The 144,179-nt window shown below is 45.6% G+C and overlaps 1 protein-coding gene and 1 long non-coding RNA gene across 2 annotated transcripts in view; one reads left to right on the top strand and one right to left on the bottom strand.

Annotated features, from left to right (window-relative positions):
- Positions 1-58,913, bottom strand: part of LOC115477866 (alpha-tocopherol transfer protein-like) — a 73,388-nt gene extending 14,475 nt beyond the window's left edge. The window contains exons 1-3 of the mRNA XM_030214983.1: positions 58,611-58,913; positions 32,157-32,310; positions 26,042-26,235 (exon numbers count right to left, since the gene is read on the bottom strand). Coding sequence (XP_030070843.1) covers positions 26,042-26,235; positions 32,157-32,310; positions 58,611-58,871 — 609 coding nt within the window. The 5' untranslated portion in view covers positions 58,872-58,913. The remainder of the gene's footprint in view (positions 1-26,041; positions 26,236-32,156; positions 32,311-58,610) is intronic.
- A 38,050-nt stretch (positions 58,914-96,963) lies between these two features.
- On the top strand, positions 96,964-125,102 carry LOC115460376. The gene is made up of 3 exons (XR_003940473.1): positions 96,964-97,106; positions 110,466-110,468; positions 125,090-125,102. It is a non-coding gene; the product is annotated as an uncharacterized LOC115460376 (long non-coding RNA).
- Positions 125,103-144,179: the final 19,077 nt, after the last annotated feature.

The raw sequence follows: 144,179 nt of genomic DNA, 5'->3' as shown, positions 1-144,179 counted from the left end.
TGTGGAAGCCATGTGTCCTAAGAGTCTCAACATCTGCCGAGCTGTGATCTGTTGAGACGCTCGAGTCATGGACACTAGGGCCAGGAGATTGTCTGCACTTGCCTCTGGAAGATAAGCTCGAGACGTCCATGTGTCCAACAGAGCTCCAATGAACTCTAATTTTTTGAACCGGGACAAGATGGGACTTGGGATAATGATCACGAACCCCAGAAGCTCTAGCACTCGAATAGTCATCTGCATGGACTGTAGACAGCCTGCATCTGAGTTGCTCTTCACCAGCCAATCATCGAGATAAGGGAACACATGCACTCCCAGTCTGCGTAGCGATGCTGCGACAACAGCCAAGCACTTTGTAAACACCCTGGGCGCAGACGCGAGGCCAAAGGGCAGTACACAGTACTGAAAGTGCCAAGTTCCCAACCGAAATCGAAGATACTTCCTGTGAGCTGGAAGTATCAAGATGTGTGTGTAAGCATCCTTTAAGTCCAGAGAGCATAACCAATCGTCTTCCTGAATCATGGGAAGAAGGGTGCCGAGGGAAACCATCCTGAACTTTTCTTTGACAAGAAATTTGTTCAGGGCCCTTAGGTCTAGGTTGGGACGCATCCCCCCTGTTTTCTTTTGCACAAGGAAGTACATGGAATAGAATCCCAGCCCTTCTTCCCCTGGTGGAACGGGTTCAACCATTTGGGCCTTCAGAAGGGCGGAGAGTTCCTCTGCAAGTACCTGTAAGAATGAGCTCCCGGTGGACAATTTGGAGGTTTGAATTCCAGATTGAGGGTGTATCCTGACCGGACTATTTGAAGAACCCACCGGTCAGAGGTTATGAGAGGCCACCTTTGGTGAAAAAATATCAACCTCCCCATGACCGGCAAGTCGTCCAGCACGGACACTTTTACTGAGGCTATGCTATACTACAGCCAGTTAAAAGCCCGTCCCTTGCTTTTGCTGGGGAGCCGTAGAGGCCTTAGGCGCACACTGTTGACAAGAACGAGCATGCTGGGACTGAGCCTGGACAGGCTGCCAAGAAGCAGGAGTGTACCTACGCCTAGCATAGGAATAGGGAGCACTCCTCTTCCCTCCAAAAAACCTCCTAGATGAGGAGGTAGTAGCAGAAGCCACCTGGCAGGAAAATCCATAGCATCATTGTGCTTCTTGAGCTGGTCAACCAGATCCTCTACTTTCTCACCAAAAAGGTTATCCCCCGGCATGGAACATCTGCCATCCGCTGCTAGACCGAATGATCCAGGTCAAAGACACGCAGGCATGAGAGTCTGCGCATCACTATACTTTGGGCAGCGATCCTGGATGTTACATCAAAAGTGTCGAACGTACCCCTGGCCAGGAATTTTCAAAACGCTTTCTGCTGCCTGACCACCTGGCGAAAAGGCTCAGCCTGCTCCGGAGGGAGTGCATCAACCAAGCTAGACAGTTGCCTCACCGAGTTCCACAAGTGGATGCTCGTGAAGAGCTGGTATGTCTGGATTTTGGCAGCAAGCATAGCAGCCTGATACGCCTTCCTGCCAAAAGAGTCCAAGGTTCTAGATTCTCTGCCTGGGGGCGCCGAGGCAGTTCTCTTGGCTCTCTTGAGAGCGGAGTCCACCACCATGGAATTGTGAGGTAGCTGAGACTTCATCAATCTAGGCTCCCCGTGGATCCGATATTGGGATTCAGTCCTTTTCGGGATCACGGGAGTAGACAGAGGGAACGACCAGTTTCGCATAAGGACTTTCTTCAGTACATTATGCAAAGGAGCCGTTGCAGCCTTTCTAGGCAGAGAAGGATAATCCAGGACCTCGAGCATCTCAGCCCTGGGCTCATCCTCAACCTCCATAGGGAAGGGAATAGCAACAGCCATTTCCCGGACAAAGGAGGTAAAGGATAGACTCTCTGGTGGAGAAAGTCTCCTTTCTGGTGGAGGGGAAGGTTCAGAAGGAATCCCATAGGACTCTTCAGAAGAAAAGTACCTGGGATCCTCCTCTTCCTCTCATGAATGCTCATCTTCAGTATCGGACAATACATCTCTCAAAGCAGTCCGAAACTGAGTCTGCCTCGACGCCGAGGAACGATGTCCTCAATGGCGGTACTCAGAAGTTGACACCCACCTGGACTCCGCTGAAGCTTCCTCCACCGACGTCGAAGGGGAGTCGACCTGGGTGGCAGCCGACACTGATGCCGCAGGCAGCACTGAGGTCGGGGACCTCACCACAGGTGAAGGGCCAGATACCGCTGCAGGAGACGTTACGGAAGGCGCAAGCACCCCCGACACCGAAGCAGACTGGTGCAGTAACCCTTCCAGAAGCTCTGGAAGCAGGGCCCTGATGCGCTCATCGAGAGCCGCCATCGGACAAGGCTGCGAGGTTGGTAAAGGAGCCTGTGGCAGAATCTGTCAAGGCTCGGGAGCAGGTTCCGGGCTGCTAGACCGACGCATCGGTACCTCCTGTTTTAATATAGGGGTCCAGAGACCTCAAATCTGACTCCATCTCTAAATAGCACTAGTACTGGGGTAATCAAGAAATTGTGAAGTTCTAAAAGGAATTGCCACTAAGGGAGAAGGTAGGTCTAAGGAAAAGATACCAGCCTTATGACAAACTGGATTTAGATTACAAGTTATACAATGCAGCGAAGGATAGCCTGATACAGTAAAAGCATTTATACTTACAGCCTCTGATCATAAAGTGAAGTCCACAGAACATCATTTGGGATGAGGAGTTTATTTGCCAAGATACAAGTCAAATCAGTGATTGACAACAGGCACGTACAATCAATTAGTTATAGGAATATAATAATCCAGCTGCAAACAGGTGTTAATTAGTTCCTAATCTTTTATAATTTCTCTTACCAATTAAAGGTTTTACAAGGGAAAGCAATTAGGTAATTTGTCAATTCTGCTGGTCACATTGGTTTCCCTTGGAGAGAGAGAGAGTGCCAACCCTTCTCTCTAACTTAAACCAGGAAATACTCTGATTTTTATAGGTGCCCTCAGGATATGGATAATATGACGATAGATATGCCTGATTGGATCTATGCTAATGTCATGGTTGTCACTGATTGGCTCATGCTAATGAGCAGCTTTTATCTTGCTAACATGGTTTTCTCTTTAGCTCGCTTGACCACAAATCTTAAGCAAGACCCTGCATCCAGCTACACCTTTCCTTTCTCACACCATGGCTGACCACAATGTCACTCTGTCCTTTGGACCCCCACCTTTGTGTTTCCTGTTGTTCTCTTTAGAGCTCCAACACTGGGAGTTCAAGCAAGAGTCACACAGGCCTGTAAGCTTTTCCCTCATTTTAGAGCCTGAACCAAAGTCTAGGCAGGGGACCAAGACTCATAGCTGTGGCATTTTTATACACTCCTGAATAGAAGGAGAGCAATCCTCGAGCGATCCTAGAGCGATCCTCGAGCGATCCTCTCGGCGCTGACATTTCTCGGGTGCTGACTCCCTCGACGCCCCGGAGCTCCAAGCACTGTGTGTCGAAGGAGAACAATGACGGTGCTTCTTCACCTTCGCTTGACGCCCGTCATCGAGACTCCTCGGTACCGATGAGGAAGACGTGGAATCCTCATGTCTCCTCGGGGCCGGGTCTGACAAAGGTCGGTCCCGGGGGGGCCTGCATAACAGGAGGCCTCAAGACAGGTGGAGTCCCACTCGATGCCTCACTGCTGCCAGCACGAGTTGGTCATTCCGCAGCCATTACCTTCACTCCCGATGTCGATGCGTCCCTCGATGTTGATGCCGCCGACCTCGGTACCGATGTCGATGCCGACGTCGAAGGACCGGACCAAGCCCCAAAAAGCTTCTCTCATTGGGCCTTTCGAGACACTTGAGTCCGTTTCTTCATGCGAAGACAGACTACAAGCGGCTGGGCTATGGTCGGGCCCAAGGCACTGGATACACCAGACATGGGTATCGGTACCCAAGATGGTCCGGTTGCATCGAGTACAACGTTTGAAGCCGCTGGGTGTCTTCGATGACATGGAAGGAAAAACGGCTTCGGCGAAATCAAAAGACGCGATCGTCCCTGTTAAAAGAAAAAAGGGCATGAAAAGAAGGGAACAACCAGACCGCGCGGCAAACTGGCCGCGTCGAAAAAGAAAGGAAACTTTAAAAGGGCAAAAAAATAAAGAAAACTACGGGGAAAGTTTTTTTTTTAACGGTAAATTTGTACTAAAAAGAGTCAAAAGCCTCAAAACGAAATAGACTCTTTCCAAGGCCTGAGAGGAGCAGGGAAAAACTCGACCGCACCTCAATGTGGAGAAAAAATAACTGAGCGGGAACACTCACGTGACAGGTGGGAAATCGGTCCACGCATGTGCGGTGCATGCTGCACGCGTACCAGAAGACTCTGGCAAGATTTTTAAATATTTTGCTTGCAAAAATGCCGGTTCCTGAGCCGACGCTGACATCGACCCACATGTGAGAACAAGCAGCCTGCTTGTCCTTGGAGAATATCTCAGTTAGGCTAGGACTGGATAAACATGTCCCGCTGCAGTATGTGCAGCCCGAGTCAATCCTTGTGTGTGTGAGTGAGACTAACAAGTTAGTTACTTCTTCCATTAAAGGCTTGGTTGAAGAGTCAAGCTTTCACCTGCTTCCTGAAGTACAGATAGTCTTGTGTTAAGCAGAGCCTTTGAGGCAATGCATTCCAGAGTATGGGGGCTACTCCGGAGAAGGCTCGCTTGCGGGTGTCACATCGTGTAATGTCTATCTGGATAACACAGGTACAGGCTGATCGAAACTGCTTTTTTCAGTTTCAGCTGAAACCAAAACTGCAGCCCCCCTCCCCCAACAAAAGAGATAATGAGAATGGCTATGTGGAGAGTGATGAAGATAAAGCGAACATGCTAAACAATTATTTCTCTTCAGTGTTCACGGAGGAAAATCCTGAAGAAGGGCAACGTCTGGGAATGAATGGATACTGCGCCGTTTACGGAAGAAAGAGTTTATAAACAGCTGGAGAATCTGAAGGTGAACTTAGCTATGGGGCCGGATAGGATACATCCCAGGATACTGAAGGAGCTCAGAGAGGTCCTGGCGGGACCTTTTAAAGATTTATTTAATAGATCTTTAAAGACGGGAGAGGTTCAGTGAGATTGGAGACGAGCGGATGTGGTCCCTCTTCACAAAAGTGGAGACAGGGAAGAATTGAGAAACTACAGACCGGTAAGTCTCACGTCGGTGGTAGGAAAAGTAATGGAGTTGCTGCTGAAAGAAAGGATAGTTAACTTTCTAGAAACCGACGGGTTACAGGACCCGAGGCAACATGGCTTTACCAAAGAAAAATCCTGCCGAACAAATTGACTTTTTTGACTGGGTGACCAAAGAACTGGATGAGGGACGTGAGCTAGATGTAATCTACTTGGACTTCAGCAAAGCCTTTGATACGGTCCCCCACAGAAGACTCGTGAATAAGCTGAAAGGGTTGAACTTAGGACCGAAAGTGGTGAACTGGATAAGAAACTGGTTGACCGACAGGTGGCAGAGGGTGGTGGTAAATGGAATCCGCTCGGAAGAAAGGAAGGTGAGCAGTAGAGTTCCTCAGGGGTCGGTGCTGGGGCCTATTCTGTTTAATATATTTGTGGGAGATATTGCTGAAGGGTTGGAAGGAAAGGTGTGCCTTTTTGCGGATGACACGAAAATAGTCAATAAAGTGGATACCCTGGAGGAAGTAGAAACAATGAGAAGGGATCTCCAAACATTAGAAGAATGGTTGAGGGTCTGGCAGTTAAAATTTAATACTTAACTTACTCTGGGGTAACTGACTGCTCTGGTTTCAATTTATGCTACCATATACCTCTTATAGAAACCGTTCCTTCATTTACATCATTTTATATATATATATATTTTTATATGCTGTTAAACTATTATTTGTGAAATAGTGTGGATCTAATTTATTAGTGCTCAGTAAAACTCATATTGCTCCGGCTCAGAACTGAACACAATATTCGATGTACAGTCACACCATGGAGCAATACAAAGGCATTATAACATCCTCATTTTTGTTTTCCATTCCTTTCCTAATAATACCTAACATTCTATTTGCTTTCTTAGCCGCAGCAGCACACTGAGCAGAAGGTTTCAACGTATCATCAACGACGACACCTAAATCCCTTTCTTGGTCTGTGACTCCTAACGTGGAACCTTGCATGATGTAGCTATAATTCGGGTTCCTCTTTCCCACATGCATCACTTTGCACTTGCTCACATTAAACATCATCTGCCATGTAGACGCCCAGTCTCCCAGTCTCGTAAGGTCCTCTTGTAATTTTTCACAATCCTCCCGCGATTTAACGACTTTAAATAACTTTGTGTCGTCAGCAAATGTAATTACCTCACTAGTTACTCCCATCTCTAGGTCATTTATAAATATGTTAAAAAGCAGCGGTCCCAGCACAGACCCCTGGGGAGCCCCACTAACTACCCTTCTCCATTGAGAATACTGACCATTTAAACCTACTCTCTGTTTTCTATCTTTTAACCAGTTTTTAATCCACAATAGAACACTACCTCCTATCCCATGACTCTCCAATTTCCTCTGGAATCTTTCATGAGGTACTTTGTCAAACGCCTTCTGAATATCCAGATACACAATATCAACCGGCTCACCTTTATCCACATGCTTGTTCACCCCTTCATAGAAATGCAATAGATTGGTGAGGCAAGATTTCCCTTCACTAAATCCATGTTGACTTTGTCTCAATAATCCATGCTTTTGAATATGCTCTGTAATTTTGTTATTTATAATAGTCTCTACCATTTTGCCCAGCATCGACGTCAGACTCACCAGTCTATAACTTCCTGGATCTGCTCTGGAACCTTTTTAAAAAATCGGCGTTACATAGGCCACTCTCCAATCTTCCAGTACCATGCTCGATTTTAAGGATAAATTACATATTACTAACAATAGCTCTGCAAGTTCATTTTTCAGTTATATCAGTATTCTGGGATGAATACCATCCGGTCCAGGAGATTTGCTACTCTTCAATTTGTAGAACTGCCCCATTACATCCTCATTCAGTTTCTCCGACTCGTCAGCTTCGAATACCATTTCTGGCACTGGTATCTCTTCCAAATCTTTTTCGGTGAAGACCGAAGCAAAGAATTCATTTAATCTCTGCACTATGGCTTTGTCTTCCCTGATCGTCCCTTTTACCCCTCAGTCATCTAGCGGTCCGATTCTTTTGCCGGCTTCCTGCTTTTAATATACTTTAAAAGAAATTTTACTATGTGCTTTTGCCTTCAATGTAATCTTTTTTTCGAAGTCCCTCTTAGCCCAATGCGGGCTTACTGCTTGCTCTTGGGACTACTGCCAGCCCAAACTGGATGCTAGTGGTAGTCCTGCCCGAGCACTCGCCATTTCCAGGAGAAAAAGAAAACCCCAGGAAATGGCTTGTGTGGCGATAACCTGGCGGTAATCGGGCATCACCTCGAGCTGCCCATTTACCACCGGGTTGGCGCGGGAGCCTTTATCACCACCTCAATGGGTGGGAGTAAGGGTTCCTCGTCACATGGCCATACGGTAAGAGTTCTCGTACCGCATGGCCGTGTGTGCCTGGGGTCTTTTAACTCTCTGCGGTAAAAAGGGCTCTGACATGCGGGAAAAACAGCCCTCACCACCAGCGCAGAGCCCTTTTCCCTACAGCTTGGTAAAAGCACACCTTAGAATTACAAAGTTAGATAGCAACCTGTGGAACTTTGTTTCTAAGTGCTTTGAAAACATGCTTCCAAGCTATTTTTGAAACATATACTGTATTTTTTTTAACATAAAAAGGAAATAGAGCACCCATGTTATTCTGTGGTATTTTTTTTTATTAGTATTGCTAGTTAGAATATTATTATATTTAAGTAGGGCACACAGTAATCTCTCCCAGAGATCCAGTTTAAAAATAGTAGACCTGGGTCAAGCTGAAGCCCAAATGAAAACAATGTGCTGTCATATGAGGTATTGTATTTGACTCCTGAGTCTTATGTTTGCTTCTGGGGTGAGGAAGAGCTCTCAGGGGCTTGTATAACAGTGACCTCTACAGGTTTCAGAGGTCACATGGTCTGAGGTATCTTTTTTTATTTATTTATTAACTTTTCATAACTTTACAAGCATTATACTTGCAACATGAAATACAGATATGATTAATACACAACATTCAAGTGGGAATAAAATTTTTTCTAAGGAAAAAAAAACATTAATATTTCATCATATCTTCCTTTGACCACAATAAGGAGGAAGGAGTCAAAATTGTTCAGGGGAACATAAAAGAAGAAAAATATAAGGAAAGGCCTAGCTCTAAATACCACCATAGAATACTTTATGTTGGTTTTATCATTTGACAAGCTTTTTCATATTTATAAATTCTCTCAATTGTGTTGGTACAAAAAATATATACTTTATATTTAGATATTTTATAACACACTTGCAAGGATAAGCAAGTAAGAAAGTTGCCCCTAAAGACCTGGTTTCCTCTCTCATTTCCAGAAACTGTTTTCTTCTTTCTTGAGTGATTTTAGTCACATCAGGAAATATCCACAATTTCTGTCCACGAAATTGTTGCTGTGTATTTTTAAAGTAAAGTTTTAATACAGCATCAAAGTCTTGTTCAAATACGAAGGATACGAGGAGGGTAGCTCTAGTTACCACCTCGGACAAAGAGTCCTCTAATATCTGTGAAATGTCATTTAATTCTTCAGCTTCCTCCAAAGCACCTTCTCGATCTTTTTTTGTAGGTAAGAAATAGATCTTATTTATCGGCGGAATATTTTGAGCGGAAAATTTTAAATTCTCCAGAAGAAACTTTTTGAACAAATCATATGGTAACATTCCTGCTGGTTTGGGGAAATTAAGAATTCGCATATTCAATCGCCTATTATAATTTTCTATTTGTTCAATCCTTTGACGCATAGATCATTACTGCAATAAATTTTTCGTTTGTTTTTACAGCTTCTTCCTGAGAGTGTTTTTCCTGATCTTTCAAATCTTGCTTCAGCTTATCCAAAGATTGAGATAGCTGGCCCACAGTATTAGCAAGTTTTTTAGTCTCTTGAGTAGAATTTATTATTAAATCTTGCATTTTTTGCATTGACTGCCAAAGCATGTCAAGCGTTACCACTCTGGGCGGGTTCTCCCGCGTTGTTTTACCTTCAACAGCCGACTCCAACTCTGGGAGGGGGCCCTCTCCGCTGGCCACACCGCCTCTGACTTCCGGAGCTTGTAGTTCAGCAACCCCTTCCCGAATCGCGGCTGGACAGAGTGGAACACCAACAATCGGGGGAGACAAAGAGGTCTCAACTTCCAACGACGTCTGAGCCCCTGCACTGGCGTCAAGCGGATTTCCTCCTCCCGAATCACTTGGTGGACGCCGAATTGTAAATCCGTCCAAAGTTCGCTGCATCGGGGAGGACGTAAGAGCCTGAGAAGGCAAGGCTCTCACCGACCCTTTTCGCTTATGGGGCATTATTTTTTTAAGGAAAATCAAATTCAGCAGCGAGTTATTCTGAGCAGGTTTACAGCGTTCAGCGTGTCGGCGCCATCTTGACTCGGTCTGAGGTATCTAACTGAAAATTATTCTTTCAGTGGCTTGGTTATAAGGAAAGGGGCCTAAAGAAACAAGGTAAAATATTTGTAGTTCCCAGTGAAAAGGTCATGCTGCCACAGAACTAGAAGAGCCAATTTAGCTGGAAGTCCAAAGGAGCAGAGAGAAACTGACAAAGTTTTGCAATTTTTACTGCATCTACATTTATTTTGCTGTGAAACTCAAAATGCATACAAAGGGTGCAAACTAGCAAAATTCAGTTCCATAAAGCTGTATATAAGACATATGCCCATCTCTGCATAAACGGCAAATGCACTGCAGTTAATATCAATATCAAAATAATTCTTATTAACCGCTAGACTCCCCTTTCCAGGGTTCAATGCAATTTACACTAACACTTAAAAGTTTACACAATAAAACATATTAGCATAACATTACAATACATTCTCACTAAATCATATTTACTTAGTAGAGTTATCAGGAAGCAAGAAAGTTTTCACCTTTTTTCTAAATATTAAATAACTCCTTTCTGTTCTAGTAAAAGATGGAAAAGAATTCCGTAATGATACCCCTTTAACTGAGAATATAGTACTAGCAATTAATTGCACATTCTTACCAGAGGGCGGTCATGGTACTAATTGATTTTACAATCTAGATAAAAATCTAGATAATAAAGAAGAAACTGTATTAATCAATAAATCAGATGTAAAACCATAAAGGATCAGAAAAAAACCATGAAAGAACATCAAGAAATCCAAGCCTAAACCAGCATACACCCACCTGTATTCTTTTAGGTCAGGGCTTTCCAAACCTGTCCTGAGGACTAGAGAATGACACGGGAGTGGGTAAACGCGGTAAACCATGGTAATCCACGGCAAAACCCCGGGAACAGCAGAAAATGTGAAAGTTTTACCGCGGGTGCAAACATATGTTATTTCCACACCCCGTGGGAGTGGTAATAACCCCTGCACCCAGAAGCAGAGCCAGGTTGAAGGCGTGGGGGGAGCGAGAGTGGCGCAAGAGTGGACTTCCACTGATGCCGGCCCGCATTTTAAATGTAACACATTGAGTAAAAAATAGGCGCCGGTGGAAGTCCATTTGGGGGAGCGGTCGCTCTCCTGGCACCACCCCCTAACTACGCCACTGCCTGCACCTGCAGTAAAACAGACACCTACCTTTTTACCGTCCATTCTGCTCATTTTCAAGTTGTTGGTAGTTGGCTGCTCGCTCCGCCTCCTCCCAGGTTGAATTGTACAATAACTTGCAGGCATGCACATGACACGCGCCCACCACACACAACATCACCACTAAGAGAGGATCCCTGATTGGCCTCTCTTGAGTCTTCCTGTGTTTCATTCCCAATTCCCATTTGTGCAGGAGTAGGAGACACAGTACTCAGGTGGCTCAGCAACTGCAAGCAAGGACTCAAGTCAGTCCAGGCCTGGGCTGCCTCTCCTTTGTTGGCACGTGCAGGGAGGACGGCCAAGACCTCATTTCCCCACCTCAAAGACCCCTGTCAGATACAGCATTTGCTCCCAGTCTGCCTCCTCTTCATCCTTCTTCCTCAATCCTCAATACCTAAGCCAGTGAGGGTAGAATCTTCAGTGGGTTCAGTGAGGAGGCTGGAGCTAGCGCGTGTGAGACCAACAAAAAAAGGTCCAAGTCTCCCGCAAAACACACAGACAACAACAAAAAGAGCGGAAGAAAAACCAAAACAGACCAGATAAAAACCATAGGGAGTAAGAGCACCAAAGAAGTTTATTAGGACCCAAAATGGTCCGTGTTTCGGCCAACCGGCCTTCTTTAGGGGTCTTCAAATTGACGTATATGGATATGCCTCCTGAATGCTGTGGCCTTCGATGTTTATGCCTTTCATTTCATGAGCATTCAGGAGGCACATCCATATACGTCAATTTGAAGACCCCTGAAGAAGGCCGGTTGGCCGAAACCCGGACCGTGTTGGGTCCTAATAAACTTCTTTGGTGTTCTTACTCCCTATGGTTTTTATCTGGTCTGTTTTGGTTTTTCTTCTGCTCTTTTTGTTGTTGCTAGCGCATGTGAAGTCAGGAGCTGGAGATCAATGAAAGTTTTATTCACAGGGCAGCCCTTTCTGAAGACCGGTAAGCAGCTTATTGCAATGTCTGTGTCCGAGAGAACTTTAAGTGTAAGAAAGATTAAGAAATGAGGAACATAGCTTGCATGATACTTGTCTGTGGGTGTGATTTTTTTTTCTTTCACAACTGGGAACGAGGACCACGTGGCAGTTGCACCAAAATGCAATACATCAGGGCTTACACAGAGCAACAGATGTTTAAGGGATTCGTGATTGTGCTGGACTGGTCAGATAACTGGATCAAAGACAAGAGTTTATGCATCATTTTGATTGTATGTGCTGCAGTAAACGCCGTGATGTGTTCTGTGGCAAGTAAAGGAAAAGCTTCCTGAAAGGCACATAATGGAAATATATTTTTTTGACATCAAGGCCCATAATTCTCTTTCTGTGTCAGGTGTTCAGCGTTGCGTGCGTCTGGTAGCGCTATACAAATGCTAATAATAATAATTGAGAACAGAGGTCTAAATAAAATGGTGCCTTGGATTATTACTGCATTGCAGTGCTTTGGCAATCCAGCTTCAGATGGTTAATATATTAATTTCTCTTTAGTGAAAATGCTGTCATGTAACACATTTTATGCTACCTCAGGCATCAAGCCTTGGCCACTTTAGGGTCCTCCTGACTCCTTGCTGAATGCAAGGGTGTTTCTTGTAAGTGGGGAAGGGAGGGAGTGTAGGGGAGGGGATCATTTGTGAAAGGGGAGGAGAGATGGAAGATGGGGGGATGTATCTTCTATTTTTGCTTTATTGACAGTTCAGAATATTGCTTGTTCATTTTTATACCGTAATAAAACAATTTAAATATAAAATCAACTGTTTGAGGCATCTGTGGACAGGGTCAAGGACAAACTTTGTCCCCACATCATTCTCTGCTGAAGACCCCATAGCCAGTCAGGTTACATTGTAACACAGTAAATGTTGGCAGAAAAAGGCCTGCATGGTCCATCCAGTCTACCAACAAAGTGGCCAGAGTTGCATCTGGCACTCTGCACAGGTTTCACTTCTTCTTGATTAAACACTGGTATACTTCATCTTTGTCTCTTCCTTCCAATTTTGGGTCACAGACTGTAGAAGTCTGTCTAGCAATGGTCCTATTTACCAACTACTGGAGTTGCCTCAAAGCCCACTTAAGTCTTGATCCTGATCTGCTTTTGCTATATATGGGACTCAGACTGTAGAAGTCTTCCAGGTATTGGTTTTACTTCCCAATTTCTGGAGCTGCCATCAAAGCTCACTCGAGCAATGGGGTCATTTGAGGTTTGTTTTAATTGGATTCCATCCCTTTTCTGTATAGGAATCTTCTGTGTTTATTCCATGCATTCTTAAACTCTGTCACCATTTTTGTCTTCACAACCTCCCCTGGGAAAGCGTTCCAGGCATCTACCACCCTTTCTGTGAAAACGAATTTCCAGATGTTGCTCCAAAGTCTGCCACCCTGCAACCTCATCTCATGATCTCTAGTTCTACCACTTCCCTGTCTCCAGGTTTTCTGGATATCCATAATGGATATGTGTCTGGTACCTTTGCATATCCTGTATTTCTGGTGCATGCACATTACTTCATATATATTCACAGTGGGGTCTCCAGGACAGGTTTGGGATGTCCTGCACTAAATGCTCTCTCTTCTCCCATTAGAGAGTCTTTTGCTTTGAAGTATATTTCTAATTTGCAAGACCTGTGACAGAAACACATGAAGTTCAGGATTCCTCCATAATGTAGTCATATTTTAAAAAATATATCCATAACTCTTTGACTCCCAGCAATTTGTCATGTATCCAAAAATTTGTAGTTTTCTAAGAAATGCAGTAACATCCTGAAAACTTATTGCTGCTCTTTATCTCATAGTAGAACAATGTCTGTACAGACTTTCTTTGTTAACAGTATTTCACACTCAGGCTTATTTTCAAAAGAGAAGGACACCCATCTTTCAATACAAATCGTAAGATGGCCGTCCTTCTCCCAGGGTTGCCCAAATCGGCATAATCGAAAGCCAATTTTGGGCGTCCCCAACTGCTTTCCATCGTGGGGAACCAAAGTTCCCGGGGGCGTGTCGGAAGCAAAGCGAAGGCGGGACTGGGGCGTGCTTAACACATGGGCGTCCTCGGCCGATAATGGAAAAAAGAAGGGCGTCCCTGACGAACACTTGGCCGACTTTACTTGGTCCATTTTTTTCTTGCAACCAAGCCTCAAAAAGGTGCCCGAACTGACCAGATGACCACCAGAGGGAATCAAGGATGACCTCGCTTTACTCCCCCAGTAGTCACTAACTCCCTCCCACCCTAAAAAAAAAACTTTAAAATATTTTTTGCCAGTCTCTATGCCAGCCTCAAATGTCATACCCAGCTCCATCACAGCAGTATGCAGGTCCCTGGAGCAGTTTTAGTGGATACTGCAGTGTACTTAAGGCAGGCAGACCCAGGCCTATCTCTCCCCTACCTGTTACACTTGTGGTGGTAAATGTGAGCCCTTCAAAACCCACCTCAAACCCACTGTACCCACATGTAAGTGCCCCCCTTCACCCCTTAGGGCTACAGTAGTGGTGTACAGTTGTGGGGAGTGGGTTTGGGGGGGGCTCAGCACCCAAGGTAAGGGAGCTATGCACCTGGGAGCAATTTCTGAAGTCCACTGCAGTGCCCCCTAGGGTGCCCGGTTGGTGTACTGGCATGTCAGGGGGACCAGTGCACTATGAATGCTGGCTCCGTCCACGGCCAAATGGCTTGGATTTGGTTGTTTCTGAGATGGGCGTCCTCGGTTTCCATTATCAGGAAAACTTGGGCGCCCTTTTCGATAATGCCCCTCATTGGCTTGCAACAGAGTTTTCACCCTCATGGAGACTGTTACGGGATGATATACTAAAGCAGATGTAGACAACGCTGATCCTTTAGTGCTGTAGGCCAATACATTCATGAGATGCATTTATATGCATTGCATCAATTGCATCAATATTTATTTATTTCATTTATATCCCACATTATCCCAATAGATCAGGTTCAAAGTGGCTAACAACGTATTGTGATTAACAGTGCAAAAAGTGATGTGGAATAGTATACATTAAGTAGTAACAACAAAATGAGGATTGAGTAATCACAAAATGTAATATGGAAACGAATGCTAGATGCAAAAAGGTAACAATTTATAGTCATCCATGTATAAGAACAATTAGAACTGAGAAATTGAATAATTGTACAATTAGGGGTTTAAATGAATTATGATCATCCGTGAGAAATTGCTTAAACATGCTTAAAAATGCATCTCATACGTAAAAAAGTACATAAGTATTAACATAATAAGTCAGACCAGAGGTCCATGAAGCCCAGTATCCGATTTCCAACAATGGCCAATCTAGGTCACAAGTACCTGGCAGGACCCCTAAAGGTAGCAAGACTCTATGCTACTTACCCCTGGAGATAAGCAGTGGTTACCTTAATAGCAGTTTATGGCCTTTCCTCCAGGAATTTGTCCAACCCTTTTCTAAATCCAGCTACACTAACGGCTTTTACCACATCCTCTGGCAAGGAATTCTAGACTTTATGTGTTGAGTGAAAACATATATTTTCTCCTATCTATTTTAAATGTACTACTTAGTAACTCCATGGAACAATCCCTAGTCTTTGCACTTTTTTGAAAAAGTAAACAATGGATTCATGTTTACCCTTCTACTCTTCTCAGGATTTTATAGACCTCTAACATATCTCCATTCAACCTTTTCCAAGCTGAATAGCCCTAACCTCTTCACTCTTTCCTCAGAGGGGAGTTGTTCCATCCCTTTTATGATTTTGGTTGCCCTTCTCTGTATCTTTTCCAGTTATATACATATTTTTGTGATGGGATCACCAGAACTGCACACAATACTCAAGGAATGAATGAATGCACCATAGCAATACAGAGGCACTGTGATATCTTTGTTTTATTCTCTATTCCTTTCCTAACATTCTGTTTGCTTGTTTAGCCACTGCTGCACACTGAACAGAAGATTTCAATGTGTTGCCCATGATGACACCTAGATCCCTTTCCTGGGCAGGTACTCCTATTATGGAGCCTCCATTTATCCCCTATAACAACCCTCCACTTATCTTTTCACCAGCATCTGCCTTCCTGCCTCGTCCCCCCACTCCCACCTCCAGGATCAGTCTTCCTGCTTCCTTCTCTACTTTCTCTGCATTTGTTCCCTTCATATTTATTTTAAAACTTTTACCTCAACTGAAAACATACAAAATACCACTGAATATTCCTTCCTCTGCTTGGTCTGCAAGCTTGGCCTACAAGCAATCAGATCAGCTGTTATGAGCATAAGTTTAATTTCTCCCTACTGCTGTCTATATACAGAGTGCATGAGACTTGATTATCAGTAAATAGCAAATATTGTTATGCACTTCTTGTAAATCATATGACAAAGAGAAACTCATAAGAAACAGGAACCTGTAAGACCCATGTACGGCAGACAAATATTGATATAACTGGATGGTGAGTGAGACTGAAGATCTTACCAAATAAGAATTTTTTAGGTGTATATGGGAGGGGGAGCAAGGATGTTCATGCAGGTTGCACACAATAAGAAAGGCAAGCTGCATGAGGGTTTCACGTGTTACTGATAAGTAGGGTTACCATATGTCCGGATTTACCCAGACATGTCCTCTTTTTGAGGACATATCCAGGCGTCGGGACGGGTTTTGCCAGTCCGCCCGTTTGTCCGGATTTCTGGACAAACGGGCGGGCGGGCCTATCCTAGCCTTCCCTTCCCTACTAACTACTGCCCTGGTAGTCTAGTGACCTCTTCGGGACAGTAAAGAGCCCCCTCTTTCCTGCCCGGAGCGTTGCTCTTGCCCTGCATCCTGTTGCTGTGACGGTCTCGGGATTCAAAATGGCCGCCGAGAGTTGAAGCGGTCTCGCAAGACTTCAACTCTTGGTGGCCATTTTGAATCCTGAGACCGTCACAGCAACAGGATGCAGGGCAAGGACAGAGCTCCAGGCAGGAAAGAGGAGGCTCTTTCCTGCCCTGAAGAGGTCACTAGACCACCAGGGCAGTGGATAGTAAGTAAGGGGAGGGGAGGAGAGGGGACCCGGGGGAGGGGAGGTGACAGGGGGGCAGGGGAGGGGAATATGTGACCCGGGGGGAGGAGAGGGGAATATGTGACAGGGGGGTGGGGTGAGGATGCAAAAGGGGCGGGGCAAAATATGGTAACCCTACTGATAAGGGAATGGCCAATGAGTACAAATTGTGCATGTGAATGGATCAGGAAAGGCTGGTAAAATACAGGCAATATCCTTTTATGAACAATAAGTTAGACTACCAGGTACTTCTTAGCCAGGATCAGGTGACCCTCAGGGGGAGGAATGCTGGCTTCGGCCTAACCCCTGGTAAGCCTTTTCTTGGTTGAGAGGTGCCCAGCTCTCCCACCGGTTGCCTTCTCAGGTGCCGTGGAGGACTTGCAGCTCATCTGCATATCCTCGGAGCCTTCGCCGGAGTGACTCCCAGGTCCGTTCCGATCCACTCGGGGCCTCTGCTCAAGGTGCACAGTGCTCCTACCAGGTGCTGTGGAGGACTTGCAGCGTTCTGCATATCCTCACAGCTGCATCCGGGGTGACTCCCAAATCCACCCCGACCTTCCCAGGGCCTTCGCCACAGTTACCCAGGGCTTTCGCTCCACCTACCCAGAGCTACCAGGTACTTCTTAGCCAGGATCAGGTGACCCTCAGGGGGAGGAATGCTGGCTTCGGCCTAACCCCTGGTAAGCCTTTTCTTGGTTGAGAGGTGCCCAGCTCTCCCACCGGTTGCCTTCTCAGGTGCCGTGAAGGACTTGCAGCTTCCTTCTAATAAGTTCTTGGAGAAGAGGATATTTCTCTGGTAAGTGAACAAATTTTGCTTGTGCTTTCGGAACTTGAAGATTGGGGTTTAAAGGAGGAACTGTAAGTTAGTGATAGGCTGATATCCTTAATACTTTAGCAAGTTTTAAATTACGGAAAAACTCAAAAAACACTAAGATGGAGTCAGCAGTCCAGCAGCGAGAGGGGTGCTATCCAGTCTTTTGCATTGAGTGTCACATGTATGATTATCTCCCAATTGGTGAGGTGTCATATGTGTGTGCCCGATGCAAAGAGCTCCTAGCTCTCAGAGAACGTGTCCGTTCTCTAGAGGCTAGAGTAGCAGACTTGATGGAGCTGAGGGAGACAGAGAGGTACATAGAGGAGACCTACAGGGATGTTGTAGAGAAGTCCCACCTCCAGTCAGGTAGCCCCTGTGCTACCTTGGAGGAGGGAGGTCTCCTAGAAGGAGAGCATCACCCTGGTGAAGTAGGAAGTACTCCTGTAGCCAGGACCTGCCCACCAGGGGATGTATTATCCTTTCGCACCGAGGATATATCTCCAAATGTTGCCCGGGAGGGAAAGGTTAGGACAGCTGTTGTACTTGGTGATTCGATCATTAGGCATATAGATAGCTGGGTGGCTGGTGGACGTGAGGATCGCCTGGTGACTTGCCTGCCTGGTGCGAAGGTGGCGGACCTCACGCGTCACCTAGATAGGATTTTATATAGTGCTGGGGAGGAGACGGCTGTCTTGGTACATGTGGGTACTAATGACATAGGAAAATGTGGGAGAGAGGTTCTGGAAGCAAAATTTAGGCTCTTAGGTAGAAAGCTGAAATCCAGATCCTCCAGGGTAGCATTTTCTGAAATGCTACCTGTGCCACGCGCAGGGCCCAAGAGACAGGCAGAGCTCCAGAGTCTCAATGCGTGGATGAGACGATGGTGCAGGGAGGAGGGCTTTAGATTTGTTAGGAACTGGGCAACATTCTGGGGAAGGGGGAGCCTATTCCGAAAGGATGGGCTCCATCTTAACCAGAGTGGGACCAGGCTGCTGGCATCGGCGTTTAAGAAGGAGATAGAGCAGCTTTTAAACTAGAAATGGGGGGAAGGCCGACAGTCGCTCAAAAGAGCATGGTTCGGGATAAGGTATCTTTCAAAGATATCACCATAACAGGGAAGATAGAGTATCCTGATAGTGAGGTTGCAAAAGAGATTGTAGTAGATCGGGTATCTTTAAATAAAAATAAAAAACAGACAAAAGATTGCCAATTAATACTGTCAAGTACTAAGCATGATGTACTTAGGAACAACAAACATAGTTTGAAATGTCTATATGCGAATGCCAGGAGCCTAAGAAATAAGATGGGGGAGTTGGAATATATTGCACTAAATGAAAAATTAGATATAATAGGCATCTCTGAGACCTGGTGGAAGGAGGATAACCAGTGGGACACTGTCATACCGGGGTACAAATTATATCGTAGTGATAGGGTGAATCGGATTGGTGGAGGGGTAGCATTGTATATTAACGAGAGCCTTGAATCAAATAGATTGAAAATTCTGCAGGAAACAAAACACTCCTTGGAATCACTGTGGATTGAAATTCCATGTGCAAAGGGGAAAAGGATAGTGATAGGAGTGTACTACCGTCCGCCTGGCCAGGACGAACAGACGGATGCGGAAATGTTAAAGGAAATCAGGGACGCAAACAAACTGGGCAACACAATAATAATGGGGGATTTCAATTACCCGCATATAGACTGGGTTAATGTAACATCTGTACACGCAAGGGACATAGGATTTCTTGATGAAATCAAGGACAGCTTCATGGAACAGCTAGTTCAGGAGCCGACAAGAGAAGGAAAAATACTAGACTTAGTCCTTAGTGGTGCTCATGATCTAGTGCAGGGGGTAACGATACGAGGGCCGCTTGATAACAGTGATCATAATATGATCGGTTTTGATATTGGCATTGAAGGAAGTGAAACTAGGAAATCAAGTACGCTAGCGTTTAACTATAGAAAAGGTGATTACGACAAAATGAGAAAAATGGTGAAAAAAAGACTGAAAGGAGCAGCTCGCAGAGTAAAAAACTTGCATCAGGCGTGGATGCTGTTTAAAAACACCATCCTGGAGGTTCAGGACAAATATATTCCACGTATTAGAAAAAAGGGAAAAAAGACTAAACGTCAGCCGGCGTGGCTAAACAGTAAGATAAAGGAAATCATTAGAGCCAAAAAACAATCCTTCAGAAAGTGGAGAAGAGAACCAACTGAAAGTAACAGGATAGATCATAAGGAATGCCAAGCCAAATGCAAAGCGGAGATAAGGAGGGCAAAAAAGGACTTTGAGAAGAAATTAGCGTTGGAAGCAAAAATACATAGTAAAAATTTTTTTAGATACATTAAAAGCAGGAAACCGGCCAAAGAGTCGGTTGGGCCGCTGGACGAAAATGGTGTTAAAGGGGCGATCAAGGAGGACAAAGCCGTAGCGGAGAAATTAAATGAATTCTTTGCTTCAGTCTTCACCGAGGAGGATTTGGGGGGGACACCGGTGCCGGAAAGAATATTTGAAGCGGGAGAGTCGGAGAAACTAAACAAATTCTCTGTAACCTTGGAGGATGTAATGGGTCAGTTCAGCAAGCTGAAGAGTAGTAAATCATCGGGACCTGATGGTATTCATCCCAGAGTATTAATAGAACTAAAAAATGAACTTGCGGAGCTACTGTTAGAAATATGCAATCTGTCCCTAAAATCGAGTGTAGTACCGGAAGACTGGAGGGTAGCCAATGTTACTCCGATTTTTAAGAAGGGTTCCAGAGGAGATCCGGGAAATTATAGACCGGTGAGTCTGACGTCAGTGCCGGGCAAGATGGTGGAGGCTATTATTAAGAATAAAATTGCAGAGCATATACAAAAACATGGACTGATGAGACAAAGTCAGCACGGATTTAGTGAAGGGAAGTCTTGCCTCACCAATCTAATGCATTTTTTTGAGGGGGTAAGCAAACATGTGGACAATGGGGAGCCGGTTGATATTGTATATCTGGATTTTCAGAAGGCGTTTGACAAAGTGCCGCACGAAAGACTCCTGAAGAAATTGCAGAGTCATGGAATCGGAGGTATGGTATTATTATGGATTAAGAACTGGTTGAAAGATAGGAAGCAGAGAGTAGGATTGCGTGGCCAGTATTCTCAGTGGAGGAGGGTAGTTAGTGGGGTCCCGCAGGGGTCTGTGCTGGGTCCGTTGCTTTTTAATGTATTTATAAATGACCTAGAGATGGGAATAACTAGTGAGGTAATTAAATTCGCCGATGACACAAAATTATTCAGGGTCGTCAAGTCGCAGGAGGAATGTGAACGATTACAGGAGGACCTTGCGAGACTGGGAGAATGGGCGTGCAAGTGGCAGATGAAGTTCAATGTTGACAAGTGCAAAGTGATGCATGTGGGTAAGAGGAACTCGAATTATAGCTACGTCTTGCAAGGTTCCGCGTTAGGAGTTACGGATCAAGAAAGGGATCTGGGTGTCGTCGTCGATGATACGCTGAAACCTTCTTCTCAGTGTGCTGCTGCGGCTAGGAAAGCGAATAGAATGTTGGGTGTTATTAGGAAGGGTATGGAGTCCAGGTGCGCGGATGTTATAATGCCGTTGTATCGCTCCATGGTGCGACCGCACCTGGAATATTGTGTTCAGTACTGGTCTCCGTATCTCAAAAAAGATATAGTAGAATTGGAAAAGGTACAGCGAAGGGCGACGAAAATGATAGTGGGGATGGGACGACTTTCCTATGAAGAGAGGCTGAGAAGGCTAGGGCTTTTCAGCTTGGAGAAGAGACGGCTGAGGGGAGATATGATAGAAGTGTATAAAATAATGAGTGGAATGGATCGGGTGGATCTGAAGCGACTGTTCACGCTATCCAAAAATACTAGGACTAGAGGGCATGAGTTGAAGCTACAGTGTGGTAAATTTAAAACGAATCGGAGAAAATTTTTCTTCACCCAACGTGTAATTAGACTCTGGAATTCGTTGCCGGAGAACGTGGTACGGGCGGTTAGCTTGACGGAGTTTAAAAAGGGGTTAGATAGATTCCTAAAGGACAAGTCCATAGACCGCTATTAAATGGACTTGGAAAAATTCCGCATTTTAGGTATAACTTGTCTGGAATGTTTTTACGTTTGGGGAGCGTGCCAGGTGCCCTTGACCTGGATTGGCCACTGTCGGTGACAGGATGCTGGGCTAGATGGACCTTTGGTCTTTCCCAGTATGGCACTACTTATGTACTTATGTACTTATGTACTAGAAGAAATCACATGATTTAGAAGAAATGAAACTTATAACCGTATGTAAGTGCAGAATGAGAAAGCCAAACTGAGAAGCCTTGTAGCTCAGCCTGAACGTCTTGCTGGCTGTGTGTCCAAAAACTGCTCCAGAGGGATCAATCACTTTTGTATTAGAGAAATACCAATAAAGATTTTACTTGGTTGTGCCTAAAGTCTGATTGTCTCTCTTATTCCAGCCAAAGAGCTTTTTCTCTAAGGCTGAAGTGTTTTCCCCTCCTAAGGGGCAATAGGACGGGATTACACCACATAAAAAAAACAAGCCTTTCTCAACAGGCTCATCTCTGGAAAACCTGTCCATAGAGTTACACTGCCAATAATCTTGCCAAATCAGAGATTCATGAACACTTAAACATTTTATTTTTGTTACATTTGTACCCCGTGCTTTCCCACTCATGGCAGGCTCAATGCAGGGTTAAATGACTTGCCCAGAGTCACAAGGAGCTGCCTGTACCGGGAATCAAACTCAGTTCCTCAGGAACCAAAGTCCACCACCCTAACCATTAGGCCACTACTCCACAGATCAGAAAATGCCTGTACAAGTAGATGGGTCTTCAATACATTCTTAAACTGGTGCAACAAGATGTAAAAACAAAAATGCCTGGGAAATGTATTCCACAATAGTGGTCCAGCAATAGAAAATGAACTTACTGATATTTCAACATAGCATATTCTATCCAATCTAGCATAAATACCTTCTTTTCAGTATCAGATCTCTGCTGCTGTGGTGATTTATAAAACTGAATCACCCTGTTTCAAATACCAAGGTGCTGATGAAAATAAACATTGGTATATTTATACTGTATCCGATACTCAATCGGTAACCAGTGTAGTTGTTTTAACTTTGGTGTCACATGTTCTTGTCTGCTACCACCACTTATCTTTCTAGCTTCTGATTCTGAACAACCTGCAGTACTCTAATTCATGACTTTACAATACCCAGATATAGCATATTACAATCATCCAGTCTACTCAAAATGAAAGATTGTACTACTATTTGAAAAGAAGAAAACACAGCGAAGAAATGCATGCAACTTCCAGAACCAAGCACTAACCAATGACCGTAGTTTTACAGCCACATGCAAATAAATAAAACAGGTCTTCACAACTTACCTTATCTGTACACAAAATAAATAAGCGGGAATCAATAATCACACCTAAGCTTTTCACTGTCTGCTGTGTAGAAACTACAACCCAATCTAAATCACATTTTACCTCATAAAAAGGATTGGCTCTATTACCAATCAACACAATTTCTGTCTTCATTAAATTCAACATTAACAAGTCACTTAACCCTCCATTGTCCCATGTAAGCCGCATTGAGCCTGCCATGAGTGGGAAAGCGCGGGGTACAAATGTAACAAAAATAAAAAATAAAAAAAAACTTGTGACTTTTCATCCAATTCCCTACACAATCCATATATTCTTTTAATGTTCCAGCCAAATTCTCCCCTACGAAAACAGAGAAAAAGATCTTCTACATACATTCTGTAACTTACACATATCAGCAAATAAAACACCTAAAGCTGACATATAGAGATTAAACAATAAAGTACCACTCCCTTCCCCATCAGGTGTCCCCTTGTTTCCTTCCACCAGCATACATTCTGACTCCCAAACGGGGAACTACTTTCTTCTTTATTTTATTATTTGATGATAGTGAATGTTGATTGTTTTTAACCTTTGGTGTCCTTGTCACTATTACTTTTTCCCTCTCTTTTTCTTTCTGGTAGCCACCTTCCTTTTCTATTTCAGTCTTCTCTTTTTTCTTCTCTCTTTCTTTCAGTAGGGGATGTTTTAATATAGTCTCTTCCTTTTACTGTCCCATTCTCTTCATTTACATTCTTTCTCCTGTACTTTCCCTTCTGTTTCTCATCCTATTCTTTCTATGTTATCACTTTGCATTCAGTTCCTTTCCTTTTTCTCACAGTCCAAAAATCTTGCTATCTCCTGCCATCTCTGTTTTCCCTCTTCTCTCTTTTCCTTCTTCCTCTCCCACCATTTCTCCTCTCCCTTTGATTTAATCTTTTTCACCTTCCTTTCCATTGCTATCTTCTTCTCTCTATTTCTTCCAATGTTTGTCTTCTCTCTTTGGTCATTCCTATTGTTCCCTAGTCATATTCTTACATCCCTTTCTCCCCTCCCACTCTTCTCACTTATTTTCCCCCACATTCTTGCTCCCCTCTCTTGCATTCCTCTTTCTTCCCACCTATGCATTTATACAGACATCCTGAAAAATAAACCCCCAAAGATACTCCCAAAGACTGGGTTGAGAACCTATGGATATAATAACTAGTAGAATGCATAAGAAGTGCTCAGATTACAGGGTGACACTATATGAAATGTTGCTTATCTCACTGAATGTACTCTATGATATAAATTGCTTCAGTGTTTGGTCAAAAGGCAGTATAGTAAATATTTACTGTGTTCCTGTGGAGGGGGGGGGGGAGGGCGGAGGGAAGTTTAGAATTATGTGTGTACACATGGCAGGAGATTTTGTGTAAAGAAGAATTATGGTATGTGAGGTTAGTAAGGTGGATATTTATCTAAGAGGGCAGGTATAGGTATATGTCTTTAGGTATAAGGGGAGTTATTGGTATGGTTAGAGCTGTGGAGGAAGTTATGGTTATGTGCAAGTGTGGGTGTTTTTGTATGGGGAGGAGTTATGGGTGGATATAGGTGGAGGGAAAGTGCTAATGAATAACTGTTTGGTGTACTTTTCAGAGTAGACAAAGGGGGCTTAGCTAAATGTTAGTGATTGGGATGTTTGTTTTAGGGCACTGACTTGCAGCTCCTAGTTAATGGATGTTATATTCTGGCATGTTTAATTGCTGAGGGCAAATATGTTTAAAATCCTGCTGTTAATCTGTAATGCAGCCCTGTTTTCCACAAAACATTAAATGACAGCTTACACAACCTGGGCAAAGTACTTAAATTACAAACCAGTATGAATCTGCAGGAAAAATAATCCTTAAAGCTTTTATTAGATCTTAAGAAATGTAAACTTTTTAAGGTTTCTGATTTGGTTGCATAGTGTGTCATGGAAAGGAACAAAATAAAACCTGACAATACTTTAAGGATGTGAATTAAAGGTGTGACAATAGTTTTGGTAATAAGCCACTTGGACTACTGTAACGCTCTGTACGGAGGCTGCAAAGAACAGACCATCAAAAAACTCCAAACAGCCCAGAACACAGCAGCCAGACTCATTTTTGGAACACCTAAATACGAAAGTGCGAAACCCCTCAGAGAGAAACTGCACTGGCTCCCGCTCAAGGAACGAATTGAGTTCAAGATCTGCATGACTGTACACAAAATCATTCACGCAGATGCCCCACTCTATATGTTAAACCTAGTGGACTTACCGCCCAGAAATGCCAGAAGATCAGCCCGCAAATTCCTCAACCTGAATTTTTCCAGCTGTAAAGGAATGAAATACAAACAGGCTTATGCTACCACCTTTGCATACAAAAGTACACAGTTTTGGAACGCACTACCCATGGCCCTAAAAACCATGACCAATCTAACCAGCTTTCACAAAGCTTTGAAAACACATCTCTTCAACAGAGCCTACAAAAGTCACCCTCAATGAAACAAATCATTCCTTAAACCACCGAAGTACACCAAAACACCTCACACACGACCTTACCTAACACCTTCTACCTAAATTCCTCTTTCACCTCAGCTTATGATCGACTGTTTTCTTAAATCATGTATTGACATTCTCATTTCCATACTCTGTAAGCCACATTGAGCCTGCAAAAAGGTGGGAAAATGTGGGGTACAAATACAATAAATAAATAAATAAATAAATAAAACTAAGATGAGAAACAAAGAAGCAGCTCTAGTGGATTTTTAATTAACAAGTATTAAACTCACTGTGATCACACTGGATAGGTTTTCAGGATAATCACAATGAAAATGCATGAAATTTATTTGCCTGTAATGGAGACAGTGTATGCAAATCAACTTCATGCATATTCATTCTGGATATCCTGAAAACCTGACTGGCAAGGGGGTTCTCCAGGACCAACTTGTGAAACACTACCTTAAAATGTAATATACAATAGAGAATTCAAAAACACAACAGCTGACATTTCATGTTAGGTCTTCTACTCTCCGTCCATAACAGTGTGTAGAAACACTTTGAGTAATACATCAGAAATACCAATACTAACTATGCTCCAACTTGAAAACTAAGATGAGAAACAAAGAAGCAGCTCTAGTGGATTTTTAATTAACAAGCATTAAACTCACTGTGATCACACTGGCAATTTTCTTGGCAATTGTTGGGGTAATTTGAAATGCGTGAGCATATCGCCAGTTCTGAAGATCAAAGATAGTTTTGACCCCATTTCTCTGTGTCTCTGTTTCCTTCACAATGAGTTCTGATGTGATCAGACTTACACGAAACACTTCATACGCTGTAAAAAGCTTTGGGTCCCATCGCCCTGTAAAGGAAATTAATTTAAACTTCAGGGTTTCAAATGCTTTTATTAGATATTTTTCCAATTAACAAGTAGCACAACAATCATATATCTGAGCAATCAATATATTGCTGTAACAAGGCCCATTTTTCACTGCAATGCTTTCAAAACTTGTAAGTATGACAAGAAAGCTTGGGACAAGTACATCAGTTTCCTATGGGAGAGGAAGGGATAGGACAGTTCTCTGGTAAGAGAACATTATTTTGCTATGTGCTTTGGGAACATAAAGATTGGGGTTTAAACGGAGGAACTGTAGGTTACATATAGGCAAAATTTAAAAAAAAGCAAACTTTATCAACTAGTCTCTATACCCTTTTCCCCCTAGTTTTAAAATTTGAACTTTGTACCACAGCATTAACAGATAGCCTCTAACACGCACAGTAGGACTTAGTTCAGCCTTCATTCCCACCCCCTCCGCAGCTCCCACCCACTCTTATCACAACTCTTCATTTATAGTCATTATTCTAATTAGGATAAAAAGAGGAGTGTTTTTATTAGAGTTTTAATTACATCTTTATTAATTTTTATTACATTTAATTAGTTTCTGGAAGCAAACACTAAATAAATTACATATTATACCATATAATCTTAAGGCTCTTTATATTCAGCTAATATCCCTAGTACCTGAAGAAATTTTAATTAAACAACTCTATAATACTAAGATGCAGGCAGCAGTCCAGCACCGAGAAGGGTGCTATCCAGTCTTTTGCACCGAGTATCACATGTATGATTATCTCCCAGTTGGTGAGAGATGCAAAGAGCCCCTAGCTCTCAGAGAACAAGTCCATTCTCTTGAGGCTAGAGTAGCAGACTTGGAGGAGCTGAGAGAGACAGAGAGGTACACAGAGGAGGCCTACAGGGACATTGTAGAGAAGTCCCACCTCCAAGTGATTTATAGTAGTAGTAGTATGGCAGCCCCTATGCTGCCTTGGAGCAGAGAGGCCTCCTAAATGGATAGCATCACCCTGGGAAAGTTGGAAATAATCCTGTAGTCAGGACTGGCTCACCAGGGAATGCAATATCCTCTCGTACCGAAGATGTATCTCTAGGAGCTTCTGCTCAGGAGGGAAGGGTTAGGATGGCTGATGTAGTTGGTGATTTGATTATTAGGCACACAGATAGCTGGGTGGCTGGTGGATGTGAGGATCGCCTGGTGACCTGCCTGCCTGGTGTGAAGGTGACGGACTTCACACGTCACCAAGATAGGATTTTAGATAGTGCTGGGGAGGAGCCGGCTGTCTTGGTACACGTTGGTAACAATGATATAGGAAAATGTTGGAGGGAGGTTCTGGGAGCCAAATTTAGGCTCTTAGGTAGAAAACTAAAATCCAGATCTTCCAGGGTAGCATTTTCAGAAATGCTCCCCGTTCCACGTGCAGGGACCAAGAGACAGGTAGAACTCCAGAGTCTCAATGCATGAATGAGGCGATGGTGTAGGGAGGAGGGTTTAAGATTTGTTAGGAACTGGGCAACATTCTGGGGAAGGGGGAGCCTATTCTAAAAGGATGGGCTCCACCTTAACCAGGGTGGGACCTGGTTGCTGGCATCGGCAATTAAAAAGGAGAAACTTGGAGAAGGCCGACAGTTGCTCAAAAGCACATGGATTGAAATAAGGTATCTTTCAAAGATATCACCAAAACAGGGAAGTTAGGGCATCCTGATAGCGAGGTTGGAATAGACAGCATAGTAGACCAGCAGACTTATTTTCGAAAGAGAAGGGTGCCCATCTTTCGACACAAATTGGGAGATGGGTGTCCTTCTCCCAGGGTCGCACAAATCGGCATAATCAAAAGCTGATTTTGGGTGTCCTCAACTGCTTTCCGTCGTGGGGATGACCAAAGTTCACGGGGGAATGTCAAAAACGTAGCGAAGGCGGGACTGGGGCATGCCTAACACATGGGCGTCCTCGACCCATAATGGAAAAAAGAAGGGCGTCCCTGATGAGTACTTGGGTGACTTTACTTGGTCCATTTTTTTCTTACGATCAAGCCTCAAAAAGGTGCCCGAACTGACCAGATGACCACCAGAGGGAATCGGGGATGACCTCCCCTTATTCCCCCAGTGGTCACCAACCCCCTCCCACCCTAAAAAAAAATTTTTAATATTTTTTGCCAGCTTCTATGCCAGCCTCAAATGTCATACCCAGTTCCATCACAGCAGTATGCAGATCCCTGGAGCAGTTTTAGTGGGTGCAGTGGACTCCTGGCAGGCGGACCCAGGCCCATCCCCCCCTACCTGTTGCACTTGTGGTGGTAAATGTGAGCCCTTCAAAACCCACCAGAAATCTACTGTATCCACATGTAGGTGCCCCCCTTCACCCCATAGGGCTATGATAGTGGTGTACAGTTGGGGGCACTGGGTTTTGGGGGGTTTGAGGGGCTCAACACACAAGGTAAGGGACCTATGCACCTGGGAGCAATTTCTGAAGTCCAGTGCAGTGCCCCCTAGGGTGCCCGGTTGGTGTTCTGGCATGTCAGGGGGACCAGTGCACTACGAATGCTGGCTCCTCCCATGACCAAAGTGCTTGGATTTGGTCGTTTTTGAGATGGGTGTCCTCGGTTTCCATTATGGCCGAAAACCGGGGACGACCATCTCTAAGGACAACCTAAAAGTTGAGATTTGGGCATCCCCGACCATATTATCGAAACGAAAGATGGACACCCATCTTGTTTCGACAATATGGGTTTCCCCGCCCCTTTGCTGGAACATCCTTAGAGATGGGCGCCCCCGTTCGATTATGCCCCTCCACGTCACATATCTCAAAAAAAAAAATACTGTTCATCCTAGCCTTCACTGTATTAATATCTGTCAATACTGGAAAGATCAAAACAACATCATCTGCAAATGAGAAATAAAAATAGACCTAATTCACTCATGTACACAATAAAAAGGAGATCCCTGAGGTACACCCTGGGTCATATGCAAGGATCAGAAAATTCATTCTGCCAACAAACTTTCAAATATCTCTTTCTCCAGGAAACCTTGGAACCATTTTAATACACTACTTCTAAACCTTTACACAATAACATCTCATGGCTCACCAGGTCAAATGCTGCTGACAGATCTAAACTTTGAACAGATACTGTGATGATTGAAGGCCATGATTTGAGCTATTAGTTCTTAAGAAATAAATAGCTACTATGCCCTTAAGCTAGCCTTTAGATGTTGATAGAGTGACACTTGTAATTCCCTCCCTTAAGGCCAAGGGTATGGATGCAGTGCCGTAGCGAAGGCGGCTGACACCCGGGGCAGGTCGCTGCTGCCCCCCCCTGGGTGCAGCACGGCGCACCCCCCCCCCCTCGGCGCGCACCCCCCCCCCCCCCCGGAGCGCACTCTTACCTCTGACATAGGAAAGGGGATGGGTGGGAGGGCCACTTCGCCCCGAGTGCACGTCGCTGGGAGCTCCGTTGGCTCCACTGGTTCCCTGCTCTCTCTGCCCTGGAACAGGAAGTAACCTGTTCCGGGGCAGAGAGAGCAGGGACCCAACGGAGCCGACACCTCCCCAGCGTGCACCCGGGGCGGACCACCCCACCGCCCCTCCCCTTCCTACGCCACTGTATGGATGGCTTCCTAAAGGAAAAGTCCATAGACCATTATTAAATTGACTTGGGAAAAATCCACTGCTTATTTCTGGGATAAGCAGCATAAAATGTATTGAGTTTTCTGGGATCTTGCCAGGTATTTGTGACCTGGATTGGCCACTGTTGGAAACAGGATGCTAGGGTTGATGGACCTTTGGTCTGTCCCAGTGTGGCAATACTTATGTACTTACCTGTGGAATATATTTACAGTGAATCATTTCTTTCATAATAGGGACATAGTACTACAGTCACATATTTAGTACAGCAACCAATTTTTTTTTAGATCTATAGAAATTACAGTAGATAAGTGAAGATTGTTGGAAAAACTTTTCTGCAGAGTGAATGTCAATTGTGTGAAGTAGGAAGGTAAGGTAAAAAAGAATGACATTTTGGGTACCTCCAGGTTCAGATTTATGTAAGAAAGTTGACCATAATTGGAAACATGTGTGTGAGAGAAAAAGAAACATTAGCAGATGGAGTTACAAAATGGAAACTAGGCAAACGGAATAGCATATAGAGATATGTTGATACATTTCAGGTGGCACTTTTATTTCAGAACAGGATCTGACGATATAGAGCCTGTTCTAAATTGCATGGCGAAATGGACACCCATACGCTTATTATGTGCGGCATGAATATCCATTTTAGATAATGATATGAATGAGGCAAAACAAGGACATGGATCACATGAATGTCTATGCTATGACATGGCAACATAAATATTCATGTGCAGGATACAGATGTTTATGTCAACCTTTTAGTAAACATGAACGTGCATATTTCCCAATGCTTTATTTATTGGGATTTATTAACTGCCTTTATGAAGAGAGTCACCCAATGCTGTCACAGGTCCTGTTATCCCTTGCCAGTTTTGCTGTGGGTGGGGGGGTCAACCTCTGGAAGATTATGGTTACCTCCCTTAATTCCTTCAGTGGAGTAGTGCTCAATCAGAGAACTTTTTTTTTTTTAATAATCTAGACGTCCCAAATATTGTGTCTAAATGTCAAGGGCATAAGAAATTTAAATCCCCTTCTGAAATGGGGAATGGACATCTATATTTTGGCTCCTCCCTAGTCCTGACCACAAGATGCCAAGACCAGCCCAGCCCCCCTCCCTTCCCCATGGCATATAAATGTACTTCAGCTTTAGCTACTCAAAGTCCAGTTGTATAAAATTGGGATTTAGACATTCATATAACATGGTCATATAAATGCCAGTTTATGGATATCTAGAACATGAATAGAGATTCTAAAATACAGGCCACAGATCTGAATATTGTCAATTGATTCCAAATAGGTAGTGGGGGAGAAGAGGGTAGAAAGAAGTTGAACTGAACCAGTCTCCATAGCAAGTCAAGGTGTAGCAAAATTAAGTGCACACGGATAAGTTGAGCAAAAGAAGAAACCAGACTTACACCAGGCTGAGGAATGGACATTGAGTCCCATTACTTTTAGACTGCATAGAAGAGAGTGGTTTACTGAGCTGAAAGAAAGTAGCAAAGAAATATAGAATGTATAAAAGTCATATTAAGAAAGAAATGAAAATATTAGCAGTGTTTGTAGATACCCAAGAGGAGGAGGAACAGACTCCATGGACAGAAAAATACTCATTTTAACTAACCATAACTTACCTGGAAAACGAGTGAGCAAAATCTAAAATCCCATAATAGCACACCTGATATATTTATTAAACTACTACTAGCACAATCATCTATTAAAGAGATTCACAATTTATGATTTAAGATAGCTTTTAAAACTTATTAATTTAAACAGGCCTTTCCCACTAGCTGATTTATTACCTATTCCTTCCTGACATGGCGTTTGGCCCTCCCTTATTTGTCACTGTTTCAATAAGGCACTACCTTCCCTTCCTTTTGTATCTTAGTAAATTTTGCACCTCTTATAATCATCCTTTGTAACCTAGGTCTCCTAATCAGTTCTTTCACCTTTCCCACATCCTTAAAATTATTGTAAACCACTTAGATAATTATTTTTATTTGTGGTTTTTCAAAGTTGAAATGTGACATTTATTCTATTTCTGTACATTTAGTTTTGTACACAGAAAATCTCTGTTAATAAAGGATTTCTACCAACAGTGACAAATGTTCCCACCCTGCTTCAATTAAACTTAAAGCCCTGTGGGAAAATGTTAACATTAGTTCTTGCCAAATAAGGGATTTGCATAACACTATTATATCACATATATTGTTATGCTGGAAAACGATTAGGTTCTGGAGTGAAGGGAGCAACTACACAAACCAGTTTCCTATTATAGTTACCTAATAACTTAAATACAACTGCTTACCAATCCTGTAAATTAGGACTTTGCTACCTGAGGAATCCCTTGACCTCAGAACACCATGGTAACCAGCAGACAGAAGATTCCGGATAGAAGATGGGCGCAAGTCTGCAGTGATTTCAGGGCACTCAGCTCTCCATTTGTGATAGTTCTTCAAAAGCTGGGAAGAGATTTGATTTCGTCAAGGACATATAATGAGAAATGATACAACCCAGAATCTATGGTACAATGAGTGAAAACCAACTGGCAACTCCCACCCATATTTTGATTGCTCTAAATAGTAGTGACATGACTGAAAAGACTAAAGTAGGTGGCATAGACAGAAATCTTATTTTTCCTCCCATAACTCAAAAACATGAGAGAGAGAGAGAGTGTGTGTGTGTATTTGTTTGTTTGTGTTTGTGTGCGCAAGTGAACCTTGTTTGTGTGTGTGTGTGTGTGTGTGTGTGTGCAAGTGAACCATGTTTGCTGGTTTTGAATGGACTGTAAACACCAAAGAGTAGAGACTGTCCATTAAGACAGTAATTTATACAGCATTTTCTTCATGAAAATGCTGTTTTATACAAAGAACAGTCTTTTATAGCATTGCTGCATGGTATATACCAGGTTTGAGCAAGGGCTGCATGAATATCAGTACTATCCCTAGAGGACCACAACATTACATTGTCAGAACCAGAAATGCGCAGAACTCCACTGACCCCTGTAACAATTTAGCTAAAAATAATGGAAACAAACTCTTAGAGTGGCAATTCTGAAAAGTATGATTAATGACATTTTCTATATATACTTTCCATGGTCTCGGGGGCCACATAAAATTCAATGGCGGGCCTTATTCAGCCCATGGGCCACAGGATGTCCACTCCTCATATATATGTGAACATACTGCTATGTGTGCTGCATGTAGGTATTCCCTTGGAGTGGCTTGTGTGGAGCAGAGGTGGAGTTGTAATATACCCATGTATTTTATACAATACTCATAGAATACACACACAAACAGGTGCACCAGCACATATGTGCTACTGGGACCGGTTCTGGATGCCTAAGTTATATTGCCTTTTTAAAATAGTCTTACAATAAGCACCTTTTTGGATTTTTCACACAGATACCCTGATATAAAATCAGTCCCATAAAAAAGGAGGTCCGCTGGGAGACACGGGGGGGGGGGGTCATGTGACAAGATGGTGGCACGTAAGTTAGTGGTTTGAGAACTCCGGAGTTTAGTTTGCTAAACTTTTCCTCTTTTTTAAGTGATGCCGCATAAAAGCGTAAAGGATTGGTCAGGGGCGAATCCTCGCTGCCCAGACCGCCCGCAAGGCAACAAACAATGAAGCGATACACCATGACTACATCTACCCCGATATCCGGAGGCAGTCCAGCAGCCCCATTGGGAGGAGACCAACGGAGCTTTGGACTTGATGTTACCTTATCTCCTCCGGAACTTGAACCCCCGCCCCAGCCCGAAGGACGCTACCCTCAGGGAGGGTTCCCAGGACCGGAAGTGGTTTTGCAGGGGCCCTCGGAGTGAGGAGTGGAGGTGGCGAAGACCGATGGAGGGAAGGAAGAGAATGTTCCCCTTCCTCAGCCGAGTGCTTTAATCAGCAGACCTGGGACGGTGACGCTGGAGAGAATTTGGGAAACTCTCCAGCGTTTGGACATGTCAGTGGCCAATTCAACAAAAGAAATTTCATCTCTTGTAAGTAAAGTGGATTCACTTTTTACAAATATGGAAAATATAAAACAAGAATTTGGTTTGCAGGTTAAAGATTTAAAATCAGAATTGAAAACTCTCCAGGAGTTCAATATAACTACAGTCAAAGATAGGACCTTTATTCATCGGAAAATAGAACAAATTGAAAATTTTCATTGTAGATTAACTTTACGTTTTCTGAATTTTCCAAAATCTATGGGAGTCAGTCCTCTGGACGCATTCAAGAAATATTTAATGGAGATTTTACATTATTCCCCAGAAACGTTTCCGCCAATAAGTAAAATCTATTATATTCTGCCAAAGAAAGATTTACAACAGCTTCCGGAGGCTTCTGACCCACCAAGATTAAATAAAGATATTTTGAATTTGACTGATTTCTTAGAAGCTTCTATGTCTGAAGAATCTGAAAGGTTGACTCTGATGGTGACGTTTGTATTTGAGCAAGATCTGGAGGCAATTAAACGCCTATACTTTAGAAATGCAAAGGCACTTATCCTTGGCAAAAAGATATGGATGTTTCCAGACGTAACTAGATCAACCCAGGAGAGAAGGAGAGCTTTTCTATCTCTTAGGGCTGAAACTTTAGCCCTAGGAGCATCATTTTATCTTAATTATCCTTGTAAATGTGTGATTAAATTCTTGGGGATAAAATATGCTTTTTTCCATCCAGAACATCTTAGTGAATTTATAAAAATGAAGAAATTGGCTGCTGGCTAGAACCAATTATTCGGGTATATTTAGTTTGGATAGATGGGTGCTAAGCTATATTATTTTTATGTTTTCCTTAGGATTTCTCCATGTATTTTCTTTCATGTGGCCCTTCTTATAGTGGTCTAAAGAGGGGAGAAATGTTTTTCTTTCAAAAGTATAATTGTAATTACAATTTTAAGTTCCGTATTGCTGGTTCAAGTTTGTATATGACTTGTAAAAATTTAAATGCATTAAAAATAAAATTTTAAAAAAAAGGAAGTCCATGGAAACAGCATCTAACTTTCATACAAACTATGAGTAGGTGTTCTGATGTACGCATATATTTTAAATAATATGCAAGTACACACAGAGTACATGCACAATCATGCTTACTTTGGAGAAGGTATAAACCTGTGCAAGAGTTCATGTATACAAATGTATTTTATAAAATATGTGTTTATATTATGACTTCAGCCCTGGGAATGCCTACTCATAGATTTGTACACTCTTGTGAAAAGATTTATTTGGATGATCCTATTCTAGTAGACTTCTACCCCTTGTTTATGGCATGCTTAGTTTACTTTTTGGATGAAGGGCATGTTGTCGTCCCCCCCCCCCCCCCCCCCCACCAACACACACACACACACACACTTTGTATGTTCTTTGGACTAACTTTCTTGGGTAGTGCTTTAGTATATTGTGTGATTTGATCTGAAATACCTAGATTGTCATTTTTATATTGTACCTAAGACATGCATCGTTTGTGATAAATACACTGATGGCTGAAATATAATCTTCAATGTAGCTCTAAATGAACATGAAAATGGGTGATGAAAAAAGGGAAAAGCAAAATAATCCATAATTCCTGAATTGCCTAGGATAAGGTGTCAAACATATGGCTTGTGGGCTAGAAGCAGCCCACCATGTCTTGTCCCAGAGGCCAAGGCCCTGCCATGGACTTCAATGCTCTATTCAGTTCCCTCAAACTGCTGTTGCCATTTCTTGCTCTGAAGATGTATACCTTGAAAGCCAAACACCAACCAGAGGAGAACAAAGCCTTTCTCCTTGTCTTTAAACCAGCTCTAAACCAGTGATTCTCATTCCAGTCCTTGAGGAACACACAGCCAGTTGGGTTTGCAGGATATCCACAATGAATATGCATGAGATAGATTTGCATACAGAGGAGGCAGTGCACATAAATCTATCTCATGCATATTCATTGTGGATATCCTGAAACAAGACTGGGTATCCATCGAGGAGTGGGTTGAGAACCATTGCTCTAGAACTTTCCTCCTCCATCATAATTGGCCACAGGTTAAGAAGTTGGCTAGGAACTGACTGGGACTGAGTCTTTCAGAAGTTAGGATGGCTTGGCTGCTGTGAGGGACAGCTCCAGTATAAATATGGTGGCACTGGGGCAAGGGATGGAATCCTGACCCCCAGTTGGTTACAACATAGGATAGGGAGCACCAGTCAGCCCACTTCAATTTCATTGATTACAACTGGTCCAACATTACAAGGAGTTTGATACTCCTAGTGCGAGGTCTGCTTTCAGAACACTTCAGAGTAGAGGCAAGGAACAGCTGTGGAAGGTAGAAAGAGAAATGGATAGAATGAGAGGGGAGGAAGCAATAGAAGAGTTCAATGCTGACAATTGTGACATCATTCACATAATAGAAAACACCCTATCAGAGCTACAGTAATATCACAAGAGAACAAAACAACACATACTATGAACTGATTCCATGCAATTTAAAAAGTGAAATTTATGAAAGAATTTCTTAAACGCTAGTCAGAGATTAATACTGATCAGTAAATGAACAGGTTTCCATTATACTGTAATGGTATCAGTTTATTACTAAAATATGTAGCATGATGTTTTGCTGGATTATATATACACCAATATATTTGTGCAGCTTTTATATATTTGACACTGCAGCAGAGAGAATAGTTTCATTTCAAGCCCCTCTCTCCCCATCCCTTTTTCTGGGAACTTCTGATAGCAGGGATAGTTAATTACAAACACTTAACAAACACAAAAGAGCTTCCTCTGCCCTCCCACCTAACAAAAGCTTGACTAAGGTGGGCACCTGAATACCCCATTGAAAACAAAGAACTCAGAGGAAAACCATAAACAGGACATTTGCTTGTCAAAGGTATACCTGCCCCTCCCATCAGCTTTCAGACATGTGCAGAAAGGAAGGACTTGTAATGTGTATCTGCTCCAGAGACTGAGCAGGAAGACCTGTACATCAAAAGACCATTTGCCAGCAAAATCCAGACAGCAAGTCTCGTGATGTCATAAGACATGAGACCAAGACTCAGGAGTCGTGTGCAGACATGAGGCCAAGATACCACAATGCTTTGCAAATGCCCAAGGGCCGTGTGGAAACCAGGAAACCAGGACAAAGATCCACATGGCATATCCTCCTGCAGCTTGCAAGATATAAAAGCAAAAGCTGTTTCCCAAGAGTCAGATTCTCTTCAACTGCAAGCAACTCAGATCCACTCACTGCAGAAGCTCTCGCTCTCTCTCTTCTCTCTTCAAGACTCTCCCTCCAGGAGATTCTCTCTTCAGCACCAATCCAGATGCATTGCTCCTGATCTGCAGTCCATCTGCCTCATGGCTCTTCAATGGACCACAAAATGCTTTGCAACAGACTGCTTTGTAAGTTATAACTTTTGATCTAGACCTGCTACTTTACCTTACTTAAGCACAGATTATCTGTAAAAGATCTCTTAAAACCTACCTCTCGTGTGCAATTGTATATTAAATCAACCTTTTTGAAGCTAAAATTACAGTCTCTTTGTGTTCTGAGTATATGGTATCTTTTATATATACTTAATTTATTTAATTTATTGCAATTATCACCTTTGGTGATTGGTGGAGAAATTAATATCCTAAAACTTATAAATACAGCACCTGCTCTTAAATTATAAACAGTAGCGAGTGCTCTCTAGAGCTCTTTCCCCCAAGATAAATCATTTCTTGTAACAATACTAATGCACAGATGGAAAGGTTTATCTACAGCATGAATATTACTCAATCGTATCTAATGTTGTTCTTTTGAAATTTTCACATAGCCATTTGAATCTGCGAGGGCTGTTTCAAGGCACGAGTCCATTGAGGTACTGGCTTAGGGCGCCATAGCTCAAAGGCTCCATATGCCTGCCTCACTGGCTCAGCCTTCAGTGAGAGCATATTGCTTTATTCTTACCACTGTCTTCTCTACTCTGCCCAGCCACCAATGCTACAACAGGTTTAAACGTGAGAATAGGTATTTCCTGTTCTTGCATTTAAATCTGGGAAGTGCTAGCAGCCAAGCATGGAGGAGAGCATAGCAATGAAAGTAAAGCAAAATGCTCCCGTTGCTATAAAAAAACAGGTAGAGTCAATGCTGGGGAGGGGGGAGGCAGCAACAACAACAGTTGACTCTGGGCACCACAACCCCTTGAGGCAGTACTGAAATCTTTGTTGAAAAAAGGTGTCATGTTCTTACAGATGCTCAGTACTACAGTAGCATTTCATGACTAGCTGTGCAACCAGCTGACACCACAGCGTATTGTAAACCCCCAAGTGGTGGAGTGGGTAATTATAATAAGAAAAATAAGGGGCCCTTTTACAAAGGTACACTCGTACAGCATGCACCGTATTGGCACTACCACCCGGCTAGCGCATGAGCCAGGTGGTAATTCCAAATTTGGTGCACGCCGAATCCCGCAGTAGAAAATTATTTTCTATTTTCTACCGCGGGCTTCTTACCCGGCAGTAAACAGCAGTTAGTGCGTGAGTAGTGCATAAGACACTACCACTAGGTCAATGGGTGGCAGTAAGGTCTCAGGCCAAAAATGGCCGCACACTGGTTTCAATTTTAGCACGTGTCCATTATCCGGCACCTTAAAAAAGGCCCTTTTTTCTAGATGCGGTAAAAAATGGTCCAGTGCACACCCAAAAGACATGTTTGTACTATCACAGGCCACTTTTTACTGCAGCTTAGTAAAAGGACCCCTAAATGAATATAAAAATAGAAACGTCACGGTTTCAAGTATGGTTTCCAAATAAGCTCCATTCAACCAAGGAATTTGTTAAGAAAGATATCACATATTTTATTAAATATTAAAATAAATGGAAACACTTGGATATGTTTCTTTAAGTTGGTACCAATTATTAAAGTTTGGTGGTATTAAATAGAGATAGTACAAGGTGTTAAACACTTTGCAACAGAAGATGGCGGATTGACTGGAGGACGCTCTGCAAGCTTCTGAACCTTTCTTCGAAGTAATACTTCTTTATCTTACATTATACTTTCTTATAATATGCCACATACTAAGAGGAAAGGAGCTGTAAAGAGCTTAACGGCAGGAAACTCGGAGACAGCTTTGTTTCAGACGACGCTTGAAAGATATGCCACCAGTACACCACATCAAACCAGCTCGAGTCAAGTTCCTGCATTGGGAGACGGAGGTGGAACGCCTTCCCTACAGGGAATCGATACTACTCTATCCTCGCCGGAACTTAATCCCCCGCCCTGCTCAGCGGCCTTCAGAAGCGGGCTAGAACTCCTAGAAATGTCCGAAGTTGGCGCTAAAGGAAATCTTTCTGTCGGGGCCCTAACTGAAAACCAGGGAGTAATTGACATCATTGAGTGGAAGGCTCCAGGTGCAGTGACTTTAGAGTCTATCTGGGAAGCGATTCAAACGCTGACTTCAACAGTTGCTCTGATCGTGAATAAACTAGACTCCTTAACTTTTGCATTTGAAACCTTCAAGAAAGACTCGGAAAAAACCAATACCGTTGTTCAGAATGAGATTGCCAATTTAAAGGTAAAAACAGACTTGCTTGTAAAAGATAAGATCCTGATACATCGAAAAATTGAACAGCTTGAAAATCATAACAGGCGTTTGAATCTACGCCTCTTGAATTTTCCTAGATCTTTAGAACTGAGTGCGATAGCAATGTTTAAGACATACTTGATTGAAATCCTTCATTATTCTCCAGACCTAATCCCTCCAGTTAGTAGAATATACTATTTACCTGATTTAAAGAGTGGGGAGAAGAAGAAGGATGCTAAAGATCAGCAAAATTTAACTGAGCTTCTTGAACAATCAGAAGTGGCAATCTTAGAGCGGAAAACATTATTAGTTTCAATGGTCTTCAAACAAAATCTAAATTCAATTTTGAAAATGTTCTTTAAAAGCTCTACAAAAACTTTTTTTGGAGATAGAATTTGGATCTATCCAGATGTGGTGAAAACCACACAAGATAGACGGAAAGTTTTCTTGACTCTTAGAGAAGAGACACGTTCATTAGGAGCCAGATTTACTCTTTCCTATCCCTGTAAATGCTTAGTTAAGTATTTAGATAAAAAATATATCTTTGATCCAGAGCAACTGAAAGAATTTTTGGAAATAAAAAAAGTTACCAGATAGCTTCTGAATGATAAGAAAATCTGGATTAAGGTTATAGTAAGTGGATGTTAAACCCAAGCCATATATGTTCTTTTTTATTTCTTATTATTATATTACCACCAAATGTTTCCTAATGCCCCCATTGTGTTTGACTAGGTGGTCTAAGAAAGAGCTATGTGTTTTCTTTAAGTCTCTTTTTGTCTATAAATGTGAGACTAATTTTATGTTTCTTTGATTGATATATGAGCTCTGATTTTCTGTAACAAGATGTATTGTAATATAATTTGAAACTTTAAATAAAAAATTTTAAAAAAAAACACTTTGCAATAAATTACAAAGGCAATAAGTATTCAAATTTCCAATAAAAATTACCCAGACCCAATTCAACTTTTGCGATACCACAAGACATCACAAACATTATCACAAATTTGATTGCCACTTTGCTCCTCCACTAATGCTATTATAACTCAGTCACTCTACAATAAATGCTTCAAGGATAAATATAGCAAAGTTACCTGTAACAGGTATTCTCAGAGGAAGCAGGGCTTATATTCTCACAAGTGGATAATGTGGCACCACGTTGCCCAGTCCAGGCTTTAAGACAAGCCATAAGAACTTTTGTGGAGTGCGAGGCACACTCCATTGTGCGTGAGTGGGTGCCTTCCCACCCGCCGCTCGTGCGCGGCTACCATAGTTAAATACTACAAAAAGAAAAAGTAGGAGACAACTCCTAGGGAAGAAGGGAGGGTTTGTGAGAATATAAGGCCTGCTGTCCTCGGAGAATACCTGCTACAGGTAAGTAACTTCACTTTCTCCGAAGACAAGCAGGGCATTAATTCTCACAAGTGGAGTATCCCAAACATCCAGTCTCACAGAAAATAAGCTCTGGTCAATTGGGCATAGCAATGGCAAGGACATAACTCAGACTAACCTGAAACTATATACAAACTGAGTGAGAGTGCAGCCTGGAACAGAATAAAATGGGTCTAGGGGGTGTAGTTGGATTTTAGACCCCAGATTCTGCATCACTGTTGGGTATCCTGCTCAAGGTAATAATGAGATGTGAATGTGTGGATGGAAGACAACATCGCTGCCTTGCAAATTTCTTCAATGGAGGTTGACCGCAAGTGGGCTATCGATGCAGCCATGGCTCTGACATTATGAGCCTTGACATGACCCTCCAGTGTCAGCCTAGCCTGGGCATAAGTGAAAGAAATGCAATCTGTCAGCCAATTAGAGACTGTGCATTTCCCGATGGCAACCCCCATCCTGTTGGGATCAAAGACACAAAAAGTTGGGCGGACTGTCTATGGGGCCTTGTCTGCTCCACATAGTAGGCCAATGCTTGCTTGCAGTCCAAGGTGTGCAAGTGCTCTCACTAGGACAATTGACTATTTCAGATGGAACTCTGACACAACCTTTTGCAGGAACTTAGGGTGCGTGCAAAGGACTACTCTGCAGTGATGAAACTTAGTATAGGATGCATCCACCATTAAGGCTTGAAGCTCACTGACTCTACCAGCTGAACTAACAGCCACCAATAAAATGACCTCAAGGTCAAGTACTTCAGATGGCAGGAATTCAGTGGCACAAAAGGAGCTCTCATCACCTGGGTGAAAATGACATTGAGGTCCTATGACACAGTGGCGTACCAAGGGGGGGGGGGGCGGTGGGGGCTGTCCGCCCCGGGTGCACGCTGGACAACCTCTAGTTGTTTGCTTCATAAGAAGTTTACTTTTGTCAAAGCCCCCTGTCAAACCTCTGCCTGTGTCATAGCAGTGGCGTTCCTAGCCTGGATGGCACCCGGGGCGGATCGCTGATGCGTCCCCCCCCCCGGGTGTAGCGCGCCCCCCGCCTGCGAAATGACACCTTCCCCCCCAGCGAAATGACACCCCAACCGGATGCATGCCGCTGGGGGGGGGGGGGTGCCGCAGCGCACGCCTGTGGGCTCCGAGTTCGCTAACTTTGCTCGTTCGCTGCAGCTCCCTCTGCCCCAGAACAGGTTACTTCCTGTTCCGAGGCAGAGGGAGCTGCAGCGAACGAGCGTAGTTAGCGAAGTCGGACCCCACAGGCGTGTACCGCGGCACCCCCCCCCCCAGCGGCATGCATCCGGTTGGGGTGTCATTTCGCTGGGGGGGAAGGTGTCATTTCGCAGGCGGGGGGCGCGCTACACCCGGGGGGGGGGGACGCATCAGCGATCCGCCCCGGGTGCCATCCAGGCTAGGAACGCCACTGCTATGACACAGGCAGAGGTTTGACAGGGGGCTTTGACAAAAGTAAACTTCTTATGAAGCAAACAACTAGAGGTTGTCCAGAGATGGGCTTACCCTCTACATGCTGATGATAAACACTCACTAATTGCACTGAGGTGAACTCTTACGGAGTAGGTCTTGAGACCAGACTCGGAAAGGTACAGAAGATATTCAAGAAGGGACTGTGTAGGGTAGTAAACGGGATATAGGGCCTTACCCTTACACTGGATGGCAAACTTCCTCAGTTTGAAAAAAATTACATCTCTTAGTGGAATCTTTCCTGGAAGCCAGCAAGACTCGGGAGACACTCTCTGACAGACCGAGAGAAGCAGACTCTAGGCTCTGAACATTCAGGCCATGAGGGCTAGAGATTGAAGGTTGGGATGCAGAAGAGATCCTTCATTCTGCATGATGAGGGTCAGAAAACACTCCAATCTCCATGGTTCTTCACAGGATAACTCCAGAAGAAGAGGAAACCAGATCTGCCGAGGCCAGTAAGGCGTAATTAAGATCATGGTGCCGCAGTCTTGCTTGCGTTTCAACAGAGTCTTCCCCACAAGAGGAGTGCAGACCTGTCCCCCAATGCAGGAGGAAGGCATCTGATGTTAGTCTGTTGTGGACCTGAATCAGAACTGAGGGACTTTGTGATTCAGTTGAGTGGCAAAGAGATCCACCAAGGGGATGCCTCACTCTCAGAAGATCTCGAGGGCAATATCTGTATTGAGAGACCACTTGTGCAGTTGTATAACCCTGCTCAGTCTGTTGGCCAGACTGTTGTTTTTGCCTACCAGATAAGTGGCTCGGGGGAACATACTATGTTGGGAAGCCCAGCACCACATCCGGAGGCTTCCTGACACAGAGTGTGTGATCTGGTAACCCCTGCTTGTTGGTGTAATACATTGCAACCTGGTTATCTGTTTGAATGAGGACAATTTGGTTGGACAGCCAATCTCTGAAAGCCTTGAGCATTCCAGATTGCCCGGAGCTCCAGAAGATTGATCTGAAGACTTGTTACCTGGAGGGACCATGCTCCTGAGTGTGAAGCCCATCTACATGAGCTCCCCAACTGAGGACTGATGCATTCATTGTCAGCACTTTTTGTGGCTGAGGAATTCGGAATGGAAGTACCAGGGTTAACTTGGATTGAACAGTCCACAAGAGTGAATAAGGTCTGGAGACACTCGGATGACATAGAAACATAGAAATATGACAGCAAATAAGGTCCAAGTGGCCCATCCAGACTGCCCACCCTCAGTAACCACTAACTCTTCACTTCCTAAGGGATCCCACATGCCTCTCCCATGCTTTCTTAAATTCTGACACAGTCCTCGTCTCCATGACCCTCACCGGGAGGCCATTTCACACATTCACCACCCTTTCCGTGAAAGAGTATTTTCTTAAGATTCCTTCATTTCAAAAAGGCTCACCTCCTGTACATTAACGCCACTGAGGTATTTAAACGTCTCTATCATATCTCCTCTGGCCCTCCTCTCTTCCAGTCACAATCACCTCCACATCCCACTCTTCTTTCGTACACAGAAGCAGTTCACCCCCTAAATTGTACCGCTCCCCTAGATTCTTGTAACCCAAGTGCATGACCCTGCATTTCTTAGAATTAAATCTTAGTTGCCAATCATCGGACCATTCTTCAAGCTTCACCAGATCCTTTCTCATGTCATCCACACCTTCCAGGGTGTGCACCCTATTACAGAGTTTGGTATCATCCGCAAAGAGACAAACTTTACCAGACAGCTCTTCCGCAAAATCACTCACAAAGATGTTAAAAAGAGCCAGCCCGAGGACCGACCCCTGTGGTACACCACTGATAACATCCCTTTCCTCAGAGCAAGCTCCATTTACCACTACCCTCTGAGTCCTTCCATTTAACCAATTTTAACCCAGTCAGTCACTTTAGGTCCCATACTGAGGACACTCAGTTTATTTATCAGTCGCCTGTGCAGAATAGTGACAAAGGCTTTGCCGAAATCCAAGTAATCACATCTAGCGGCCCTCCCAAGTCCAACTGTTTTATCACCCAGTCAAATAAATCAATCAGGTTTGTCTGACACGATCTGCCTCTACTGAAGCCATGCTGCCTCAGGTCCTGCAGTCCATTCAATTCAAGAAACCTCAAATCCTCCACTTTAGAAGCACTTTCATTAGTTTTCTCACCACCGAGGTCAGACTGACAGGTCTGTAATTTCCAATCTCCTCCTTACTTCTGCTCTTGTGCAGAGGGACCACATCAACCCTTCTCCAGTCTTCTGGGATCACTCCAGACTCTAAGGAAGCACTGAAGATCTCAGAGAGCGGAGCCACCAGAACCTCTCTGAGTTCCTAGAGCACCCTCGGATGCATCCCATAAGGCCCTATCGCTTTGTCTACTTTTAGTTTAGCTAGCTCCTCACAAACACAGTCTTCTGTGAATCGGTCCCAGTCCACCACACATCCATCCCCATTACCATTTGTTTTCTGCGGTCCTACCTCCAGCCTTTCATCCATAAACACAGAACAGAAATAATTGTTGAGCAGTTCAGCCTTATCCTTATCAGCTTCTACATATTCCTCCCCCTCAGCTTTGAGCCTCACAATGGTATTATGGCACTCCCTCCTGTCATTTATATATCTGAAAAATGTCTTGTCTCCCAATTTTACCGTTTCAGCTATCTTTTCTTCCATTTGCCTCTTCGCATTCCTGACAGCTTTTCCAGCTTTTTCAGGTATTTTTGCCGTCCTCCTATTTCTGAGTGTTCTTGTAATGTATGAAGGTTAACTTCTTACCCTTACCTTTTCAGCTGCTGCATTTCAGAACCAGAGCGGCCTTCTTTCCCTCTTACTTTTATATAATTTTTTAACATTAAGGTTTGTTGCCCTTAAAATAGTTCCTTTCAGTTTTGCCCACTGCTGTTCTACTTCCTTCAGCTGTTCCCATCCAACTAACTCTTTCCTGAGAAATTCCCCCATCTCAGCAAAGTTAATGCTTCTGAAATCTATAAGAACATAAGAGTAGCCTTACTGGGTCAGACCATCCTGTTTTCCAAACAGTGGCCAAGCCAGGTCACAAGTACCTGGCAGAAACCCAAATCATGGCAACATTCCATACTACAAATCCCAGAGCAAGCAGTTGCTTCCCATGTCTGTCTCAATAGCAGACTATGGAATTTGTCCAAACCTTTTTTTTAAACCCAGATACACTAACCAATGTTATCACATCCTCTGGCAAAGAGTTCCAGAGATTAACTATTCGTTGAGTGCAAAAATATTTCCTCGTATTTGTTTTAAAAATATTTCCATGTATCTTTCTTGAGTGTCCACTAGCCTTTGTACTTTTGGAAAGAGTAAAAAATTGATTTACTTCTACTCTCTCTACTCTACTCAGAATTTTATAGACTTCAATCATACCTCCCCCTTACCTGTCTCTTTTTCAAGCTGAAGAGCCCTAACCTCTTTAGTCTTTCCTCATACGAAAGGAGTTCCATCCCCTTTATCATTTTGGTTGCTCTTCATTGAGCCTTTTCTAATTCTGCTATATCGTTTTTTGAGATATGGCAACCAGAACTGAACGCAATACTCAAGGTAAGGACACACCTGGAGCAATACAAAGGCATTATAGTATTTTCGGTCTTATTCACCATCCCTTCCTAATAATTCCTAGCATCCTGTTTGCTTTTGTGGCTGCACCGCACGCTGAGCAGAGTATTTCAATGTATTATTTACAATGACACCTAGATGTTTTTCTTGAGTGCTTATTCAGTCTTAATATTGAACCACACCATTCAGTGATCTATAGATGCCAATTGTTGACATCTTCTAGGTCTCCCGTAGCCTGGTACTACTGGGAGGTTAGGGTCCATTGGGCTGACCTCATGTGAAGGCATGTCATGGGTGCTACATAAACTGTGTAAGCCATGTGGCCCAACAACCTCAACATCTGCCAAGTTGTGACTTGCTGAGAAGCTCAAACCCAAGAGGCCAGAGTGACTAGTTTCCTCCCTCGGCCCTGGGAGGAAGGCTCAAACCTTCTGCATATCGAGCAGGGCTCCAATGAATTCTAATTGTTGTATAGGGTGAAGATGGGATGAACCCTAGTAGTTTGAACACCCAAATAGTTCTCTGTATGGACTCCAGAGCCCCACCCTCCAATGTGCTCTTCACCAGCCAATCATCGAGGTAAGGGAACACATACTGCAACTACCGCTCGACATTTGGTAAAGACACTGGGAGCTGACACGAGGCCAAAAGGCAACACGCGGTACTGGTAGTGATGCGTTCCCAGCTGAAACAGAAGATACGTCCGGTAGGCTGGAAGTATCAGGATGCAAGTATATGCATCCTTTAAGTCCAGAGAGCATAACCAATCATTTTCCTGAATCATGGGGAGAAGGGTGCCCAAGGAAACCATCCTGAACTTTTCTTTGACCAGGAATTTGTTCATGGCCCTTAGGTCTAGGATGGAATGCAGCTCCCCTGTCTTTTTTTGCATGAGGGGACTTAGGCACACGCTGTTGACGAGAACGAGCATGCTGGGGGTTGAGCATGTGCAGGCTGGCGAGAGGAAGTGATGTATCTATGACTCTGTGAGCAGTAGGCACCCCTCTTCAACTTGCCAAAAGACCTCCTAGGCTGGTGCAAAAGACACCTGGCAGGAGTGAGAAGAGATGGTATCAGTATGCTTTTTGATTTGGTCAGTGACCTCCTCAACCTTCTCTCCAAAAAGGTTATCCCCCTGGCATGGGGCATTCGCCAACCTCTGCTGTTCCAAGTCAGAATCATGCAGCTATGAGAGTTTGTGCATTGCTATACTTTGAGCAGAGATCCTGGAAGCCATGCTGAAAGTCCCAAAAAACAAGAAGGCAGATGATCCGCAAAATCCAACGTGGAAACAAACAGAGCAGATCAATCAATGATACTAACTTTATTATAAGATAATCGCCTGACACAAACTGTGTTTTGCCCACAAGGGCTGCGTCAGGGGCTTGCAATCGAGATAAGGCTCAAGGCAGATTGATGTGATCATACGATGCCCGTCCATTGAACGGATGTTTTGACCCTGATTTGGAGGAAGGCATCTGGGAGGTTTTTGGCTGATGATTGGTTCTATTTAAAAGACACTGCAGCCCTCAAATGAATGGTGATATTTATATACAGCCATAGTGTGTATTACTATGGCAGCTTGTAGCCTTTTTTCTACTGAGGCCTTTTTTCCTCCATTTTTAATATATAAAAAAAAAGAAAAAAAATCAAGTATGAGAGAAATAAAGTGATTTAATGTGATTATTAAGAAGGTTATATGAAAATTGGTTTTCTGAGTGTGCATTTCTCACTATTTTGGTGATTACTTTGGCTTTTTCTTGTGGGAATTAGTCCTTTTTTGATTGATTAGAATAATCCAATTATGACATTATTTATTTTAGTTACATTTGTACCCTGTGCTTTCCCACTCATGGCAGGCACAATGTGGCTTACATGGGGCAATGGAGGGTTAAGTGACTTGCCCAGAGTCACAAGGAGCTACCTGTGCCTGAAGTGGGGATCAAACAGTTCCTCAGTTCCCCAGGACCAAAGTCCACCACCCTAACCACTAGGCCACTCCTCCACTCCATTAATGTGTCTGTATAATTAATTGGAAGCCTTTTGCTTCAAAGCAGGATTTAAAATGTCTCAAATTTAACATTAGCTTAAATACTTTAGCTGTTAACAATTGGACACAAGATTCAAAACTTAGATGATTATTCAGTATAACACCTACGATTTTCAATTGAGATTCCATTTTATGTTTAACACCACTGAATACCAAATCATTTGCTAGGTACATTCGACTGAAATTAGGTCATTTTGCCTTCCTCAGTGAAGGAAAGATGAGTCAACGCCCCTTGGATTTCCAATATTTTGAAATCGGGACTAAATATTTGCAGCAGCATCCAAGGATTTTTTTTTTAAAAGGGGGGGCTCTACTGAGACCTTTTTTCCTCCATTTTTTTAATATGAAAAAAACCAAAAAAAAGCAAATATGAAAGAAATAACGTGATTTGATATTATAATTTCCAGATCATTTATAAATATGTTAAATAGTACTGCGGCACTCCACTATTCATCCTCCTCCATCGAGAAAAATCATTTAACTCTAACCCTTTGTTGTCCAATAACCAATTCCTAATCCACAGAAGGACATTGCCTTCTATCCCATGTTTTTTAAATTTTCTCAGTCTTTCATGAGGAACTTTTTTAGAAAGCTTTTGACAATCTAGATACACTATCCAGCTTATTTTCGAAAGAGAAAAACGCCTATAGTGCGACCTAAATCGGGAGATAGACGTTTGTCTCGCAAAGGCGCCCAAATCGGTATAATCGAAAGCCGATTTTGGGCGTTTCCAACTGGACTCCATCGCGGAAACGAATAAAGTTGATGGGGGCGTGTCGGAGGCGTGGTGGAGGCGGAACTGGGGCGTGGTTATCAGCCGAGGAGAGATGGGCGTCTTTAGCTGATAATCGAAAAAAAAGGCGTTTTTACCGTGATTTTGGGTCACTTTTTTTTTACCCTTTTTTTTCACGAACAAGTCCCAAAAAAGTGCCCCAACTGCCCAGATGACCACTGGAGGGAATCGGGGATGACCTCCCCGGACTCCCCCAGTTAACCCCCTCCTACCAAAAAAAAACCCACTTTAAAAACTTTTTTCCCAGCCTGTATGCCAGCCTCAAATGCCGTACCCACCTCCATGACAGCAGAATGTGTTCGATCCTGTCACAGCCTTTCCCTGGGTCAGATGTGGCTTTCGGGTGCAGTACAGGGTCACATCAGCATTGCATTGTGGTGGGTGTAGGGTATTGGGCTCCGTGATTTCATTAGCTTGTGTTACAGTCTCACAATGTTGGTAGTTGGTAGGCTCTTCTCGCATGGTGCTTTTCCCCCTGCCTACTAGGTCAGAGTGTGCCCTGTTGTGTTTCCTGTTGTAGTCTATGCGGTAGTGGCCATTTTTGTAAGCCAGTTTTAGTTCCCTTTCCTGTGTTAGCCACGTTAGACAACTTAGTTCTTCCCTTGAATGTGGCTGAATGAGGGCATTGTACAGCATTCTGCCAGTTCTGACCTACTGCTCATCTCAGTACCAGGGAGACTCGTTGCCAGTGGGGCACAACCTCTGATCTGCAGTTAACTGTGAGTAAAGGCGGTTATTCCAATAAAGGATGTTTTCGTAGAGATTAGTCTTCAGGTGTCAACTGGTGTGCCAAGGTTATATAGCAGCAACCAGTCCTAGAGGCCTGCGTGTATGCAGGTCCCTGGAGCACTTTTAGTGGGTACCGCAGTGCACTTCAGCCAGGTGGCCCCAGGCCCATCCCCCCCCCCCCCCACCTGTAACACTTGTGCTGGTAAATGGGAGGCCTCCAAAACCCACTGTACCCACATGTAGGTGCCCCCTTCACCCCTAAGAGCTATGGTAGTGTTGTACATTTGTGGGTTTTGGGGGAGGGGGGTTGGGTGTTCAGCACCCTTGGTAAGGGAGCTATGCATGTGGGAACTTTTTCTGAAGTCCACTGCACTGACGTAGGGTGCCCAGTTGGTGTCCTGGTATATCAGGGGGGCGAGTGTACTACAAATGGTGGCCCCTCCCATGACCAAATGGCTCGGATTAGGACGTTTTTGAGCTGGGCGTTTTTAGTTTCCATTATCGCTAAAAAAAACAAACGCCCAGCTCAAAAACGTCCATTTTTTCGAAAATACGGTTCGGCCCGCCCCTTCATGGACCCGTTCTCGGAGATAAACGCCCATGGAGATAGGCGTTTCCGTTATGCCCCTCCACGTTAACCAGTTCACCTTTATTCACATGTTTATTCACGCCTTCAAAGAAGTTAAGCAAATTGGTGAGACAAGGTTTCCCTTGACTGAACCCATGCAAACTCTGTTCCATTAAACCATATTTGTCTTCTTTCCACTATTTTGCTCAGCACTGAAGTCAAGCTTACCAGTCTGTAATTTCCCGGATCACCCCTCATCTCTCTTTTCTCCTGTTCCCTGCATTATCCCCTCTGGCTGGCAGGGGTGGTTAGCAAATATATCTTGCTGCTGCTGCTGCCACCACCACCTCTGCCAGTTTCTCTCTGGTACACTGGAAAAGGGAGAATGGGCAGAGGGAACTATGTAAGTGTTATGATAAATTAATTTTAACTCGATTACTCGCATCATGCTGCTTTCTCCTATAGGGAGGAAGAAAAATGGCAGAAAGTTGAATGTGAAAGATGTTAATGGGGAAGAAGTGGAGGATTTGAAAAGAAATAGTGAGGAGAGAAGAGGCCCTGAAAATACAGTTCAGAGCACAGACAGAGGAACAGAACCAGAGACAGGGAATAAGATGATTAGAAAAATAAAATCACCAGACAACAAAGATAAGAAAAAATGATTTTATTTTCAGTTTAGTAACTGAAGTACAATATGTCAGTGTTGAGAATTGACATCTGCAGTCTATATTTTGCACTATACAGGTGAAAATGTGACGGGGATGCATTATGTAATTAACCATGCAATTAAAATTTTTAATCGCAGTTGATCATGCTATTAGAAATTTTAATTGGTGAACAGCCCTAGTCATTTCTCATCTGCTGCTCTTCAGGTTCCTTAGCTGTGCAATCACAGGATAGGACCTGTAATAGGTTCTATTCTTTTTAATGTCTTTCTGTTGCCACTTGGCTTACTAACAGTCTCTTAGTTTTACCTTTTTCATCTATGCCTATGATATTCAGCTGTTAGTTCCAATAGAATCCTCCTTTCCTGACATTGTGATTACAGTATCTTTACATCTTCCGGAGAACACTAAAAACTTATCCGTTTAAAAAGGCATACCCTACCAACCCAACATAAATGCCTGATCTCTGCAACACAACAAAACTAAAATATGGAACGGACATAACACAATTCTTCCGTTGTACGATTCCCTTATGTGGCTGTACCACACGAACTTTATCTTATCTCAACATCATTCTGTATTTGTTTACACCGGAGTCTGCAAACGCATCTCTGGTACTATGTAAGCCACATTGAGCCTGCAAATAGGTGGGAAAATTTGGGATACAAATGTAACAAATAAATAAATAAATACATTATTAAGAAGGTTACATGAAGCTTTGCTCCTGAGTGCACATTTCTCACTGTTTTGGTGATTAGCTTGGCCTTTTGGGGGGGGGGGGGGGGGGGAAATAGTTCTTCTGTTATTGATTAGAATAATCCTTGTTAAATAACTTCTGGTTTTTAAAAGAGAAAGAATGTAATCAGATGTATTATTTCTAATATTGGACAATAAGTAGATTTTTCAATGAAATGATTTGACCATACACCGTACTGGCCTTGAAGAAGCCAACCAGATGATCAATGTGGAATAGTGAATTAGACAAGTAATATCTGGGGATAATCAGGTTAACACCACGGGTTTTCTTTTCTGTTTACTGTTTAATTGATCTCCTTATCTTGTTTCACTCTCCCTATTTAGTGGTCTAAGGAAGAGAATAGAATTGCCTGACTGAAATAATTCCTACATGTTACTTTCTCTGTATTTCCAGCAAGTTGTTTTATCGCTTGTAAAAATTTAAATGGTTATAAATAAAAAATTTAAAAAAAGAATAATCCAAATGTGCCATTAATAGTGTCTGTATAATTAATTGGAAGTCTTTTGCTTGAAAGCAGTGTGCTGCTGCGGCTAGGAAAGCGAATAGAATGTTGGGTGTTATTAGGAAGGGTATGGAGTCCAGGTGTGCGGATGTTATAATGCCGTTGTATCGCTCCATGGTGCGACCGCACCTGGAGTATTGTGTTCAGTACTGGTCTCCGTATCTCAAAAAAGATATAGTAGAATTGGAAAAGGTACAGCGAAGGGCGACGAAAATGATAGTGGGGATGGGACGACTTTCCTATGAAGAGAGGCTGAGAAGGCTAGGGCTTTTCAGCTTGGAGAAGAGACGGCTGAGGGGAGATATGATAGAAGTGTATAAAATAATGAGTGGAATGGATCGGGTGGATGTGAAGCGACTGTTCACGCTATCCAAAAATACTAGGACTAGAGGGCATGAGTTGAAGCTACAGTGTGGTAAATTTAAAACGAATCGGAGAAAATTTTTCTTCACCCAACGTGTAATTAGACTCTGGAATTCATTGCCGGAGAACGTGGTACGGGCGGTTAGCTTGACGGAGTTTAAAAAGGGGTTAGATAGATTCCTAAAGGACAAGTCCATAGACCGCTATTAAATGGACTGGAAAAATTCCTCATTTTTAGGTATAACTTGTCTGGAATGTTTTTACGTTTGGGGAGCGTGCCAGGTGCCCTTGACCTGGATTGGCCACTGTCGGTGACAGGATGCTGGGCTAGATGGACCTTTGGTCTTTCCCAGTATGGCACTACTTATGTACTTATGTACTTATGATCTAAAATGTCTTAACTTCCACATGTAAATACCTTCACTGTTAACAATTGGACATGAGATTCAGAAGTTAGATGATTATCAAATATAACACCTAAGATTTTCAATTGAGATTCCACTTTATATTTTTATCCATTGAATACCAAATCATTTGTTAGGTACATTCGACTGATATTTGGCCATTTTGCCTTCCCCAGTGAAGGAAAAATGAGTCAACACCCTCAGGATTCCAATATGTTGAAATCGGGACTACGTATATTGTAGCATCCTCCAAGGATTAAAAAAATAAAAGTGTGTGTGTGTGGGGGGGGGGGGGGGGACCTTCAGTTTCCAGTTAAAGAGTGCAGTGTTAATAGTTTCCTATTTAGCTTCATGTTCCAGTTTAATAAAGGAGCTGGGAGTGATTGAGAAGCAGCACATTCTGCACTGTTGCACCACCCACAGCTGGTATTAGATATGCTGGGGCCCAGGGCAGAAATTTAGCAGGGGGCCTCATTCAGCTTTAGATAAATTTGGGGGCCTCCTGTGTCACAGGGGCTCCAGGATAAATACCCTCCTTTTTAGCTCCCTTCCCCCATTAGCCCTGGTACCATTTGGTAGTCACTTCAATAGCAGACGCTAGATGGGATTAGACCAGTAGTTCTCAATCCAGTTCTCAGGCCATACCTAGCCAGTTGATTTGAGGATTCTGACAATGAATAGACATGAGGTAGATTTGCATACAATGTAGTTAATCCATGCAACTTTATCTCATGCATATATATTGAGGGTATCCTGAAAACATGACTGGGTATATCCTATGTACTGTGCTGAGAATCCTTGGGATAAGCCAGCAATTCCCAAACTGGGTTTTGCGAAACTAGGGCTCTGTTAACTTTCTTCAGGGGTTCTACATTAGATGGGGCAGAAGCAATCCTCAGTCACTTATATCCATCCTGGCTCCACTGACAAAATGGCTGCTGGGACCTCCCATGTTTTATGAGACTGCTGCTGGAGGTCCTGGAAGCCATTTTGAGATTGGAGTCAACTTGGATAGGAATACTATGGATCACTCCTGCTTATGCCCACTCCAATCTCAAAATGGCTGCCGGGACCTCTAGCAGCAGTTTTGCAAGACTGCCACAGGAGGTCCTAGCAGCCATTTTGTCATGTCCAGCATGGGCAGGAACAACTGGGGGAAGTGGGTGAGGGGGCCTATGTGTGGTTCTGGGAAAGGGGATTCCTTGAGTCTGTTTGGAGGGGGAGTGGGGTTCCTCAGTGTATGAAAAATATTTTAGGGTTTCCACCATTGGAAAAAAGTTTGGGAATTACTGGGTTAGGCACTAGCACTCTAGTACTCCTTTCCCTTTGCCCCCCAAATACTTTGCCAGTGAGTGCTGGGAAGAAAAATATTATGGCTAAAAACATTTATTTGATGCAGGGTTTGTACTGTGCCCCCTCCTGATCTCTCTCCCACCTTCCACCCTTTCAAAAGATAACCAGATAATGCAGAATAGAGAGTACTGCACCTACAAATGGTAGGATTCATCAATGTGGCAGCACGCTGGGTGAAAGTTCCACCTAGGGCTGGTTCAGGAGAAATGGAAGGCTATTCTCATAACTTAGGACAGAACTCTGTGCCCTATCACAGCCCAGACATATTTGCTCAGTTGATGGACCAAAAGTTACATGCAATGTTTGACTAACCTTCAGTCACTGCCCTGGCTGACATGAGAGGTTGAAGGATATTGGAGGGATATATGGTATATCTTATAAGCCGGCAATCTGGATCTTTTTATTTATTTTCATAATGCCTCCCTAGCTTATTCAGGTGCCGGAATGGATGTTCTGGATACTCAGCTGGCATTCTGATTTCTGTGATACTTGTGAATATATATTCCAGATATTGGAAACTTAAATATTGATCTTGGAACTGAAGCCAGACTTTATTTCAGCTGGCATTGCTAGCAGGCAATTAAAAAAATAGTTCTAGTCCTTGAAAAAGTATCAGTTTGCAGAAGATGTTACTTTGTAAAATGTGACAATAGAAAATCAAATTGTAGATGTCATTATAAAGTCTCTCATTGATATACAAGTTTGTTACTCAAAAGGTTTAAGTAAAATTCCCAAAGTTTCAAACGAAGCAACAAGAAGCATACTTAGATATTTCAGTAAACAGTTAAAATTAAAATAATGTTCCCCTCCCCTTTTATTTTGATATTTTGAATTCCAAATAAATTATTTAATGTTTTGAAATCTCGTTTTGTTTTACTTTTTCACTGATCACTGTGAAGCCAAGTAGATCAGGGTACAGTTCGGCAGACCCCTATACAAATCCCCACTGCCAGACATGTAAAAGGTGACTACGGTCTGAATAGAACACAGAAGGCCCGATGTTCAAAAGTAAACGTGGGTGCTAGAGGCCATTAGCACCATATTAGCGCCCATATTTACCTACGCAGAATGTTCAGAGGGGTCTAACACAGGAAATGATGAGCGTGACAGGCAGTAGTGTGAAGAGCATGCAAATATAGTCAAGCTCATGGTAATGAGGTCATTTTGTATTCCTCCCCGATGCTCAGAAAAGAGTGCCTGAAACAAAACTGCCTTACCGCTGTAAAAAAATAACGCCAGGTCACAGCAGGCAAAGGGGGATTGGAAGAGAGAATTTCATATGATTCTCATGCTTCTCTCATGATTCTTTCTGCAAAATCTGCCGGTTTTGATTGTTTTTGGAAGTAGAAGGTAGCCCATACAAGCCCTTAAGCGCTGGTCGTGAGAAACAGCAGACCCAAGCAAAAGCACACATTGGCCTCTGTTTCCTCTGTTTAAATTTAAAGCATCCATGGTTAAAAAAAAATTAAATTAAATTAAAAATGCACACTGAAAGCACACACTGGCATCTGTTTCCTGCATCCAAATATAAGCGTCCAAGCTAAAAAAAAAACAAAAACATTTCAAAAACTTTATATTTAGGCCGAAAAAAAACAGATGCCAATGTGTGCTTCACATTTGGGTTATACCAGTCGCATGCACAGAGGAGCTGAGATTACCGGGAACTCTTCTGTGCATGCACCAGCATGATCCTCCCACCAAACTCCCTAATGCTCAACGCTATGAGCTTGCCTATATTTGCATCTCATTAGCATTGAGCATTAGGGTGTTGTTCTGCACTATTCGGAACAGCGCCGGAGATTTGAGCATCGGGGCCTGAGCAAAGCAAAAACAAAGGTGTCGGATCAGGTCATGACTGAAAAACTGAGGCATGAGCAGGTCACAAAACATATTAACCCTTATTTAAATATCTTCAAATCAAATCAAAACAAAATACAAAAGTGCTACACCCCTAAGGAGTAGCCTAGTGGTTAATGCAGCAGACTTTGATCCTGAGGAACTGGGTTCAATTCCCACTGCAGCTCCTTGTGACTGTGGGCAAGTCACTTAACCCTCCATTGCCCCAGGTACAAAGTAAGTACCTGTATATATGTAAACCGCTTTGAATGTAGTTGCAAAATATCACAGAAAGGCAGTATATCAAGTCCCATTTCCCTTTCCCTAAGGGAAAAATTACACTGGCTTCCACTCAAAGAACAAATCACATTCAAAGTATGCTCTCTAACTCATAAAATCATTCACGGAGATGCCATGCCTACATGTCAGACCTGGTAGACTTACCACCCAGAAACACTAAAAGATCATCCCAAACATTCCTTAATCTTCACTTCCCCAGCTGTAAAGGTCTCAAACACAAACTAATGCATGCTTCAAACTTTTCTTACCTGAGTACACAGTTATGGAACGCACTATCGCGCAAATTGAAAACTATCTGGGAACCAACAAACTTTCGTAAATCCTTGAAGACCCACCTCTTCAACAAGGCATACCACAAAGATCAGCATATGTAATTATAACACTCCTCCACCTACCTATTTCAGAAATGTCTTTTTTATTATAAATGCTTGCTTATATTATTTATTATGTTTTCATGATCTGTATGCAACAATAACTGTTATCTTCCAATTTTTATCTACCAATAACGATACATCGTAAGCCACATTGAGCCTGCAAATAGGTGGGAAAATGTGGGATACAAATGCAATAAATAAATAAATAAATAAAAAGGGTTGGTGACAAACGAAAATTTTATATATTTAATTTCTTCCACAACCGCATCCCCCCAATCCTAAAGAGGTGGCTGTCTCCTTTGCCCTTCCTTCCCCGACATCCCACCGTTCATAATAACACCCCAGACTTACTACTGCGTAAGAAATACTCATATCTTCTTAAAACCTCCATTAGAACCCATTTTAAAAAGTACTATAGATTTACTTCATTTTAACCTAGGGCTTTTTTTGAGGGGGTACTTGTGGGTACTGAGTACCGGCACCTTGTCCATATTCTGCTAAAATTGACCCATGGTCCCCAAGTTTTAACGAAAGAGCTCAGGCTCTACACACCAATTCTGACTCGTCATAGATTCTGTGACTGGTTGCAGGGTATGGCAATTGTGGGGTGGGTCCCTTAGAGGGGCATAATCGAACGGGGCACCCAAGTTTTCCTGAGGACGTCCTCGCAGGACGTCCCCGCGAAGGGCCGGGGAAACCCGTATTATCGAAACAAGATGGGCGGCCATCTTTCATTTCGATAATATGGTCGGGGATGCCCAAATCTCAACATTTAGGTCGACCTTAGAGATGGTGTCCCTAGAGATGGTCGTCCCCGATTTTCAGTAATAATGGAAACCAAGGACGCCCATCTCAGAAACGACCAAATCCAAGCCATTTGGTCATTGGAGGAGCCAGCATTCGTAGTGCACTGGTCTCCCTGACATGCCAGGACACCAACCGGGCACCCTAGGGGGCACTGCAGTGGACTTCAGAAAAAGCTCCCAGGTGCATAGCTCCCTTACCTTGTGTGCTGAACCCCCCCCCCCAAAAAAAAACCCACTCCCCACAACTGTACACACTACCATAGCCCTTAGGGATGAAGGGGGACACCTAGATGTGGGTACAGTGGGTTTTGGAGGGCTCACATTTACCACCACAAGTATAACAGGTAGGGGGGGGGGATGGGCCTGGGTCCGCCTGCCTGTAGTGCACTGCAGTACCCACTAAAACTGCTCCAGGGACCTGCATACTGCTGTCATGGAGCTGGGTATGATATTTGAGGCTGGCATAGAGGCTGGAAAAAAATATTTAAAATTTATTTTTAGGGTGGGAGGGGGTTAGTGACCACTGGGGGAGTAAGGGGAGGTTATCCCCGATTCCCTCCAGTGGTCATCTGGTCATTTAGAGCACATTTTTGTGGCTTGGTAGTAAAAAAAAAGGACCAAGTAAAGTCGGCCAAGTGTTCGTCAGGGACACCCTTCTTTTTCTATTATCGGCTGAGGACGCCCATGTGTTAAGCACGCCCCAGTCCCGCCTTCGCTATGCTTCTGACACACCCCTGTGAACTTTGGTCGTCCCCGCGACGGAAAGCAGTTGAGGATGCCCAAAATTGGCTTTTGATTATGCCGATTTGGGCGACCCTGGGAGGATGCCCGTCTCCCGATTTGTGACGAAAGATGGGGCGCCCTTCTCTTTCGAAAATAAGCCTGCTAGTGATCACCCCACCCCTGAAGGGTGGCCTGGCATTTGAGTACCAGCACCTTTTTCATTAGAAAAAATACACTGTTTTAACCAGACCTCACTTTCTCTAAAGCTGCCGGATTTTCAAAGTTTTCAGTGTTGTAAGTGAGGTGTGTCAAGCAGGAAAAGGCTGTCTGTTCCCTCCCCCTTCCCTGCCCTCAGCCCTGTAACTTGCTACAGGTCATCCTGCATCACACTTTTCAGATCTTATTTTTCACTTCTGTACATTTAATAGTAGAACAGACAAATGTTTGCCCGTTTTGTGATCCTCAGCTGTTTCATCAAACACTAAATACAATCCTGAACTCTGTGTCTGGGAAGTTACAACTGATTATCTTCCACGGTCTCTGCTCCTTCTGTTCCTTTCCTCAGCATTTTTGTTTGTTTTTGTTACCTTGTAAGCTAGATCAATGTTGAAATCTCTGGCTCTGAGGAAGCGCAATAAGAAGTCATCAGCCAATCCAAGTGGCCAGTGCTCACTCTCCCCTTGGGCTCGCTGTTTCAGGAGATTGATGGCTTTTCTAGCCACCTTAGAGTTGTCTGGCAGCTGGTTGAGTTTGGGGTCTCCCCTGCTGAAGTCTGGAGTTGCCTCTGACATACTGCGTTCAGGAAGGAATGAGTGCAGAAAAGCAGGGGCAGGCTGTGCACAGGGCATTCCCGCCTTGCTCTTATCAAGCAAATGCTGTTCCCAGAGGCAGGACAGTTTGGCTAAGTATTGTTTTTAAGGGGAGGAGAGGGAGGCTGTGGCTAAACAAGAAAAAAAATAGGAAAGCTAGAAGCTAACAGGGTGGAGCATTTGGGATTTCACTAGTACTTAAATGCAAAGTGGGTGAGCCTTCATCAAATTCTCCTCTGCCCTTTTCCATGTTTTTGAAGTTTGCTTTTTCTGGTGGCTCAGCCAGCTTGTTTCCAAAGCCTTGGCTAATCTGAATATAACAATCGTGTACAAAAATATAGGATCTCTGGGGACAGGGAATATCTACTACACCTGAATGTACCTTATCTTGAGCTGTTACAGAAAAAGGCATGTGGCAAATCCAAATACATTTCCATGAATTTCAGAGTCATAAGATGGACTATAAACACCCCAGGCAGTGGAAAGAGTTAAGATATGTACAACACTCTAATGAAGAGATCCTATACTTTTGTACATGATTTTTACATTCAGATTAGCCAAGGCTTTGGAAACAAGCTGGCTGAGCCACCAGAATTATATGTATAATAACACAATATGAAGATTGCAGTGCAAGGGGGGGGGGGGGGGGGGGGAAGCAATCTTCAAAAACATGGAAACGGGCAGAGAAGAATGTGATGAGGGCTCACCCACTTTGTAATTTAAGTGCTAGTGAAATCCCAAATGCTCCACATTAGGCGCTAATGTGTACCTAATGCAGCAAAAGATGGAGCGCCGCAGGGTGTGCTTAGGCGTCCTGTGGTAACATTGAAATCTGCACACACTAAAAAATGTTTCTATTTTTTTTGAGAGTGTGTGATGGCAGAGAGAGGGGGCTCCTGTGCTAACTAGTTAGAGCACCTACATTACCATGCATGCGGTAACTGGTTAGTGCACGCTTTACCGCTAGGTCTATATCTGATCCAAAATGGAAACTTGGCAATTTTTATTTTGCCGCACATCCACTTTCGGCAAAAATTTTAAAAGGCATTTTTTTGTAGGTGCGCTGCCACATTTTACTGCACCTTTGTAAAAGGACCCCTAAATGACTTGCCCAAGATCACAAGGAGCAACAGCAGAATTTAAACCAGGCTTCTCTTGGTATCAGCCCAGTACTCCAACCACTAGGCCATGCCTCTGCTTTCTGTTCATAGACAATGCGAACTGATGGGGGAGAGAGGGTTGCTGCCATACCCAGTTCTTCCTAAGTAAATAAACATCTGCACCCACTTTCATCCAAGGAGGCCACTAAAAGCCCACTTTAAGTAAAGCCAGACTCATTCAGCTTCTTTGTAAGAATTTCTTAGCTTTAGCTTGATGATGAAAGGAATTAGATTAGAAAGAGGCAGGAAGTCGGGGGGGGGGGGTCACGTGATGCGCAGGAGCTGAACAGACGTCTGCTGGCTCGGCTCCCTTCCCCTCGTCATTCCCAGAATTAAAAGCGCAGATTGCATACAAATCCCCGATCAAATTGTACAACAAACTAACTAATAATGAGGAGAAGCGAATTGCGAGGCTTTAGAAGGTGAAGGAGCTCAGGATGCCAGAGAAAATGCTGCAATCCGGAAAGGAAAAGAGCAGCGCGGCAAAAAGTAAAATGGCGTCGCAGGCACTGACTGCATCACCATCACCACAGCTACGCAACTTAAACGCATCACTGTCATCAGAGGACATGGTGCAAGTATCCATAAAAAATATGTCTCAACTGTTGGATGATAAACTTGCTAAGCTGCATGCGGACATGGATGGCATCAAAGAGTGTATAGCTAGCCACGCGGTCCGCATACAGCATGCCAAGGACAGAATATCATCGCAAGAGGATCAGATGGCAGAAGCGGCAGGACGCATCGGGGAACTGGAGGCACAAGTTCGTACTTTGACTGAGAGGGTGGAAGATCAGGAGAATAAAGGAAGACGAAACAACATCAGGTTCGTGGGTATCCCTGAATCACTCACTGAAGCAGAGTTGAAAGATCTGGCTGAGCAGGAGACCCCCAGGCAACTTGGCCTGACACCAGAACTAGGCCATGGACAGGTGGAAAGAATCCACTGCATTGGGCAGCACAGAGAACAGGCTGAAAAGCCCAGAGTGGTCATTGCCCGATATATGAACTATGCTGTTAAAGCAAAAATACTTGATCAGTATAAGAAGCAGAGAAACGTGGAATACAACGTAAAGCGGATACTGATGTTTCAGCACTTTTCCTTTCAAGTTATGGAGCAACGGAGATTATTAACGCTGTTTTGCTCCCAGTTGTTTGAGAAGAAAATCAAATTTGCACTCCAGTACCCAGCCAAAGTATGGATCACTCATCAAAATCAAACGTTCACCCTCACAAAGGTGGACGACTTGCAGGCTTTTCTGGGCAAGCTATAGAAGGTTCCGGATTCGAGCGGAGGAGTGGGGGTAAAAAGGAAGGCGAAATGGAAAAGATCCACAAATACCAAGACTGAATATGACGGTTAAACAATGGAAAAAAAGCACAAAGTTTACGGGAGAAGAACTGGAGAGGAAAAAATAAGGGCGGAAAAAACGGCATAGGAGTTACGAACCGTGTTCGAGTGCACAAGCCCTGAGAGACATAATAATTGCACAGCAACCAGACTTGAGTAGCGGGAATAATACTGGAGCCATTCAGAAGTCTGGATAAATGTGTTGTTTTCCCTCTCAAAAAGTGGAGAGGACGCTGTACTTAAAGTAGGCAGAGTACATCAAGACAGCGGTATTAACGAGCAGCGAGGTCTTAAAGAGCTGATGGTCAACACAGAAGGAACAACAACAAAGGCTAATACGCAGCTCGAGAGGCTATGATAGAGTCTGGATGCCCGAGTGAGAGAGAGACTTGTAAGGGCAAGAGTGAAGAGCAGTAATAAATCAAAGATTTTAGCGCTTAATGTTTTTCTCTTTCTCAGTTTAATGGTTTGGGGATTTCTTGGGAGTTACATCCATGAGGGTAGAAAGGGGAGTTATTTGTATTTGTAAATGAGTTAATCTGTGTTTGAGCATAAGTAATAATTTTCACAGTTATACGATGTATATGGGGGGAGTTGGGGGGAGGGAGGGAGCAATTCAGTAATCTGGGGGATGGTTGAGGGGGGAGATACCTCAATCAGGGATGACAGGGTGAGAGGGAGGAAGGGAAGGACTTGTACGTCACGGAGAGGTGCATGGAGGAGTGCTGGGAAGGAAGGAAGAATGAATGGGAGTGTGTGTGGGAGACAGGAGGGGCAGGGAAGAAGTCAGGGTGGGAGGGGGGAGGGATGGGTGAGACAGAGGGGGGGAGGGAAGGTTCAGATAAGGAATACGGGGTTTGAAGGGTTCAAGAAGATCCTGTGGCTGCAGACTGAAAAACGTCACCTTGCACAAGGGTATAGGCGACGACAAGGGAGGAAGCATGGGAAGTTAGCGTTCTGGGGGGGGGGGCACTGTTGGGATGTCACCCTGGAAGAAGTTTAAAGTAATGCACTGTTATACAAGCATGGTAGAGGTGTGGGAAAATGGGTAGTTTGAGAGTAGCAACCCTTAATGCAGATGGTATACATTCTCCTATTAAACGGAAAAAGATCTTGCACTACAGTAAGCATCTGAAGGTGGATGTGGTGCTAATGCAAGAAAATGAGTTGCAAGATCCAAGACAACATGGTTTTACCAAAGGGAAATCGTGCCAAATGAATCTCATTGAATTCTTTGATTGGGTGACCGGAGAATTGAACCGTGGACATGCTATAGACGTAATCTACTTAGATTTCAGCAAGGCTTTTGACACGGTTCCCCACAGGAGGCTCTTAAATAAACTGGATGGGCTGAAGATAGGACCCAAAGTGGTGAACTGGATTAGGAATTGGTTGACGGACAGGCGCCAGAGGGTGGTAGTGAATGGAGTTCGCTCGGAGGAGGGAAAGGTGAGTAGTGGAGTGCCTCAGGGATCGGTGCTGGGGCCAATTCTGTTCAATATATTTGTGAGTGACATTGCCGAAGGGTTAGAAGGTAAAGTTTGCCTATTTGCGGATGATACTAAGATTTGTAACACAGTGGACACCCCGGAGGGAGTGGAAAACATGAAAAAGGATCTGAAAAAGCTAGAAGAATGGTCTAAGGTTTGGCAATTAAAATTCAATGCGAAGAAATGCAAAGTGATGCACTTAGGGAGTAGAAATCCAAGAGAGGCGTATGTGTTAGGCGGTGAGAGTCTGCTAGGTACGGATGGGGAGAGGGATCTTGGGGTGATAGTATCTGAGGATCTGAAGGCGATGAAACAGTGTGACAAGGCGATGGCCGTAGCGAGAAGGTTACTAGGCTGTATAGAGAGAGCTGTGACCAGCAGAACAATAGAGGTGTTGATGCCCCTGTACAAGTCGTTGGTGAGGCCCCACCTGGAGTATTGTGTTCAGTTTTGGAGGCCGTATCTTGCTAAGGATGTAAAAAGAATTGAAGCGGTGCAAAGAAAAGCTACGAGGTGTGAGAGTGCAGGTGAAAGGGGATCCGGGAAGGCACGAAGAAAGGGGGTGCAGGGAGCCGGGGAATCCCAACGGGACAGATTTCATGTGCACAACACCCACATTCAGAAAGCTGGGCTACTGGAGGCAGAGAGGTTGGCTGGGTTAAGGAAGAAGGGGAGGAACTACCAGTCCCAGAATCCTTCTCTTCCCCACCCGGCTGTGCAAGAGTTAGGGGAGGAGATAGAAGATTGAGAGATGGTCTCTGAGGAAGGTGATGAGGGCCAGCTGGAGAGATTGGGGGCGGGGGAAGTTGAAGAGGAGGATAAAATGGAGATTACTGAAGGAGGAGCAGATGGAGATTGGAGCTCTGGCTCAAACTCGAAAAGCTGCTGTAAGAGGGTAGCTAGCTGTGCCTTGGAGAGACTGGTGGAAGACCGGAAGAGAGAGGCTGAGGTGCTGGGGAAGATCTCTACTAAAGAGGGAACAGGTGCAGCCCTGGGACAGAAAGAGGGCTGGGCACAATTGAAACCCCAGCCTGAACCAGGTGGGAACCAAGCTGTGTAACTGTGCTGTAAGGAGGTGCAAGAAAGAATGTGTAAACTGTTTCCTACTGAAAAGGTCTGGGCTGCAACCTACCAAGCTACTGTGGTGTCTTTCTGATAATGTACTGTTCCCTAAGAGAAGTAATCTTAGGTCAAGTGAAGTGAAGTTATATGGACTGTTTTGAACCTGACTTGTGCTTTGGATAGCAAGCCCTAAACAACCTGGAGTTAAGGTGTGCCTGGGCATTTATGTTGACTGGAAGCAAGAAAATAAAAGCCCTTACTTATAAACATTGTGCTTTGAATGTGCCTCTGTGAAAGGAATGGAGGTAGGAAGGAGTCCTGGAAGTTCTCAGGGCCTGGAGCTGAGGCTTGAAGCAGCCAGATTGCTGTGGAGGGAGGCAGCAGCTGTGTGAAGAAGAAGGCAGCTACACAGGGTTGAGCCTGGCTAGGTCCTGGAAGGGCGACCCAGCTGCAAAGTGGTGGCAGTGGTGGGGTTTTCAAAGACCCACCAAGGAAGGCTTCTGTTTACCTGAATTCTGGTAAGCAGATTTGAGATTGGGGCAAGGATTGTGAAACAGGGGGGAGGAATCATTTGCTCGGGGCATATGGTGTGAAGAACGGCACTTGGGTCTTGTGTTCTGTGTTTTCTAGGGATCAGCGTGCATTGGGAAGATCATGGAGCCAAAGGAGTTAATGGCGTTTATGGCTCATCAATTCCAGAAACAACAGGAACTGGCCCAGAAATTTATGGAGGACTCGCTGGCCGCCTCAAGAGCCCAGCAACAACCCTTGTTGGACCTAGTACAAGATATGGTACGGTCTGGGAGTGGGTCAAGGAGATCGGGCCCGAGTGGAGAGGAGTCCGGAGCAGGGGGAGGACGAGCGTATGGGGAACCGGGCCATGTGAACTGGTTACCCTGGGGCAAGTTGGCACCCGGAGATGATATCAAGGACTACCTGGGGACTTTTGAATGAGTAGCTGTGGCTGCTGCATGGCCCCAGGATCAGTGGACCATCCGTTTGGCCCCAGCATTATCCGGAGAGGCCTTGGCGGCATTTCGGGGGCTGGCTCCATCAGAGGTAACCAACTATGAGTGCCTTAAACAGGCCATTCTGAACCGGTTTGGTGTGAGTAAACAGACCTATTGCCGGCTGTTCCGGAGTTGGAGGTAGTCGGAGGGGGAAACTCCGAGAGCCCTGGCCCAGAGACTAATGGACCTTGCCACAAGGTGGCTAGAACCTGAGAAAAGGTCAGTGATACAAATGTTACAAGAACTGGTGTTGGAACAATTTTTAGAGTCTTTACCAGAAGTGGTAAGGGCGGATTTGGTGAGAAGGGGGTGTGAAACCTTAGAAACTGCTGTAAAAGGGATGGAATGTTACCTTGAGTCTCAATGTTTGGGGGGATCAAAGGGGTCTGCTTCCCAGCCTAAAGGCATGTTGGGAAAAGGTTCCCCAGGATATAAGGAAAAGGGCATGGGGGAAGACAGGCAGTGTTACCGGTGTGGGAAGGCTGGACATGTGAGACGGGATTGTGGGGTCCGACTGGGGTTAACCTCTCATGTGCCTGTCTCAGCCGGGGACCAATTCACTCAGTGGGTAGAGTTCGGAGGAATTGAGGTAGAGGGGCTCCTGGATTCGGGGGCCGACCAAAAAATGTGTTCCCAGAAGTTGTGGGACCAGGTGAAAGGAGGGGAAAAGAGAGAGGGCGGAAGGAGTAGGCTAATAAACATCCAGTGCATTCATGGGGCTACCTCACAATACCCAGTACATCGGGTGCAGATTAAGAGCTCGGCAGGGACCCATGAGGTGGAGGTGGCGGTACTACCCCGGCTACCCCAAAATTTGATTTTAGGGCGGGATTGGGCTCCTTTTTTTCGATACCTGGGGAGTCGGACAGGGCTGGTAACTACCCGGGCCCAAAGTAAGCAGGGAGAGGGGGATAGGCCCACAGTTTCTCAGGTATTCCCGTTCCAGATGGACATTTTTGGGGCCCCGGGTAGGGAGAAGCCTAGCTCCAGCCAGAAGAAGCGAGCCCAGAAGCGTAGGAGAGCTGATTTGAATGAGCAGGGGGAATTTCCCCAAGACCCGGCGGAGGTGCGGGAGAGGTTTCCTTACTTCCACAAGGAGCATGAAATGGATGCTAGCTTACGGTATGCCTGGGAGCGGGTGAGACAGGAGGGAGAACAGGTTTTCCCGCGATTCAGTGTTGATCAGGGGCTACTATTCCGTATAGCCCGGGCTCCGGGTGAGGAGGGTACAAGGAAGCAGTTAGTGGTTCCCCAGGGTTTCAGGGAAATGGTTATGCGGCTAGCTTATGATCACCCTTTGGGAGGGCATAAGGGGGTCCAAGGGACACTTACGCAGGTGTTGCTCCGTTTCTATTGGCCTGGGGTATACAAGGGTATTGAGCAGTTCTGCGCTGCATGTGCCTAGTGCCAAAAGGTGTTGGAGAAGGTGCCTGCCCGAGCACCCCTATGTCCTGTGTCTCGGATAGCTATCCCAATAGCCCGGGTGGCCATGGATATGATTGGTCCCATCACCAAGAGCAAGCGGAGTTTCTCATATATACTGGTGATTGTGGATATGGCTACTAGGTTTCCCTAGGCGATTCCGCTCCGCAACACCTCAGCAAAAGTCATAGCCTCCCATCTCATACGGATTTTCTGTGAGGTGGGGTTTCCCAGGGAGGGGTACAAATTTTTTGTCACGTACTCTGAAACAGGTATGGGAGGCATTTGGGATCCAGCAACTCCGTACAGCGGCCTACCACCCCCAGACTAATGGGTTGGTAGAGCGCTTCAATAAGACCTTGAAAATGCTGTTAAGAAAGGGACCCGGAATCCATCATGAACAATGGGATTTGTTACTTCTCTTTGTGTTGTATGTGTGCCGGGAAAGTGTGCAAGCCTCCCTAAAGGTATCTCCATTTGAGATGATGTATGGGAGAGTACCCAGGGGAGTGCTGGACATTCTAAAAGAGCAGTGGGTGCCACCCGAGGAACAGGATAAGGAAGTTAATAGGTATTTGGTTGATCTAAAGGAGCGCTTGAGGAGGGTACAGGAGGGGGCGCAGCAGCAGCTAGCCAGAAGCCAGGTCACCCAAAAGACCTATTATGATAGGAAGAGTGCTAATCGGACATTTCAGGTGGGGGAAAAAGTGCTGGTATTGATATCTGACTCACCACATAAATTCACGAGCCAGTGGAAAGGGCCTGTAATGATAGAGAAACAGTTAGGTCCCACCACCTATACAGTGAGGCATGAGCAAGGCCGGATACAAACGTATCATGTGAACGTTCTGAAGCCCTGGTGGGAGAGAAAGGGGTTATGGAGTCAGGGGATACAGGAAGGGGAAGAAGACCTGGGGCCCCAGATTACAGATCTCACAGAGGGGGGAACCCCAGATAGATCCAGGCCTTAGTGAACCCCAGCAGCGGGATCTGCGGGCACTCCTAGATGAGTTTCGGGATGTGTTGACCGCTCGTCCCGGGGAGACCACTCTCATAACTCATGATATTATATCAGAACCAGGGAGAGTAGTGAGGCAGTGGCCCTATCGTCTCTCATCTCCCAAGCGGCAAGAGGTGGTCCGGCAGGTTAAGGAGATGGTATCCTTTGGGGTAGTCGAGGAGTCATTCAGTCCCTGGTCAAGCCCAGTGGTGCTCGTACCAAAAGTTGATGGTACCTGGCGGTTCTGCATTGACTTCCGCCAAGTCAATGCCCTGTCCACCCCGGATGCTTACCCAATGCCCTGCATTGAGGAATTACTGGATCGTCTGGGCTATTGGCTATTGGCAGATACCCCTGACGGAGGGAGCACGGCCAAAAACTGCTTTTGCTACCCCGGTAGGACTTTATCAGTTTAAAAGAATGCCATTTGGGTTGCACTCAGCAGCTGCGTCCTGCCAACGGTTGTTGGATCGAATATTATGTCCACATCAGGAGTATGCGGCAGCATACTTGGATGATGTCCAAGTGAGGACTGGGCCACCCATATAGTCCGACTCAGGGGGGTAGTGGATACGTTCCAACAGGCAGGTTTAACCTTAAATCCCCAGAAATGTCATTTCGGCCAGCGGCGCATGAAATATTTGGGGTACATGGTGGGAGACGGACATATCACTCCCTTGTGCGACAAAGTGGCGAGCATTAGGGAGTTTCCGCGTCCGGGGAATAAGAAAGGGTTAAGGCGATTTTTGGGCTAATATTGGAGGTTTATTCCCCATTTCGCCTCAATAGCAGCCCCTTTAACAGATAAGTTGAAAAGTAAGAGCCCTAACACTCTTCAGTGGGATGGGGAAAGTCAAGAGGCCTTTGATAAGTTAAGGTCGATATTGTGTCAGGAGCCCGTACTAAGGGCAGTGGACTTTGATAAAACCTTTGTGCTCCAGGTGGACGCCTCTGGGGTGGGATTGGGGGCAGTGTTATCCCAGCTACATGAGGGACAAGAGCAGCCTCTCCTGTACCTGAGTCGCATGAGACGAGGTATTCCACCATTGAGAGGGAATGTTTGGCCATCAAGTAGGCCATACAGGCCTGTCACTTCTATTTGGATGGCCGAGTATTTACGTTGGTGACTGACCATGCTCCTCTCAAATGGTTGGGACATATGAAGAACAACAATGCCCGTCTTACCCGGTGGTACCTGGCCCTGCAACCCTACCGCTTCCGAGTGGAGCACTGGGCGGGTCGGCTGTTAACCAATGCCGATGTCCTGTCACGGATTGCTAGTGAAGAAATAGAAATCCCTAGCAATCAGTTGAGGAAGGGGGTATGTGAGAGTGCAGGTGAAAGGGGATCCGGGAAGGCACGAAGAAAGGGGGTGCAGGGAGCCGGGGAATCCCAACGGGGCAGATTTCATGTGCACAACACCCACATTCAGAAAGCTGGGCTACCGGAGGCAGAGAGGTTGGCTGGGTTAAGGAAGAAGGGGAGGAACTACCAGTCCCAGAATCCTTCTCTTCCCCACCTGGCTGTGCAAGAGTTAGGGGAGGAGATAGAAGATTGAGAGATGGTCTCTGAGGAAGGTGATGAGGGCCAGCTGGAGAGATTGGGGGCGGGGGAAGTTGAAGAGGAGGATAAAATGGAGATTACTGAAGGGCTAGAGGAGGAGCAGATGGAGATTGGAGCTCTGGCTCAAACCCGAAAAGCTGCTGTAAGAGGGTGGCTAGCTGTGCCTGGGAGAGACTGGTGGAAGATCGGAAGAGAGAGGCTGAGGCACTGGGAAAGATCTCTACTAAAGAGGGAACAGGTGCAGCCCTGGGACAGAAAGAGGGCTGGGCACAATTGAAACCCCAGCCTGAACCAGGTGGGAACCAAGCTGTGTAACTGTGCTGTAAGGAGGTGCAAGAAAGAATGTGTAAACTGTTTCCTACTGAAAAGGTCTGGGCTGCAACCTACCAAGCTACTGTGTTTTCTTTCTGATAATGTACTGTTCCCTAAGAGAAGTAATCTTAGGTCAAGTGAAGTGAAGTTATATGGACTGTTTTGAACCTGACTTGTGCTTTGGATAGCAAGCCCTAAACAACCTGGAGTTAAGGTGTGCCTGGGCGTTTATGTTGACTGGAAGCAAGAAAATAAAAGCCCTTACTTATAAACGTTGTGCTTTGAATGTGCCTCTGTGAAAGGAACGGAGGGAGGAAAGAGTCCTGGAAGTTTTCAGGGCCTGGAGCTGAGGCTTGAAGCAGCCAGATTGCTGTGGAGGAAGGCAGCAGCTGTGTGAAGAAGAAGGTAGCTAAGCAGGGTTGAGCCTGGCTGGGTCCTGGAAGGGTGACCCAGCTACAGAGGATGGTATGGGATTTGCATTACAAGACGTATGAGGAGAGACTTGCGGACCTGAACATGTATACCCTGGAGGAAAGGAGAAACAGGGGTGATATGATACTACTACTACTATTTAGCATTTCTATAGCGCTACAAGGCATACGCAGCGCTGCACAAACATAGAAGAAAGACAGTCCCTGCTCAAAGAGCTTACAATGTAATAGACAAATTCTGCACATACCTTTGAAAATATTTGAAAGGTATTAATCCGCAAACAAACCTTTTCCGGAGATGGGAAGGCGGTAGAACGAGAGGGCATGAAATGAGATTGAAGGGGGGCAGACTCAAGAAGAATGTCAGGAAATATTTTTTCACGGAGAGGGTGGTGGATGCTTGGAATGCCCTCCCGCGGGAGGTGGTGGAGATGAAAACGGTAACGGAATTCAAACATGCATGGGATAAACATAAAGGAATCCTGTGCAGAAGGAATGGATCCTCAGGAGCTTAGCCTAGAATGGGTGGCAGAGCTGGTGGTTGGGAGGCGGGGCTAGTGCTGGGCAGACTTATACGGTCTATGCCAGGGCTGGTGGTTTGGAGGCGGGACTAGTGCTGGGCAGACTTATACGGTCTGTGCCAGGGCTGGTGGTTGGGCGGCGGGGATAGTGCTGGGCAGACTTATACGGTCTGTGCCAAAGCTGGTGGTGGGAGGCAGGGATAGTGCTGGGCAGACTTATACAGTCTGTGCCAGAGCTGGTGGTGGGAGGCGGGACTGGTAGTTGGGAGGCGGGGATAGTGCTGGGCAGACTTATAGGGTCTGTGCCAGAGCTGGTGGTGGGAGGCGGGACTGGTAGTTGGAAGGCGAGCATAGGCTGGGCAGACTTATATGGTCTGTGCCAGAGCTGGTGGAGGGAGGCAGGGTTGGTGGTTGGGAGGCGGGGATAGGGCTGGCCAGACTTATACGGTCTGTGCACTGAAGAGGACAGTACAAGTAAAAAAGTAGCACATATGAATTTATCTTCTTGGGCAGACTGGATGGACCGTGCATGTCTTTTTCTGCCGTCATCTACTATGTTTACTATGTAAGAGACACATTTGTCTTCGTCAGAGCATCTCAAGCTGAAGCAAGGCTGGGTGGGCGAGATTGCCTTTGCCTCCTTTAATAGTAGGCAAAGAGGGGTGGCGATACTCATGCGGAAAGGGCTTGACAACACCTGTCATAAGGTGATACAAGACCCCAAGGGCAGATTTGTGATCTGGGTGGGGACCTTACAGGGGGAGAAGACATTGCTGTGCTCGGTTTATGCACCAAATATCTACTCACACAAGTTTTACTTGCAACTGCTGGTGAGTCTGGCCCCACTGAAGGAATACAAAATGTTTGTGGGAGGAGACTTTAACATAACAGCGGACCCATTAATTGATTGCAATCCACCTAAGCCATGCCCCAAGGGGCAGGGAGTCAGAGGCATAAGTCTACTACAACAGGACCTAGGGTTAGTAGATATCTGGAGGGTTTTACATCCCGATGAGAAAGACTATACTTTTTACTCACATGTACATAAATGCAGGGCGAGACTAGATTACATACTAATATCACAACCCCTCTTCACCTTGAGCCGGGCAGCAGAAATTGAGGCGGAGGTAGTATCAGATCACAGTATGGTCTGGGTAGATTGCAATTTCAGTGGGGGTGGGAAAAAAGCCAGTTGGAGAATGAACCCTACTTTATACCAAGAAGGAGAATTCCGGGAGTTTCTTCAACAAGAATGGAAGCAATACCTAATAGATAACGCATCCTCAGTCGACAGCCCAATAACGTTATGGGAGGCAGGAAAAGCGGTGATGAGGGGTAAAATTATAGAATATACGATGAGAACCAGGAAAAAGAGAGATGGGGAGCTACTAGAAAAATTGAGGTTATTGCAGGCCACTCGGATTAAATTGACACGGGGAGATGTAGAGCAACAAGAAGTCTTTAGAGAGCTGAAAAGTCAGATTAATAGCATCTTGAACAAAAGAGCAGCGAGGGACATCTTGGTATATAAATATAAGCTCCATAGATGGGGCAACAAAACGGGTAGCCTACTGGCTACTATGGTGCGCAACAGAGTGGCAAAACAATTAGTAACCCGAATTAAAACTCCAAAGGGGCAAGTAGTCAGTAAGGTGGAGGAGATAAAAGAGGCATTCGTAGATTTCTACAAATCCCTGTATGATAAAGGGAGCAGCGATGGGAAACAGCGGGAGATATTTTTTCAGAATCATGGACTGCCTTCTTTGGCGCAGGAGCAGAGAGTAACTCTGAACATGGGTGTTACAGGGTCTGAAATTCAGGAAGCAGTAGAAAAGCTTAAATTAGCAAAGGCCCTGGGGCCAGATGGGTTAGGTCCTGAATTTTACAAGATCCTGGGAGGGCAGTTAGTAGGGCCTTTTAGTGAGTTGTGTGATACGCTTTGTTTGGAGGGGCAATTCACGGGCGCTTTGACACATGCTTCTATAATAGTACTACTTAAGCCGGGGCGTGATAAAGAGTTATTGGGTTCCTATAGGCCTATGTCCTTGTTGAACCAGGATATAAATATAAAATTATTTGCCAGTATTATGGCTGCCCGACTGGGTAAGGTTTTGCCATCTCTAGTGCATCCAGATCAGACTGGCTTTGTGCTGGGAAGATATGCCTCCACTAACATACTAAGAGCCCTAAGCGTTATTCAAGCAGAGGGGAACCAATTTGGAGATAATGTCATCGCCAGCCTAGACGCAGAAAAAGCGTTTGATAAAATCTTATGGGATTACCTCTTTTGGGTGCTGCCGCAATTTGGAATATACAGGGAGTTCTTGCAGGGGGTAAGGGCTTTATATAAGAACCCCACAGCGCAAATAATGGTGAATAGTGAACTATCCCCCTCATTTGAGTTGCAGAGAGGCACACGCCAAGGCTGCCCTTTATCGCCTATGCTCTTTGTTTTGGCCTTGGAACCTTTAGCGAGTAAAATCAGGCAGACACAGGAGCTGCAGGGAATTAGGAGAGGGCAGGAAGAATACAAAATCAACTTCTTCGCAGATGACATGCTGATATTTTGGGGGGGAGGCCAATAAGGGGATCCCTATACTAATTAATCTTATCCAACAATTCAGCACTTTTTCAGGATTAAGAATTAATTTTGACAAATCAGAGGCTATGGCACTGTCCAGCAATTGTGCAAGTAAGAAATGTCCAGATTTCCCTCTGGTCTGGACGCGGGGTCCTATGAAATACCCGGGAGTGTACCTGCATTTAGATTTCAAGACTATATACCAGAAAAATGTTAAAGACAAGCTGGAAGCAATTAAACGCTTATGTGGGCAGTGGAAAGATTTACCAGTATCATTTATGGGCAGGATCACACTTGTTAAAATGGTGATATTCCCCCAAATTCTGTATGCCCTGCAAATGATGCCCTTGTGGGTACATAGTAAGGATGGGGGGGTATAAAGGGGGGCAATAATATCCTTTATTTGGGGAGGTAAGAGAGCCAGGATAAGGTATAATAAATTAATGAGGGCACGCCACGAAGGGGGAGTCAATTTACCGGATCTCAGGCTTTATAACGTAGCGGCGCTCCTAAGGTGAATACACGAGCTGCACTCGGGACATTTTATTTTTGCGCCGCCGGAAGTGTGGAAGAGTGCCACCCAGCCTTGCTCAGTGTTCAACATCTTGCAGGTTAGGAATTCTCAGATAAGGCTTACCCCTCTCACGAGACCGTTAAAGTTGGCATGGGAGTGGTGGCGCCGTAGGATAGGAGGTACAGAGGGCCCGTTACCATTCATAGAATTGCAGGATAATTCAGGATTCCCAGCAGGAATGGGGACCACACATATTAAGGAGTGGGCAAAAAGAGGATGCAGGTATGTAGGGCAGGTAGTGGGGGAGGGGGAGCTCAGGTTCTCCCCTTTGCAGATTGCCAGGAACGTTGGCATATCCCACAGAAGTTATTTTTTTCATACCTACAACTTATACATTATGTATCTTCGCTGCAAAGCACAGCGGCCAAGCTCCCAACATTTACTGCACTAGATGTGGTGTTCAAACAGGTACCGAAGGGGAGTAATAAGCTTTCGTAATGGTATCACTTAGGGAAAACTTGGAGGCCAGCAACTATGGTCGATGTACTGGTGGGGCAGTGGAGTAAAACGGTAGACGCGGAAGTCTCGAACAAAGAGTTACAGGCATGTTTTGAATTAGCCTACAAAATAACGCCCAATGTGAGCTGTCATGAAACTCAATTTAAGATATTACATCAGGCATATATTACGAGGAGCAGGGGTAAAGCAGGGCTATGGAATTCTGAGGATTGTGAATAGTGTGTGAACCAAAAGAGCACCTTAGAACATCACTTTGTGGAATGCGGGCACCTAAAGGGTTTTCGGGATGGAGTGCTGAAGCATTTAGAAGAGGTGATAGAGCAACCCATAGAATGGAACTATAAGATTTTACTAATGGGATTAGAGTCTGACTTGAGCACACAGGGGCTAAATTTGTACCATTGTAGGTTTGTTCTATTGGCATTAGTGCTGGTAAAAAAAAGTTATCTTACAACACTGGAGGGACAAGAACCATCCCCCTCTCACCAAGTGGTATACGAATATGAAACAAATGGTGGGCTGAGATGGGGGGAGGTCAGTTTGAATATGAGTGGAGTAGACCGCCACCAAGCCGACACGTATGGCAAAGGAGTTATCAGTGTTTAACACAGCTTCCCAACAGGGAGATATAAGTTGTGAAGGGGGCGCTAGGGGGGGCACCATAAAGCAGTTGCAGTCGTGGGAAGGGGAGAGGGGAGGGGGTAGGGGGGGCTAGAGGGGAAGGAAGGGGGGATAAAAAGAAAATTAAGAGAGCAGACATGAACGGATATGCATGGAAAGAAGCATATGGAGAGGGTGAATTATTGCACTAGTAGTGTGGATACAGGTCTGGGGTACTAACGATTGTTCAATGAATAGTAGGAGCTTAAGAGGTCATGTTAAATGTTTAATATTCTGTGCTAAATATGTTATGTATTGCTATGGTAATGTAATAGGAACTTAAGATGATGTATGCTCCACATTGGTAGTGTGTCAATGAGCAGAAAAGTGGTTGTATGATGGATGTCTGTTACTCTAATCCATAAAAACATTAAAAAAAAAAAAAAAAAAAAGAGGCAGGAATTCTGTTGAGGGAAAGCAAAGACACTGTGTCCCTGGTGAGAGGAATTTTGGATTTCTCCCTTTATCGAAGGTGTGCTCCCCCTTTCTAAGACTCATTAAGCATCTGGCTTTTCACATACAGACCCATTAAGCCTGTCGACTACCTAAAGACAGAAAATTCTTTACACAAAAGGGAAAGGGAAAAGTCAGGAAGGGCTGACACCAAAAAGAGAACTCTATGGAAACAGTGGACAGAGTAAGGCATCTTTCATAGAAAACAACAGGAAAGCCCATATGACCTCTCCAGTCTGCTCATGTATGCCAGCTCTAAAATCCTTTCCCCCAGTGATCCTCTGTTCTTGTCCTGTGATTCCCCCCCCCCCCTAAATTCATATAATGTCCTCATCTTTACCACTTCAGTTGGGAGTTGGGAAGCTGTTCCAAACATCTGCCACCCTATCCATAAAGAAATATTTCTTTCAATTACTCAGAATCTATATTATTCCCCTATAGTGGAGTGGAGGAGTAGCCTAGTGATCAGTGCAGCAGACTTTGATCCTGGAGAACTGAGTTTGATTCCCACTGCAGCTCCTTGTAACTGTGGGCAAGTCACTTAACCCTCCATTGCCCCAGGTACAAAATAAGTACCTGTATATATGTAAACCACTTTGCATGTAGTTGCAAAATACCACAGAAAGGTGGTATATCAAGTCCCCTTTCCATTTCCCTATAGCCCTTCATTCCAGAGCTTCCTTTCAAGTTATTTAGATTTGGCTTACACCAAATGTCGGTTTCAATTTCTTTTTTGGCTTTGAAACTAGCACAAAATTCATGTTCAGCCTTGTTTTGGTTTCAGTGAATATGCAAGTGCATTTTTGTCTGGAACCAAAACATTATGAAGGCTCCCATAGATCTCCCCCCCCCCCCCTGCACAGAATGAGCCCCCTGCACAGAATGAGCCACCCTCCTGGCCTACCGTCCATGTCTAGAGGGTATTTGGGGCAGGAGCGATTAAGTTGCTCATGCCCATGTCTTCTCTGCCAATGCCTGCAGCAATCTCATGAAATTTCCACTGGAGATTGTGGCAGCCATTTTGAGATTGGGGCTGGCACAAGCAGAAGTAATCCCCAGTCACACTTTCCCATGTTGGCTCCAAACTCAAAATGGCTGTAACAAACTCTAACAGCAGAGATTGTGGCAGTCATTTTGGTGCAGAGAGGAGTGACTGGGAATTGCTATTGTCCTGACTACCTACTAGACTACCAGACATGGAAAATAGGCTTAAGGGCAAATTTTGACCACAAATTTGATTCAGCTGAAACTGAAGAAAGTGATTTTGTACAAGCTTTTTGCACTGCCTTAGATCACAAGAAGCCACAGTTGGATTTGAAACAGTTTCTTGGTTCTTAGCCCACCTTTCAAACTATCAGGATCATCTTCCACTTAAAGGAGGCCTGCCTACTCTGCATTTATACTACAGAGGTATTTAAATGTCTTTATCATATCTCTCCTCTTCCACCTTCTTCCAAAGTATACATATTGATTGAAAAAGTGGAATGTAAATCTTGGAATTAAGTTTGTCCTCATGCTCTTCATGAGAAAGACTATAGAACATTTTAGTAGTCTCCCTCTAGAATGGTTCCTTCCAGTTTATATTCTTTTGAAGGTGTGTTCTCCCGAATTTTACATAGCATTCCAAATGAGATCTCATCAGGAACTTTTACTACTACTACTATTTAGCATTTCTATAGCGCTACAAGGCATACGCAGCGCTGCACAAACATAGAAGAAAGACAGTCCCTGCTCAAAGAGCTTACAATCTAATAGACAAAAAATAAAGTAAGCAAATCAAATCAATTAATGTGTACAGGAAGGAGGAGAAGAGGGTAGGTGGAGGCCAGTGGTTACAAGTGGTTACGAGTCAAAAGCAATGTTAAAGAGGTGGGCTTTCAGTCTAGATTTAAAGCTGGCCAAGGATGGGGCAAGACGTAGGGGCTCAGGAAGTTTATTCCAGGCGTAGGGTGCAGCGAGACAGAAGGCGCGAAGTCTGGAGTTGGCAGTAGTGGAGAAGGGAACAGATAAGAAGGATTTATCCATGGAGCGGAGTTCACGGGAAGGGGTGTAGGGAAGGACGAGTGTGGAGAGATACTGGGGAGCAGCAGAGTGAGTACATTTATAGGTTAGTAGAAGAAGTTTGAACAGGATGTGAAAACGGATAGGGAGCCAGTGAAGCGACTTGAGGAGAGGGGTAGTATGAATAAAGCGACCCTGGCGGAAGACGAGACGGGCAGCAGAGTTTTGAACCGATTGGAGAGGGGAGAGGTGACTAAGTGGGAGGCCAGCAAGAAGCAGATTGCAGTAGTCTAAACGAGAGGTGACAAGGGTATGGATGAGGGTTTTGGTAGAGTGCTCGGAAAGAAAGGGGTAGATTTTACGGATGTTGTAAAGAAAGAAACGACAGGGTCTTGGCGATCTGCTGGATATGAGCAGAGAAGGAGAGAGAAGAGCCAAAGATGACCCCAAGGTTTTGAGCTGAGGAGACAGGGAGAATGAGAGAGCCATCAACAGAAATAGAAAATGGGGGGAGTGGGGAGGTGGGTTTGGGGGGAAAAATGAGAAGCTCGGTTTTGGTCATGTTTAATTTCAGGTGGCATTGAGACATCCAGACAGCAATGTCAGACAAGCACGCTGAAACTTTGGTTTGGATGCAAGGTGAGATATCAGGGGTAGAAAGGTAGATTTGGGAGTCATCAGCATAGAGATGGTAGGAAAAGCCATGGGATGAGATTAATGAACCAAGGGAAGAAGTGTAAATAGCAAAGAGGAGGGGACCAAGAACAGAACCCTGAGGTACGCCGACAGGCAGAGGGATAGAAGTAGAAGAGGATCCACCAGAGTGAACACTAAAGGTGCGGAGGGAGAGATAGGAAGAGAACCAGGAAAGGACAGAGCCCTGGAATCCAAGTGAGGACAGGGTATCGAGAAGTATGCTGTGATCGACAGTGTCAAAAGCAGCGGAAAGATCAAGAAGAATGAGGATGGAACATTGACCTCTGGATTTAGCCAGTAATAAGTCATTGGAGACTTTAGTAAGCGCAGTTTCGGTTGAGTGGAGAGGGCGAAAACCAGATTGTACTGGGTCAAGAATAGCATGTGAAGAGAGAAAATCAAGGCAGCGGTGGTGAACAGCACGCTCAAGTAATTTGGAGAGAAAAGGGAGGAGGGAGATGGGTCGGTAATTAGAGGGACAAGTAGGGTCGAGTGAAGGCTTCTTAAGGAGAGGTGTGGCCACAGCATGTTTAAAGGCAGTAGGGACAGTTGCAGTGGAAAGTGAGAGGTTGAGAATGTGACAGATAAAAGGAATAAGAGCAGGTGAGATGGCATTAAGAAGGTGGGTGGGAATGGGATCAGAGGAACAGGTGGTACATTTTGAGGAAGAAAGGAGAAGTGTAGTTTCCTCTATAGTAACTTCAGGAAAGGAGAAAATGAATGAAGGGAAGGAGAGAGAGGGGAACAAACTAGTGGAGGGAGAGGTGGCGAGGTAGAGAATTCAAGGTTTATCTTTTGAACCTTGTCTTGAAAGAATTCAGCAAGGGTCTGAGGAGATAATGAAGGGGGAGTTGGGGGAGGGGGCACCTTGAGGAGAGAGTTCAATGTGATGAAGAGAAGTCGAGGGTTAGAGCCAAGAGAGTTGATCAGTTGGATATAATAATCCTGTTTGGCGTGTAAAAGAGCAGATTGGAAGGAGGTCAGCATGAACTTAAAGTGTAAGAAATCAGCAAGGGCCCGAGATTTTTCGCCAGAGGCGTTCGGCGGAGTGGGTACAGGAACGTAGGTAGCGGATATTAGAAGTCATCCAAGGTTAGGGTTTTGTACGCCTTATAGGGCGGGTCATCAGAGGTGCAAGAGTGTCTAAGGCAGAGGATAGAGTATTGTTGTAAGAAGAAACAGGCTCGTTGACAGACGTGGATGGTTCCACAGTAGAGAGGAGGTTTGAAACATGGGAGGATAGAGATGAAGGGTCAATATCGTGAAGATTCCTAGATAAATTAGATAAGATAGGACGGGACTGGGAGGGAGGAGATTTAAGATGGTGATCAGAGAGGGGAAGATCAGAGGCAAGGAAACTAGAGGGTGAACAGTTGGAGGAGAAGATGAGATCAAGACTGTGACCATTTTGATGAGTGGGGGAGGTGGAGCATAGTTGGAGATTAAAGGAGGATGTTAAAGCAAGTAACTTGGAAATATAAGAGTTGGAAGGATCATTAGCAGGAATATTAAATTCACCAAGGATGAGAGAGGGGGAGGAAGGATCATGGAAGAAGGCAAGCCAGGCATCAAAGTCACTGAGAAAGGATGAAAGGGACTTATCAGGGGGATGATAAATGACTGCTATTCGAAGAGGCAGAGGAGAGAAAAGGCGGATAGCGTGGACTTCAAAGGAGGAAAAACAGTGAGATTGAGGTGGAAGAAGGGGTTGAAATCTGGAAGAGGGAGAGAGAAATAGTCCAACACCGCCCCCGCGACCAGCAGGGCGAGGAGTATGTGAAAAAAGATAACCGCCATGGCAGAGGGCTGCGACTGAAACAGAGTCATCAGGGCAGAGCCAGGTTTCTGTTATGGCGAGCAGATGGAGGTGACGTGAGATAAAGAGGTCCTGGATATAGGGAAGTTTGTTACAGATAGAGCGGGCATTCCATAGGGCGCAAGAGAAGGGCAGAGTAGAGGAGGGGAGTAGAGGAATAGAGATGAGGTTAGAGAGGTCGCGGTGAGATCTGTAGAGTTGGGATAATAGTTGGTGAGGAGGGCCAGGATTGGGATTGATGTCACCGGCTGAGAGTAAGAGAAGGAGTAAAAGAGAGCGGAGGAGAGTAGGAGAGGTGTGGCCACGAAGGCGTCGAAGGCGAGAAGTATTTAGGTGGAATGGGGAATTCAAAATGGAGGGAAGAAAGAGACGGAGATTAAAAGCCAAGAGGGAGGAAGAGGGTAGGAGAGAAGGTGAGGTGATGAAGTCAATGGATGGGCAGTGAGTTCCTGTAGCGGAGAGAAGTAGGGGGTGAGAGAAAAGATTAGGAAGGGACAGGGCAAGGAAGAGAATGTGAATAGGGGCCATAAACGACTGAGGCACTTTAGCAACTGGGAAGAAGATTAGATGTAAAGAGAAAAATGCGGCGCGCGACACCTAGAGTAGAGGCCCTGAATGGATCGGAGTGGACCTGGGTGTCACCCCGGAGAAGGCTGTAAGGATATGCAGATGAGCTGCAAGTCCTCCACAGCACCTGAAAGGCAGCCGGTGGTAGAGCTGGGCACCTCTCAGCTGAGGAAAGGCTTACCAGGGGTTAGGGCGAAGCCAACATTCCTCCCCCTGAGGATCGCCTGATCCATTATTGCCTCCTTTTTTCTGATGAATGTTCCTCTCCCTATGCGCCCAAGCAACCTTCTGGTTCTTGTCATCATCTTTCCAATCTGTTCAGCCATCTTAAGATCAAATTTGATCATCCCCAGGTCATACTATTCTGTGCACAGAAGTACTTCATCTGCTATATTCCACCCCACTGTCCTAAACATGGCACTGCAGTCCAACAGGTTTTTCCCAGGTAAACAGTTGATTTTGCTAAAGCCTAGCAAGGAGAAAGATTAAGGTAGAACTTCAGAAACAAATCGCCTGATATTCAGCCCTCAGCGGTATGCAGCGTCCGAGCCGCTTACAGCCATAGACTGACCTGACCCTGGATATTCAATGCCAGGACATGCACAGCTCCCGGCATTGAATATTCAGGTATCAGCAGTCACCTGGAAGTTAACTGGGCACCGGCTGGTATTCAGATCAGTGCCTGTTTAACTTTAGCCCACAAAGTTAGGACAACCTTTTTGCTATCTTAACTTTATGTGGTTACTTAGCCGGTTAGCACACTGAAAACTGCCACTAACCTAAGCAGGTGATCCACCCATGCTCCACCACCAGCCCGCCCTTAATCTAAGAGGTTAGGAGGTGGCTGGATAGCAGTGATAACCAGTTTATTGCTGCTGAATATTAGGTACTGGGTCGTTCAGTGGGGTTTAACTGGGTAGGAGCCTCTCCTGTTCAGTTAAACCCTTTTTTTCCCCTGGGGAATGGCATTTTATTACTTTAATTGCAGTGAAAAAAATAGAACCTTTTACAAGTGCCAGTACTTTGAAGTTCAAGTTGACTAATTTTTAATGCAGTAGATAGCTTCCCACCCGCACCTTAATTTAACCAAATAAAAAGCACAGAAGGCCAATATAGTTTCCAAATGAAATTTTATCTAATTTCTCTTCTTATCACAATCTGAAATTTTACAAGAAGTTTCTTTAAACTCTTTGGCACAGTTTTGTGGGTGTAACAGCTGCTACATGTTTTGTGTGCAAGGACGGTGAGCCCTTAGGTCCCGTAAGGCCCCGAGGGACCTTAAGGAACAGCCGTGCAACCCCAAGTCTTCACCCGCAGTGACCGCCGTTCACCAAGGGTTGAGCCCCCAGCTGCAGACGGTCAACGGGACTTCAGGAACCGCGGGGTGCCGAGCTGACCCGGACAGGGACCAGGAGCGCAGAGGGCAGATGGAGAAAGAGAACATCCAATAACGGGCAAAGTTCAGTGCAGGCAGCAGACAACGAAGTCAAGATCCGGCAAGAGGTCGAGGCAGGCAGCGAGCAGGGAAAACCAGGAACAGTCCAAAGGTCAAAACCAGAAGAACAAGGAACGCAGAGGAACACAGGAACCACAGGAAACAGGCCTCAGGAACAGAACCGGAAGCAAAGTTCTAACTCAGTCTCTTCCTTTAAGTACTGCACAGCATCAGCCGCCCCGCCCCCGCAGGTATAGCCAACCAACCCGAGCCTGGCTATTGACAGAGCCCTTCTGATTGGCTCTGTCTGCCCAATCCAGCACCTCAGAGGCGGAGCTCCAAACCCCCGCGCCCGGGAGAGACGAGGACGCCGGCCAATGCGCCTGGGCACCGCCTCCTCCTCCAGCGCAAACACTGCCCCCACAACCGGCGACCGAGAGAGCGGCCGCAATCGCTGGCCTCGGCCCCGGGCCGAGCGGCCATCACCGCGGCGGGCCTCGGCTCCCCGCCGCGGCCCCCGAATCGCCGCCCCTCGCCGCGGTGGACGCCGGTTCCCGCACCCTGTGGCGGAAGCACTGGAGGGAGCAGCAGACGCGACAGTATCCCCCCCGGATGCCCCCCTCCTCCTGGGGCCAGGTTTATGAGGATATCGCTCATGGAAGGTCCTTACGAACTCCGGGGCATGTACATTGGTAGCCGGTTCCCAGGAATTGTCTTCGGGACCGAAATGCTTCCATGATAGCAGGTAGAGCAGCTTTCTCCGACGCCTCTTGGAATCCATGATTTCCTCCACCTCGTATTCGGGATCAGGGTCCGCCTCCGGAACAACAGACTCTTTATTCTGTGGATGCCATTTGGACCCCCAGAAACTCTTCAGCAGAGAAATATGGAAGGCATGGATCCGTAGAGTACTAGGTAGCCGCAGGCGGTATGTCACGGCCCCAATCCGAGACTGGATAGCAAATGGCCCGATGTACTGTGGCCCCAACCTCCGAGAGGGTACCCGGAGCCTTAGGTATTTCGTGCTTAACCATACCTTTTGCCCCGGTTGCAATACCGGGGCGGGATGCGGGTGTTGGTCAGCAAAGACTTGTACTTGGCGGCCACTCTCTGTAGTTGCTCTCGGGCCATATTCCAGACTTCCTGCAGGTCCGCCAGGGTTCGAGTAACCATGGGCATTGCGGAGTCAGAGGGAATGGGTGATGGAAGCCGCGGGTGTTGCCCATATACCATGAAGAACGGAGATTGCCCAGAGGCCGAATGTTCACTGTGGTTATAGGCGAACTCGGCCCACGGAAGAAGGGATGCCCAGTTGTCTTGCCGCTTGTTGACAAAGGCCCGCAAGAACCCCTTCAACGTTTGGTTAATCCGTTCAACCATTCCGTTGGTCTGTGGATGGTAGGCAGAGGAGAAATGAGTAGCAATCCCCAGAGCAGCACACAGGGCTCTCCAGAATCGTGAAGTGAACTGGGCTCCACGGTCACTGATGATCCTGGCTGGTAGCCCATGGAGCCGGAAAATATGTTGGATGAACTGTTGGGCTAACAGTGCTGCCGACGGAAGCCCTGGCAGGGGAACGAAATGTGCCATACGGGAGAACCGGTCTACCACCACCCAGATCACGGTGTGCCCCTGAGAGCGAGGAAGGTCCGTTATGAAATCCATAGACAATTCCTCCCAGGGGGCTGCAGGGATGGGCAAAGGCTGCAGCTCTCCCCACGGGCGCCCCACCACAGACTTGGTCCGGGCACAGGTAGGGCAGGTCGTGACAAACTGAAGGATATCTTGCCTCATATGAGGCCACTGGTACTGTCAAGAAATCAGACGGAGGGTCTTTTGGAACCCAAAGTGTCCGGCCCATACAGAAGAATGTCCCCAACGCATTACTTTTCCTCGGTCCTGTGGAGGCACAAGCTTCCGCAACGGGGTGACCCCCCCCCCCCCCCCCGGGCCGCACTGAGACAGACTGGGTCCAACATAGGATGAGGCTCTTCAATGTCCTCAGAAGCTTCAAAAGCTCGAGAGAGGGAGTCCGCAGGGGTATTCTGAGCAGCTGACCGGAATACAAGTTGAAACCGGAACCTGGCGAAGAACAGCGACCAGCGGGCTTGCCGCAGATTCAGTCTTTGGGCCTCCTGCAGATACAAAAGATTCTTAAGGTCAGTAATTACTGTAAACCGGTGCTCCGCCCCCTCCAGTAAATGTCTCCACTCTTGCAGCGCTAACTTCAAGGCTAGCAGCTCTCTGTCTCCCACAGTGTAATTGCGTTCCGCTGGGGAGAACTTTCGGGAGAAGAAGAAGCAGGGTTGACGTCGGCCCTTGGCATTAACTTGAGAGAGGACTGCCCCGGCACCCAGAGCGGAAGCGTCCACCTCTACCACAAAGGGCTTGTCAAGATCCGGGGCCTGAAGGATGGGAGCAGATTCAAAGGCTTTCTTCAATAGGTCAAATGCTGCTTGCGCCTCGGCTGGCCAGTTCCGGACATCCGCATGCTTCTTCGTGAGCGCTGTCAGTGGAGCTGTCAATTGCGAATAGTGAGGAATAAATTGACGATAGTAATTCGCAAACCCCAGGAACCGTTGCAGCGCCTTCAGGCCCTGGGGTTGAGGCCACTCCCGGATAGCGCAGAGCTTATCTGGATTCATTTGCAGACCTCCCGGTAACAGAATATGTCCCAGAAAAGGCAGAGACTGCTGATGAAAGGAGCATTTGCTGAGCTTAGCAAACAGACGAAATTGTCGGAGGCGCTGAAGCACAGTACGAACGTGGGTCACGTGCTCCAGGGGTTTTTTGGAAAAGATCAGGATGTCATCCAGGTAAACAATTACCGTAGCGTAAAGCAAGTCCTCTAGAGCGAAGTTTATGAACCTCTGGAGCACCGCGGGAGCATTGCACAGGCCGAAGGGCATCACCCGGTACTCGAAGTGTCCTTCATGCGTATTAAATGCAGTCTTCCATTTGTCCCCCTGCCGGATACGGACCAAGTTGTAGGCCCCACGGAGATCCAACTTGGTGAAGATCTGGGCCCCCTGCAGCTGATCAAATAACTCGGGAATCAGGGGCAGAGGGTATTGGTCTTTCACGGTGATGGCATTTAGGCCCCGGTAGTCAATACAGGACCTCAAGGAGCCATCTTTCTTGGTCACGAAAAAAAATCCCGCCCCGGCAGGGGACGTGAAGGGACGGATGAACCCTTTCTGGAGATTACATAAGTACATAAGTAGTGCCATACTGGGAAAGACCAAAGGTCCATCTAGCCCAGCATCCTGTCACCGACAGTGGCCAATCCAGGTCAAGGGCACCTGGCACGCTCCCCAAACGTAAAAACATTCCAGACAAGTTATACCTAAAAATGCGGAATTTTTCCAAGTCCATTTAATAGCGGTCTATGGACTTGTCCTTTAGGAATCTATCTAACCCCTTTTTAAACTCCGTCAAGCTAACCGCCCGTACCACGTTCTCCGGCAACGAATTCCAGAGTCTAATTACACGTTGGGTGAAGAAAAATTTTCTCCGATTCGTTTTAAATTTACCACACTGTAGCTTCAACTCATGCCCTCTAGTCCTAGTATTTTTGGATAGCGTGAACAGTCGCTTCACATCCACCCGATCCATTCCACTCATTATTTTATACACTTCTATCATATCTCCCCTCAGCCGTCTCTTCTCCAAGCTGAAAAGCCCTAGCCTTCTCAGCCTCTCTTCATAGGAAAGTCGTCCCATCCCCACTATCATTTTCGTCGCCCTTCGCTGTACCTTTTCCAATTCTACTATATCTTTTTTGAGATACGGAGACCAGTACTGAACACAATACTCCAGGTGCGGTCGCACCATGGAGCGATACAACGGCATTATAACATCCGCACACCTGGACTCCATACCCTTCCTAATAAGCTTGCATGACCTTCGATTCCTCCCGGGACAATGTATAGAGGCAGCCCTGTGGTGGCATTTTGTCAGCCATTAAATTAATAGCACAATCAAAAGACTGATGAGGCGGTAGTACATCCGCTTCCACGGGACTAAACACATCAGCGAACTCTCGGTACTCCTCTGGCAGAGCCGCTTGACAGGCTGACACAGCTCTAGGGGTGGCTACTACCGCGGGACAGCTGGATTCCCGGCCCTTCAAACAGGCCTCAGTGCAGGCGCTACCCCAAGCCTGTATCTTCCCTACAGTCCAGTCTATTACAGGAGTGTGGCGCCGTAACCAGGGTAGGCCCAATACCACAGGATGAATGGTGCGGGGTAAGATCAGAAATTGAGCCTCCTCACGATGATCCTCCCCCACCTGAAGCCCCAAAAACGGAGTCACCTCCGTGATAGGCTGGGGTAACGCTGTACCCTGGATGGATGTTACTTGCAGAGCAGGTCGGTAGGGCAGTGTGGGCCATCCCATCTGCCGCAAGAGTTCCTGGCAAATAAAATTTCCCCTGGCCCCGGAATCCAAGAGGGCACGGGTGTGAACCATTGTCTCCTGCCACCGCAGAGTCACCGGAAGAGTTAACAGATGGTCGGGTAGGGGAGTAGAGTGCCCCAAGACCCCTCCCCTCAGGGCGCCTTGGGAGTGGCATTTCCTGGTCGTGCGGGGCAAGTGCGAATGAAATGACCAGCCTCGCCGCAATACAGGCAAAGACCGCCCCGAAGACGTTGAGTCCTTTCAGACGGAGTCAGTCGTTGGTGGCCGATAACCATAGGTTCTTCAGAGGTCTCCCTGGGTTCTCTGGAGCCACGGCGGGGAGACGGTCCCCGACTAGACCGAGACACACCCCCGGATCCCTTCCGCCGGTCCGCTCGGGCTCTAGCCCTTTCCTGGAAACGGGTATCTACCCGGACACAGAGCGAGATCAAGGCATCCAATTGCCCCGGGACCTCCCGGCCAGCCAGCTCATCCTTGATTCGATCCTGAAGTCCCTCCAGGAAGATTGCAGATAGGGACTCCTGATTCCAGTGCAACTCGGTTGCCAAAGTCCGAAACCGAATAGCATAGTCTGCCACAGTCCCTTCGCCCTGTTGAATCCGCAGCAGCTCGGACGCGGCGGAAGACGGCCTTCCTGGAAGATCAAACACCATGCGGAAGCGGCGTTGGAACTCTGCATAGTTGTCCAAGAGCGGATCCTGCTGTTCACATAACAGGGACGCCCAGGCCAGGGCCCGTCCCGTAAGCAAGGAAATAACATAGGCCACTTTTATCTGGTCTGATGCAAAAGCCTCTGGTTGCATCTTGAAGTATAAGTTGCACTGGTTGAGGAAACCCCGGCAGCTTCCGGGAACACCATCAAACCGTGCAGGCTCAGGGAACCGAGGTCCCGGGAAGGACCCTCCCAGATGGGGAGCCGCTGCGGCGATCTGATGGACCGCAGTGGCCTGGTTCTGTACCTGGACCGAGGATAGCTGAGAGCATACGTTCTGTAGGGCCCCCGACAGGGCGTTCAACTGCTCCTGCTGCTGCTGGAGAACTTTAGCCAGGTCCCGTAGATCGGGTTGCGTAGGAGAGCTCATGGCTTCCGGTTCCTGTCTTGTGTGCAAGGACGGTGAGCCCTTAGGTCCCGTAAGGCCCCGAGGGACCTTAAGGAACAGCCGTACAACCCCAAGTCTTCACCCGCGGCGACCGCCGTTCACCAAGGGTTAAGCCCCCAGCTGCAGGCGGTCAACGGGACTTCAGGAACCGCGGGGTGCCGAGCTGACCCGGACAGGGACCAGGAGCGCAGAGGGCAGATGGAGAAAGAGAACATCCAATAACGGGCAAAGTTCAGTGCAGGCAGCAGACAACGAAGTCAAGATCCGGCAAGAGGTCGAGGCAGGCAGCGAGCAGGGAAAACCAGGAACAGTCCAAAGGTCAAAACCAGAAGAACAAGGAACGCAGAGGAACACATGAACCACAGGAAACAGGCCTCGAGAACAGAACCGGAAGCAAAGTTCTAACTCAGTCTCTTCCTTTAAGTACTGCACAGCATCAGCTGCCCCGCCCCCGCAGGTATAGCCAACCAACCCGAGCCTGGCTATTGACAGAGCCCTTCTGATTGGCTCTGTCTGCCCAATCCAGCACCTCAGAGGCGGAGCTCCAAACCCCCACGCCCGGGAGAGATGAGGACGCCGGCCAATGCGCCCGGGCACCGCCTCCTCCTCCAGCGCAAACACTGCCCCCACAACCGGCGATCGAGAGACCGGCGGCCGCAATTGCTGGCCTCTGGCCTCGGCCCCGGGCAGAGCGGCCATCGCCACGGCCCCCGAATCGCTGCCCCTCGCCGTGGTGGACGCCGGTTCCCGCCCCCCGCGGCGGAGGGAGCAGCGGACGCGACACTACAGGTAACCTCAGGAGATTTACTTGCCAATTCCAGTCATGTCTTTCATGTTTGAAACTCTGCACTTTTTGACACTTTTGTAAGCTCAGAATTCCCTCTAACGCATGATGTTCTTTCACATCATTCACAGTTGACCAATATATTTATAGGAAAAAAGATGCTGTGTACCAACATCTTTCAAAGCATCACCGACAGGAGCTCTGACCATCTGTCAGTATTTCCCTTTAAATTAAAACCGAATACTGCTTTCCATCTCTAGTACTGCAGCGGGAGCCCAAATTTGATGGTTTATGAAATGCAACTGCTAACTTTTTTCTCTCTTGGGAAATGCCAAAGTTAAGAATCCAGACACTGCCTTGTTCACTCACACACTCGATCAGCCCCTCTCTAAACCCACCAAATCCTCCTCACTCAGCACCAGCAGGATTGGTGGGAAGATGGTGGGACCGGCAAAGGCTCCATTTTCCCTCCAGCAAGTATGGCCAGACAAAAACAAACAGCACCACAGTCACCAGTTATGAGTTCTCACTGCCCAGCAGAAAAAAAGTTCTCCACCATCAGTTGAACATTTGTCTCTTATTCCAGCCGGAGATCATGGGTCTTCTAAGTAGTTCAGTGCTGCACTCCATTAGTGTCACGGAGGCTATAACAGGATTTTCAGTGTAGTGCATTTCTGTCCTCACTCACTCCAAAATACTCTGCATCCATGCACACTCCTCACGGGCTTTTCAAAAGTCTGGAGATTTCCAATGAGGCCTCAGGCATCATCTCAATAAGATCAAGTCTGATTCTTCAGTTTCCTCAGCTCTTTAGTTACCCAAGTGGCAAGGGTTTTGGTTTTATTCATCTTTGACCTTCTGCCTTCAGTTAGTAGGTTCATAGATCATGGGTCTGGCTTCTACCAGTTTCAGCACATCCTTCCCAAAGGCTGTACACAAATCCCCTATCAGTTCAGCACCACAGGCAACCACCCCATCAGTGTGATCTTCATCTGCAGAAATATGATCAATGAAAGAGAAAATAAATTCTGCTCTGGGCTGCATCAACATCACATCAGGATTCACATTTTCCTGGTCACCCTTCAAACCCTGAATGATGCCAGTGTATGCTTCTATACCTATAGTGTCCCAAACAATAGCACTTCAATTATAGATCTTGTAACCTCATAGATATTTAACCAGGATTTATTTTATAAAGATTCTAACCAGGAGTGCCATTCAATCAGTCTTATGCCACTTTTATCAGACTTAGTATAAGGATCATCTATTTTTATGGGGATCATCAGATACTACTGCAGCTCACACCAAAGGAACTCTGCGTTCCTTCTATAGAGAAAAAATGGTTGTGGTGCAATGGTTGGTATTCAAGTCCCCATACATACAATATACGGTCCATTAATTTGAATTTTAGTGTATGCTTCTAGGCAGCCCTCCCTCAACTAATTCAGGTAATCCATCATGTCATAGTGTTTTTTATCCACATGGGCTCAGGATGCTTGCTGCAGCACATTGAACACCACCTCTAAAAACATCTTGAACTCCCCTCCAATAGCCAGAGCAATATCACCAAACACAGAGAGCATCTGAGGTTTTACAGTGTGATGAACATGTACATTCCCAAGGTTCTCCAGCAGCTGCTACATCACCTTGTCACAGAAAGGTAAGAAATGGGACTGCAAGGCTCTGCACAGGTCTCCCACCACAATCACTGCAGCCAGACACATGTATAGGACTCACCTCTAAGACTAGAGCAGAAACAAAAGTTCTCCTGTTCTTCTGCGCATTAACTTTGCTGTCTCACCTCTGAGACATGGTGTTCACTCATAGGACTCACCTCTAGGACTCCTGCGGGAACAAAGGTTCCCCTGTGCACGCACACATTAACTTTGCTGACCCAGATATCCTATTTACAACTAGTTTTATATTTCTCACTCCTGTGACAGTCTGTTGCTTTCACTGCTCTATGCTGCCTCAAACTGGGCAGGCGGCACCTTGGCTCTCTGGCCCGTTTCTGATAGAAATGAAACGGGCGCTAGCAAGGTTTTCCTCAAAGTGTATGTTTCAGAAAGAGTGTGTGTGAGAGATGGAGCATGTGTGTCAGAGAGAGACAGAGTGTGTGTGTTTGTTTGTGTGTGTGTGAGAGAGTGTGTGAGAGACAGTGTTTGTTTGTCTGTGTGAGACTGTGTGAGAGAGAGGGACAAAGACAGTGAGTGTGTCAGAGAGAGTGTATGTGAGAGGCAGAGAGTGAGTGACTGAGTGTGTGGTCTGAGGAACCCCCTCCCTCTCCCCTACCCCCTTGCAGCCACCCATGTGCAGCAACCCTCCTCTCCCCGTCCCCCCTGCAGCCACCCATGTCCAGCATCCCCCTGCAGCCACCCATGTCTGTGGACCCTCTCGTCTGCCCCCCCTACTACTACTATGTAGCATTTCTATACAGCTGCTAGGGTTACGCAGCGCTGTACAAGTTTAAACATGGGGAAGGACAGTCCCTGCTCAAGAGAGCTTACAATCTAAAAGTAACAAACTATGTAGTCAGTGTAGGTATCATGAATGGGGAAGGTGATTAGGCACCAAAAGCAATTGAGAAGAGATGGGCTTTGAGTAAGGACTTGAAAATGGGCAGGGAGGGCGCATGGCGTATGGGCTCAGGAAGTCTGTTCCAGGCATAAGGTGATGCGAGGCAGAAGGGGCGGAGTCTGGAGTTAGCGGTGGTGGAGAAGGGTACAGATAGGAGTGATTTGTCCTGAGAGCGGAGGTTACGGGTGGGAACATATGGGGAGAGGAGGGTAGAGAGGTAATGGGGGGCTGCAGATTGAGTGCACTTGAAGGTCAATAGGACCCTGCAGATACCCATGTCTATCAACCCTCGTCTCCCCCTGCTGCGTCCTTCCTGTCTCCCCTGCTCCCCCTGCAGCCACCCATGTGGTCTCAGGACCCCCTCCTCACCATCCCTCCTCTCCCCCTGCAGGCACGCATGTGCAGCGTCCCTCCTCTCTCCCCTGTCCCCCCTGCAGCCACCCATGTTTAGTGACCCTTCTCTCCCCCTGCCCCCCCTGCAGCTACCCATGTCCATTGACCCTCCTCTCCTTTGCAGCCACCCATGTCTGACGACCCTTCTCTCCTTTCCCATGCCCCCCCCCCCGTAGCCACCCATGTCCATCGACCCACCTCTCCCCCCTGCCCCCCCTGCAGCCACCCATGACCAGCAATCCTTCTCTCCCCCTGCCCGCCCTGCAGTGTCCCTCCTGTATCCCCTGTCCCTCCTGCAGCCACCCATGTGGTCTGTGGACCCCCTCCACATCTCCCTCTTCCCTGCCCCCCCTGCAGCCACCCATGTCCAGCGACCCTTCCCTCCCCCTGCTCCCTTCCAGCCACCCATGTCCAGCGACACCCCCTCCCCCCCGGTGCAGCACCCAAACCAATCCCCTCCCCCCCTTGCGCATCACCCGCCCCCCCCACCCCAGCGCATCACCAAGCCCCTCCCCCTGCCTTCATCGACCCCCTCTCCACCCACAACCGCCAATACTAACGGTGGCCGGCCGCTGTTGCTTCTCCTATTCAGCAGCAGCAGCCGGTACATAAAGAAAACAACCAAAAAAAAAAACTTTCTCCTAAAACGCACCTTCGTAGACAACCATCTCACATTGGCAGACATCTCTGCAGGCGCTCCTCCTCTCCCCTCTGACGTCTCTGCGTCCCCTCTGACGTCTCTGCGTTTCTCCGGGGTCTTCCTGCAGGGGCAGTGACGTTGCGGGGAGAGGAGGAGCGGCTGCAGAGACGTCAGCCAATGTGAGATGGTTGTCTACGGAGGTGCATTTTAGGAGAAAGTTTTTTTTTGTTGTTGTTTTCTTTATGTACCGGCTGCTGCTGCTGCTGAATAGGAGAAGCAGCAGCGACCGGACAGAGTTTGTATTAGCGGTTGTGGGTGGCGAGGCGGTCGATGGGGGGGAGGGGCTTGGTGATGTGGCGGGGGGAGGGGTTGGGTGATGCGACGAGGAGGGAAGGGGGTAGGACTTTGTGATGCGCCGTTGCACAGGGGTTGTAGTGGTGATGCACCAGGGGGGCAGTTAGAGGTGTTTCGTAGGCACCCCCCTGCCCTTCATTATCGAATGCACTGATGAGCCTGTTTGGGGGGGGGGGGGGTTGCAGGTGGTTATTGTGCGCTTGTGGTTGGGGAGTTTGACAGCAGTCTGTAGCGATTCCTAGGCAGGGGGAGGAGTAGGGATACTCCTCCCCCTGCCTGGGTCGTTGCTGGCCGCCACAAGATTCAGGACCTGTGGGATGACAGAATATATGTGATAGACCAGGTGAACGAGCCTGGGGGAAGTAGCCTCAAAGTTGTCCCTGAGGAAGGTGGTCCTGTCAAAGTAGTGCACAGAAACCATGTGAAGGTGTTACCCAATGCCATGTGTGATTTAGGGTCCACCTTGGGGTTACCTGAGATACCAGATATTGGAGATAGTGAGAATGATGACGATGAAAATGACAGTGTACTGTATTTGTTGTTGGGAGAGCCTGGTACTTACGTTGCAGGGGAAGATGTAGTCCCAAACAGGGAAGTGCCAGATTTAGGGATGGAGCCTGATGTAGAGGGGGAAGTAGAACCCAAATTAATAGGAGAGGAGGCTGGTGTTGGCCCTCATGAATACCTGTATCCCCTCAGGAGGTCCTCCCGATCAAATAAAGGGAACCCTTCCAGGTATCTGTCAGACAATTACTACCTATATTGAGACAGGCATAGTAATGAGAGAAGTGTTACTGTGGTGGGCCTGGCCTAAAACTGTGAATGTGATGTTGTATGATGAAGTGTTAGGAGAAATGTTGGGGGCAACATTTGTGTACCCCGAGAGAAGTGTAAATATAGGAAAAAAAGAAGCCTTTATCTTGTCCCCCCCCCTTTTTTTTCTCCAGGGAGGGGGGCATCCTGCAGAGGACAGGGAGGTACAGAGGTCTCAGGGCAGCACAGCACTCACACCTTTTAGTTAAAATGTTTAAAGTGTTTAAAATGCTCCAGCACTGTTGTACAAAGAACTCAGGTGTCCATGGCTGCTAGATGTGTGTTTAAAGTTTACAAGTTTGAAGCTGTGGGAGGATGGGCAGTGGAGCTTGTTACAAAGCTTCTGATTTGCTGTCTGAGGCCCCAGGGAAAGCTGGGAATTAGAGGATGGGCAGTGTGGAAGGCAGCCAATAGGAGTCAGGATCTGCTAAAGGGCACGAATTTGGACAAATGAGGTGGCAGGAGGCAGTCTGACCCTTAGATTGGCGCGAATTTCAAGCCAATCCAGGGGGACAGGAGGTGTGGAACAAAGAAAAAGATTAGTGTGCAGAGGCTGCAGGAGAGCAAGAGCCCAGACAGAGACAATGGAAGCTGCAAGCATGGCCTGAGAGAAAAAATCGGACTCAGGCAGAGTGGGGCATGCTCAGGCAGGCTGGATGATGATACGATCTAATCAAGACAAGAAGAGGCAGCTGCATGCTGATGGAGGACCCACTGATGAGCTCCAGAGGAAGAGAGAGAGCTGGTGAGTCCAAAAAAAAAATACGGGCACTCAGGCAGAGAGAGCAGCAGAGGAGGGGGAGAAAGGGGATCTGGCGCGAGCTGGGGCAGAAGATTTGCTGTAACACTGGGAAGCTGAGACGTGTTGGGAGCAGAGCTGAAGAGAGAGCAGCTTGGTGAGGTCCCTGAATCCCAGAAGTTCCCCCAGCGCATCCCTCCGTGTGTGTGTCTGCTTGTCCAGAGAGGAGAGAGCCGGCCGTGTGACTGTCCTGTAAAGAAGAGGCTTATCCGGAGAGGGAAGAAGCTCCATAAGGAAAGAGACAGAGAGACAACCCCCCCCCCCCTTGCACTGAGTGCCCAGACTAAAAGAGAACTTTGTTTTTTGAGTGCCTGCCTCAGGAAAATACAGACAGAAGCCTGTCCTGGGAAGAAAGCTGCCCAGCCTAAACCTCGAGTCCTGTGAGTGCCTGCCTTTATGAGATTTATTTTAACAGTCCATCAGTGAGATTAGAGGGTGGTGGTATAGCAGAACAAAAGAAACGGGGTCATGTTTTTGGGCGGTTGAGATAGGAATTTCCTCTGCTTATCTGTTTTATTTGAATCTAGTTAGTCCACAAGTTCCTTGCCAAAGAAACTACTGATTGAGGTTAGCACATACACCGAGCACAGAAAGTCAGGGTTTTCCTTTTTTGAATTTTTTGAGTCAGAGCAGTAGGTATCCTGGAGTTCCTGAGCCGGTGAGCTGACCTTGCCAACTGAGAAGACGTGAATGTGGAGAAGACCAAGGTACCCAATGCAAGAGAGCTGCAATGCTAGCGAAGATTTTGACATACCGATAACATTTTTGTGTGCACACAAATTAAAAATCATATATATCAGATCTGAGTACACTAATTAGAGCTGTGTACAGGGTTGGGATGTTTTATGTTGTTGCAGAAGTGGGGTTGGGGTCTTGGTAACTGTGATTGTAGTTTTGAACATGTTATTGCCTTTGTTTTCTTTGTAACTTACCACAAAGTATTTAACACCTTGCACTAGCTTTATCTAATACCATCAAAGCTTAACAATTGGTACCAGCATTTAGGAACATAACCAACAAGTGTTTCTATTTATTTTATCATTTAATAAACCTTTACTATTTCTTTTCTTGTTAAATCCCTTGATTATGTGGAGTTTATTTGGGAACCCTATTTGAAACTGTGACATTCATATATATTTCTTTAATTATTGTAATTTACCTGCTCCACGACTAGGGGGTTACACTACTACTAATCACTTCTATAGTAATACTAGATGTATGCAGTGCTGTACACATTATATGCAGGTACTTTCTCTGTCCCTAGAGAGCTCACAGTTTAAGTTTTGATACCTGAGGCAATGGAGAGTTTAGCTGCAGCTAAGCTTTAGTAAAAGACCCCCTAAATGACTTGCCCAAGGTTACAAGGAGCTGCAGTGGGAATTGAACCCATGTTACAAGGATCAAAGTCTGCTGCACTAACCACTGGGCCACTCCTCCCCATGGTTTGAACCATGAAGTTGAATTATGTTTCATAATGAATATCCTACTTTATAGGGTTGCAATCACATAAATTAAAACTTAAAGCAGGAAAAACAAAATTCATGCTTATCAGTAATGTACTAGTGGAAGAGGAACAAGAGGTGACTATAGATCAAATAACTTATACTGTTTCCCCTATTAGAATTTTGGGAATTTTTCTTGATTCTAGATGAACATTACAAATGCAGATTAACACTTTAACTCAAAAGACTTTGTTATGCGAAACCTTTGTTGTGTTCGAAAATATTTTGACTAAGAAAACTTCCATCCATTAGTACAATCTCTTGTTTTAAGTCTTTTAGGGCCCTGTTTTAGCTGAGCTAGAGGCGCATTAGCAATTTTAGTGACACCCATAATATTTCTATGGGCATCTACATGGTTAGCACGTGCTAAAACTGTTAGCGCACCTTAGTAAACAGGGCCCTTAGCTATTGTAATATCATTTATCTGGGTTGCTCCAAACAAGGAATTAAAAAAGCTTCAAACTATACAAAATATTGCTTTATGTTTAATTTATTCCCTGAATAAATATGATAGTTTATCATCTCACTACATAAAACCTCATTGGCTACCAGTATATGCCAGAATCTTTTTAAAATTCTTATGTCTAACTTTTAAGACAATTTTTGGTGCTGCACCATTATATCTACTTACCTATTATTGTTTTCAAATATCTTCCAAATCTACTAGGAAATTTTCATTTTTTTCGTAGCCCTCTTTGAAAAACAAAAAAAATTGGTGATACTCTTCTTTCATTTCAAGCAGCAAGACTAGATAAGGAGCTCTTAGGACTTTTGTTAACTGGAACTGATTATATGCTATTCAGAAGCAAGCTTAAAACACACCTATTCAAGAAAGACATCCTGAATGCTATCCTAAAATGGTGATATTATATTGTTTTTAGTATTGTAGCTTTGTTAGATTCTGAGTGAATGTATTTGCTTTTAGCACTGTTTGTTCCTGGCAATTGTCCAGCCTCTTGAAAAGTGTAATACGCGTAGAACCGAGAGGTTAACTGCAGAATATAAATCATGCTGTAATGTAATTTTTTATTCTTACATTTGTACCCCGTGCTTTCCCACTCATAGGAGGTTCAATGCAGCTTACATATTATACACAGGTACTTGTTTGTACCTGGGGCAATGGAGGGTTAAAGTGACTTGCCCAGAGTCACAAGGAGCTGCCTGTGCCTGCAGTGGGAATCAAACCCAGTTCCCCCGGAACAAAGTCCACCACTCTAACCACTAGGCCACTAGTGATGCATATACCATAATATTTGAATTTTGGAAGGGAGCGGTTATTAGCCATCTTGGATCATGTGACATTTTTGGCTGTTGAGTGGCTCTTTTATCAGTTATATATTGGGGTTTGCCATCTTTTATCAGTTACATCATATGGTAAATTGTAAATGAAACATGGCACCAAAGTAAGATACTGTTGATAGTTTATAGGATTTATTTTTATTTTGTAATGTTTTGATTTTTATTTTTTATTTTTTTACTGAATTCGTTTTGAATGTTTTGTAGCAGTAGCGTAGCAGGTACATTTTTTTTACAGGCACATTTTCCCCGCCCCTCCCCCCCCCCCCCCCCCCCCACCTTAAAATCTTCTCAGCTTCACCCAAGCAGTGGCAGTGACAGGCTGCCTGCGGCCTGCTCTGGGACTTCCTCCCTGAAATGACTCACTGCCCGGGTGAAGCCAAGAGGATTTTAAAAGGGGGGGGGGGGGGTCAGGGGTGCATACACCATGATGCACCTATCTATATAAATAAATCCCACCTTGAACGTTCTGAAGCTCCCTCCAACTGTGGCAGTGAAGTCCTCCTGGCTATTCGGACTACTCACCACCGCCCTCAGCCACGCCCCATCTGCGACCTACGCCACGCCCCAACTGGACATAAAAAGCACCATGAACGTTCTGAACCACACTTTGAGGCTTCAAAAGTTCGTATGTTCGAAGCTCTGTAACCACTTTTAACCACAGTCCATCTGTGCGCCGCCATGATCTGAATCTGCCCCGCCCTGACCTATCAGAGTACATCTCTGCCCTGCCCTGACCTATCAGAGAAGGGAGGAGCGTCACAGCTGCACCGCTCTGACCTATCAAACGGAACTGAAACAGGAAAAGGGAGGAGCATCACACCAATGAGGGACCTATCAGGGAAGTCAAATAGAAGAAGGGAGGAGCGTCAGAGGCGAAGGGGTCACTCGGGAGGAGCGTCACTCGCTTTGCTGTGCACATGTGCTGGAGGAGTTCTGCACCCGTTTCTCCTCCCTCTGTTTTCTCCGGTGGCCTTGGCAGCTGAATGTAGAACTAACGAGGGCAGGAGCTTTTGCTTCGCATCTGGCAAAGTAAGTCAGCTTCTGCTGTGCACCCTCCCCTCCTGTCCTTTCAAGCAGCGAATACGAGAGAATACGAGCTGGGACTGAACAGGCAGCACAAAACTCCTTTTTGTTTTGTTTAACAAGGGCAGGAGCTTTTGCTTCGCATCTGGCAAAGTAAGTCAGCTTCTGCTGTGCACCCTCCCCTCCTGTCCTTTCAAGCAGCGAATACGAGAGAATACGAGCTGGGACTGAACAGGCAGCACAAAACTCCTTTTTGTTTTGTTTTGTTTAACAAGGGCAGGAGCTTTTGCTTCGCATCTGGCAAAGTAAGTCAGCTTCTGCTGTGCACCCTCCCCTCCTGTCCTTTCAAGCAGCGAATACGAGAGAATACGAGCTGGGACTGAACAGGCAGCACAAAACTCCTTTTTGTTTTCTTTTGTTTACACTTGCACAGCTGATAGCTGGTCGCTGCCTGCCGTGCCCCTCTTCCTTTTTACAAACATTATGCCACTTTTCCTCTTTTTCCCTCTTTTCTTTCTCTACAAACATGACAAGGGGGTTGGAACAGGAGGTCCTGCACAGCTCTCTCCACTGTTGCCACAGGCTAAGCAACAGTTCAGGCACAAGGAGGGGAGGATGAGGGCCAGAACAGGTACACAGACCACAGATGGAGGCGGAGGAGGGGGTCCTGACAGCACAGGTGAAGGGGGGAGGGGCGACCCACAGTCCTGAGAGAAGGGCTGTAGGGAGACCTGAAAGGAGGGGGGGAGACTGACCAGACAAGGAGATGAGGGGTCCTGCGACAACACAGTGGCAGACGCAGACGGAGGGGGGTCCTTCCAGCCAACATAGGGAGGGGGGGATGTATCTCCGTCACACACACTATCTCTCACACACACTCTCTCTCTCTCTCACACACTGACTGTCTCTCTCACTCTCTAACACTGTCTACAACACACGCTATGTCTCACACTCGATCACATTCACTCTCTATGTGTCACACAGTCACTGTCAAACACTCTATCACTCTCATACACTCTCGCTGTCGCTCACATACCCACTCAAACACACTGTCAATCTCACACACACACTCTCTAACAGACACACTTGCAGCCACACACATTCAATCTGTCTCTCTCACAAAGTCACTCTCACACACACACTCTCTCAAACATACACACTCCGAGGAAAACCTTGCTAGCACCCGTTTCATTTGTGTCGGAAACGGGCCTTATTTACTAGTCTTAAATATGCCACTGTTTTGTAGCAATTGTGAAGTGATTTGTGTGGTAGCTGTCATTCATATAAGAGTGGGATGAATTTAGCTCCATGAAGAAGCCAGTGGTATACATGAAGCCGTATAGGAGATATTGAAGAAGTGAATTTCCATCAGGACAACTCCTGTGTGGGCATTTGTTTCAACATTTTAATATCATGGATATTTAATTAAGCAGTTCTGGGAAACATCCCATCTGGAAAATGTGCTATTGTCATTTATGAGCTAATCTGGATTAAGATGTTATTTGAGTTAATCGGATTTTTGAAATGATAAGATTTTTGCGATAGTGATATATGGCTGCTTTTCAGCTGTGTAAAGTTTTTTCATTGTACAAATACAAACACCCTGGTGGTGGAACAAAATATTACACTTTTGTAAAATGTTTAAAGTACACCACAGTGTTTTCCCCAATTAATGTCAACACCAAACCAGGGACTTTAGAATGTTTATTATAGAATACTAATATGTTGATGTTATAATTTTATCAATCCACTGTTTCTGGGATGGGCGGGACAAAATGCTTGTTCTTTTGGCCACTGTTAGAGACAGGGTGCTGGGCTCGATGGACCCTTGGTCTGTCCCAGCATGGCGAAGCTGATGTCTTATGTCTTCATTAAAAAATACACAGATGTTAAAAATATATCCATTTCAATTACAGTGATTTGAACTTGATACACAAAATGGACAACATAACAAGAACAGCTTCAGATAAGTATCTGATGTAGTTAAGGTTTTAAATCTTTCCCTACCAATTTGTTCAGTTAAACTAACTCAGTTACAAACCTGAAATTTAAAATGCTTGTACGCATTTTGTCTTTCAGGTTCTCCTCCAGTACAACCCTCCAGAATCCAGAGCCCCTCATAAGGTAAATATTTTGGTATTTGTTATTCTATCCCTCTCTTCTATTTCTCTTGACTCTGTTTTTCTCTATGTGTTGCCTACTTCTTTGTGTGCACACTTCCCGAATATCTCAGTCACTTAGCTTTACTCCTCTTCCAAGGGCTTTTTTGAATGTTGGGCATTAATTATTTTCTCTTTGCCTCAGTGGACCAAGAACCTCTGGGACTGACCAGGCAAACATAGCACACCTACTTTCCTGACTTTAACAAATCAATAACAAAGAAATCTATCTCCCTGATGTGTGCAACTCTTTGTGTGCCTGTGCAGTTTGGATTACAAACTTTTCTGCATTCAGGCCCAGATTCTATATATGGCAACTAAAGTTATGTGTGCAAATTTGGAAGTGTGGCCAAATCGCACATGCAACTTAATTGATTAAGCCAATCAGCACTGATAATTGGCTAATAACAATCAACACTAATTGACACTAATTAGAATTTACAGGTGCAACTTTCTAAGCATTTTCTGTAAAATAGTGGATGTAAATTCTAATGTGTGGGTCTCAAAAGGGGGCGTGGCCATGAGAGGGGAATGAGCGGGTCATGGGCATTTCTAAAACTTCCATGCACTATTATAGAATATTCCTAAGTTAGGGCATTTACACCAGGTTTTAGTTGACATAAATGGTTGCTCTGAAATTGCACTCACAGGGATGGGTGCTGCATGTATTCTATAAACCGCACCTAACTTTAGGCAAGGTTTACAGAATAGAACTATTTCAAAAAAATATTTTAAGAAGTGCATTTTTTCAGCACCATATATAGAATCTGGTGCTCACTATCTGTTTTCAGTGAAAACGTTGTCACTAACTAACCCAAGGGAAATAAAATTAAATCAAGCATTACCTATTTCCCACCCAGGATTTAATTTTCCCTCATTATATAATTTCTCTCTCTTTCCTTCTCATTCAAAAACCATGAACATCACATTCTAACAGCCAGTTTAAGTCAAGTTAAAAGGCACTGACTGGCTTTTTATATACACAGAGAAACAAATCAGACAGCCTCTGACCTATGAATCTGGTGCTCTGGGCCCTTTATGTCCCTAGAGGACCTTCGTGAAAGCTTCTCCTTTAAAATTCCTTTTACAGTTTTATCTGTAAAAGCTTTGTACTGACATTACAAAAGCTCTTCCTTGGCAGGATTTATCTCGTCAGCTGCAGGAGAATCATTGCTGAGTTACCAGGCCATCAGCTGTCAAAACTCCTGTGAGTTTTTTCAGCTTCTTTTTAGCTACTATATTCTCTATAAAACATACATTTAAGAGTAGACCCAACACCGTATTTGCTCTTTCAAACACTCCTCTCATTTGCACCTCAGTCACCCTCTTTTACTGGGTAGGACTTTCCTTAAACAATTTTCATTCAAATGCACATACGCTATAAAACCTTTGTCTAAATGAATTTTGATCAAAACTCATGAAATGTTTCCATTTTGAAGTTCTCGGGGCAGGATAACTTGACACAGCCAACCTTACACACTCACAGCTCCCTCCCAAGTCCCAACTGATAAAGTTGTCAGTTTAGAATCTTGACCTGGCACTCGGTGTATGAGGCAGCTTGTGAAAGGCTAACATTCTATCACATTTCAGCCTGCCTACTAAACTCCTCTACTGAGCATTTCCAAATAAAAACATCTTAAAATAAAAATAAAACTCTTTCCCAGTAATCCCCTTACCTTGCCAGGGTCTCCTATTAAAGTTTTTTTTCTCTCTCTCTCTCTCCATCCTTCACACCGCACGGCTCTGCAACAGGGGCGTAGCCAGACAACAGATTTTGGGTGGGCCTAGGCAAGAAGTAGGTGGGCACAAAATGTTCCCCCCCCCCCCCCCCCCCCCCACAACCACCACCCAAAAAATATCTCAGCTGGTGAGAAAACGCTTCTTTCCATCTTGGCTGTCTGCAGCAGGCATGCACTGAAAACTGAGCATGCGCAGGTGCAGGTATCGTGGAAAGTAGCATTTTTGTTACCAACAGGGGGAAATCTTGAGTTGGCAGAGCTTGGGATCCCCACCAGCTACCGCTAAACGTGTTGGGTGGGCCTGAGCCCTAAGTGGGTGGGCCCCAGCCCACCTGTGGCTACGGCACTGCTCTGCAAACTGAGCTGGCTCCAGAGAATTCAGGTGGCCAGATTCCTCCTTGGAATAGTGGGCCACTAGCTACCCCACAAACATGCCAGGAAGAGCCTTTCTAGAACCTTCCTTACCTAGGTCCTGCAAATTGCTGCTAATTTTAGGCTGTAACAGCCCCATAATTAGCCCTCTGCTTCTGGTACAAGTCAGCTCTTTCTCCATCTGTGAACCAGCACAAACCTGCATGCGCATGCTGATGTCACTAATGACATCACCAAGTGCCTGCTTGCGCTCCCCAACGTAAAGCAACCTGGACCCGGCAGCCCTCACACAACTCCTCCTCTTTGCTGGCCCTTTACTAAACTTGGAGTGCCTGATTTCCCACACATGTCATGGATGCACTTGACTCTGCTCGAGCAGGCACCATGCAACAGCAGCCTGGATCCTGCATCTCGTGCAGCCTGTACTCAGTGAGCCCTTTCTTTTATTTTTTTCCACTATTTACATGATGAGTTCCTTGGTACAGCCCATACAAATGTGTTTTACCTGTGGTAGATACTGTGCGGGCGCTGGGTGTAACTTTGGATGCTTTCTTATCTTTTCATTATCATGTTCCCCAACCCGTAAAGGGATGCTTTTTAAAATTACAGATGCTTTATTCTGTCTATCGCTTATTTTCTATATCCGCTGTTCGTGCTTTAGTCCATGCCTTAGTACTTTCTGCTCTGGACTATTGTAATGCTGAACTTTGTGGTATTAACCAAAAGGAATTATGGCATCTTCAGTTAATACAGAATGCAGCCCTGAGACTTCTTATGGGGCCTGGATGTTTTGAACATATTACTCCTCTTTTATGGGTTGAACTTTGGCTTACCATTTCTTATCAGGTGTCTTTTAAAATACTCATTTTAATTACTAAATATTTATATTTTGGTTATCCAATATATCTCTCTCAATTTTTGTTGCCTTACAATCCTACAAGGACATTTCGGCCCTCACAAGGCCACCTTCTTCAGGTTCCTTCTTGCGCTTCTGTTCACCTTTCCTCAATTAGAAATAAAATATTTAGTGTGCAGGGTCCAAATCTATGGAACTCTATTCCAGTGGACTTATGCCTAACACAATCCTTATCAGAATTTAAGGTTAAATGTAAAATGCAGCTGTGTCAACAGGCATTTGGGTCTTAGGTGCTTTTTGCTGCCCAGCTGGGAACATAAGAACGTAAGAATAGCCATACTGGGTCAGACCAATGGTCCATCTAGCCCAGAGTCCTGTTTCTAATTGTGGCCAATCCAGGTCACAATACCTGGCAGAAACCCAAATAGTAGCAACATTCCATGCTACCAATCCCAGGGAAAGCAGTGGCTTCCCTTATCTGTCTCAATAGCAGACTATGGACTTTTCCTCCTGGAACTTGTCCAAACCTATTTGTCTTAAAATTATTTCTATGTAACTTCCTTGAATGTCCTAAACAAATAACCGGTAGGGAGTGGAAACAATTAATCTCTTACAATCTAACCATGGGTTTCCACAAAAAATATAAATATACCGTATGTGCTGCACACAAATCTGCAGTTATTGTTTAAATTCCCAATGGACTAGGAAGGAAAAAAGGCCTCAAAGAGCTCCAGGACCAAATATATCATCTAGAGCTAAACCGATCAATAAGATCTACTCTTCATCATTGGCCGTCAAAAAAAACCTTCCAAGATTGCAAAAAAAGTGTTACATGTGTGAAGGCAATCTAACTTAATAAATCCTGCTCAACAAATGTTTTGCTCAAAAAATGTTATCATAAATTGTCACAAAAAATTAGCAATCTATCAATCTACTGCATTGTGCTAATCCCAGTACAATACGGTGAGTAAGAAAGCTGAGAAATCGCCAGCACTTACTCGACATCTCTTTGAATGTCCCCTAGTCCTTGTACTCTGAAGAGGACAGGTACAAATAAAAAGTAGCACATATGAATTTATCTTGTTGGGCAGACTGGATGGACAGTGCAGGTCTTTTTCTGCCGTCATCTACTATGTTACTATGTTATGTTTTTGAAACAGTAAAAAAATCAATTCACTTCTACTCATTCTACACCACTCAGGATTTTGTAGACCTCAATCATATCTCCCCTCAGCTTTCTCTTTTCCAAGCTGAAGAGCCCTAACCTTTTTAACCAATCCTCATATGAGAGGAGTTTGATCCCCTTTTGTCATTTTGGTCGCTCTCCTTTGAAACTTTTCTAATTCTACTCTATCTTTTTTGAGATATAGTGACCAGAACTGAACGCAATACTCAAGGCAAGGTCGCATATGGAGCAATATAGAGGCATTATAATACTCTCGATTTTATATACCATCCTTTTCCTAATAATTCCTAGCATCCTGTTTGCTTTTTTTGGCCACTGCCGCCGCACACTGGGCAGAAGATTTCAGCATATTGTCTACAAAGACTCCTAGACCTTTTTCTTGGATTATTTATAAAATATGTTAAATAGCATCAATCCCAGTACAAATCCCTGCGGCACTCCACTATTCATACTCCTTCATTGACAGAAATTACCATTTAACCCTACCCTTTGTTTTCTGTCCAATAACCAATTCCTAATCCAAAACAGAACACTGACTCCTATTCCACAATCTCCATGGGATATGGGCATCTGATATACTGCAGTGTTGGTTTTTGGATTTCTTTTTGTTTTTCTGGTATCTTATCTGTTCTTTTATGTTTATTGTAGTTCAGTTTTCCTTTCTTTCTTTACTTTTTATTTTAAAATTGTAAACCATTATATATTTAGTCTTAAATAAACATGAAACTATCCTAGCCTTTACCGACAGCCAATGCAATTCAATGAGCAATGGGGTAATATGATCTTTATAATTTCCTTCCAGAATCATTTTCACAGCCACATTCTGTATAATTTGGATTTGGCATAATTGTCGTTCAGGTAATCCTAAAAGAATGATATTGCAAAAATCAATCTGGCTCAATACCATAGATTGCATGATCATCCTCTAAAAATGGTTTAATTTGTTAAGTAGTTTCAGTTAAAAAAAAAGATTTCTTAACAATTGTATTCACTTTTTACATAAAGTAGAATCCAAAATTACTCTTTAAGATTTTTATATCCATTTGAATTGGAACTTCAGCGGAGGCTAATTTTATTTTGTCTTGTGGCAACTTAACTTCTTTATCCGCTACCCATAAAATATTTGTTTTATCCAGATTAATTTTCAGACCATTTGCAAGCACCCATGTTGAAATTGAATCAAACACCTCTGACATCTGCAGTATAGTCTCTTGAAAACTCTTCTCTACAGGAAATATTACAAGATATATCATCTGCAAAGAGAGTAGTGGAGGAGTGGCCTAGTGGTTAGGGTGGTAGACTTTGGTCCTGGGGAACTGAGTTCGATTCCCACTTCAGGCACAGGCAGCTCCTTGTGACTCTGGTCAAGTCACTTAACCCTCCATTGCCCCATGTAAGCCGCATTGAGCCTGCCATGAGTGGGAAAGCGTGGGGTACAAATGTAACAAAAATTAAAAAAAAATTAAATGTTAGTTCAAAAGGACTAAGTAGAAGTTTCAAATCACTTATATATATATATATAAAAAACTGGAGAAAGGGATGAGCCCTGTGGGACTCCACAAACCAGTCTCCAAGGCATCAAGATTGATTTATTCCATACTAGTTGCAAAGTGTGGTGCTTCAAAACTCCAGAAAACCACTGTATCTGAAATTCCAGTTTGAGATAATCCAGAATTGCCAAGTTATCCAGTTCAAGGCTGGAGGTTTTGGGACAGTCCTGGATTTCTGTCAACCCTATCCTGTTGCACTATGGGACCTGCAACACTGATTTCAATGGGCAGGATCAGACACTACATCCACACTGCTTTGGGATGTAAATTCAATACCAGGACTATCACAAAATCTTCAGCCTAGAGCTGGGTTACTTGGCTCTCTGGATAATCTACCTAACAAGATGTCATGATTGACCAAATCAAAGACAGCCAACAGATCTAACTGCGTGATCAGGGTTGGTAAGTATACCTTTATCTAAGTTGTTTCTCAGATTTCTTATCAATGCCAATAATACAGTTTTGGTGCTGTAATTAGGGCGAAATCCTGATGGTCTCAGGTCTGGGGTCCAGTGTTTGGAACTGAGAAAGATATTCCTGTAATTGGAGTCCCACCACTGCCTCTACCATTTTAGATAGGAATGAGATGTTAGCCACTGGTCTATAGTTTGAGATGACTGCTTATAGAATTCTACAGTAGTGCAGCTATATACAGACACCTATTCTTTAAAGGAAATTAGGCACCTGTTTTGCTTTATAGAATAGTAGCATTACAAGTATATAAGCACCTGTGCAATTAAACATGAGCACTCACAGGAGCTATAGAGCTGATATAAATGCTCATGCCTAAACACTGTGTAACATATAGCATTCTTTAAGTTATGAGTGTAAGTGTGAGCCCTGTCCATGCTTCTCACAGACTCCAACTATGTATATGCCTACCTGTAAAATATATATTATATAAGATATGTACATATTTACAGAATCACACACAGATAGAGTTTTGAAATTTACATACTAGAGGCCGACCGAATGTCAGTTTTAGCTCTGGTGCCAAAAACCAGCCTGAACTCCACATTTGGCCTTGTTTCGGTTTTGGCCAAAAATGCCAGTGTATTCTGTGCTGAAACTGAAACTTTTGCTCCTATGCCTTGTGGCTCTCCTCTTCCCCCCCCACCCCACCCCCTCCTGGAACCGAGAAGCACAAATTCTTCCCTTCCTCCCCCCCCTCGAATTCAAAGAAGCTCATCTTCTTTCCTTCCCTACCCCAAACAGAATTAGTCCCCCTTCGCAGACCCACTCATAGGATGGTTCCTGGGCCTACCGAACCACCCTAGCAGTCATGCCTACCTGTGCCTACTCCAATCCCAAAATTGCTGCCCTGACCTCCAGCAGCAGTCTCGCAAGAGAAGTCACAAAAGCTATTTTGACTGCAGAGATGGCATGGGCAATTGTGACTGGGGACAGGGGGTATGCTAGGCTGGGAGGGGCCTACAGGTGGGTCAAAGAGTGGGGACTTCTTCTATGGAGGGAGTAAGTTGAGCTCCATCAGATTTGGGTGGGGACAAGGAGGGAGGGAGTGGGGGCTGTTCCTATTCGAGAGCTGGGCCAGTTTTGCTGAACCCGAGCGACAAATATCAGCCGCACATTCAGTTTCGGCCACCTTCTGTTACACACATATGTGCCTGTATTCTAAACATTTACTTGCATATTAGAGCGCTTCATGGGAATAGGGATTCCCACAGGTATGGAAGAAGATGCCATGGGATTCACGCAAGGATGGAAGAAATTAGCATGGGATTCCCGTGGAAGTGTAGTGAAAATTTCTGATGACTCCAGAATGAGGCTTGGATTGGAATGCACTGAAAGAGGCAATTGGAGCACCAGAATGAGATCTGGCATGCCCAGACAGGCAGCTAAAACATCAGACTGAGGTTTGGAACACTCATTGGTTGAATAGTGAGTACAGATATACCAAGTCACATGCACTGGCCTCACACACCAAAGGCCCCTCCTCTCACACATTGAGAGGAGACGACTTTGACATCTGACAAAGGAGACCAGCACCTCTCTTTCCCCCTCCACCCCAGTTCCTCTCCCCTTTCCTTTCCCCCTTCCTGATTCCAGCATGTGTCCTTCTACCTCCCTCTCCACAGGCCCTGTCACTTTTTCCCCTTGCTGCTGGTAGCAGCACTGCTTCAATTGAATCAGCCTGCATCTGGGCTTTGGGCCTTCCCTATGATATGTCCCACCCTCACTGACGCACCTTCCTGCTTCCACAAGGGTGGGTTGCATTACAGAGAAAGCCCAAAGCCCTGAGGCAGGCTGATTCAATTGAGGCAGTGCCGCTACCAGAGGCAAGGGGAAAAAGTGACAGGGACCGCGCGGAGGGAGAGGATGGAAGGAGAAAGGGGACAGACACTGGAACCAGAAAGGGGAGGGACGCTGGAACCAGGAAGGGGGGAGGAAGGAAAGGAAATGGGACAGATAGTGAAACCAGGAAGGGGGAGGAAAGGGAACAGACGCTGGATCTGTGAGATGGAGAGGAAGAGTCCCTGCACAGACAGGGAAAAAGCAGAAAAGAGACACTGGGACCAAAGCGAATAGAAAAATAAAATGCTTAGACAACAAAGGTAGAAAAAAAATATATTTTATTCTGAATTTATTAATTGGAATATGTCAACATTTGAAAATGCACATCTCTGGTTAGACAACAAAGGTAGAAAAAAACAATGTTATTCTGAATTTAATTGGAATATGAAGAGAGTTTGAGGATCCGTGCAGGGGCATAATCGAACGCGAACTCCCATCTCCCTGGGCATCTATGTCCAAGAACGGGTACGTGAAGGGGCGGGCCAGACTGTATTTTCGAAAAAAATGGGCGTCCATCTTTCGTTTCGAAAATACGGTTTGTACGGACCAAATGCGATGGATTTAGTCGTTTCTGAGATGGGCATTTGTTTTTTTTAGCGATAATGGAAACTAAAAACGCCCAGCTTGGAAACGTCCTAATCCAAGCCATTTGGTCATGGGAGGGGCCAGGATTCGTAGTACACTGGTCCCCCTAACATGCCAGGACACCAACTGGGCACCCTAGAGGTTAGTGTGGTGGACTTCAGAAAAAGCTCCCATATGCATAGCTCCCTTACCACGGGTGCTGAGCCCTCAACCCCCAAAACCCACTACCCACAAATATACAACACTACCATAGCTCTTAGGGGTGAAGGGGGCACCTACATGTGGGTACAGTGGGTTTTGGAGGCCTCCCATTTACCTGCACAAGTGTTACAGGTAGGGGGAATGGGCCTGGGTCCGCCTGCCTGAAGTGCACTACAGTACCCACTAAAAGTGCTCCAGGGACCTGCATACAAGCAGGCCTCTAGGACTTGTTGCTGCTGTATAACCTTGGCACATCAGTTGACACCTGAAGACTAACCTCTCCGAAAACGTCCTTTATTGGAATAAGCACGTTTACTCACAGTTAACTGCAGATCAGAGGTTGTGCCCCACTGGCAAAGAGTCTCCCTGGTACTGAGATTAGCAGTAGGTCAGAGCTGGCAGAATGCTGTACAATGCCCTCTTTCAGCAACATTCAAGATAAGAACTAAGTTCTGTAACGTGGCTAACACATGAAAGGGAGATAAAACTAGATTACAAAAATGGCCACTACCTCATGGACTACTGGAAACAAAACAGGGCACACTCTGACCCAGTAAGCAGGGGGAAAAGCACCATGGGAGTAGAGCCTACCAACTACCAACTGCGTGAGCATTTAACACAAGCTAGTGGAATCACGGAGCCCAATACCCTACACCCACCACAATGCATTGCTGATGTGACTCTGCAGTGCGCATAACAGAAAAGGTGTCACACTCACCCGAGAGCCACATCAGAACCAGGGAAAGGCTGTCACAGGATAGAACACATTCTGCTGTCATGGAGGTGGGTAAGGCATTTGAGGCTGGCATAGAGGCTGGAAAAAAAGTTTTTAAAGTGGGATTTTTTGGTGGGAGGGGGTTAGTGACCACTGGGGGAGTCAGGGGAGGTGATCCCCGATTCCCTCTGGTGGTCATCTGGTCAGTTGGGGCACTTTTTTGGAACTTGGACCTGAAAAAAAAAGGGTCCAAATAAAGCGGACCAAATTCTCGTCAAAAACGCCCTTCTTAAAGACGCCCATCTCTCCTTGGCCAATAACCATGCCCCAGTCCCGCCTTCGCCACGCCCCCGTAATCTTTATTCATCTCCGCGACGGAGTGCAGTTGAAGACGCCCAAAATTGGCTTTCGATTATACCGATTTGGTCGCCCACGGGAGAAAGGCGCCTATTAGTAGTAGTAGTATCTCCCGATTTGGGTCGAAATATGGGCGTCTTTCACTTTCAAAAATAAGCTGGATAGGGTTCTGTGGAAACCAGTTTGGGAACCACTAGAATAAGGTGTGATACTCTTGGACTTCAGTTTCTTCAGCACCATTTAAAATTTATAGATTGAACACACTGTGAGAAAAACCTCACTCATCAACCTTCAATTTCATTTATTGGGGTGGTACATGTCACTCTTCTGGATGGGCCACCCTTGGCATCCCTGACAACAAAGGTAGAAAAAAGATTTTTATTTTCTATTTATTGATTGTAATATGTCAGTTTTTAGAATATGCATCTGCCAGAACTAGGTTTAGACATGGCTGGAGCCTGTGCGAAAAATCTCACCAATTTAGCCTTCATTGTCCAGCATTGCAGTAGTAAATCTCCAGCATTGGGATGGGCCATCCTTGGCATCTGTGATGAATACCATCCAAAAAAAACCACAGGAAGCTGTTGGAGTTGGGAGGAAACAAAGGGATACGAGCATGTAAATAATAGAGTTGACTTCTGCAAGAATGGGAGGGGATGGAGGAGAATAATTGTGGGGATGGAATGGATCTCAGGTATGAGTTGATCTGGGTTAGATTTCATTGGGGATGGGTGAAATTTCTGTCCTCGTGCAAATCTCTAATGCATATTCAGTGCACAAATCTTAGTGCCTGCTTTATAGAATCAACCCATTAATATATTGTTGAAAGGATCTCAAGCAGCCTTCTTGTGCTTATTACCTGTGTTGTTGCAAGTCATTATATACTGGCATTCTTTCCTTAGTTTTAGCATTCAGCATCTGAGAACAGCTTCTTAAGGTATAGAAAACACCACTGCTATATCCACTCCTTTCTAAGGTCTACTTGAAGTGCCACCTAGTGGGGTTCAATTAGAATACATAATCATCAACATCACATATCACTGAATTTTAAATCCAAGAGATCCATTTTTTAAGCTTAACAGGTAAAATAGAACCCACCTTCAGCAACAAAGTAGAAGGGGAGACTAGACAAAAAGATATACAGAAGATGCAAGAGTCAATAACATAGCTAAAAATCAATAAGCACATATGCTCACACTCCAAGGAGCAAAGTTCAGGATCTGCAAGGGGCATTAGGGGCAGACATTGCTGCTATCACAAAGACATGGTTTGATGACTTCCATGAATAGAATGTGATCATACCAGGCTATAATCTATTTAGGAATGATGCAGATGGTTGAAAAAGTAGATGAATAGAACAATATTAAAACAGCTAAGTGTTTATGGTTTATGGCTTATTTAGTTTTTATTATACCACCTTTAGTGGGTACAACAAAGCAGTTAGCAATCACTACAAATTACTGGAACTAGAAAGGAACGATAAAAATTATAGGGGAGCACAAAGTATAGAAAAAAGCAAAATGGTCACAACGGGATCTAGTTTAGGGGATTAGAAAATGAATCAATGCATAGGGGTGTTGTGGGTGCTTGAGCACCCCAAATTTTGAACAGACTGCTTGACTGTGGCCAGAAAGATGTCATTTCCATTGGAGCACCCCCAATAATTTTGAAAAAGTTGGCTCCTAAGATCAGTACCTAGCCTGCAGTGCTGCCCCCCCCCCCCCCCCCCGCAAAAAAAAAAAAAACCCTGGTGGCAGGCAGCTCCTTCCTCTTTTGAAGAGTGGCCAGGCTGCATAATTCCAGACTGCTTAATCTGAACCACACGGCTCTGTGTCTAGGAAGCACTGCATGGTTCAAATATTATCTGTTTCAACCATGCCCTATTCGGCTGAAACAGATGATGTTTGAACTGCGCAGGCTCTGAAGAAACATCAAACAGAGCAGGGATTCAGCATTTAACCAAGTTAGGGGCCATAAGGCTCCTTTATGTCAGAGAGTTGTTTTATTTCTTGGTGAGATTCTTTTCTAAACAAGAGCAACCTATTGTTATAGCTGTGATTTTCAATACCACTTTCCATAAAGGTTTTCATTTTGTTCCTACAGCTGCAAGTTGCCTAATTGCACAACATCCCTTCAAAGAATTTTAAGGAGGCCGGATAGGCTGAAACATGACTTGTGTTGAGTCTTAGATGTTGAAGAATAAACTTTTAGACTTTTGGAACATTGTCTTATTATTCACCTTCACTATGTTTGATGTGGTTTCTTGATTGCGAGGGCTTTGTTTCTTCTGTATTCCCGTCTACTTTACAATTAGGGTCATTTGTGTGCATATCTTTATTTATTTAGTTTATTTATTGGGATTTATTAACCCCGTTCATGAAGAGAATCGACCAAGGTGGTGTACAGCGAAACATAAAACTTATAATTTTGTTAGCACAATAGTAAAATGATAAAATATAATACAAAGAGGTAGAAGTAAACTTGGAAATGGCAAATGGAATCCTAGTAATAGGACTAACATAATGTATTATAAAGAATAAAATTACTGAATACGTGGAGGGACATTTTCGATCGGGGACGCCCATCTCTAAGAGGGCCCATCTTCGAGGACGGCGCCGCGAATGGGTGGGACCAACCGTATTTTCAAAATGAGATGGATGTCCATCTTTCATTTCGATAATACGGTTGGGGGGCACCCAAATCTTGACCTAAATGCTGAGATCGCCGGATTTAGAGATGGGCGCCCTCGGTTTTCCCCCATAATGGAAAACCGAGGGCGCCCATCTCAAAAACGAATAAATCCAAGGCATTTGGTTGTGGGAGGGGCCAGGATTCGTAGTGTACTGGTCCCCCTCACATGCCAGGACACCAACCAGGCACCCTAGGGGGCACTACAGTGGACTTCGCAAATTGCTCTCAGGTACATAGCTCCCTTACCTTGGGTGCTGAGCCCCCCCAACCCCCACTCCCCACAACTATACACCACTCCATAGCCCTAAGAGGTGAGGGGGCACCTACATGTGGGTACAATGGGTTTCGGGTGGGTTTTGGAGGGCTCTCATTTTCCACCACAAGTGGAACAGGTAGGGGGGGGGATGGGCCTGGGTCCACCTGCCTGAAGTCCACTGCACCCACTAAAACTGCTCCAGGGACCTGTATACTGCTGTCATGGACTGAGTATGACATTGAGGCTGGCATAGAGGCTGGAAAAAAAAGTTTTGAAAGTTGCTTTTTTGAGGGTGGGAGGGGGTTAGTGACCACTGGGGAAGTCAGGGGAGGTGATCCACATTCCCTCCGGTGGTCATCTGGTCAGTTCGGCGGCACTTTTTTTTGACTTGGACCTGAAAAAAAAAGGACCAAATTCTCACCATGGACGCCCTTCTTTTTTCCATTATCGGCCGAGGGCGCCCATCTCTTACCACGCCCCCGCACGCCCCTGTCCCGCCTTCGCTACCCTTCCGACATGCCCCCGGGAACTTCGGCCGTCCTGGCAACGGAAAGCAGTTGAGGATGCCCAAAATCGGCTTTTGATTATGCCGATTCTGGCGCCCCTGAGAGAAGGGCGCTCATCTCCCGATTTGTGTCAAAAGATGGCCGCCCTTCTCTTTTGAAAATGAGCTGGATAGATAAACATGCTTTAATTGGATGGAGTCAACATAGCTTTAGCAACAGGAAATTTGCCTCAGCAATTTGCTTCATTTCTATGAAGGTGTGAAGAAACATTATTATTATTACTTCTGTATCTGTAGCCCACATTTTTTAACCTAATGGTACACAGCTATGAAATGCACTCAAAGGTCACTTACATTTATGTAATTATGTGTTTCGATTTAAGAAGCAGCCACACACAGCTTTTTGTGGCAGCATTCTATTTAGTAGTGATTACTATACTGTTTATCTGATTTAATCTAATGGGTAATAATTGGATTGTTTTGTATTTTTTGTGTCTTGTTCTTATGTATGTAATTTTAGAAACCACCTAGGTTTTAAGGTGGTATATACATTTTAAAATAAATAACTTTGCGCCTGTATGTGCTGAACAGCAACAGGTGTATGTCGCACTATACACACACACATGCACCAATTATCTGTCCTCAGCAAGGCCTACACATTTATGCATTTTTAAAACACTTGTTCTAGACAGTTAAATATTATAGATACGTGACTGTTTGGGCACAGAATCCATATAGCCAAGAGAAAGCAGGTAATAGGTTGTGTCAAGGTTGTCTAAACAGTGCTAATTTCTGCTACCAAATATGAATTAACTGTATCACATCCTACTATCAATTGGAAAATAAAAGCTAAATCCAGACTAAAAGAGTTTCAGAAAAGGATGAGGGTTCTCTTCTATGCAATATTATATCTAATTCCTTTTAAAGTAGAGCACGGTTCCTAGAAAGAGACATTTAATGTGATTACATAGGTAATTTTTTTTACATGTATAATGCATTTGTAAATGTTTACAAATTATGAAAGTTATATAACTTTTTATTTACCACTTATCTTGATGGAAAATTATATTGCTTAACAGTCCCCACCCCCCTCATTAAAAAAAAAACACACACACAAACAAAACTTTACCACGCTGTCTTACATTTCTTCGAAGTACAGGGGTTACACTTTATTTTGGTTCACAGTTAATTTCAAATTAAGGCCCTTGGCCTGCGCTTCCAGCTTTACCCTCTTTTCACAGTGTAAGACAGCTCCAGTGATCATGCAAATCCCCCCCCCCCCCCCCGCTCCTTTTCCCTAAATACTTTTTGCACTAGAACTCAGGGCCAGATGCACTAAACCTAATGAGCCATTAATGAGCAAGTAGTAACCCTGGCATTCACTAAAAGCCATGTTACCAGGACGGTAGCAGCTAACAAAAATGGAATGCAGATGAGCAAATTGTGTAGAAACCCTATTGTAATGAGATTCACTAAGCTTTTCTGATTGCCTTAACGCTGGAAACTCTAACGAAAGGTCTGTACCTCTCGTTGGGGGCTGCGCGGGATTGAAAACTGATGAAAAACCGCTATAAAGTCATTCCGCCCCTGCCACAATAAAAAAACCAAAAGTGCAGTTGAGGCCGGCCATCGAAAAAAGCCAGCCATTCCGCCCCCCTGCCGCAATAATAAAGCAGTTGGCCAACCATCAAAAAGCCGTCCAATTTTTGCGTCATTCCAACCCCCCCCCCCCCCGCCGCAATAATAAAACAAAAGTGCAGTTGAGGCCGGCCATCGAAAAAAGCCATCCGTTTCTTCTGCGTCATTCACCTCCGCAATAATAAAAAAACGTCTTTTTGGCATGCTTCACTCAGCTGAGAGACCCGGAAGTCTCTGAGGTCAATCACAGCGTGTTTAGCTGAGCTAAACGCGCTGTGGTTGGCTCAGAGACTTCCGGGTCTCTCAGCTGATTGAAGGACGTCCAAAAGGAAGTTTTTATTATGTGGGGGGGGGGGGGGGGTAGAGGATGTCTTTTTGGAGACTACACGCTCCCAGTTACTGATTGACTGGGAAGGAGGCGAAGCCGTAACCCCGGCACTGCAGGCGGACTCCATCGGTAACTGGCCACGCTCTGCCTTGGTATGGCCTCTGCTCCCCGCCGCACCTTCCTGGGCTTCGACTTTAGCATGCAGCAGGTACAGCACAAGTGCCGGGGCATCTGTGCCCTAGGCTCTGCGAACCCCTCCCTTTTATTTGTCGTCCTTTTCTTTCTTGATGGCTCGATTTGCTTAGAAAAGGCTCCAGGCTGCGCAGCAGCTCAGCCTGCTCTTCCTGTTATGCACTTCTAGATCAGATCGCAGGCCAAGACGGCTACCGCCTTGCTGTGTTCTCGGGGCCAATTCTATTGCTGGTGTGCTGTGCAGACTCTCCAGAGGACAAAGAAAGCCCCTACGGCCAGCCCCCCTTCCACCTTCAGCGCCTTGCCCCGGCTCGCTGCACCTCGCCCCCCACCCCCCCGCCGGCCACTTCTGCTGCTCCCCAGGCTAGCCGTACCGTGCCGGCAGGTGGCGCACGCCGTGCAGCATGGGAGGGGGCCAGGAGATGATGCACGGTTCGTGGGAGCAAGTAAAATTAATTGTTCAAGCCACTTTTCTTGCACTTTTTTTCCATCGTCCACAATGCCTGTCCATCTTCCCCTAGGTCTTTCTTCAGCCAATTACAGCGCGTTTAGTTCAGCTGAGAGAGACCTAGAGGTCTCTCAGCCAATCACAGCGCGTTTAGCTAAACGCGCTGTGATTGGCTGAGAGAGACCTAGGGGTGGAAGATGGACGGGTGTCGAAGGCGTAGGAACTCCGACTAGCTTCCGAGGGAATAGAGAATGCAAGTGAGCTACAACGAGCAGCTCATTTGCATTCCCTACCGATTCGCTATGGAATCGGTAAGAGAAGGGCTCTTCCGAGGACTTTAGTGCATCTGGCCCTCATTCTGCTAAACTCATTATAAAGCCAAACAAACCGATCTCCAAACCTACCCCAAGCTCTCTAGTAACGGAGTGGGCCAAAATATTGGTGGAGCTATGGATCCTTTGGTCCACCCCATCCCGCTGCCTTTATCAATAACCAAACCACACCGACCACAAAGCATTGCAAGCGATGAAGTCACTGTACCAGCCTGTTCCACTACCTTTAACCTGTAACAAAATTAACCCCTCACTGCATCGAGGCACGGCTGAAACTCTCAAGAGCCAGAGAGAAGGTAGTCCAGTACTCAACCTGCAGTACAATAAAAGAGCCGAGGCAGTGGCCAACCCCTTCCAAACAGCGTCCATATCTGGCCAGCACCTGCAATCCACAATGAGAGCACTGTTTTCTGCCCTTTAAAAACAGCAGAAAGAAAGCTAGTGGAAAGTCACCAAAGTCCCCAGTCCAGCTCAATGTCCAGACAAGCATCTTTCAAAACACACCTAAAAATAATAATTTAAAATCCTCACCACACACACAGACATCCACATCTCCAGCGTCACAGATGATTCGTTCCACACTGCAATCCATATCAATAAATACATTATTATACACTCACTGGTTGTATTGTAAATGGCTAGAACCTCCCTCCCCGTAGCACAGAGCGAGCCCTCTTCCTTACCTAGGCTATGATGGGTCTGGAGTTCAAACCCTGAGCGTTATCGCTCCTATAAAGCAGGAAAACGGCGGCAACGCTCCGCAAACCCATGAAGCCCAAATCCCCACTCTGCCGCATCTGTTCAGCAAGGTACCATATGCTCAGGTCTCACACACAAACAAACCAAGCAGCCACACCACACCGTGCTGCTGCTGCTGCTGCTTGTTCCTTAGTTACTGAGCTGATAACCCTGACCAATAGGCTGCAAAAGGAAGAGGGAGAAAGAGAAGTGCACAGGCAAAAATACTTCCTGCTCGTCAGGTTGCTGCAAGTGCAAGGAGGTTAGATTAGACTGAAAACAGGAGAGGGGACGTGGCCATCTAGTTGAAGCCAGTAGGTGTAGTCACACGTACACCCAAAACTGAACATAATTAACTGTTTCACATCCTACTATTAGTTGGAAAATAAACGCTAATAAATAGTGTGCTGAACTGGACAACGTTGGCACATTTAGACTCACAGACTAAACTTCTGCAGGGAGGAAGCCCTTCCCTAATTATTCAATACCTTTGAAAAAATAGTAATAAAAAAGGCAAGTGTGTTTTATATACCCCTGCAATCCACAAAACAAAAGGAACAAGTTCCCACATGCCATCTTTTTCTTGTGATGTAGGCCCAGGGGAAAAAAAAAGATTTTAAATGCTCCAGGTTTCAACCTAGTTCATATGGGATATAAATGTCATAAATAAGTAAATAGATAAAAACTCTGAATGTTGAGCACCTGATTCTCATAATATGATGTCTGTTTTAGTGGTTTACTATTTTACAAGGAGAAAAAAAAATCTCTACACAAACATAACAGTGCTAGGGTGTCCCTATAACCAGTCCCTCCAAATGACACACTACTTATGATTTATAACAAATTACTACTCTACTTATTCCCATATTATACTTCCTCTGTGTACATCCGTATGCTGCAGAAGCCGGCATGTTTGAAAATATAAGTGAGATTAAATAAAAATGCCACCCAATAAAGAACGACAACATGGATGCAGCAGCTCATATCTGGGCTCCCTCCCCCTCTGCTCATAGCTTTGCTTGCTTTCTTTGAGTGTAATGGCAATGACAGCTGCATGAGGAAGGGTAACAGAGGACTCACCTAAATGTCTTCAACTTTTATCATCCCGATTCTATCCATCCACCTCCCCTCCACCCTGAGTGCCCTCCTGGCACATACCTCAAGGTACCCTTGTGGTCCAGTGGCTTCTTCAGTAGGAAAGATCCCAACTCTTTCCTGCCCACTGCGGCTGATCCTTTTGTGTTTGTTTTTAATGAAATTATAAAAACAGACATTAGATGGCAGCACATAACTAGAATTGGCAAATTCTGGCTTGATTTATATACAAGTACAGTGTGAAGCTGAAGACAAAATGGTTCTTAACTTTTTGAATCAAGTAGCAAATTAATCTCCATAATTTTGTATATATTAAAATGGAGGAAAAAGACCTCAAATGTCCCGATTGTGGCAGCAAGTTAATAATCTTTGTGCCCACATTCATCGGACTCCCATATTTCTCATTGGTCTTAAAAACCTCCATCATTCCGATTTATGTTATTTTTACTTCTATAATATGCACATAAAAATATGTAATAATTCTTGTTATCAGTGATCCAATATGTGAAATACAGCATATATTAATTACTTAGCTTTCAAACTCTGTTCCCAATAGGGCTCTCCGTTTCGCTTCACTTAAGTTTCTTCAGGGGACTAAGTGCCATAGATCATTTTTACCTACAAATATAATATCAGTATATCAGTGCATATATTCTATTATTATTCCCTTAATACAAACATAAGTATAAGAACTCACTGTTTCAAATTCGGCGTATGTCTTCCAGTATGGCACTCAGTAGCTATATAGCGCTGTTACGTTCCCTGACTGGAACCAGAACCCTAGCTGTTCAAAAAACTTTATCAATCCCAATCATAATATGGCCTCAGAACAGGATCATACAGCATATGTAAAGGAAATTGAAAGACAGCTCACAGATAATTCTACATATGTGATCTTGGAAAGGGATCCTACCCTTCGGCTCCAATCGCAAATATGGAGATTACACAGCAAGGATTGGAAGCTGGGTTTTTTTTGGCCAAAAGGGAATTTAGATATTTAAACATTAGACATCCTTTGATTCCTAATTGAAATTAGGATCCACATGCATATCTATTTTATAATGATCTGTGCATAAATTCTAAAGCACGTAACAATTTAGGAGCATGGCTAGGGTGTTTATGAGTCGTTCCTAAATTGAATGTGTGTACATATAGAATTGCGCCTAACTGTAGCTGCCTACAGCTAGGCCTGAAGGTCTAATTGCAGGCACCTACAGTTAGGTGCAGTTATACACTAAGTGTGATTCTATAAAGGACGCATACCCCTTATAGAATTGCGCTACACGTGCTAAATTTTCAGCATCGATTTTTAGGTGCTACTAATAGAATTTGTCCCTGAGTGAAGAAATATTTTCTCCAGTTTGTTTTACATGTACTACTTATTTGCTTCATTAAATGTCCCCTAGTCCTAGTAATATAGTAGATGACGGCAGATAAACACCTATATGGTCCATCTAGTCAGTCCAACAAGATAAACTCATAGGTATGATGCAATACTATGTAACTATACTTGAACTTGATTTGCTCTTGCCATTTTTCAGGGCACAGACTGAAGAGGTCTGCCTGGTTACTGGCACTGGCCTTGTTCTCCAGCTACTGAAGTTGAATCTATCCAGCCATGAGGAGGATACAGATCTTTGCATCCCAATTACTGGTGCTGCCATCTAATTACCACTAAGCTTGTTTGGTTCCATATTTTCTATTCAGGATTCCTTTATGTTTATCCCATGCATTTTTGAATTCCATTACAGTTTCCATCTCCACCACCTCCCTCGGAAGTGCATTCCAGATATCTAACACCTATGCATGAAAAAAATACTTCCTGATATTATTCCTGAGTCGGTCCTCCTGTAACCTCAATTCATGTCCTCTAGTTCTACTATCTTCCCATCTCTGGAAAAGATTTGTTTGTAAATCAATACCTTTCAAATATAGAATTCTTGGCAAGCATAAACAAGCGACTCATGTCTACCCCGTTCCACTCCACTCAGCATTTTATAGATCTCTATCATATCTCCCCCCAGCTGTCTCTTCTCCAAGCTGAAGAGCCTAGCCACTTTAGCCTTTCCTCATAGGGAAGTCTTCCTATTCCTGTAAATCGGAGGGAGGGGGTCTGCAAATCGGAGTGAGGAAGGCAGGGAAGTGGGGTATGGAACTCGGAGAGAGGGAGGCGGGTCTGGAACTCAGAGGGGGGTCTAAAACTGGGGGAACGGAGGGGGTCTGGAACTGGGGGGGTCTGGAATTCGGAGGAGGGGATGAGAGGGGAGGAATGCACCACTTGTACAAACACTAAAAAAAAAACGGGGGGACGACCCTGGAACTCGGAGGAACAGAGGGAAGGAGGGAGGGAGGGACGACGACCCTTGAACACGGAGGAAGGGGGGGGGGACACTGGAACTGGGTGGTAGGGAGAGGCCCCAGGAACACACACTCTCTCACAGACACACACTCGCACACAGTCTCACTCACTCTGTCATGCACACACACTCGCAAATTCACTCTCTTATCGTTTACGAATATCCCATATCAAGTGATAAGAACTTCATAACAGAGTTGGCGGGTCGACTACCATAAATGTTGTGATTGATGACCAGCAGAAAAGGAAATTCATTTAAACCTGAAGGAACTGGTATATATATGTTTGAGTGAATTATTGAATCATCAAACCCAGACTAAAACTTCAGGATTACTTTGCAGTTCATATAGACATGGACAAATAACGGGAAGCGTTGTAAGAAAACAGAGACATGAACATTAATGATTCTGTATAAATTCCATGTTTGGTTGGGTTTGGTAATATAAGAGCATTTTGGATTCATTATTGCTCACAGCATTTGGGTATGACCCGGTATGATATACCACTGAAGACAAAACAGTTGGATAATTATTTAAGAGAAGTGTGAATAAATGGATGTATAGATGGGTTAGAATGTGTGTTGAGTGAATATAAGTAGTATGATTGATTGAGTTTTTTAGTTATGTGACAATCAGATATATATGAGATGAAAAGTAGATAAATAAAACAAATTGGCATTTATATAGTTGTGTTGGTGAAGTATATTGTGAATTTACAGCTATATTGGAATTGTGTTAACCTAGAGTTTTGTTTATTGGATATTTTTAGCCAAAATGGAACCAATCAAAAGCGAGAAGTGAGTGACAGTCACATCGTGGTATGTGATGTCCTTTAGGAAGGGGGGGAGGCTGGACAGGTTGATCCACTAGTTACCTGTTGGCACTTGGGGCAACACAACAGAAGACATCAATATCATCCACAAATTGGGCCATTCTGGCAAAGAAAACAAAAAGCACTGTGGCTGCATGAGAATGACACCATGTACGTGTCTATATCAAATATGTGTGCTAGCCAATAACAAATGTCGAACATCCAGATGCCAGTCTTATATAATGTGGTTAAATCCAAAATATCTCATTTGTGAGCTGCCCAACACCAGAAGGAGCTAAGATGAGAATGGAACCCACTTCACCTGGATTAAAGGGTGCTGCACTAACCATTAGGCTATCAGGCCACCTTTATAAAGCTATGTATCACATCTTGTGGAGACTATTCCAAAGCACAGGTCTGTGGATGTGAATTTCACTGTTCTACATGCAGCGTTGTTTTCCCACTTGGGATCCATGACAAGTGTTTGTGTGACTGTACAGTGTGAATGGTTGTTAAGGAACATGGCTATTGAAATTCTTGTGGCATGTGCTGTAATACCCCAGGATGTGAATGGACCTGGCTAGCATGCATGTGTTACCCCTTCCTAGCTGTTACTATGGATATGTGTGCATAGGTCTCAGTGTATGGATGAGTATCTGCTGTGGTTGGTTAGCTAATAAACACTGTGCAACACTGATGCATAGTTGAAGAGGTCATCTTAACCACCCCCACTCAAGCTGAAGAGAAGTGAGCAGAAAACATCATGACATGAAATGTCCTTTAGGAAGGAGGGGGTGGTGGCTTAATTACTATTATCCTGCCCAAACAATGCAAATATTGTCACTTTTATGTGAACTGACATCTCTGATATGTTATTCCAGATAGTAGGCTGTCAGCACTCACGGAGACTCATCACATTCATATCCATAAAAAGGCACTATCGCTATGAAATGACACCTACGAAATGTGTTGAAATACCAACCATATGCACAGCATTCCCATTGTGGCTGGTACATAATGCTCTGAATTACGAGCTTCATGTGAGCCGCTTTCACAACAAATCAGTATGTTCAGGGTGTCCAGCTGAAGTGTTCCATGAACATTCTGTGTGTGTGATGATATCTGACCGCTGTCACAAAACTTGGATGTGTGCACGGCTTGCAGGCTTGTGTGCATCTTCATAATTCCTGTATTTGGGAGTATGTGAGGTCACCTGGGTCTAGAAGCAAAATGCTTGGGAACTCCACCTATGTTATACATCCACCTATGCACATTGCAATCTGTAACCCACAACCACAAAATCAAGCTGTTCTGCTGTCAGAATAGATGAACCCATACAGCCCCCCCCCCCCCCCACATTGTACCCACTGTGTGAAGCTTCAGATATGAACCCATCCCAATTCCACATGTACAGTTTTGTAATGTTTCAGTGAGGTCTGGTATTCAACTGTAGATAGCCATTAATTACATCTTGTGGTAGCCTAAGGTCTACTTTCAGGCTTATTTTGAAAGAGAAGGACACAATTTGGAAGATGGGCATCCTTCTCACGGGGTCGTCCAAATCGGTATAATCAAAAGCCGATTTTGAACGTCCCCAACTGATTTCTGTCGCAGGGATGGCCAAAGTTCCGGGGGCGTGTCAGAGGCGTAGCGAAGGCAGGACCTGGGCATGCCTAACTCGAACCATAATGGAAAAAAAAGGGCATCCCTGACTAGCACTTGGATGACTTTACCTGGTCGTGTTTTTCTTACGACCAAGCCACAAAAAGGTGCCCAAACTGACCAGATGACCACTGGAGGGAATCGGAGATGACCTCCCATTACTCCCCCAGTGGTCACTAACCCCCCACCCACCCTCAAAAACACCTTTAAAAATATTTTGTGCCAGCCTCAAATGTCATACTCAGCTCCATGACAGCAATATGCAGGTCCCTGGAGCAGTTTTAGTGGGTGCAGTGCACTTCAGGCAGGCGGACCCAGGCCCATCCCTCCCCCTACCTGTTACACTTGTGGTAAATGTGAGCCCTCCAAAACCCACCAGAAACCCACTGTACCCACATCTAGGTGCCCCCGTCACCCATAAGGGCTATGGTAGTGGTGTACAGTTGGGGGTAGTGGGTTTTGGGGTGGGAGGGCTCAGCACACAAGATAGGGAGCTATGTACCTGGGAGCAATTTCTGAAGTCCACTGCAGTGCTCCTTAGGGTGCCCGTTGGTGTCCTGACATGTAAGGGGGACCAGTGCACTACGAATGCTGCCTCCTCCCACGACCAAAGGGCTTGGATTTGGTCATTTCTGAGATGCACGTCCTTGGTTTCCATTATCGTAGAAAATCAGAAATGACCAAGTCTAGGGACGACCATCTCTAAGGATGACCTAAATTTCAAGATTTGGACGTCCCCGACCGAATTATCGAAATGAACGATAGACGTCCATCTTGTTTCGATAATACGGCCCTCCGGGACGTTTTGCGAGGACATCCTCAGCAAAACTTGGGCGTCCCTTTCGATTATGCCCTCCACATCATCCAAACTTTGTGGGTTCAAATCCCAAGGAGATCTCTTCTAACATTGAAACTTTGCACAGATAGTCTAACTAACAGAAGCTGTTTTGAAACTCTCTTTTATAGTATCTGTCTCCTTCTGAGGTTCCTCACATTGCTCCTTAAGTTGCATGTTAACCATGACAACATTCAACAAGCAGCTTCTACTGTGGAATGTAAGCCTCAGAACACCATCTTGGAATGTGCTTGTACTAAAGGTGAATGCTACATTTATGTGTCCTCACATATATGCATGGTGGCTATTGTGCACTGTTAGTGATCTGAACTCTGGCTGTCTGCACTTGATTTAAATGCCACACTATCTGTTTTAAGACATCCTCCATCCTCACACCCCCTTCGGTAGTTCTGTGAGAAACATGTCCTTGTTACTGTACTTTGCACTTATGAATATTCCTTATATTTCCCGTACCTGGATGTCTGCAACTACATGCACTGTACTTGCAGAACATGCAGCTATGGGAAATATAAGGAACATACATATTTTATTGTGTATATATGAAGAGGTTCGCACATTTGGTAATGATCCATATAAGGAAGGCTCCGCACGTGTGAACACGTACTCATCCAAATAAGGCCCCGCACGTGTGATGACGGTCTATGCATCTTGGTCGTCCATGTGCCAACCTATCATACATGGGGCAGGATGCTCCCTTCGATGTCGACGTCGCCGACCTTGGTACTGATGCCGATGTCGAAGGACTGGACTGAGCCCCAAAATGTTTTTCTTGTTGGGCCTCTCGAGACGCTTTGGTCCGTTTCTTCATACGAAGACACAGACTACAAGCGGCTGGGCTTTGGTCGGTCCCAAGGCACTGAATACACCAGGCGTGGGGTATCGGTACCTGAGATAGTCCGGTTGCACCAAGTACAAACGCTTGAAGCCACTGGGCATCTTCAATGACATGGAAGGAAAAACAGCTTTGGTGAATTCAAAAGACGCGATTGTGCCTAAAAAACAGAAAAAGGCACAAAGAGAAAAGGGGAGAACCCGACCGGGTGGCCTAAAGGCTGGCCACGACGAAAAAGAAAGAAAACTTGAAATAGGTGAAAAACTAAAAGGAAACTACGGGAACCTTTTTTTTTTTTTTTTTTAAATCCTGTAAGAAAACAATTAAAGAAATAGAAGCGAACAAACTCGCAAACAGTGAAGACTCTTCCTGGGCCTGAAGAGGAGCAGAAACGAATGCTGCCACACCTCAACACGGAAAAAGAAAAACTGAAGAGAAGTGCTCATGCAACGGGAGGGAAATCAGTCCACGCATGCGCGGGGTGTGCTGCATGCGCGCCAGAAGACTGTGGCATAACTTTTAAATATTTTGCTTGCAAAATGCGATTCCTGGGCCAACGCGGACGTCGACCCACATGTGAGAACAAGCAGCCTGCTTTTCCTCGGATAATCAAAATTAGGACGCCCATCTCAGGGATGCCCATCGCGTTCTTACATGGCCGTCCCTAGGATAGTATTTAATCGCCCTTCTCAGTATTTTCGATTCTTTGCATCACATTGGTACAATGGCACCAAAGCGACCCTGAAATTGAACTGCTGGTTCAGGAAATCCAGAGAAGGCACACTCATTTCTTTGCTTCCACAGGCCAGAGGCTGGCTGCTACAATGAAGCAGAGAGAATGGGAGGCAGTAAGGGACCGGGTCAACGTGGTCTTCCACTCTGGCAGGGATGTGGAAGACTGCAAATGGAAGTGATGCCGGCTGAGGCATGATGTCAGGAAGAAGGCTGGTGCCAACCCCCCAGCAGATGACACTGCTAACTTGACCCCCATCGAGCACATCATTCATGGGCTCTTGTCCCAGGAGGGATCCACGGCATTGGGTCCCTTGACACATCAGCATAGCCTGAGGGCTCAGGTAGGTTGACTATTAGGAAGCTGAGGTATCTGTTGTGCTGCACTACACTCTGTTTTACACAAGTAGGGGACAGTGTGGTGCTCCTCAGTAGGGGAAGGGGTGAGAACACCACATGCAATACAAAATCACTATTCATTACAGACCATGACACAGGGAGTAGCCAGGGGGAGGGGGAGGATTTGCAGCAATGTGTGTGTAGGTTACCATTGTTTCACAGCTTTGGGGGCCTTCCCCACTCCCTCTTTTTCCATCACCAAACTTTGCATATCTCCTTCCCACACCTCTGTGCTGTAGCCACTGTGTCCTCTGCACTCCTTCCACAGTTCTATGTCTACTCACCTGCCTGTGTGGCTCTCTTCCACATCAGTCTCTGTAGTACACTGCGCTCCTCATCTCCAGCTCTGTACCATGTACAATGACATCTGTGGCCTGCCTGCCATCCCATTCCTCACCATCTCTTTGTTGGGTCTTTGCGTGTGGGCTATGTACAGGAATGCTGAAAAACAAAAGTGGGTTATTTTTGACCAACACACTTCCTCCCCTTTTGATATGCAGGTGATGACAGCCAGTCAGAGGAAGAAGCTGGCTCTAGTGGCCACCAGCCCCAGCACACAGAGCAGCAAACCAGTGGGCCTGCACAAGAAAGCACACAGGACCATGGGGTGGAACCACAGGACCCAGCAGTAGCAGCAGCAGAGCCGGCTCTCCCCTCCACCACCCGCAGCAGAGGCTCTCCCTCCTCCACCCACAACCTTTGCCGATGGTGGCACAGAAGAAGAAGAAGATGCAGAAGGGGGGGCACCTCCTCAGCAGAGGCCATCCAGCCAGAGGAGGCAGCTACTGCGCCTCGCCACACAATTGCTGGGCCAGAATGTGCACATGGAAGATTACCGGCGCCAGATATTGGAGCTGCAACGGGAAGCACTCCAGGTGCAACGGGAAGCAGTACAGGCCCAACGTGAAGTGGTACAGCAGCTCCAACGACTGGAGCATAGCATCAAGGGCCTAGGCCGTTACCTGAAAGCACCTAGTACAGCCCTGATGCAGCAACATGTGGTGTCTACTTCCACCACTGCACAGCAACCACCCGCTAAGAAGAGGAACTTGAGATCCTCAGCCTCCCCAGCCACTGGTCCAGCAGCCACCACACCAACTCCCCTTCTGGGTCTTGTACCCAGGTTGCAGGGCAAGCCACAGACCGCAAGATGGCTGGACTTCCACAGGGCAGCTGAGGCAGCAGGCTGCCTTGTGGACACAGAGGAGGAGAGTGGAGCTCATCAGAGGAGGACTCTCAACAGAGTTCCTCTGCAGCACCACTGCAAAGGAACATGGTGGGAGGGGTAGGAGAGGACAGGGCCGGGGCCAGGGGAAGAGCGCGGGGAAAGAGATGGTGCATGCTTGGGGGGTGGGGGGTGAGGGTTGGAGGGAGGGGAGGGAATATGCACAAAGCTGGTGATGGTGGAGGTGTGTAAGTACTATGTGATAGAACTAAAATGTCAACTTACTCACACAAAACTTGTCTCGAGAGTCTTTGCCTGGCTCTGACCCCCTGCTGGTGTGTACTCTGCTCTGCTCTGTGGGCGGGAGGTGGAGGGGGCTCCTCATCCTGTTCATCTGGGGTCTGCTGCTGTGGTTGCTGTGGCTCTTCTGGGAGGGCCTGTCCTCTGCGCACTGCCAAATTATTGTAAGTGGGACCCTCCTATATTTCAGCTTAAGGTGATACCTCAGAATATCAGTTGGTAGTAGTCGTGACCAATATTCAAGCTCTCACCGCTGAAACCGGAGAGACTTACAAATCACTAACCTCAGCCACCACCCTCAAAGAGTGTGTGGGGAAAGATAAACTAAAATTAGATTTTTCCTGTTTCAGTAAGAACCAATTTTAAACAGTCATTAACAAAATCAGCATTTATTTGCATGGAATCAGATCACATTCAATTAATATCACTTTCAATGTAATTTTCTTTCTTCACAGAATAACACAAGAGTACATAAATCTGCAAACAATTATATAAATTTTATTCCCTTTCAGAATTGGGCCCAGAAATCCACTGGACACCTATCAGATAAGTAGAGATATTTTAAACATTCAAATTTACAATTTACTTTTCCTCCCTTCTGTCACTAACCAGTTTAAAATTACCCCTTCAAGAAAATGATTCTTGTGCTCTGTCTTATTTTATCTTGCAGGATTTATGGATCAGCACCCAGTTAAGTATTTATTTTTTCCCTTTTTTTTCAGATTAGTCACTTAGCTGACGTTGTAGAGTTTTTGCGTTGTTTTCTCTGACAATCTGTCTTGCATGGGGGCCCTGGAGCAGCTTCTTCCGGATTCCGGTTCTTGAGCTCGTCTTCACCCTAAACCTCTTCCTTAAAGAACTTAATAGGAGATAAAAACCCTCACTCCCTGAACTCATACGAGTTTCCCTATTCTAGATGACTTTAAATGTAGGGCAATAAAACTGTGGCCAGTTACCCTGAATTGAAACAAATTAAATTTACCCTAATCCTTTAATTTCTATACTATTTTACTGCTTCCCTACCTATAGAAGAGGCACACTCAAAATGCACAGGAACCCATGCACCAAAATGCAAACTCAGACTTTCTCCCCTTCTATCTCCCCCCTGTCTTGACAAAGTAACACCTCATTCAGCCTCCAAATCCCCTTAGGACACCCCTTCCAGTCACTTAAGTAAACATTCACAATTTCTTTATATCACTCATTTAACCTCCACACACCCTATTACTTTCTCACTTTCCCAAGTTTATTACTTAAATTTTCCTTTAATTCCTTCCCTTTTCTCACAAACTCCGCCAGCACTCACACACACACAACCTCTTGCTTCGCTGTCTTCAGCCTCCTCTCTTAACTGACCAGCAAGCTGTCGCCAAGGCAACCAGGGCTCAGTTTGCTCAGCTGTTGTTCCAGAGTGATGTCACTATAGAACTCTTTTTCTTTTCCCTCTGGAGGAGCCCAGTTAAGAGTATTTTAACCCCTAGGTTACATTATGTAGCATGCAGCAGGCCAGGACTAACTTTGCCACCTTTTGGGGGCTGTATAGGAGTCCCCTCCAGAACGGTCCAGACATCGGAACCTGTTCTTAAGTTGTCCGAAGGTACGCTCGATGATGCCATGGGTGGTCCAATGTCTACTGTTGTAGTTCTCCTCTGACCCTGTTTGTGGGTGCTCTATGAGGATCGTGAGCCAACTCCGCTGTGGGTAGCCTCTGTCACCTTTGGGGAGAAGCAGGATGAGAAACATGAGTGTGTATTGTTTGGAGTGGATACTTTTTTGTAATGGAAGATGTAACGGATTGCTTTTCAACCCTGCTTTGATCGATAATGAACTCTGAAATCTTCTGTCTTTGACCAAAAGTAACTTTCCTTGTAAATACAAAAACAAGCTGGAAGATAAGAACTAATTTGGTATGCAAAGGGAGGATGGTTCTTGTTTTCGGAAGTTCAGCCTGGCCACCTGGACTTGGAAAGCATGTGACCACGTTCCTATAGTGTGGCTTGTTTACCTAAACAGAGAAACATTCTGTAATTTTCCTTAGCTCTGAACATGAGTTCTGAGCCTAATAAAAAGGGGAGTTTCTTTCAGTGAAATCAGGAGCTCATCTGTGAGTAACTTACTTACTGCGCAGAGGACTTGTTCCTGGTCTAAAAAGCTCCTGGCTTTCGCTGTAATGGGCCCCCCAACTGATAAGAGCCTGGATGATGTAAGGAGCAGTGATGATTGTATACAGTGGTGTGCTGGTAAATTTTTAACAACAGGCTCTCTCCCTGGTCCACCTCAGTGCCCCCCCATCCACCACTGTGCCCCCCCATCCACCTCTGCGCCCCCCCCCTCCACCTCTGTGCTCCCCCAAAATTGCAGAGCTGGCTACAGCCCGGGGAGGGGGCGGCAATGCATTACTCTCTTCAGGAAAAAATAATTAATTGATCCCAGGTTCCAATCTAATTCATGTTTAATATGGGATAAAATGCCATAAATAAGTAAATAAATATAAACATTTAACGTTCAGCACCTGATTCTCAAAGTAGACATATTCCAAACACTGTAATGAAAATAAAATTATTTTTTTCTACCTTTGTTGTCTGGTGACTTTGTTTCTCTGATCATGCTGGCCCAGTAACTGATTCTGCTGCTCTCTATCTGTTCCCTTGACTCTGTTTCCAGGGCTTCTTTTCCATTTATTTCTTTTTTTTTTTTTGTAATTTTAATGAATTTTACAAGAAACACTTGTACAGAAAAGGAGTATTACCACACCATACAAGAAAATATTTTATAAAGAAAATCTATTAAATGATAATTACTGCTAAAGTCCACAATTATAGGCAAGGCACTATTCAAAAATCGGTTAACATAGGAAAAAATGAATAGAACATATTCCCACTTATCCTATCACGGAGTAGATTCTAATGGAGGAAGCACCAGAGAGTTTATGGCTGGTTCTTGTCTGGAGTCCAGGAATTTTGCTAACTGATCACTCTCATAGAAAACATATTTAATAGATTGAAATTTACAAGGAAAATTAAGCCAGAAAATTCCCCCCTGTGACAATACACAATCACGAAGTTTCAAAAAAGACTGACGTCTTTTCTGAGTTTGTCTAGCATATCAGGAAATACTTTGACTTTGCAATTCAGAAAGACTTCATGTCTATGTTTAAAGAAAGTTTTCAAGATCCAGTCCCGATCCGGCTGTAGAACAAAGTGGATCCAGCTTCTGCCTATTTTCTCCATCCATGTGCAGTTTCTCTCCTCACTTCCTTTTCCCTCATCTAATCTCCTTCCTCTATCTTCCCTCCATGTCCAGCATTTCTTCTCTCTCCCTTCCCTCCCCTCCATCCATGTCCAGAATTTCTCTTGCCCTCCCCTCCATCCATGACCTGAAACTCTCCTCTCTCCCCTGTCCCCCTCTATCCATCCATATCCAGCAATTCTCTTCTCTCTCCCCTGCCTCCATCTACCATCCATGCCTACTACTACTACTACTGTTTAGCATATCTATAGCGCTACAAGGCGTACACCGCACTGCACAAATTCTCTTCTCTCCCCTGCCCCCCTCTATCCATTCATGCCCAGCAATTCTCTTCTCTCCCCTGCCCCCCTCTACCCATCCATACCCAGTGATTCTCCTCCCTCCCCTGCCCTCCCCTCCCACTCCCATCCATGTCCAGCGATTCTCCGTCGCCCCATCCTCCCCTCCCGCTCCCATTCATCTTTTTTTATTGCCTCCGTCGAAGCGGCCCCATTATTTTGAAGCCCTGCTTGTCTCTAACCTTCCCTGCTTGCTTCAATTGTGACGAGTTTGTTCCCTCAGTCCCGCCTTCGCGGAAAAAGGAAATTACGTCAGAATGGCGTCCTAAGGCGGTACTAAGGGAACAAACTCTTCACGAAGCAAACAGGGAAGGCTAGAGATGGGCAGCAGGGCTTTAAATAATGCGGCCGCTTCAACGGAGGTAATAAAAAAGATGGATGGAAGCGGGAGGGGAGATAAGCATGGCCTGTGGTGGCGCCCTCCTGCCATGCTTACCTCGTTCACTGGAGCCGGCTCGTCCTGGAGAACAACCGAGTCGCAAGATCTTGCAAAATTTAACAACCGGCTCTTGTGAGCCGGCTCCAGCACACCACTGATTGCATATATAGTGTATTATTGCTTCTTTTCCTGGTCTAAGAACTCTTAGCATTGCTTAGATGTAGAGACCAGTGATGTAATGATTGTTTATATAGCTAATCATTGTGTGTATATAGCTAAATCCAAAAAAAAACCAAAAAAACAATCAAACAAAAAAATATCACACTAGGTGTGGAGGTGCCACACAAAGTGTGGAGGTGCACTTAATCCCCACGAAACAAAGTAAAAGGAAACAGAGGAAGGGTGGGAAAGATAGGCTCTTTCCAAACAATGGAGAAGACATACGATTTTATTAAGTAATGTTTAGTACAACCACTTGACTCAACACAGCCGTGTTTCGGCGCTGTAGTGCCTTCTTCAGGAGTCTATAAAAACAAATATAAAACATGAATAATACGAACAGAAAGCAATCAATAACCTAAGGGCGATCAATAATTAATATATTAAAAAACATGTTATAAAGCATATCAAGATCATAAAAATTAAACATGTATATAGCTAACCATTGTTATATCTTAATCATTGTAGATTTTAGCACCTCTAATAAAGGTTTCATTTATCTAATACGAATCCAAAAGAATCCACTGTAATTATTGAGTAGTCTGTGTCAGTAAGACAGGCTGTAAATCCATAGCAGTACACTTGAACTTGGGGACAGAGAATGGAGAGAGATAGGGGGAGGTAATGCGAGAGATAGAGGAAAGAGTAGTGGTGTCTGGGTTTGAGGGCTAGAAGGGGTAGGGAAAATTGAAAAGGTAAAACACAAATGAGGCAGGTGAGGGTGAAAACGTTCCGACTATGGCACACAAACAAAGGTAACAGGTACTGAACAGACTCTCAGCTTTCTCTGCAAACAACGATTCCGCTTTCTCTCCCAACAACGCTCTCACCACTGTCCATCTCCACAAAATCGCTAACGGGTCTAAAGACGACTTCCCCCTTACTCTGGTCGCTTTTATTTCAGGTCTAACTAAGGACGCCCATGTTCCCACCCATGCGAAACCATTTTGCTAGCTGTTATACGTTGGAGGCGCCCATCTCGTAAAGTCGCCCATAACACGCCCCTAACACGTCCCCTGTGGGGACAACCATAGATGGGCGTCCTCGCACTGAGGACATCTTTACGGCCTTGTTTCAATTATTGGATTTGGGCGACCTTCTTTCATAGGAACGCCCATGTGCCTTTTGTGTCGCCTTTTGGACACCCTTCTCTTTCGAAAATGAGCCCGATAGTAACATAGTAGGTGACGGCAGAAAAAGACCTGTATGGTCCATCCAGTCTACCCAACAAGATATACTCATATGTGCTACTTTATATGTATACCTGACCTTGATTTGTATCTGCCATTTTCAGGGCACAGACCATAGGTGTCTGCCCAGAACTAGCCCCGCCTCCTAACCACTGGTGCTGCTACCCAATCTCTGCTAAGCTTCCGAGGATCCATTTCTTCTGAACAGGATTCCTTTATGTTTATCCCACGCATTTTTAAATTGCATTACCATTTTCATCTCCACCTCTCCCACAGGAGGGCATTCCAAGTATCCACCACTCTCCGTGAAAAATACTTCCTGACATTTTTCTTGAGTCTGCTCCCCTTCAACCTCATTTCATGTCCTCTAGTTCTACACCTTCCCATCTCCGGAAAAGGTTAGTTTATGGATTAATACCTTTCAAATATTTGAACGTCTGTATCATATCACCCCTGTTTCTCCTTTCCTCCAGGGTATACATGTTCAGATAAGCAAGTCTCTCCTCATACATCCTGTAACACAAATCCTATACCATTTTGTAGCTTTTCTTTGCACCGCTTCAATTCTTTTACATCCTTAGCAAGATACGGCCTCCAAAACTGAACACAATGCTCCAGGTGGGGCCTCACCAATGACTTGTACAGGGGCATCAACACCTCCTTTCTTCTGCTGGTCACACTCTCTATATATAGCCTAGCAACCTTCTGGCTACAGCCACCACCTTGTCACACTGTTTCGTCGCTTTCAGATCCTCAGATACTATTACCCCAAGATCTCTCTCCCTGCCTGTACATATCAGACTCTCACCTCCTAACACATACGTCTCCCATGGATTTCTACTCCCTAAGCATAGTAGCGAACTTTTCAAAATGATTGGGGGTGCTGAAATTTTTTCTTCTACAGGTGGTGCATTCCCCCCTCCTATTCCTCCTCTCTTCCTCCCCTCCCCCCTTCCCTCCCTCTCTCTCTTCTGAGTTCCAGCCTGGCCCCCCTCTCCTCTGAGTTCCAGCCTGGCTGGCCCCCCTCCCTCCCTCCCCTCTGAGTTGAAGGCCTCCCACCCTTCTCCCTCCTCTCTCTTCTCTCCGAGTTCCAGGCCCCCTCCCCCAAGCCCCCTCCCTCTCCTCTGTTCCAGGCCCCCTCTCCTCCAAGTTCCAGGCCCCCCTCCCTCAATCCCTCCCTCATGCTCTCCCTCTCCTCCGAGTTCCAGGCCCCTCCCTTGCGAGTTTCAGGCCCCCCCCCTCCCCAAGTTCCAGACGCCCCTCTGCTGAGTTCCAGGCCCCCTCTCCTCCGAGTTCCAGGCACCCTCCCTCTCCTCCGAGTTCCAGGCCCCCTCCCTCCCTCCCTCTCTCTCCTCCGAGTTCCAGGCCTCCCTCTCCTCAGAGTTCCAGGCCCGCCCGCCTCCCTCTCCGAGTGCTAGCCCGACCTGGGCTGCCCACCCTCTTCTCCCAGTCCTCCGCCTGCCCCTCGCCTTCCTGCGTGCCATCCAGAATTTAAAAGTTCTTACCTCGGGGTCCGACGGCAGCAGTGAAAGGCGAGCAGGCTCAGTGATTCAGCCTGCCTTCCCTTCTCTCTCAGCTGACAGCTCTGACTCTGGTCCCACCCTTGCAGAAACAAGAAATGAGGGCGGGACCAGAGGCAGAGCTGTCAGCTGAGAGAGAAGGGAAGGCAGGCTGAAGCATCGAGCCTGCTCGCCTTTCACTGCTGCCGTTGGACCCCGAGGTAAGAACTTTTAAATTCTGGATGGCACGCAGGAAGGCAAGGGGCAGGCAGAGGACTGGGAGAAGAGGGCGGGCAGCGCAGGTCGCGCTGGCTGGGGACTTCCATTCCGGCGGGACTTCCAGCGGGTCAAATATTGGGGGTGCTCGAGCACCCACAGCACCCACGGAGTCGGCGCCTATGTCCCTAAGTGCATCACTTTGCATTTCTTCGCATTGAATTTTAATTGCCAAATATTAGACCATTATTCTAGCTTCTGCAGATCCTTTTTCATGTTTTCCACTCCCTTTGGGGTGTCCACTCTTTTACAAATCTTGGTATCATCTGCCAAAAGGCAAACGTTTCCTTCTAACCCTTCAGCAATGTCACTCACAATATATTAAACAGAATCGGCCCCAGCACCGACCCCTGAAACACTCCACTACTCACCTTTCCCTCATCCGAATGAATTCCATTAACCACCACCCTCTGGCGTCTGTCTGTCAACCAGTTCTTAATCCAGTTCACCACGTTGGGTCCTATCTTCAGCCTGTCAAGTTGTGAAAAGGGTTCACTGCTTCCCAGTAAGGTGGAGCCATCCACCAGCCGTTTTTCCAGATCTCACCACAATTGCAGACAGTGGCTAGGTCAAATGATTTTTTATCATGCCAATAACAGCTGTCACAAACTTCAATACATAGGTTATTCCCAAACAAACAGGTTCCAACCACATAGGTTTCCAGTAAAGAAGGTAAATAAAGCAGGCTTCCAAATAAGTCAGGCTTCCAATAAAGCAGGTAAAGGAAGCAGTTTGTGATGTCCCTTTTATCCTGGGTGCGTGGTTGGCAACTTCCCAGAGTCCTCCCTTCCTGGCTTAGGCGTAAACTCTCTCACACAGTCCATAAGCAAGACACAAAACTCCCTTCAAGATACACAGCTTTTAATTCAGAGACCTTTCATTCAGGCTTCTTAGTAGTTCAAGATAACGCTTACAGTTCACTTTATAGTTCCTTTGGAAGGGTTTTCAAACCTTCTCTTTATCAACACAGTTCAAGTCTGGTAATGCATATATGGTTCATAACAAGAAAAAAGCAAAAACAAAAACCACCTGCTCTCTGCAGGGGCGTAGCCATGGGTGGGCCTGGGCCCACCCACTTTGGGCTCAGGCCCACCCAGCAATGGTGCACGCTGCAAGCCTTCTTTCCCTCGGGCCCTCCCTCCCCTTCGGCTTCGGGCAGTGCCGCAGTCTACAGCAAAGCTGCAGGGCACCAGGTCCGTCCTCTTGCTACACTGCTGTTATGTAAGCTCCACTATGCCTCATTGTTAGCCCACAGGGGGCAAATTTCAAACCCGTCAAACTGTGTTATCGAGAAGGTTCCCCTGAACAAAACCCTTCATGGAACCTTTCCTGCATTTGTGCTACTGCTATCATGTGCTCCGTCCTCTCCCGCCCACCTGTCTCGGCTTTGAAACGCTCATTTAAAGAAACAAATAGGCAGATCGAGAAGTGGGAAATTACAGGTTGTTCTTTTTGCACCAATTATTGCTCTGTTTATGAAAATCGGATTAAGTAAATTATGTACGGGTCTGCCATGCTCTCGGTTTCCCAGTCGTTTCCAGTTCTCCTTGTGATTTCAAAGGGGGGGGGGGGTTGTGGCACAGTGCTACAGCTCTTCGAGGGCAAATGGAAGAACAGACTTGCTCGTTTAATGCTACAAGCAGGAAGGTCTGTAAAGGAGAGAATCCTGCCCATTCTCGGAAATCAGGAGCTCTGTTATCACAGACTGCCGTTAACAGGCAGCGATCCTGATGTCCATCCCCCCTCTGCCTCCTCAGAATCCCAAATCAACATATGCCATTGCACCCCTTATCAGCACGTCTGTGTTTTCCAAATACATTTTACAGGTAGTTCTCGACAAAGCGTCAGGACTTTTATTAACACCGTCTGTTTCTTTTCTACATGGAGCAGCTCTTGGGTGTTGCCGATAAGACAAGTTAAAGTTTCATTCCGTCGGCTTCTGTCTGTTTATTTTTTAGAAACTGCCTGCCAGGTCAGTAAACCACACAACAGGGCCTAAAGTCTACTGTGTCCCAACCCCCCCCACCCCCCCCCCCCCAAAAAAAAGACAAATTGACAGATTTTATTTTCAATATGTAAATGCTGGAATTGGACAGAAAAGCATTTGTTGAAAGGGTTGGGATTGAACTGGTTAATTCAGATCAACAGAGAAACATACCTGATTAACTAGTATTCTTTGCAGCTCCAGCAGGAAAGTAGTTAAATGCTGAATGTATGTATCTATTCAGGTAGTTATTATTCAATCTGTATTAACTATCTCTGCCTGCCTGTGAATGAATGCTGTCATTATATCAGGGATGGAAGGGAAAGTAGATGAATGGGGGAAAGCTAGAACTGAGATTTCTGCTTGTAGTTCCCTGGGAAGGGAATGGAAGGCTGAGAAGGAGAGAGATGGGGAATGGGAGAGCTAGTGGGTGAAAGGAGATGGAAATGTGATAGATATCTGAAAAGTAAAAAGAAGGAAAAGATTTAGAAAGAGGATGAAATTTGAGTGTACAAAGGCAGAAAGAAAAAAAAAAAGGAAAGAGCTAAAATGTAAGGATCAATATTTCAGAGGTAGGTGTAGTAAGGAAATGAAACGACAGGAGAAAAAAGACAAAGGGACAACCGCTTGAAGAATTAGCAGAAGACAGGAAAGCGGGAAAGAGAAATTGGAACCAACATGATGGAAAAATAAAATGTCCAGACAATAAAGGTAGGAAAATCATTTTTACTTTGAATATTTTAAATGGAATATGTTAACTTTGGGAAATGTGCATAGCAGATGTATTTTTATTGAGTTAAGTAGAAAAGGAAATGCGCTTTTGTTTTGGGGGTTTTTTCTCCAGTGTTGCAGTACATGCTGAGGTTCCCAGTTCAATTTTGTCTGTATATTTTTATTCTAATTTGTGATCCTTTGTTCTGTAATTTGTGAGGGTCTGTCAGTGTGACTTTAACGGCAGATGAGGAGATTGGAGAGGAGAGAGAATTGGGGGAGGGGCTTTCTTTTCTGCCCTGGTCACCAGCATGGCTAACGGCAGCCCTGACCCTTGTGGTAGCCAGTGGGGATTCCCAAGCCCAACTAGCTGGGGTCTCTTCTGAAGCTGGCCAGAGATGCCTTCTACTGAGCTTGGCAGATGGAGGCAGCATACTGGAGCCACTGACAACTAAGCATGTATGGGGTGCTGACATCAGTGGCTCGAGGAGTTGCTGCTGCCTATTGGACTTGGTGGGAGGAGTTCTGGCCATCTTTACTGGAAGCCTTCAGCTGACAGAGATTGGGGATCCTCATCTGCTAAAGTATTTATATATTGAATTGGGAAGTGCTGGGGGACAGGGGGAGAGAGAAAATTTTGTGCCCACCCACTTTGTGCTCAGGCCCACCCAAAATTGGCTGTCTAGCTACGCCACTGTCTCTGAGGGCAAGATGCATCAACAAAACGTAAAACAACCAAAAACGTAAAAGTCATTACCGTTTTAGAAAAAAAGGATGCACTAAAAAAATAAGACACACATGTTCGGCGCGGTATTCAAACGTATGATGCATTAAAGTATCGTTAATCTGGTGTAATCTCCACCAGCGGTATAGGAAACGCATGCGCACAATCGCCAAACCTATGATATCACCTTGCCCGAAGACACCGCTGCTCACCCCCTTTCAATCAGCTGATATTGGAGAGTGCAGTTGAAAGCGTGCATCACAAAAATAGCCTTCCATTTTGGCCATTATTCACACCCAAATAATAAAAACGTCTTTTTTGGCCGTGCTTCACAGTCAGCTAAGAAATCTGGAAGTCTCTGAGCCAATCACAGCGCGTTTAGCTCAGCTAAACGTGTTGTGATTGGCTCAGAGACTTCCAGGTCTCTCAGCTGAGTCAAACACGGCCAAAAAGGAAGTTTTTATTATTTGGCCAAAATGGAAGGCTATTTTTGTGATGCACGCTTTCAACTGCACTCTCCGATATCAGCTGATTGAAAACCCCGGCCAAAATGGAAGGCTATTTTTCTGATGGACGATTTTAACTGCACTCTCCGATATCAGCTGATTGAAAAACGGGGAAGTGAGCGGCATGGCGTCTTCGGGCGGTGTATATGACATACGTTTTTGACAATTTTTAGATCCAGCGCAGCCCCCAACGAGAGGTACAGACTTTTCGTTAGCTTTCCCGTAGTTTTCCAGCATTATGGCAAATGGTAAACTTTGATGCATCTCATTTCAATAGGGTTTCTACACAATTTGCTCATCTGCATTCCGTTTTCGTTTGCTGCTACCGTCGTCGGAAATTGGGCTTTAATGCATGCCAGGGTAGGAAAACTGTTCGTTAAAGGCTCGTTAAAGCCTTGTTTAGTTTAGTGCATCTTGCCCTGAATACCTTCTCTCTCAGAGGACTGCAGGCGGGGCAGTTCACCTCCCTCTTCACAGCTACTTCACTCCTGTGACTGCCCACACTGCCCCTTTATACTTGCAAACTCGGATCATTTGTATCCTCATAGTCAATGGGTACTTGCTCCTCCAAACCGTGTTTTTCAGCGGTGAAGTCAGATCCTTCTTCTATGCCTTCCTGTCCCGTCTTCCGCCGGGACCAACGCGCGCCTGCTCGCCGCTGGCGCCGGTGGACCGTGGGGCCCGGGGCCGCCAGGGATGGCTGGCCTTCGCCGCGGGTCCTCCAGTGGCCGGCCATCGCCAGCCAGTAGGGAGAGGTGGCCATTACCTTTAGTCCGGTTGCAGAGGATCGCCGGTTGTTCCCGCCTTGTTCCCGCCGATGGCCGGCTTTCCAGTTCCGCTATGGAACCACTGCAACATGGCGCCGGCGGAGGATAGCCGGCATCTCTTCCGGTTGCGGGGCCAAGCAGGGGAAGTGGTGACTAGCGTCACCTTGGATTGGTTACGTAAAGGCTCAACCGCAGGAAGCACCAACTGGGGCCCCAGGCTAATGAGAAGGCCTACTTAAGGAGCACCACTCCTCCTGGCCAGTGCTTCGGCTTCTCGTTCCTGACAGCTCCGCATCGTTGGATGGAACTCTGTACCTTGCTATCGGACTTTGCCTGTCTCGACCACTGCCTGCTACTGACTCTCTTTGACCGCTGCCTGCCTCGACCACTGCCCGCTACTGACTCTCCTTGACCATTGCCTGCCTCGACCACTGCCTGCTACTGACTCTCCTTGATCGCTGCCCGCCTCGACCACTGCCTGCTACTGACTCTCTTTGACCGCTGCCTGCCTCGACCACTGCCCGCTACTGACTCTCCTTGATCGCTGCCCGCCTCGACCACTGCCTGCTACTGACTCTCTTTGACCGCTGCCTGCCTCGACCACTGCCCGCTACTGACTCTCCTTGACCGCTGCCCGCCTCGACCACTGCCCGCTACTGACTCTCCTTGACCGCTGTCTGCCTCGACCACTGCCCGCTACTGACTCTCCTTGATCGCTGCCCGCCTCGACCACTGCCTGCTACTGACTCTCCTTGACCGCTGCCTGCCTCAACCACTGCCCGCTACTGACTCCTTGACCGCTGTCTGCCTCGACCACTGCCTGCTACTGACTCTCTTTGACCGCTGCCTGCCTCGACCACTGCCCGCTACTGACTGTCCTTGACCGCTGCCTGCCTCGACCACTGCCCGCTACTGACTCTCCTTGACCCTGCCTGCCTCATCCACTGCCTGCTACTGATTCCCCTAGTTCGCTGTCTGCTTCTTCCAGAAGCCCTTTCCACCCCCTGTTCCCGAAGCCCTGTAGGCTGCCCGCACCTGGAGGCTCAACTTCCAGGGAATGGCGGCCTTCCCAGGTGAAGAGTGGGGTGGGTCGGCTGTCCTCTGGAGAAGGAGGGGTTTACTCCGCCGTCTCCGGCCAGATCCAAGAGCTCACACCAGCAAGCTGCTCATCCTTTGGCGGAGCAAGACACTTCCATCCAATCAGGTGCTTCTCCACCCTTCTCTCTTAATTCCTCCCTCAAAACAGCTGGTCTGTACCTTTCCTCCCTTCCCTCCCAGGTGGGTGGAATACTATATTGATTCCTCTCAGCAGGGCACCCTTCCGCTCTCTGGCCCAGGTTGACCCTGTTTAGTAGATATGCTTCACTGCTGGTCTTGCTCCCTTGCAGCACTGGTTAGTTTCAATTCCTCGCCCTTCTGCCACGGCTTCCACAAAGGACTGCTTCTTTTAGTTTGCCATTCGATAATGACCCCCAACAAAGAGCCAGAAACTCCAGCAGTCTTATAATAAAGGGATTCACTTTTATTCACAGCCATTCAATTGTAGTGAATTCAACAATACAGTACAAGGATCTCACTTTGCAGTCTTTAACAAGTTCATGTTCACAATGCCAGACAGAGATTTCCTGTTAATTCGCAGAGTATAGTTCAATGACCTTTACCCCTCTCTTTTACTCTCAGAGCCAGATGCATCAACCAAACGTTAAAAAATCTAAATCGTTAAAGTCCATAACGATTTTTAAAAAACGAAGAATGCACCAAAGAAACAAGTCACACATGCCCGGTGCGGTATTGAAAAGTACAATGTATCAAAGAATCGTAATCCCCATCCGTAATCGGTTCCTAAAGCATGCGCAGAGCAGCCAAGCGTTTTGCTGGCTGCTCTGGCATGTCACAAACGTATTAAACCTACATAGATTGCTTACGTCAGACGTGGGCGTGCAAGGGGGGATTGGGACGTGCGAGCCTCTAGCTCTGTAATCGTAGCAGGAAAGTGCAGTTGAAGAAGTCCTTTTCAAGACTTCAGAATGACGTCCTTCATAAACCCCCTTGTAACAAAACCTCTTTCACTGTGATAATCGGCTCCTAAAGCATGCCCAGAGCAAGCAAAACAAACAAAAAAAAAATACACCATGCAAGGGGGGTTCGGGACCTGCGTTTAGCTCTGTGGTAGCAGGAGAGTGCAGTTGAGTCCTTCATAAACCCCCTTGTAACAAAAGACCACTGTGATCCCTGTCCATAACTTGCTCCTAAAGCAAGCGTTTATGATCCTAGCAGGAGAGTGCAGTTGATTCACGTTTTTCTTTAGAAGGATTCACGTTTTCTTTAGAAGCTTTATTAAACAAAAAATCTGGCTCCGATGCTGCAGGCACTTTTTGGACAACGTGCTTCACTCAGCTGAGCCAATCACAGCGCATTTAGCTCAGCTAATACGCTGAGATTGGCTCAAGGTTTGTTTGTTTTTTTTTTTTAAAGGTTTTCCAGGCCCACGCAGCCACAACGAGAGGTCCAGACCTCTTGTTAGATTTCCTATGTTTTTCCTGCATAAAGGCAATCGGAAAAGGTTAGTGCATCTCGCTACAATGGGGTTTGTACAGGAATTGCTCATCTGCATTCCGTTTTCGTTGCTGCTAGCTTCCTCGGTAAAAGCCCTTTGATGCATGCACCGGATCAAAATTTCCTCGTTGGAGGGTCGTTAAAGGCTCATTAAGGTTTTGTGCATCTGCCTCTCAGTTAGTTGCTAAGTAGCAAGTTCCACAGCAGTTCTTTGCAATACTCAATATTTAACTTCTCATACCCTTAGCCTTCTTAAGCACTTGTTGCCACAGGTTTCTTCCCAGCTGTATCAATCCTGTCCTCCCCTTTCCAGACAGTTGAGGCAATACCTTAGCCAGGAAGCTCTTCACCTTAGCACCAGCAGTTTTGCACATGCTGCCACCTCCATTCTCTCGTCTTCATTCTCCTCCTTTTTATCCCATTCCATCTCCTCTACCTCCTCCCAGGGCTTCCTCAGCTGCTCTTCATCACCCTGATCAGAGACCATCTCCCAATCCTGCTCCTCCTCCTCCAAGTCCTGTGAGTCTTGTGTTGGGTCAGGTGCATTGTGGGAATCGTGGTTCCTAGGCTCATCCCTTATTCTAATTGGTCTCTTGACCACCAGAGGGCGCATTCCCCGTCTATAAGGGATTTGCACATGTCTTATACTCCCTCCCCGGGGCTGCTCTCGCTTTCCCCAGACCGTCTTCTCAGTAACCCCTTACACACCCCCATGCTAAAGTGATTGCTAGTGTCTTCCTCTGTCTCACTAGCAATCTGGGACAGGATATCCGCATTCCCCAGAAATCTCCCTGCTCTGTGTTCCACCTGAAAACGGTAGGGCTGTAGGGCTAGGTACCATCTTGTGAGATGGGCATTATTATTGTTCATATGGCCCAACCATTTGAGGGGAGCATGATCAGTTACCAGAGTGAAAGACAGTCCATCCAGATAAAAATGGCACATCTGGATGGCCCACTTACTGGCCAGACACTCCCATTCAATCGTGGAATAGTGCCTTTCATGGGGTAGCAGTTTCTTACACAGGTACATAAGGGGGTGTTCCTGTCCCTCATGTACCTGAGATAACACTGCCCCCAAGCCCAACCCTGAGGCTCTGCCTGCAACACAAATGGTTTGGCAAAATCTACAGCTCTCAACAGTGGTTCCTGGCATAAGGAAAGCCTCAACTTATCAAAAGCCGCCTTATCCTCTGCATCCCATTGGATGGTATTCGGGGCAGTGTTTTTCAGCCGGTCCGTCAAAGGGGTGGCCAAAGAGGCAAAGTAGGGAATACCGTATTTTTCGGACTATAAGACGCACCTAGGTTTTAGAGGAGGGAAATAGGAAAAAAAAAATTCGGACTATAAGATGCATTTTTTCCCTCCTCTAAAACCTAGGTGCTCCGGTGCGTCTTGTCCGAATCCCTCCCTCCGAGTTCAGGATCGCCCTCCCTAGGGTTACCTCCCCTCCCCCCGGCCCTGTCACGACCTCTCCCCTTACTCACGCGATCATCCCTGGTGGTCTAGTGACGTCGGGGCAGGAAAGAGCCCCCTCTTTCCTGCCCAGCGCGCTGCTCTCCATCCTCCTGTATGCTGCCTGTGACGGTCTTGGCAAGATTCAAAATGGCCGCTGAGAATTGAAGTGGCCTCGCGAGACTTCAATTCTCGGCGGCCATTTTGAATCTCGCCGAGACCGTCACAGGCATCACAGGAGGATGGAGAGCCATGCTGGGCAGGAAAGAGGGGGCTCTTTCCTGCCCCGACGTCACTAGACCACCAAGGAAGATCGCGTGAGTAAGGGGAGAGCTCATGACAGGGCCGGGGGGAGGGGAGGTAACCCTAGGGAGGGCGATCCCGAACTCGGAGGGAGGGCGGGTGGCCTGCTAAATCTCTACCTTCGGACTATAAGACGCACCCCCCATTTTTCTCCCAAATTTGGGGGGGAAAAAGTGCGTCTTATAGTCCAAAAATACGGTAAATCTACGATAGTAACCGATAATTCCCAAGAATCGTCTCAACCCTTTCTTATTGACAGGACACCAAACTCCTGGATAACTTCACCTTATCTAAAAGAGGGGTTATCTGACCGTTTCCTACCATGTACCCTAGGTATTTCACTTTTTGCTGACCAAAATAACATTTCTGGGGATTCAACGTTAATCTGGCCTGCCTAATGACCTGAAGTACCGCATGCACCCTCTGTATTGGGTGGGCCAGTCCTCGCTATGAATGACCACATCATCCAGATAGGCTGCCGCGTATTCTTGATGTGGGCGCAGGACCTTGTCCAGGAGTCATTGGCAGGAAGCCGCGGCGGAATTAAGCCCAAACGGCATCCTCCTAAACTGGTATAGCCCAGAGGCGTAGAGAAGGCCGTTTTGGGCAGAGCCTCCGCCGTCAGGGAATCTGCCAGTAGCCCTTGGTCAGGTCCAGTGTTGACAGGTACCTGGCAGTTCCCACTAGTCCAGCAGCTCGTCAATCCGCAGCATGGGATAAGCGTCAGGGATTGATAGAGCATTGACCTGACGAAAGTCAATGCAGAAACGTCAGGTCCCATCCGCCTTAGGAACTAACACCACCGGACTCGACCAAGGGCTAAACGACTCCTCAATAACCCCGAATTCTAACATCTCCTTAATCTGCCGAATAACCTCCTGACGCTTGGGAGGTGAGAGCCAGTAGGGTCTTTGTTTCACCACCTTACCGGGCTCTGACAGTATATCATACCTAACTAGGTGAGTTTTCCCTGGGCATGGGGTCAATACATCCTGAAAGCTGGCCAAAAGGTCCTGCATCTCCTCTTTCTGCTGATCGCCCAGAGTATCCGAACTGAGGCTCCCTGGTCTGGAATATCTCTGTGATCTGCAGACCCAAATCCTCCTCCAGCTCCTTGACTTCCTGTCCCCACAAACACCTTCTTTCTAAACAGGCCTTCAGGACATTAACATGATACGTCTGCACCTTTCCCCGCTTCCCTCGCACCGCATAGGTCACGGGTCCCAGCTTCCTATCTATCGTAGCCGGCCCTCTCCAGCGACTAGTGAACTTATGAGGGGAGTCTGGCACCAATATCAGCACTCTATCCCTGTCCTGTGGTGGGTGGTGGTGAGCCCTTAGGTTCCCTGAGGCCGGGTAAGACCTCCGAGGACCGCCGCACACCCCGAATCTTTACCCGCGGCGACCGCCGTTCACCGGGGGTTGAGCCCCTAGCTGCAGGCGGCCAGCAGGACTGCTGGAACCGCGGGGTGACGGACGGCCTGGCTGGGAGTCAGCAACACAGTCTCTAAAGGGCCGCTAGCAAGGACGGCTAGCTGAAAGGAATACAGTTCTCT

The sequence above is a fragment of the Microcaecilia unicolor genome, chromosome 1 (assembly GCF_901765095.1).
Source record: "Microcaecilia unicolor chromosome 1, aMicUni1.1, whole genome shotgun sequence".
In the NCBI taxonomy this organism is placed as follows: domain Eukaryota; kingdom Metazoa; phylum Chordata; class Amphibia; order Gymnophiona; family Siphonopidae; genus Microcaecilia; species Microcaecilia unicolor.
The sequence above is the reverse complement of the archived record's forward strand: the minus strand, read 5'-3'. Positions and strand labels throughout refer to the sequence as shown.